This window comes from Capra hircus, chromosome 6 (assembly GCF_001704415.2).
Source record: "Capra hircus breed San Clemente chromosome 6, ASM170441v1, whole genome shotgun sequence".
Classification (NCBI taxonomy): domain Eukaryota; kingdom Metazoa; phylum Chordata; class Mammalia; order Artiodactyla; family Bovidae; genus Capra; species Capra hircus.
In genome coordinates, this window is record NC_030813.1 from 116,825,807 (window position 1) to 116,942,747 (window position 116,941).

Below are 116,941 nucleotides of genomic sequence, written 5' to 3' on the forward strand. Positions count from 1 at the left end.
GGCTGTCCCGTGAGCTCTCCCTCCGCCCGGGGCGCTGAGTGGGCAGGCTCCCTCGCGGGGTCTCCGGCTCCGAGCCCGCGGGCGTCTTCCGGGGTCTACTCTCCTAGCGGGTTCTTCGCACGCGAGCCGGAGGCTCACAACCGCCGCGCCCCGCCCCTCACCCCGCCCCTCACCCCGCCCCTCACCCCGCCCTTCACCCCGCCCCTCACCCCGCCCTTCACCCCGCCCTTCACCCCGCCCCTCATCGCCCCCCGCCCCGCCCCGTCGTCGCGTCCCGCCCCTTCGCGCCCCGCCCCGCCCTGTCCTCGCGTCCCGCCCCTTCGCGCCGCGCCCCGCCCCTCATCCCGCCCTGCACCTCATTGCAGCACCCCGCCCCCTCCGCGCCGTGCCCCGCCCCTTCCGCGTCGCGCCCCTGGTTCTCTCCTGCGCGGAGCGCGCTGATGTTCGTGGCCTCGGCGGCTCCAGGAAGCGATACGGCGGGTGCGGAGAGCCGGGCGGGCGCCGCGTCTGGCCATAGGTGGAGGCCTCCGCCTCCAGCTGTCAATCCCGCCGACCTGGCCCCGCCTCGCCCGACGGCGGAGCGTCGCGGGGCGTAAGGCCGAGGGGGCTGCCGGGACAGACCCAAGATGGCCGGGCGCCTGCGTTCCGTTCCTGCCTTCGGCCCCGAACCTCATTCATTGCCGCGCTGCTGAGCGGAGCCGCGAGCCAGCCCGAGGGCTCCGGGCGCTGTCCTCGCGGGGCGGCAGGCCGCCATGGCGACCCTGGAAAAGCTGATGAAGGCCTTCGAGTCCCTCAAATCCTTCCAGCAGCAGCAGCAGCAGCAGCAGCAGCCGCCTCCGCCGCCGCCTCAGCCTCCTCAGCCCCCGCCGCAGGCGCAGCCGCCGCCTCAGCCGCCCCCGCCGCCGCCGCCGCCGCCGGTTGGCCCTGCCGCGGCCGAGGAGCCGCTGCACCGACCGTGAGTGCTGACCCGCCGCAGCTCGGCCCCAGCCCTCCCCGGCCTTCGCCAGCCTCCCGCAGAGGCACGGAGGCGGCCCCGGCCCTCTGCCCTCCCGGCCGCCCCGTTTGGGGAGAAACCGCGGTTGCGTCGTGAGCAGGACTCGGCCGAGCCGAGGCCGCGTCCCCCCGCTCCCCCGCCCTCCGGCTCTGAGGGGAGCAGGGCTGCGCCTGGGCGCTCCGCGAGGAGCCGGGAATTTGGAGCCAGAGTGATGCGGGGACAGTGCTGACCTCATGCCCGGGGACGTCGGACTGGAGGGCGGGGGAGCGCGCGCGGTCCAATGGGGAGCCTCTGGCGGGACCTGCTTTAAACAGCCCGGGAGTCAGTCAGGCCTGTCTTCTCGCAGCCTCAGGGCTTTTCGTTTAGTTAGGGGGTCGCAGCAGAAGAATGAAGTGTCGGGAAGAGACCGACTTGTCTCAGTTCTTGTCGGTCTGCGGGCCCCTTAAATGAGCGGTGGTCGCCTTTAAGTGTGAACTTAGCCTAGATGGTTGTTATTAACACACAAGAATCAGTAAGACGGACTGCAGTACTGGGAAGACTGGACTGAAATTTATTGTTTGTCTGCAACTGGAAATAAATCACGGCTTGCTGAGGGAGCGGTTAATCGCCGGGGCAAGTGATGTACATTGCACGTGCCTCGCAGTCACGCTGGCCGGAACCTGGATGGGTGTCTGCGGAAACCCTGTCGCAGACATTCTGGTACTGTTCGGTGCTTGTGCTAGGGAAATTTTCGAAACAATAGAGAGACCATTTGATGTCACTTTCTTACAGAGCCCGAGTGCTTTTCCGTGAAGTCTTGGGTCTTCCGCAGAGGTCAGGGTGTGCCCTTCAGGCCTTTCTTTCATATACGGGCATTTTATTTCTCATCTTGATCTGTACAAGAGGGCATTTAATGAGGACAGTTTTCGGGAAGCAGCCCCTTGAAGAAGTTCACCTCGTTGTTAAGGTGGATTCATTTTTAGTAATGTTTTCATCTTTGTTTCTGATAATGATTCCTTGCTGTGTCCTGAGGTTTAATCAGGAAATGAGTATTTGGAGAGTCATTTTGGCTTATCTGTTAAAATGTAGCAGTAAAGCGCTTTTTCTGCTAAAAGGTGAAAAACCTGTTTGGATACTTTGAGAAAAAAGAAAATCTTAACAACTTGACTTTTCTCTGCAGCAAATAACTTATAACCGTGACCCATTCCAGACTTAGCGTAGTTCTTCTCGGTGGAGGTAGGAGTCAGAGAAGTTCATGCATCTCAGCATCTCGTGGACCTTGTATACAGACAGGAAGCACTAGACAGGGCTCTGGGTGGGAAGGGAGGCCTCACTGCCATCCGCGTCTGCTGTTCCCTTGGTCAGTCTAAACTTATGCGTTCTGCTGCTTATGCTGATTTCACAGAGCCTGAATATGGTGTCTTCTTCAAAATATGGATGTGAAGAGGTTTCTTTCTTAAGCCAGCTTGACAAAGTAGACGTTTCATTACTTTATTGTATGGAAACGTATGGTTGACTTATTTTTAAAATTTAGTCTGTCATCTTTGTGTAAACAATACATTAACATGATACAAATTCCAAAATTGCAGACAGGTAATTAAAATGTCTCTCTCCCGTCCCTTTCTCCTGAGTACCTAACTCCGTTCCCAGAGGCAAGCTCTGTTGCACTTCTTCCTTGTGTATCCTACCTGGTGTAACTTGTGTGTGTGTGTCTGTGTGTGTAGATATATATTTGGATAGACTTTAAAATTTTTAAAAACAAAAATACTTCAGAATAGCAACTTTGAAAGGTTCTTAGCATGCTCTGAAGTCAACTGCATTTGGCTTAATTATAGTTATAAAATGCATAAATATATTTTTATGTACTTTGCTGTTGAGAAAGCAAATATTCATTAATTTTGAGTAACAAACTCCTTGCTTACAAATTTGGATCTTAGCATGTCTGTTCATATGCTTCAGCTGAAAAATCCCTTCCCCAAAATAAGATTGGCCAAAAGCAATGAGAAAGCAGCTGTTCTGTTGTTATGGTTCTTGCTGCCTGTGGAACTGTAGTGTCACCGGCTGAGCGTGGGCTCCGATTAAGGATCTGCGTGCCTGCTCTGGGCTCAGCGTATGGCATGCAGGGGTTCTGCGTGGTGCTGGCTGCAGTCTCGAGAAGGCTGGCATGCAGGGGAGTGCCAGAGCTCGGCAGGGTTCTCGCTGCAGTTATGAGGCAGTTGGCGTTGGCCTTTGGCACTTTTCACTCTCCTTCATGTTCCCTCCTGGTTTTCCCCTGACTTTAATTATTTGCTGAACATCTGACAAGTGCCAGCCAGCATCCTAAATAGGTGCAGTGCTACAGCCTTGAATAGATAAAGCTCTGCCCTCCTGAAGCTTGCATTTTAGTCAGGGGTATAGACTGTCAACAGGGTACATGAGCACGATACGTAGTATGGTAGAGAGTGAAGTGGAGGAGGGATAACAGCACATCGGGGAAGGGGTCTCGGAAGGCAGGGACAGCCGCTGAGTTGGTGGCTTTTGAGTAAAGGCCAGGGCCAGGGAGCAGGTCCAGACTCCCGAAGAGGACTAGCGAGGTGGGAGGTATGGCCTGCTGAATTCGGGAGAGGAGACTGTCAGTGGGATCTGAGGTCCGAGGGAGAGAGTGCCTCGCCAGATCAGGAATCCCTTCCAGATGGAATAAAGACAGTGGCATTTATTCTAAGTGAGATGGGAAGTCATTGGAGGGTTTGGTCAGAGGAGGGAAGGATTTGAGTTCGGTTTTAAAATGAATACTGGCCGAGAACTGAGTTGACAGACAGCCTGGGCAGCAGCAGGAAGCCAGTTAGGAAGTTGGTGACGTGATCAGGTGTGAGATGATGGTGAATTCTGTTGGCAGTGGCAGGGTGAGAAATGGCTGAATTTTGAAGGTGAAACCAACCGGACTTGTTCTTCTCTGCTGAGCATAATTTAGCCATAGTTGGTGTTATTGTTTAGGGTTATATTCAACTGCAAAGAGCAGAAAACTTGCGCAGTTACTTAAACAGGTCAGAATTTATTATGAGATGAAAAGAGGTCCGTGTGAGGGAGTTCCACATTGATCGGTGCCCAGCCTTGTTTTTTGTACTTGTAAGTCCCTGTCCTCATTCTTTCCCATTTTTTAAGTTGAATTCTTGTCTTTTCTTGTTGAATTGTGACAGTTCTTCATAATGTTCTTGGTACTAGACCCGTATCAGATACACAGTTTGTGAAATGATACTCCCTCTCTCGGGCTGTCGCTTCACTTTCTTTCCCTGCCCTGCATGGCCGGTGGGGTCTCAGTTCCCTGACCAGGGACGGAACCCAGGCCCTCGACGGGGGAAAGAGTGGAGTCCAACCACTGGCCCGCCAGGGAAGTTCCCCCCAGACAGTTTTTTTTTTAAGTATTTTTCAGATGCATTTATTTTTGGCTGTGGTGGTCTTGGTTGCCGCATCCGGGCTCTTCTCTAGCTGCAGTAGGCGGGGACTGCTCTTCCTTGCGGCGTGCAATTGCTCCGAGGCGTGTGGGATCTTCCCAAACCAGGGATTGAACTGGTGTCCTTTGCGTTACAAGGCAGATTTTTAACCACTGGACCTCCAGGGAAAGTGTCCCCCCCCCCCCGCCCTCCCACCCCCGCCCCATGCAATCTTGATTTCTGTTCATTTTTATCACAATTTCAAGTGAAATGTGAGTCCTCCAACTTTATTCCTTTTCAAGATGGTTTTGGCTACTCTGGGCCCCTTGCGTTTCCATTTAAACTATAAGAGCAGATTGTCGGTTTCAGTGAGGAAGCCGGCCGGGGTTCTCTGATGGGGATTGCCTGGAATCTGTGGATCAACTCGGAGAGTACTGACGTGAAGTCTTCTGGTTCCTGAACACGGGCCCACGCTTTGTGCGAGAGGTCACACAGTCAGTGCTTCAGGCTTTGTGAGCACACCGCTAGCTGCTGTTCGGCTCTGCCACTGTGGGTCAGAGCGGCCCGACGCTGCAGGCAGAAGAGCAAGTTCGCCTCTGTTCCAGGGGGACTTTGTTAATGACGTGGAACTTTTGAATTTTGTGTGTAACTTTCCCATGTCATAAGACTGCTCTTTGATGTTTTTTTTTTTTGTCAACCATTAAAAAATGTAAGAACACTTCTTAGACTGTCCAGGACAGGCAGGCTCTGGTTTGCCCCCCACACCGGATCAGATACGCTGAGACCACTTTGGGGAAGCATTTCTTCTTCAGTTGGTTTTTCTTAACTAGCTTTAAAAATTATAAAAATTACACACATACATTATAACAGCATCTTCAGCTAGCACAGAAGATGACAAGCAAGACTTCCTCCCTGGCTATCCTAGCCTTATTCTTTAAAAATAACAATTAAGCTTCTTTTGTTTTCTCTGACGTTTTAGTGCATGTACGAGTCTTTTTTTTTTTATTTTGCTCACACTATAGTTTTTCATTTAGCAATATATCGAAGATGTTGTTTCATAGCAGTACATGTGATTCTTACTGGTTGGCTTTCCAATACTGTAGAATTTCTTTTAAAAGAGGCCTCATAGAGGTGTCGAGGCAGAGGTCTTTCCAGTGCTGTCCACATTCAGAGGCCCCACCGCATTACTGCTGGTCCCTGCAAGTGAGCCCGCCATTCAGTAAACCTCAGACAAGACTTGCCACGGATCCTTGCTGCTCACCGTGTGGTTTCAGGGCCAGCAATTTGGTATCACTTGGGTGGGTATAAGAAGTACAGAATCTCTGCCCAGCCTTAGACCTACTGAGTCATGAGTCTGCATTTTAACAAGGTTTGTGAGCAATTTCTGTGCACATAAGGCTTGAGAAGCTCCGCTGTGGATGATCAGGCCCTGTCTTTCTGATGTTATGGTCTGTGTGGATCACAAGAAACTGGAGAATTCTGAAAGAGATGGGAATACCAGAGCACCAGACCTGCCTCTTGAGAAGCCTGTATGCAGGTCAGGAAGCAGCAGTTAGAACTGGACATAGAACAACAGACTGGTTCCAAATAGGAAAAGGAGTACGTCAAGGCTGTATATTGTCACCCTGCTTATTTAACTTACATGCAGAGTACATCATGAGAAACGCTGGACTGGAAGAAGCACAAGCTGGAATCAAGATTGCCGGGAGAAATGTCAATAACCTCAGATATGCAGATGACGCCACCCTTATGGCAGAAAGTGAAGAGGAACTAAAGAGCCTCTTGATGAAAGTGAAAGAGGAGAGTGAAAAAGTTGGCTTAAAGCTCAACATTGAGAAAAAGAAGATCATGGCATCCGGTTCCATCACTTCGTGGGAAATAGATGGGGAAACAGTGGAAACAGTGGCTGACTTTATTTTTCTGGGCTCCAAAATCCCTGCAGATGGTGACTGCAGCCATGAAATTAAAAGCCACTTACTCCTTGGAAGGAAAGTTATGACCAACCTAGATAGCATATTGAAAAGCAGAGACATTACTTTATCAACAAAGTCTGTCTAGTCAAGGCTGTGGTTTTTCCAGTAGTCACATATGGATGTGAGAGTTGGACTATAAAGAAAGAATTGAATGCCGAAGAATTGATGCTTTTGAACTGTGGTGTTGGAGAAGAGTCTTCAGAGTCCCTTGGACTGCAAGGAGATCCAACCAGTCCATCCTAAAGGAGATCAGTCCTGGATGTTCATTGGAAGGACTGATGCTGAAGCTGAAACTCCAATATTTTGGCCACCTCATGCAAAGAGTTGACTCATTGGAAAAGACTCTGATGCTGGGAGGGATTGGGGACAGGAGGAGAAGGGGGCGACAGAGGATGAGGTGGTTGGATGGCATCACCGACACAATGGACATGGGTTTGGGTGGACTCTGGGCGTTGGTGATGGACAGGGAGGCCTGGCGTGCTGCGGTTCATGGGGCCGCAAAGAGTCGGACACGACTGAGCGACTGAACTGGACTGAATGCAGGAATGCCATCTGCACCTGGGAGGGAAGACTTAAGGTGCTCACAGCGCAGCGGTCCCTGGGGCGGTGTTGTTTCTCTGTCCTAGGCCGTGGAGCATTTGTGTGGCTGTAAGTAGGTTGTAACGGTGCCAAAGGCGCGGTGGTGGCATGAAGACCCCCGGCTGCTGCGAGCGGGGCCTAGATGGGGACTGGACGGATGACCCGGAAAGACTCCTTTCGGCCAGGTGCCTGTTGTGTTCCCCGGGCCTGTTCTGGGCCCCTGGGTTACAGTGGTGAACAAGGGCTGGTGATAAATCCTGTGGAGAAAAATGAAACAGAATTCGGGGGTGGGGGCGGTGCTATGGGGTGTGGTTTAGGGTGTGAAGCCCACTGAGAAGGCGCCTCTGAAGCGGAGGGAGGGAGTGGGCCGCGTGGGTGTCTGAAGGAGGAGCGTGAGGGGGCCGGGAGCGGAGGTGACGGGCAGCCTGGACGGCGTCATGCCCCAGTCTGAGGACTTCGAATATTCCCCTGCCCAGATGCACACTTGTGTCGTCAAACAAGTGATGTAATTTGTGATGTTCAGCCAGCGCCAGATGCTGGTGCGAAAGAAACTGGGTCACTTCATCATCATTGTTGGGACTTAGAAAGGGGAGAGCTACTCTGGAAAAGAGTTTACGGCAGTTTCTTATAGAACTAAACTTTCGATTACTATATGATCTGGCTGTAGCACTCCTGGGGGTTTATCCCAGAGAACTGAAAACGTATGTTTACGTAAATCTGTACACAAGTGTTTGTAGCAGCTTTATTCATAGTAGCTCCAAACTAGAATCCAGTTAGATGTCTTTCAACAGGTGATTGGTTAGACTCCTGAGCAGTAGAAAAAGGAACCAGCTCCTGATACCACATGCAGCAGCTAAGGGGACTCTTAAGGAGATTGTGTTAGTGAAAACAGCCAGTCCCCAAAGGTGACACACTGCTTGAGAAGTGAAAGCGAAAGTCGCTCAGTCGTGTCCGACTCTTTGTGACCCCATGGATTGTACAGCCCATGGAACTCTCCAGGCAAGACTACTGGAGCACGTAGCCTTTCCCTTCTCCAGGGGCGTCTTCCCAACCCAGGGATCGAATTCAGGTCTCCCTCATTACAGGCGGATTCTTCACCTGCTCAGCCACCAGGGAAGCCCTGCATACTGTCTGATTCTCCTTCTGTGACGTCTTTGCAGGAGCGGAGAACAGATGAGTGGGGGCAGGGGCAGGGCAGAGGGTGAGGGAGTGGGTGTGGTTCTGAAGGGCAGCTCAGGGATCCCCGTGGTGATGGGAATGTCCCCTCTCGTGACTGGTGGCAGAGCCACGGAAACGCGCACATCTGAGAAGCTGCGTGGACTCACACGGGCGAGTAGGACCGGAAACCTGAGGGTCAGTGGCACTACTCTGCAACGCCTGTTCTGGCTGTGACTGTTTTGTAAAATGTTCCCCTTGGGGGAAACTGGGGGAACTGTACCCTGAATTTCGTTTATTTCTTATGATAGCACATGAATCTGCAATTACCTCGTCAAAAGCTTTAACGACAAAGGCCACCCTGGTGGACAAGGGATTAGGCGTGAGAGAGGCTGTGGAAGGGACGGGAGCTGATTGGGAGCAATCAGATCAGCTGAGCGGCTGCTGCAGGGCTCAGAGCCCGAGCTGGGGTGGCTGGCGCCTGGCGGGCGGCAGCGCTGGGGGTCCCCTCTGGAGGGAGGGCTGCTGAGAAATTAAGATGACGATTTACGTATCATAGAAGCCACCATTTCAAAGTGCCCAGTTTAGTGGTTTTTAGTACGATCACAAGGCTCTGCAGCCATCATTCCTGTCTCATTTCTGGGACGTTGCGTCACCCAAAAAGAAAGCCCATCTCCACAGCAGTCAGTCCCTGTCCCCTCCGCCTCCCCCAGCCCCTGGCAACCCCTGACCTGCTTCTGTCTCTACGGCGCTGCCAGTGCTGGATGTTTCTTACGAACGGAATCATTCACATGGGGCCTTTGTGTCAGATGTTATTCACTTAGTGTAACAGACTGGACTTTGAATTGCACTTTCCTCTGTAGTATTCAGTCAAATCACTAGTAAGAAAGGCATCGATAGCTTTTTTCTAAGGTATGGACTGTGTAGTGGGGAACTATCAGGCCTTGCTGTCCCTAACCAAGCAGGACTTTTTTTTTGGCCACGCCACACAACTTGAGGAATCTTAGCTCCCCGACTAGGGACTGAACCCGGGCCCTTGCCATTTGTGAAAATGCTGAATCCTGACCACTGGGCTGTCAGAGAATCCCCGCAGCCAGGACTTTTATTTTCAAACTATGTCTGAAACATAATTCCAAAGTGATGTAGGCATTTCTGTTCCTTCTCTGAGGAAAGAGGATCTCTCCAAAGGAGCTCCAGTCTGCTAGGAACACTCACATTAGTCTAGCCCTTGGCTAAACTTGAAGAGCCGCCGATGCGGGATCAGCAGACCTGGCTCTGCCCGGCCCTTACTCCTGTGTTCCTGCCGCGGGGCCGCCTCTGGGCCTCGGTTCTGCGTCCTGCGCAGGCCGTGCAGGCCTGGACTCGGGATGTGTGTGTGACAGGACCCGTGGGCAAGAACGGTGAGGCAAGTGCGAGGCGGGTGGTTGTCTTCAGTTCCTGGGGTGGCCCAGGGCTTCTCTTGTGCAGCCTCAACCTGGAATCAAATTGTCCACGCTTCATCTTAAAATACATAATTCTGAAGATGCGAATTTAGATGAAACAGCTTGGTTCCTGTCTTCAGAATTATTTCTTCGATAATAAGTTTGATTGTACCGTGCTGTACTAGGGCCTCCCTGGTGGCTCAGGCGGTAAAGAATCTGCCTGTAGTGTGGGAGACCCAAGTTCGGTCCCTGAGTCAGGAAGATCCCCTTGTGAAGGGAATGGGAACCGACTCGAGTATTCCTGCCTGGAGAATTCCCATGGACAGAGGAGCCTGGCGGGCTACAGTCCATGGGGTCGCAGAGTCGGATGCGACTAAGTGACTTAACACTTTCACTTACTGTGATGTAGAGACCTTGATTTTCATAGGTCCCTCCTTAAAGATGACAGCCACAATGGTATCGTCTCTCACCTCAAGCCAAACATCCTGGGGTGTGAAGTCAGTGGGCCTTAGGATGCATTACTATGAACAAAACTAGTAGAGGTGATGGAATTCCAGCTGAGCTATTTCAAATCCTAAAAGATGATGCTGTTAAAGTGCTGCACTCAATATGCCATCAAATTTGCAAAACTCAGCAGTGGCCACAGGGTTGGAGAAGGTCAGTTTTCTTTCCAGTCCCAAAGAAAGGCAATGCCAAAGAATGTTCATCTTACTGCACAATTGCACTCATTTCACACGCTAGCAAGGTAATGCTCAAAATCCTTCAAGCTGGGCTTAAGCAGTACATAGACTGAGAACTTCCAGGTGTACAAGATGGATTTAGAAAAGGCAGAGGAACCGGAGATCAAATTGCCAACGTTCATTGGATCATAGAGAAAGCAAGGGAATTCTAAGGAAAAAATCTTCTTCATTGGCTATACAAAAGCCTTTGATTGTGCGGATCCCAACAAACTGTGGAAAATCCTTAAAGAGATAGGAATACCAGACCACCTGACCTGCCTCCTGAGAAACCTGTGTGCAGGTCAAGAAGCAACAGTTAGAACTGGACATGGAACAGTGGACTGGTTCCAGATTGGGAAGGGAGTACGTCAAAGCTGTATATTGTCACTCTGCTTGTTTAATTTGTATGCAGAGCACATCATGCGCAATGCCAGGCTGCATGCATCGCAAGCTGGAATCAAGACTGCCGGGAGAAACACCAACAGCCTCAGATATGCAGATGGACACCCACCCTGAGGGCTTCCTTGTGGCTCAGCTGGTGAAGAACCTGCCTGCAGTGCGGGAGACCTGGCTTCCATCCCTGGGTTGGGAAGATCCCCTGGAAAAGGGAAAGGTTACCCACTCCAGTATTCTGGCCTGGAGAACCCCATGGACTGTGGAGTCCATGGAGTCGCAAAGAGTCCGACACGACTGAGTGACTTTCACGCAACACCGTAATGGCAGAAAATGAAGAGGAACTAAGGAGCCTTGTGATGAGGGTGAAAGAGGAGAGTGAAAAAGCTGGTTTAAAACTCAACATTCAGAAAACTAAGATCATGGTATCTGGTCCCATCGCTTCTTGGCAAATAGATGGGGAAACAATGGAAACAGTGACAGACTTTATTTTCTTGGACTCTAAAATCACTGCATATGGTGATTGCAGCCACAAAATTAAAAGATGCTTGCTCCTTAAAGAAAAGCTATGAAAAACCTAGACAGTGTGTTAAAAATCAGAGACGTTATTTTGTCGACAAAGGTCCATCTAGTCAAAGCTATGGTTTCTCCAGTAGTTGTATGGATGTGAGAGCTCGACCGTAAAGAAGGCTGAGAGTGTAAGAATTGATGCTTTTGAACTGTGGTGCTGGAGAAGACTCTTGAGAATCCCTTGGACTGCAAGGAGATCAGTCCATCCTAAAGGAAATCAGTCTTGAATATTCATTGGAAGGACTGATGCTGAAGCTGAAGCTCCAATAGTTTGGCCACCTGATGTATGTGAAGAGTTGACTCACTGGAAAAGATCCCGATGCTGGGAAGGATTGAGGATGAGATGGTTGGATGGCATCACCAACTCAATGGACACGAGTTTGAGCGAGCTCCGGGAGATCGTGAAGGACAGAGAAGTCTGGCGTGCTGCAGTCCATGGGATCATAAGGAGTCAGGGGTAACTTAGTGACTGGACGACAACCACCGCCTTACAGACCTGTGTTTGTGCACAGGTTGCATCATTGCATAGTTAGAGGGCATGACAGTGGTTTGTCTTGATTTTGAAGGTGGAGTTTATGAAAAATGACTGAAAAGTCAGGACAGCTCTTACCCTGTCTTTCCAGTTCTCACCTTGTTCCTCCAGTTCCTGCCGAGATCAGGGCGATTCCATGTCAATCACTTCGATTTCCATACTTACACCTTCCATACAAGCAGTCAGTCTGACATATCAGTTCAACAATTAAATCTGATTAAATCTCATGGGGGAATGAAATCGTTGTCGTTTTCTTAAAACACCAAGTTGTTTATTGGACAGAATAAGATGGGAAGGAGGTGTTTCAGGAGGGCACCAGTGAGGCGTTTCCAGGGGCCAGAGTTCCCCGCAGGTTCCAGTACTGGCCTGGGGAAGTTGCCTGAGACCAGGCTGTCCTGGGCCTGGTTAAGCCTCCCGGCGTTTGCGCCACGGGGGGGTGTTTGTTGCTTTTGCAGCTGTGTTGCTGCTCTGACGTCCCTCAGGGCATGCTATTGGATGGATTTTTTTTTTTTTTTTCAGTTTTCTGATATTTTTGGCTAACGTCTCTGTGTTGGGGTGTCTGAGGATGAAGTTTGGTCCTCAGACTTTAAAATACCCACTTTAAAATGTGGATATTCTTCAGTGTGATAGGAGATTTTGTTGGATAGTTATTTAGGTAGCAGTCAGATAGCTTGTTTTTATGTTCCTCACCCAAGATAGGTGCGTGCGTGCGTGCCTGCTCAGTTGTGTCCGACGCTTCGTGACCCCACGGACCGTAGCCCGCCAGGCTCCTCTGTCCATGGAGTTATCTAGGCGAGAATACAGGAGTGGTTGCCGTTTCCTCCTCCAGGGGATCTTCTCTCCCCAGGGATCAAACCACACCTCTTGCTTCTCCTGCGTTAACAGGTGGATTCTTTACTACTAGCACCACCTAGTCATTATTGTTTCAATTTTAATATAAGATCAGTAACCACTGAAGACCGTCTATCTGTCTACCTGAAGAATTTTATGATTTTAGAGCTACCTGTTGAGTGCAGAAAAGACTAAAATTCAATCAGGGCAGATGTTTTCCCCCTCAAATCGGTGTGGATTGCTAGGAAGTGATTTTCGATGAGTTCGAAGAGATCTGAATCGTGCGCTTTCTTCGTAGCTGACCGTGATGGGACGTGTACTCACTGTTTCTGGCAGTAAGGTGGTGACAGTTAGGGTCACAGGCGGGCCGTCACTGACGTCTCGGTCACATCTGTGGGCTGCCGCTCAGACTCCGCAAGCTGCTTGAGCTCAGTCCTGTGGGACTGCTCCTCACGGTCTCTCTTGTTTTAAGCTTTGCTGTTTCTACTTCTTTCCATCTCTTGGTTTTGGACACTCCGGTTTAACATAATCATCATTTATCTTCCGAATCCTGTTTGTAACACCGACTTAGGACTTCAGATTTGTTTCCCTGTGTATCTAACCTACTCTTTGGGCTTCCCCTGTGGCTGAGCTGGTGAGGAACCGCCTGCAGTGCGGGAGGCCTGTGTTCAGTGCCTGGGTGGGGAAGACCCCCTGGAGGAGGGAAAGGCTGCCCACTCCGGTATCCTGGCCTGGAGAGCCCCGTGGACTGAGTCCCTGGGGTCGCCGCTCCTTTGCTCTCTGTGAACCACCTGTCCAGTGTAGGTGCTGTGCTGAGTGCCCGTGGGAGTCACGATGTGGCCCTTGCTCTCAGTGAGTCTGTCATCCCTGGAGAGGTAACCGTGGGAACGGTTACTTCCAAAGAGAGTGATGCAGGTGCCGGCTCAGGGCAGGGCCTGGGGCAGGAGCTGCGGGGGAATAGGGCAGGCTTCCCCGCTGGCTCAGCGGTAAAGAATCCGCCTGCAATGCAAGAGAGGGAGATGCAGGTTTGATCCCCGGGTCAGGAAGATCCCCTGGAGACAGGAGATGGCTGTCTGCTCCAGTATTCTTGTCTGGAAAACCCCATGGACAGAAGAACTTGGTGGCTACAGTCCATGGGGTTGCAAAGAGTCGGACAAGACACAGACACACACAGACACACAGACACATGCACAGACACACAGACACACACACAGACACAGACATGCAGACACACACAGACATACACAAACACAAACACACACAGACACACACACAGAGACACACACACAGACACACACACAGACACACACACACAGACACACACACACAGAGACACACACACAGACACAGACACACACACACAGACACACAGACACACACACAGAGACACACACAGACACAGACACACACAGACACATAGACACACACACACAGAGACACACACAGACACAGACACACACACAGACAGACACACAGACACACAGACACATACACAGACTCACACACACAGACACAGACACACACAGACACATAGACACACAGACATACACGCAGACACACAGAGACACACACAGACACACAGACAGACACACACTCAGACACAGACGCACACACAGAGACACACACACACTCTCTCTCTCTCTCTCTCTCTCTCTCTCTCTCTCTCTCTCACTTTACCTCTGTCCCCACAGGGAGCTCAGAGGAGGAGCTAGACCGGAGCAGGCAGCAGAGGAATGCGCTTTTCTTCGGTGGTGAGATCAGTGTTCGGCCTTCGCTGTTTCGCTCGTTTCATTAACTTTGCCCCGGTTTTAGCTGGGGGCCTCCGGCGCAGCACACGCGGGGCTTAAGGGAATCAGGCAGCGGGTTCAGAAAGCTGTGTCATTGTTTGGTACCTGTGTTCTTGTGGCCTAGTCCACACATGAGGAGAGAGACACAGGTCCTTTTACAGCTTGAATCTGTGTGGGTCACTTTTCTGCTGTGACAGCCGTAAGTCGCGAGGTGGCTCAGTTCAGTGCTTGTCAGCTGTTTCTGGGTGCCGCCCCCAGGAGTTGTCTCAGAGCCCAGGGTAAGAGGCTGCCCACAGAGGGGCCGCTGCCTGTAGAGCCGGGAGACCCGGGGAATGCAGCCCATTCAAGGCTTTCGGCAGATTTTCACTTTGGAAAGGAGCCGTGGAGAAGAGTTTGCCTCCTGACATATTGGGAGAGGTCAGTGTTCTTTAATTGCCTTGATGACTTAAGGTCTTCAACTAGGTGAGCTGCTGTAATTGAGACTTTAATGTTGTGGCTCAAAGAAGAGAGCATTTAAGCTCTCATAGTGCTTTCTTTTTCAAATTGAGGTATGATGTATACGTACACACGTGCGCGCACACACACAGTTGCTGTTGTTCACCCCCTCAGTCATGTCTGGCTCATTGCAACCCCATGGACTGCAGCACCCCAGGCTTCCCTGCCCTTCCCGATCTCCCAGAGTTTGTTTGCTCAAACTCATGTCCATTGAGTCAGTGATGCCATCCAACCATCTCATCCTCTGTCACCCCCTTCTCCTGCCTTCAGTCTTTCTCAGCATAAGGGTCTTTTCTTAAGAGTTAGCTCTTCACATCACGTGGCCAAAGTATTGGAGCTTCAGCATCATTTCAGTTCAGTTGCTCAGTCGTGTCCCACTCTTTGTGACCCCGTGGACTACAGCACGCCAGGCTTCCCTGTCCATCACCCACTCGCAGTTTACTCAAACCCATGTCCATTGAGTTGGTGATGCCATCCAAACATCTCATCCTCTGTCGTCCCCTTCTCCTCCTGCCCGCAATCTTTCCCAATCTTTCCTGAGTCTCTCCCATCAGGAAGCTTCCATAAGCCTCTTATCCTTATCTGTCAGAGGGCAGACAGAATGAAAACCACAATCACAGAAAACTAACCAGTCTGATCACATGGCCCACAGCCTTGTCTAACTCAGTGAAACTGTGAGCCATGCCGTGTGGGGCCAAATGAGACGGACAGGTCATGGTGGAGAGTTCTGACAAATTTGGCCCACTGGAGAAGGGAATGGAAAACCACTTCAGCATTCCTGCCTTGAGAACCCCATGGACAGCATGAAAAGGCAGCTTGAGCATCAGTCCTTCCAATGAATATTCAGAGTTGATTTCCTTTAGGATTGACTGGGTGGATCTCCTTGCAGTCCAAGGGACTCTCAAGAGTCCTCTAACACCACAGTTCAAAGGCATCAATTCTTTGGCACTCATCCTTCTTTATGGTCCAGCTTTCACATCCATACCTGCCCACTGGAAAAACCATAGCCTTGACTAGATGGACCTTTGTTGGTAAAGGAATGTCTCTGCTTTTTAATATGCTGTCTAGGTTGGTCATAGCTTTTCTTCCAAGGAGCAAGCATCTTTTAATTTCGTGGCTGCAGTCACCATCTGCAGTGATTTTGGAGCCCAAGAAAATAAAGTCTGTCACTGTTTCCATCTTTTCCCCATCTATTTGCCATGAAGTGAAGTGATGCTATGATCTTAGTTTTCTGAATATTGAGTTTTAAACCAGCTTTTCACTCTCCCCTTTCACCTTTATCACGAGACTCTTTAGTTCCTCTTCACTTTCTGCCATTAGGGTAGTGTCATCTGCGTATCTGAGGTTATTTATATTTTTCCTGGCAATCTTGATTCCAGTTTGTGCTTCACCCAGCCTGGTATTTCGCATGATGTACTCTGCATAGGAGTTAAATAAGCAAGGTGGCAGTATACAGTCTTGACGTACTCCTTTCCCAATTTTGATCCCAGTTCACTCATCAGTACCTTTTTTGGTGTGCTCTCCTCCCCTTCCAGGCCTTGGTAAATTTCACATCAGTTTCCATTCCCTCAAAGGCAAAGACTGTGTGGCATAAGTTGAATCATCCGTCTGTGCCTTGAAGCGGATGCCTTGAGCCTCATCCTCGTGTGTGTCAGCTGCTTGCTTCTCTCGCCGCCAGGCCGTGTTCCATCACTCCGCTGCGCTGTTTGCCCACTGGGACATGTGGCTTGTTTCCGTCCCCGCACTGTTGAAGCGAGTGACTCCGGAGGGCGGGGCTGGGGGGCCTCTGCCTCCTGTGGTCACTTGGGACCCAGGCTCCCTCCATCCTGTCACCCTGCAGCTTTCTTGTTGTCTTTGGCTGTATGTTCAAAAACTGGGTGTTAGAAGTGTCTGTTCCAGTTGGGGGAAGCTAAAAGGAGGGGGTGGTGCCCTGGGCAAGCCACGGGGCAGAAGCTCCAGCTGCTACTTGGTTCCCGTTTCGTTTGCAAGAACAGAGTCACTCGTCTCTGCCTGGCTGCAGGGAAGCTGGGCCGTGGGACTTCTCAGCAGGAAGCTTGTGTCTGAGAAGGGAAGCACGGTGTTTTGGTGGGTGACCGGCAGCCCGCAGCACAGCTCATCAGCGAGTCTCTTTCAGGAACGAGACCAGTGGGGGACGTGGTCACCTGTCTACGTGGTGAGAGGCCCGCTGGCTGGTCACGGGGGCCCCTCTCCACACGCCATGGGCTTGGCCTCGCATCCGGGCCTGCCTTTCCTGCCCCTGGGCCCTGCCTTTCCTTCCCCTGGGCCCTGCCTTTCCTTCCCCTGGGCCCTGCCTCTCCTTCCCCTGGGCCCTGCCTTTCCTGCCCCTGGGCCCTGCCTTTCCTTCCCCTGGACCCGGCCTTTCCTGCCCCTGGGCCCTGCCTTTCCTGCCCCTGGGCCCTGCCTTTCCTTCCCCTGGGCCCTGCCTTTCCGCTTTGGAGACTCTTCCTTGTCCACGTTCTTGCCTGGCCACGCCTGAGGTGCCTTTTGAGGATGTGTCTTTCTTGGTTTGCGCAGTTGGAAGAGTCTGTTCCTTCACGTGTAGTGTTTTGGAGCCTGCAGTTGCGTTAGGGATTAAGCGGAGGTGCTGGTCAGTTAGTACTCTAATCTCTCCGGCGCTCTGTGTAGAATTGCCTCAGAAGCATAGTAGTCCTCTGGTCTCAGTGTCTCCAGTTTGCACCATGTCCTGTAGCTGTCAGACCCTTGGATCCCTTTTTCGGATGTGGTCATCAAGCCTGATTTATTTTTCGCTTCCTCTTTGGATCATGCCCGTCTTCTGTATTTCTCTGGTGCATACCTCAGAGACCTCTGAAGTCCTCAGTTTGGGTGAGAAGCGGGCACCTTTTATCTCATCTTCTTGACCAGTCTGTTTGTCTCCTTTTTAACATTTGGGCTGAAAAATCTTACTAGGAGGCTTTTGAGAAAGGCTCTGGGCAGGGTGCTTGTTAGTAGCCATTTGGGGGTATGGGAGCCATTAGCCATCGTGTTAGTACATTCTCTGATGCTTACCGTGTGAGGCCGTGTGGTTTTGCGCGGGGGCCACCGCGCAGGGGAGGCCTTACACTGTCGCACTGAGTTGACGCTGCCTCTGTCCGCGCGATCCTGGGTGAGCCCTGTTGGCGCCGCCGCTTCTGCTACAGCAGAGAAGGCAGGCGTGTTAGTGGCGCCCCTGGCTTCTCTGTAGAGCCCGGTCTGTAGGGGCCCGGGGTTCAGCCCACCCCCGCCTCTCTGACCTCAGGGCACCCTGCCCCGGCTCGGGGTGCCCGGCTTTCCTCCCTGGAGTCAGGAAGCTCTGTTGAGTGAGTGAGTTAATGAGTGAGAGAATGCCACGTAGAAGCTGAAGGAGTGGACAGCACTAACTGCCTTTCCTCTTTTTTTCCCTTTTCAGAAAGAAAGAGCTCTCAGCCACCAAGAAAGACCGCGTGAACCACTGTCTGACAATCTGTGAAAGCATCGTCGCGCAGGCTCTCAGGTAGCCGCACTCCGACCTGCCTAGAGAAGACAGAACACGTCCCTGTCTGCATTCTGAACGGGCTAGGCTGTTCTTCGTTGCCCCAGTTGTTTGGGAACCTTTACGGCACCCCTCCCCCTTCCGGCTGTGGATACGGAGGATTTCCAGACACTGTACTGAGAGAGACTTCCTTGTAATCTCACACTGTGTCGTTGCAGCCATTAGGATAACCGAACAGCACATTTGTGTCTTGCTTATTGCGGTGGTAGGAGCAGGAGCCTGCCCGGTTACCGGGGTCTCGTGATGGATTTTCTTTGGCGCGCTCTCTGTCCGCCCTGTGGGGGTGCTCCCTGCTCATCACAGCTGTGGGGGACGGTGGGGTCATGGGCCCTGACTGGGGCCCGCCTCCCTGGCCCGTCGTTCCTCTGGGTGAGCAGGCGGCACCTTCTCGTGGAGCCTGTTTGCTGGCTCTCCCCGTTCTCCTTGCTGCTGGCTGGCTGGCTGTCTGTCTGAGCTCCTCGCACCTGTGGGTGGCAGGAACTTTAAGCCTGTCTCTGAGTGAGCAGGACACGGGTGTGCTTACGGCTTCTGAGCTCCGTCACTCAGATGGGACGTGGGAAATGCTTCTCTTGGCATAAATCGTGCGTTTTACTCTCCTGTTGGGAAGGGCTCTTTGTAGTCTCTTAGGAGAACCTCTAAGAATAATCACCTTGCTTTTTGTGCTGACAGAACTTTGGTGAGTCATTTATTTTTGGTGGCACCTCGCCACGTGTGTCTTATGCGTTTGCAGTGGTTTCATGTAGAGCATTTCATTTTAGTTGAACTCAGTGCCATTTTGAAAGACAGTGTATGATGACTGTTTTATCTGATTTGTAGAAATACTGTGGGAAGAAACGAAGTGACAAGTGAGACTATGTGCTGGAAATAAAAATACAAAAATTCTCAGTTAGCATGCTGTTGTGGACAACAGTACTAAGTAAAAGTAGGGGGAAAGGTTTGGATTCTGGCTCCACCCCATATAAGCCAGGTGGCTTCAGACAAGGCTGACCCCGTCTTTGATGTGTAAACGCGGTGTTCAGGGCTCTTGTGGGAGGAGCGACACCGTAAGACGCTGTTGAGAGCTGCGTGAAAGTGCCCGTGAGCTCCTGCAAGGCAGAAATCCGTCCCGTGGTGCATGCTGCCCTGCACGCCGCCGTTACTCTTGTGTGTGAACGCCTGGCAGGCCCCCGGGGCCTGCTGCTGCCCTAGCACAGCTGCGCTCACCTGACTTCCAGCATCTGGGTCTCAGGAAGCAGCACCTCACACTGAAAGATTATGGACCCAGAAAATAGACCTTTTCCATCCTGAGTGCTTCATATGAGCCTTATTCTTAGTTTGCTTCTTGATAATTCCCAATGGAATTGATGGAATGTTGGCTTAGATTCACACGTGTGTGTGGGTGTGTGTGTGAGTGAGTGTGTTCAATTGCTCAGTCACGTTTGACTGTTCGCGACCCTGTGGACTGCAGCCCACCAGGCTCCTCTTATCCGTGTAATTTTTCAGGCAGGAATACTGGAGCAGACGCCGCTTCCCTCCTCCAGTGGATCTTCCCCACCCAGGAGTGGGACCTGCATCTCTGTGTCTTCTGCAGTGGGCAGACAGAGTCTTTACCACCAGCAGTGGCCCCCACTCCAGTGCTCTTGCCTGGAAAATCCCAGGGACGGAGGAGCCTGGGGGGCTGCAGTCCATGGGGTCGCCAAGAATCAGACATGACTGAGTGACTTCATTTTCACTTCTCACTTTCATGCACTGGAGAAGGAAATGGCAACCCACTCCAGGGTTCTTGCCTGGAGTATCCCAGGGACGGGGGAGCCTGGTGGGCTGCCGTCTGTGGGGTCGCACAGAGTCGGACACGACTGAAGCGACTCAGCAGCAGCAGCAGCAGCAGCACCACCACCACCTGGGAAGTCCGCTGAGACATGTTAAGACTGGTGTGTGGTTGTTTGCCGTCGTGAATCGCGGCAGTAGCTGTTAATAGCCCCACGTCTGTGTGCCTGTTGTGTCTGTACTGAGTGATGCTGATGGTCTTCACGCTGCTTGTTCTACGTAGGATCATATTAACGGGATATTTTTTGGACCCAGAGAGGCTGTCTTTGGTCGCGTCAGATCAGAGAACGTGTTTGTTTAAGATGCTCTCCATACTTTTCAGAAAGTTTGGACTGTAGTGCTGAAGTGGCTCTTCTGCATACATTCAGTGACTCAGGAAGTTGGGTGGCTGGCGTTCCCTGTGGTCTCTCGCCTGCTGTGACTGGTCTCTGGCGCATTCCTTAGCTTCTGCCACGCACTGATGTTGTCTCTCGGGGCTTATTCCAAGCAGCTGCTCGAGTCCGTGAGGTGTGCTGTGACTCAGCCTACTTCGGCTCTCAATTTGGTGGTCTCTCCTGCTGCTTCCTAGATCCGTACGAACATCAGAATCACCCAGAAAATTTGTTAGAAATACAGGAATGAAGATAACCTCACTGCCTTCTTTCCCCAGCACTCTTTATGTTTTCTGTCCAGTGGAGGGTGAGGATTCATTTTTAACTAGTTTCCTTTTGGGAGGAACTTGACACCCTCATCTAAACAAATGTACTTGATAAGGTGATTGGGTAAAAATAAGTGTACAGGAATCTATAGATTTCCCATTCCCGTATATTAGCGTAAACCTGTTAGAAAACATAATGCTTCAAGATCCAGTTCCCAGTAGCACCAGCATATAATATTTCAAGGAACTGACGAGAGAGACGCAGGAACTATGGAAGGACTGTGTGGACGTCCCTGAAAGGGACAGGTCAGCGTGGGGACAGTTCCTTATCATAAAGTTGAACTTTCTCTAAATTAATTCACAGATTTAAAATGAGCTTGATCAGAATTCTAGTAGAGATATTTTTGAACTTGTTCATCTACAAGAATAAATACATCGGTTTTAACAAGGAAAATCTGAAACTATCAGTAATCGGTGAGACCTGGTGTTCATGACATTAAATAGCTGTTAGACATTAGAGAAGGAACAGAATAGGAAGTGGGAAGTGTGTGTGTGTGTGTGTGTGTGTGTGTGTGTGTGTGCAGATATGAATTCATGATAAAGGTAGCATCTTGTATTAGTGTGGAAGTGCTGGATTATCGAACCAGTTGACTATTTAGGGGAATGTTCTTCATATTGCAGGCAAACATAAATGCCAGATTAATTACCTAAATGTACGAGAGTGAAATCAGTACTACAAAAAGAACATTTAATCTTAGTCTGTGGAATGCTTACAACATAAAGGGGAAAAAGTGTTTTATCTAGAATATAGTTCAGTATGTCAAAATCTACTTTAAACTGAAACTTAAATGCAGCTTGGGGAAAGTGTTGATGGCGTATGTATCAAAGGTTTAATAGCTTGTATAGAGAGAGATTGTGAATCATTAAGAAAAAGGCTGACTTTCTAATAGGAAAACTGGCAAAACTATGAATGGGCAGTTTGGAAAAGAAGAAATGTAACTGAGCCAGTAACCGTAATAGCTAACACTTATTTCATGCTTCCTGTGGAAAAATGCTCAGATTCACTAGTAATCACTGGAATGAGGCTAAAACAAAAATCAGAACATTTCTTTTTTACCTGTTATATTTACAGACATTAAAAAATACTCAGGATTTTGTCAGAGATGATACAACTTTTTTAAAAAGGCAACTTGGGTGATTTCACTGGTGGTCCAGGGGCTAAGACTCTGTGCTGCCGATGCAGGGGGCCCAGGTTCGATTCCTGGTCAGGGAACTAGATCCCGTGTGCTGCAACTAAGACTCAGCACAGCCAAATAAATAAATATTAAAAAAAGGAGAGGCAGTTTGGCCTGTTGGATTTAGGCATTTTGCTTCGGGAGCTTCTCCTTAGGAGAGTGTCCAGTGACGCTGGTGCAGTGCTGGCCAGCCCGTGAAACAGTGAAAGGTAATCTTCATGGCTTCCCTACGGGGGGATTGGAAAACTCGGTACGCTTACGGAACGGAATATTAGTTAACTTTATTAAAGATGATTTATAGATCTGTGACTAGGTGATATAATAATATGATAAAAATTAAATTTAAAAATTGCAAAGGACTTTTGCTTCTGACCAAGATGGTTAGATGGCATCACCGACTCAATGGACATGAGTTTGAGCAAACTCTGGGAGAGAGTGGAGGACAGGGGAGCCTGGTGTTCCGCAGTCCCCGGGGTTGCAAAGAGTCGGACACGACTGAGCGCCTGAACAACAACGACAGGTTCATCATATTCCACAGAATGAGCGCATCTCCACACTTTGTGGTTCGCCCTCGGTAGCCCAAGGCCACCATGGGGGCGCTCCTCCCAGCTCCGAGCTTGCAGGCCCCGCCAGGCTCTGAGGTTGCAAAGACACGACTGAGCGACTTTCACTTTCACTTGATGGTAATAGCCGCTTCCATCTGTTCAGGGCCAACATGGTGAGCCTGTTTCCATTGTCTTACTGGTAACCTATGTGAATCCTTATGTTTAAAATGTATTTTTGTAGGCAGCAAATATTGGGTCTTCTCATTTGATCTGAAACTCTTCCACATTTCCTGTCGTTATCGATATAACTAGGTTATTTTTTACTTTCTTGGCTTCAGCGGGTCTCAGCTGCAGCGTGCAGGCTCTTCACTGTGGCAGTCGGGCTTAGCTGTCCTGCAACACGTGGGATCCTAGCTTCCTGACCAGGGACTGAACCCACGTCCCCTGCGTTAGAAGGCGGACTCTCCATCGCCGGACCACCAGAAAAGTCCCTGAAGCTGGGTTTGAATCTGCCGCTGTGCTGTGACGGCCCTGTTTGGCCCATATGCTCTTCATTTGCCCTTTTCCCTGTGTTTGCCTTTGGATTAAATGTTGCTTGGGTCAGCTTCAGTTATTGTTCTCACCGTTGGTCATGTTTCCCTGCTTCTTGGCATTCCTGACCATTTCTGATCAGATCCCAGACCTTCTGTCTTGCTGGGTGCTATACACTTTTGAAATCTGACGTTCTTGAAGCTTGCCCTGGAATGCAGCTATGTTGCTCTGAAGGACTAGGACCATCCTGCGTTCTGCCTGCAGGCAGGATCAGAATAGCGTCTCACCTAGGCTGAGCTTAGCCCTGTTGTGAAGGCAAACCTTTCTGAGCAGCCGACCCAAGGCGCCAGAAGGATGAGGTTTCCCCCCTGGCTGGAAGAGCAGGAGCTCTTCCCACACTTGGAGTTTCAGCACCTGCTTCCTCCAGCCCCTTCAGCTGACTCTACCGCAGTCCCAGCCACTCTGCAGCAAGACTCAGCTGAGACCTGAGGGCCACGTGGGTCTCAGGGTCTCTCTGTGCAGCTTGCCCCTCTCTGGTCTTCCCCCATGGGCCCAGCCACCCTGCCTCCTGAGGCATCAGCTCTGTCTCCCAGTCTCAGCAATCGTGGGCTCTCCCAGGTTTCCCCTCTTCATGTCCTCACTGGGAAACCCCCTCCAGGCAGTCATCTGGGAAAATCCTGAGGCTCATCGCAGTAGCTTTCCATTTATCCAGAGATGCCTAATACCTGATGCCTTGAAAACCACAGTTCCATGCATTTTATCATTATTGGCTGCTTTAGGCAGGAGGGAAACCCCGTCCTTGTCACTTGTTCAGCCGCTAAGTCATGTCTGACTCTTTGTGACCCCGTGGACTGCAGCACGCCAGGCTCCCCTGTCCCCTGATGCAGTTATTGGAGAATGTCTTAAAAGCATGGTTAGAAGTTGTATATAAGCCCACTTCTTTTCTTTTTTAAGAATTGGGATAGGACAGGCGCGCGACACCGTGAGCCTGGCTTGATTCGCTTGCGTCGCGCACTGCGGCAGTAGTGGTAGCCGGCACCTGTGTCGTGTCGTCGTCATCCCGTTTTGTATGTTGACAGCAGTAAAGAACTAGTCTCTTAGCAACTTTGACGTTTAAAATGCAGTGTTGCTGACTGCAGGCACTAAGCTGTGCGTCAGAGCTCCAGGTTATCTCCTAGTTACAAGTAAGCCTGCTTTTTCAGCTGTGAATTTTATGGAATCTCTATACTAGTATTTCTGTCTCCTTCTCTCTCTCTCTCTTTTAAAGATGCATTTAATCACTTAGTTTTGGCCGTGCTGGGTCTCCCTTCCTTCTTGGGCATCCCTTGTTGCTGCGCTCGGGCTCAGTGTCGTGGTGCACGGGCTTAGCTGTCCCAGTGGCATGTAGGAGCCTCCCAATCTTCCCGGACCAGGGAGCGAACTTGTGTCCCCTGCATTGGCAGGTGATGCTTAACCACTGGGCCACCACGGACCCCCCCAAATAAAATATTTCTGATGAAAACTTTGTGTCTGAATTCAGATGTGGTGTAAAAAAAGATTGTTCTTTAGCACACTAATTTTTTCATGTTGATTACATGTTGAAGTAGTATTTTTGATACATTGGCTTAAATGAAATATATTATTAAAATGAATTTTATCTGTGTGTCTAACATGCTTTTTCTGTTCCAGAACCCCACACAGGATACCAGAAACTTAACTGCGTTTCATCGTCCTGTCTCCTCTTGGCTGTGACAGTCTTTCTTCTTTTTTCACTTAGAAATTCTCCAGAATTTCAGAAACTTCTGGGCATCGCTATGGAACTTTTTCTGCTGTGCAGTGATGACGCGGAGTCAGATGTCAGGATGGTGGCTGACGAATGCCTCAACAAAGTCATAAAAGTAAGCACCCCCTGGACGGCGTCCTCTGAGACGCGGTCACTGTGGCTAAGAGGAGGAACCGTAGCTTGGCATCCTTTTGGTCTGAGCAACGGAGTCCTGTAGGGCGGCTGCGCTTCCTGAGCTAATAGTGTGGGGTCTGGAGGCACTCCAGTGTCTGCTAGGGTGCTGCCTGTACCTGCCCACTCAGAGGGCACGGGCTTCCTCTCATGCCTGCGCAGGGCGTAGGGCAGGGATGGGCGCTGACAGGGACCACTGGGGACCCTTGGGCCGAGTGTCACTCTGCTGAGAAACTGCGAGACCCCGAGACGGCAAGGGGCCGGGCAGTGGGGTCCGCCGTTGATGTCTTTGTCCCCCAAGTCCTGGGTCAGGCAGGACTGTTCACAGGGAAGGACGTGCCTTCTCTGGTCACTTGGCTGGTGTTCTGGCTGGAGTTGGTTTTAGATAGGAGATAGGAGTTCCCAGAAAAGGTTGGTGAAGCCAGAAAGCCAGAGCCACCTGGGTGGGAGGTGAGGTGGGGAGTGCGGGGGACGCCTGCCCTCTTTGCTCAGGCTTTCCCGGTGCAGAGTCTGTGCCCGGGATCCCCGCAGCTTTAATCCCCTTTGCCCTTTTCCTGCTCTCTGCTGGTGTTGAAGATGAAGCTCTTCTTTCCTAATTCTTGCTGCCTTGGGAAGCGGCCCTTGTTCTCCCCGCTCTGCCCTTCTCGTTCATGCCCCCAGCCATCCTGGGGGTTCCGCTGACACTGCGCTCCTGCCGTCAGATAATGCGAGTCTCAGATGCGGAGCATGTTTGTCCGGAAATGGCTGAATGCGTGGTGTGAGCTCTGAGCTGGGAGATGTTGGCAGCTCATCACCGCAGCCTGGAGGCGGAGGTGGTTTCTGTCTGGGGAGGCAGAGGAGGCTCCCCGGAGGTGGTGGCAATTAGGTGAATGAGAAGATTCAGGACCTTCTCTTTTTGTGGCTCACTGTGTGGCATGAGCGATCTTGGCTTCCCCAGCCAGGGCTTGAACCTGTGCCCCGCTGCAGTAGAAGCAAGGAGTGCTCTAGGGACACCCGTAGGGCCTTCTTACCCCTTGCAGACGCACAGAGGAGGGGGCCTCTGCCAGGGCGTGGGAGACGCTGAGGATCAGTTCAAGGGGCTTGCACTTTATTCGGCGGAGAATGAAGAAAGGGAAGAGCTCTCGAAGATTTGTAACCGGGTAGTTCAAGTAGCCAGGTGGCGCCTTGTAGCCTGCTTTGGACAGGAGAGAGACTGTCCAGAATCCGGGAGGGCGGCTCGGTGTCCAGGGAAGAGGGGGGCCCCTGAGCCAGTAGGAGGTGCTGGGGTGCGAGTGAGGAGCAGGGGCCAGGCTGTCACGGGGCTGGCCCTGGCGGCTGTGTGTCCCTGGTGTGGGGGTGGGGATGGGAGCAGGGAGGGTCGGGGGGCACATTAGCATCGCCAGTGAGTGAGCGCCGTTGACTGCTGTTTCACGGCTTTGGAGTGTACTTTTCTCTTGTAATAAAATCCATTTGACGTTAGTTTATAGAGCATTTATAAAGTGAAACAGAACTCGGATATGCCTTCTACTTTTACTGGCCAAGCAGTGTTTTACTATATGCTTGTCCGTTTTGATGTGCTCGTTTAAGGGATTGTAGTCCAAACTGAAACAGTAGAATTAGAATTTTAAAATATCGGAGGCATTGTTCAGAACCTCCCAGAATATGACCCTGTTCTGATTTTCAAGCTTGCTGAGCCACTGTGACTTTTGCAAAGACCAGTTGGTCTACAGATGTCACGTGCTTATATCACAGGAAGGGCAGAGGGCTTTTCTGTGGAGGTTTGGGTGCATCTTCCCTAGCTTCTTCAGGCTTCGTCACGTCTTTCCTCGCTTCTTGTAGCCAGGCCATTGGCAGCGCCGTTTCAGAGGAGCGGGCTCTCGCGGCTGAGCGCGGGGCCCGGCGGCCTTTCCGCCTTGGGAGCCTTCTGCAGCACGGACTCTGGGTCCCTGCTGGTGGCTGCCGTCAGCCGTTGTCGCTGGGTTACAGTTGCCCGTGTGGCTGTTTTGTTGGTGTGACCTGTAATCGAGCAACAGGGGCAGGGCTCTGAGGAGCCTGTGGTTCCAGCAGATTTGTGTGTCGCTGGGGCCCTGAGGTGGGGAGCACCTGTGCATCGCGGGAGGACCAGACCTTTGGGAAGGATGCGGCTTCTGCGTGGAGAGGAGTGTTCCCATGCCAGAATCAGGGCTCTGACCTTGGGTATCCACCTCCTGCCCTGCTGGCTTTGCAGACTCCAGGCCATTGCTCATGTTGGATCATCATTAAAAATGATGATTAAAGAATGTGCTTTAATGATTAAAAGATGTACTTTAATTGAACATGAGAGCTTTAGAGTGAATTTGAACTATTTGCCATTTAATTTTGATATTATGTAGTATTCGATTGAAAGAATATTCTTTTCCTTCCCTTTTAAATATTATAGTGAACGACCTGTGTCTAGTTGGCAGCTTCCTGCATACATGTACTCCTTTCCTGATGAGCAAGTTTCCAGCTTAGGTGCTGTTATATTCTCCTTTGCGTCAAAATTGGTTTCAGTCGCCTTCAGATTCCTGTAGAGCTGCTACGTTGCTGCCGCTCAGTCGCTTGGTCGAGTCCGACCCTTGCGGCCCCGTGGACCGCAGCACGCCAGGCCTCCCTGCCCTCCACCGTCCCTCTTGGAACTGCTCGTAGAACGTATCTTCCGTGACAGATCTCCTGTGTTTTGTTGTAGGCTTTGATGGATTCTAATCTTCCGAGGTTGCAGCTAGAACTCTATAAGGAAATTAAAAAGGTGGGTTTTTGTTTTTCATTATTGAAAAAAGTCTGTTGATCCACTGTATTGAGCAGTGTATGAAATTTTCTTTTATTTGATAAGTGAAAATGTGAGAAGGAGACAAATGCTGTTTGGTAAAGTAGACTCTGTTGTTTTACTTTTCCTCAGAAAGTTGCTCCTCGTTACTTATTAGATGAGATGGGACTTAAAATGGTAGTTTTAAGAAAAAAATCTTTATAATTTCATCCCATTAAGCCTTGAAATCTCAAGAGCAGGTGCACTGAGTGGCCTTTTCTCTAGAGACGGGAGCGAGCAGCGAGAGGCGCCCCTGAGTGAGGGCCCGCTGGCGCCGCTGTCCCGGCCCCTCCGCCTGACTCTCCTCTTCTCCGCAGAACGGCGCCCCGCGGAGCCTGCGCGCTGCCCTCTGGAGGTTTGCCGAGCTGGCTCACCTGGTCCGGCCTCAGAAATGCAGGTGAAGTGGATGCTCTGGGTCATCGCTGTTACTGCGGTTTTGGTTTTGGTCGGGGCGGCTCTGCTCAAAAGCCGCTCCCCTGGAGGCCTTCCCCGCCCCGCTGCCTGAAGCCGCCCGCCTCCTCCCGCCGCAGCCCCGTGTCCGCTCCTGTCCTCACAGCCGCCGAGGCTCAGAAGCGCCCGCACACGGGTTCGTTTTCTGCCCCTCCCTCCCCGAGGGACGCAGGAGCCAGCGTCCCGGCGCAGCGGGCGTCCCTGTCGCCCTGCCGGGGCCCAGCCCGCTGCCGGGGTCTGCTGGGGCAGGAGACGCTGGTCGGCGGGCGCAGACTGCGTGCCGCCTCCCTGCTGCTCGTGGCGATTACAGAAAACCATGTCTTTGTCTATCACATGGGTTAGAAATGCGCAGTGTGAAGAAAGTTTTGACTGATTCATACAACTGTATCTTTTTCTTTAGTTCATTAGTTTGCTTTAATTGGAGGACAATTCCCTTACAATGTTGCGGTGGTTTTTGCCATATGTCGACATGAATCACCCACGGGTGCACGTGTCCCCCATCCTGAACCCCCCTCCCCCCTCCCTCCCCGCCCGTCCCGTGGGTTGTCCCAGAGCACCGGCTTTGAGCGCCCTGCTTCACGCATCGAACTTGCCCCCGTCATCTGTTTTCACATGTGGTAATGTACGTGTTTCAGCTATACATGATTCTCTCAAACCATCCCACCCTCGCCTTCTCCCATATAGTCCAAAAGTCTGCTCTCTACATCTGTGTCTCTCTTTCTTAATGGATTGAAAGCCAAAGGGAGGACCACAGGTTTAGCTCCTTTCTCGTCTCTGTGTCCGCAAGACGTGCTGACGTCCGTGGATGCCTTGGTTCCCTGCAGAACCGGTGGAGTGGCAGAAACCCTCTCCTTTGACACCAAACAGTGACCTGTTCCACGGGGTCAGAGTGTGATGCGAGTCTTACACGACTGTGGACGCACAGTCACTGGGAAATCTCTCTGTATCACCTTGCTCCTTCACTGTCCTTAGTTTGAAAACTTCTTATTAACACATGTCTGAAGCAATACATCCCAGGTTTTCCACATAGAAGCCAAAGTGACCTTAAAACTGTGATTGGGTCATGCCATTCCCGTACTTGAACTTGCCACTCGTTTCCCACGGCTGTTCAGAGAAGTCCAGGCTCCGTACGAGGCCCAGGGAGACCTGGCCCCGGAGCCCCGTCCCCTCAGACACTGCTGCCTCACTGACCCCCGTGGCTTCTCTGCAGAGTCGAGCGTGTGTTCTTCTGATGTCTGGCATGCTCTCCCCGTGGGTCATCCATCTCTTTCTCAGAGGGTGGTTCCCTCCCTGTGCGGTCCCAGGGGTGCCCCCTCCCAGGGGTGCGCCTGCTTGCTGCCTGTCTCTGCCTCTAGAGGGCGCCCCGCCTGCGCCCAGCGTGCCCGCGGCTTCAGTGCGCCGGTCCTGGGACTGCTGCCCTCCAGCCCTGGCTGCTCTCTCAGGGGTGGGGCTTCTCACCAAGGCCTTACTCAATGTGGATGCTCAGAGAAACACTGTGCGGTCCTCCCTGTTCAAGAAAGCTCCATTCTCATTTCTTAGTGCTTTCTTTCTGTTACTTTCTAATCTAAAATCTGACTGTTTTAATGGCTATAATAATTTACTGCAGAGAATTTTTAAAACAAGCTATTGATTCGTCTGCACTGAGTCTTCCCGCTGAGGTTTGTTTATTCTCCAGGAAGGACACCGGCTTTTGCCTAACAGGCCCTGAGCTGGTCGCTCGTGTTCCTCATTGAGGTGGACCTGGGAGAGTAACAGGTGCTCCTCTCCCGCCGCAGGCCGTACCTGGTGAACCTGTTGCCCTGCCTGACGCGCACAAGCAAGAGACCCGAGGAGTCCGTCCAGGAGACGCTGGCTGCAGCGATCCCTAAAATTATGGCTTCTTTTGGCAACTTTGCAAACGACAACGAGATTAAGGTATGAGTGTTGCCTCAAGTCACAGGCGTGTGAATGAGTCTTAGTGGGAGTCGCGCTTTTGCACAGATAGGCATTTGAGAGTGCGTTATAATTTGGATTATAATTCTTGAATTCTTAAAGGCATACAAAGGGCCTCTTTCCCCTTCTGCCTTCTTATTGTGGGGTGAAAAGTTGAGCAGGGAGACAGTTTATAGAAGCAAGTTTAAAAGGCATTTTGCCAGAGCAGACTGGTTTTGGTGTCCAGGCTTGATTGCCTAGCCTGACTGAGGCCAAGTGGCGGCCCCTGAACCGCAGGCAGAGCCGGCACCCCAACGGCGTCCTCTGGGCGTGCGTGCCCGCGGCTGGGGCGCCACTCAGCCTCCTGTTTGTCTGCGCCGCAGCGGCAGTCTTCAGCCCCTCTCTCGCGTCCTGCCCGTTGTGTCCTGGCACACGCTCTGAGGGTTGCCAAGAGCCCTGGCCTTCTCCTCTTAGTGGGCCAGTCCTGTGCCAGAGTTCTCTCGGTACTTTCCTCTACATTTCTAAACGGCGTGCCCACATCGCAGGTTGGGGCTTTCACGCATGCATCTCACAGTGGAGAAGATGCGTGTGGCTCCAGCCCCTCCTCCGTCTTTTCACCGTGGTGAAGCGCGTGTTCGATGTGCACGTTGCTGTCCTGAGTTGTGGTCACAGCTAGTCCTGCTCTGGGCTGTGCTTGTTTCTCTGTATAGCGTTGCGGTGTTTCTGGGGTCAGCAGTTGCCTCTTTTTCATATGCTCATTGCTCTCTGGCGTGCTCCACCTTGTCATGCCTTCTGCTGGCGCTCAGCAGAAGCTTGCAAGCGTGTCTCTGCGCTTGTGCGCGCGATGGCTGATTAACCAGCCCTGGCTCCTCCCCTGGCCGTTGTGGGTCCTCCGGCCGCCACTGCAGCCTGGTGGGCTCCTTGGGTCTGTCCTACAATGTCTTGGCCTCCATCAGAGGCCTGCTTGCCCCGCCGGGTCCCCGTCTCTCTAGGCTTACTGCTGGAGAGGGGCTGTGCGGACAGTCTCACTGGTCAGAAGGCAGACTTTCCCTCAGCTTCTCTCTTGTCTCTGTGCTGGTATCTGTCCTCTGCTCTGGCGGCCTCTCCAGGACCCCGCCCCTGTGGGAGATGGGGAGCGGCGCCCACATCCCGAGCCGTCTGGGCGGGAGGGGGCCACGGCAGTCCGCCTGGGAGCAGCCCGGTGCGCGGCTGTCTGTCCCCAGGCCCAGGCCATGCTCACGGGTCTCTGGGCCCCCGCACGAGCTCTCCATAGAGCTCTGTGGCTGGGCTTGCTTTGGGCGGTGGCTTCTTCCCAGCCCCTAAACAGGCTCGTTCCGGAGCGCCTTCCGGGGGCCGCTGCTCACTCAGTTTCCTCTTGTTTGCCACCCAGCTTCCTCATTTGCGAATGCCTCTCGTCTGCCATTGCCCCCGTCCTGCTCTTTTCACCCTTGTGAGTTCACGCCTGTGACACCTTGTGCCCAGGTTCCTGTGGGGTGTCTGCGCGGTAGAGGTCCACGGGTCTGACCCAGCATGTTTGATCAGAAGCTGCTGACGGGGCTCTGCTGTGTTAGGTGTGGAGACTCTCGGGCTTTTCTTTGGCTGACGTGGAACGCAGACACAGCACGTGGGCGACACGTGCCTCCTCAGCTGGGGCCACAGAGCGAGCCCGTGCTTGCGCCACTGCCCGGGTCTGCACGCGCAACATTAGCGGCACCGGCGGCCTCTGCCAGCCCTCCCTGTCTGCGTTCCCTCCTTCCTCCCCAGGACTGGTCACACTGGCCTGGCGTCTAATGCCAGAGGATCTGTCTTTAAATTGTAGCCGTAGAGGACCTTACGGTGTGTAAGTCACAGCGTGTAAGCCGCGGCCGTGGAGGGCCTTGTGGTGTGTAAGCATGTAAGTCACAGCGTGTAAGCCACGGCCGTGGAGGACCTTACGGTGTGTAAGCGTGTAAGTCACAGCGTGTAAGCCACGGCCGTGGAGGACCTTACGGTGTGTAAGCGTGTAAGTCACAGCGTGTAAGCCACGGCCGTGGAGGACCTTACGGTGTGTAAGCGTGTAAGTCACAGCGTGTAAGCCACGGCCGTGGAGGACCTTACGGTGTGTAAGCGTGTAAGTCACAGCGTGTAAGCCGCGGCCGTGGAGGACCTTACGGTGTGTAAGCGTGTAAGTCACAGCGTGTAAGCTGCGGCCGTGGAGGGCCTTACGGTGTGTAAGCGTGTAAGTCGCAGCGTGTAAGCCGCGGCCGTGGAGGGCCTTGCGGTGTGTAAGCGTGTAAGCCGCGGTCGTGGAGGGCCTGGGGCATGTGCTCTCTGGGTCCGGTCCCCTCTGCGTGGCACTCAACTTGTAAGAGCCCTCCCTGTCGCCGTGCGTGTCACTGGATCTTGTGGTTTCTGGAGCTGCGGGCGTTCCCTTGGGTGAGTGTGCCGCAGCCGGCCCTTTTACCGCATCCGGGCCCTGGACCGGGGGTCATCTGAGTGCTGGTGTCCCGAACGCTGCCGCGCCGTCCTTGCGCAGGTCTCCTGGAGCACGGGTCGTGACACCTGGAACCGCAGCTGTCGGGTGTGAGTGTGGATGCTTCCGCTTCGGCAGACACCGCAGAGAGCTGTGCCAAGCACTGTGCCAGCTCACAGCTCGTCATCGGTGGCGCGGGCGATCGCGGCAGCTCCCTGTGCCGCCGGGCTGGAGCGTCAGCGCTTTTCGGTGGCGTCACCTGCTGAGTGCACTCTGCTGCTGCGTTTGGTTGAGCTTCCGTTTCCATTCCCTGAAGTGCTCTTGGCTCCAAAGTGTGGCTTTCGTGTCTCTTTCCTTTTGACGTGCTCTTACGTACACGTCCTGTCTGTGTCTGGAAGACTGGAGCTGTCTTACCCTACTGTCTATTGCGCTTCCTCCTCCGCGTGAGAAGACCTTTAAGGATGGTGCGGGGACCTCCCTCCAGCTGCCTTTACAAGGCTTTCTCAGGACTGTGGGATTTGGACCCAAGAACGCTGCCTGGAGCTTGCAGATTCCGCTTTATTATTGTTCCAGACTTGAGGTTCAGTGTGGGCTGACACGTCCTAGTGACGTTTAGTCTTCATTCTGCGTAGAAGTGTGGGCTGGTCAGGATGAGTCTCAGCTTACTGTTTCCATGATGATGTGTGTGTGATCTCACTGAAGGGAGTTCTTTAAGATGCTCTCTGTTTGGAGCTCAGAGTGTGTCAGAAATAGGTTGAGTGGCTTCTCTCCAGGTGTTGTCTCTGAGGAGAAACTGTTGGCCGTGGTCTCCTGGGGGTGTCGTGTGGCTGGGGGTCTGGTCCTCCCCTCTCTGGCTCCAGAGCTCTAATCTGGGAATTCACAGAGTGTCAGTGAGCCCTGAGCACCAGGTAGTGCTGCCACACCGTTAGGGAGAAGCTCGTTTATAAGTCGGATGCCGCTCTGCTGACTTGTGCTCGTTTGCCGACAGGCACACCTGCCCCGGTGGCGTCTGCGTGTCTCTGACTGCTCAGCCGTGCTCCTCACGCACCCAGCAGTAACAGGGCCAGGTCACTGCCCAGAGTGATGGGGATAGACCTTCTTAAGTAGCAAAGTCACCACGCTCATGAAGCTGCGTAGTCGCTCCCTTCATTCTTTGGGTATTTTTGTGAAGACCTAAATGGGCGTCGTTAGAAGTATAGCACTGTGTCCTTTGGAGGCACGGTAACAAAGTCTTCTCTGATTTCTTAGGAGATAACTGTGAGTGTGTGCTCTCAGTTCAGCCGTATTGCACGTTTCCAGGCCTGAGAGTGTCTCTTAGTGGCTTTCGCAGCAAGTTGACAAGCTGTCATTTAGGCATTCTCCTCCTGGACTTCATTATTTGTTGATTTTTTTAAAAATTATGTTTATTTTACACACCACTACTCACTCACCCCGGGCTTCCCACACGGCTCAGTGGTAAAGAATCTGCCTCTGCAGCACAGGAGACGTGAGTTCGATCCCTGGGTCGGGAAGATCCCCTGGAGAGGGCAGTGGCACCTCACTCCAGTGTTCTTGTCTGGAGAATCCCACAAACAGAGGAGCCTGGCGGGCTGCAGTCCAGGGGGTCGCAGAGAGTGGGACACGACTGAGCAGCTGAACAGCAAGTGGAATCTCCCTGGCCCTGGCTGCAGACCTTGCGGGGACGTGTTCTGCAGAACTGAAGGCTCTCACTCTCATGTAGGGACGTAGACGCTAAGTAGGGCCCTCCTTGCGGTTCATAAAGAACTGAAGAGTCTGCACACACACATAGCAGACTGCTCTGAGGCATCCCACACTCGAGGGGCTTCCATTCAGCTCTGGGAAAGTCTCCAGTGGCTAATGCTTTATACTCTGCGAGAATTTGGAGCAGGTCATGCTTCTCTGAAATACGTGCTGAGTTTCCCAGGAGCCTTATCTTCCGCCCACTTGGGTTTGGCTTCCACAGGTTCTGTTGAAGGCTTTCATCGCGAACCTGAAGTCCAGCTCCCCGACCGTGCGGCGGACCGCGGCGGGCTCAGTGGTCAGCATCTGCCAGCACTCCAGGAGGACGCAGTACTTTTACAGCTGGCTGCTCAGCGTGCTCCTAGGTGAGGCCCGACCGGCCAGCGCCTCGCCCCAGGGTGTGGGGGCCCCTGGCATCTTCCCGAGATAGGCCTTTGAAATTCTTTACTGTCAAGCAGCCCCTCTTCAGCTTCCTGACGGGGTCCTTCAGCCTGGCCAACAGGGAAGTGTGCAGGTGCGCCGCCGGGGCGGCGTGAGGCCTGGGGAAGCCTCTCCCTGCCCTCCTCCCCGGGGCAGCAGTGAGGATGAGCCTGGTGGGACGGGGTGGGAGCCTTCCTGGGACTGGCCCTCCAGGCTGCACACCGCACGGCCTCTGTACAGGCCCTGGGTGCAGGGAGCCCGAGCCGCAGGGCCATCTGCACGGCTGTAGGCCTGCTGCCCGGGCCTCCCGCCCTGGGGTGGCGGCAGGCACCCGTCCCGGCAGGTGGCGCAGGCAGCACCTGGGCAGCGGATGCAAGAGAGCTGCCTGGCTTCCCTCGCTGCGTGGGCCCCAGCGGCGCCCCTGGGTCTCTGCTCGCGGCCACGTGCTCTTCTGTACTGATGCTTGTGCCGTCTGCGTCCCCCCGGCCTCAGGCTGCCGCTCGGGTCTCTTCCTGTTAGCAGAGGGTGCTGCGGGCTCCCAGCAGCAGGCCCGCTGCGACGCAGTCTCGCTGCGGCCTTTGTAGGTTTGCTGGTCCCCGTGGAGGAGGAGCACCCCACCCTGCTGATCCTCGGCGTCCTGCTCGCGCTGAGGTCCTTGGTGCCACTGCTGCAGCAGCAGGTCAAGGACACGAGCCTGAAAGGCAGCTTCGGGGTGACGCGGAAAGAGACGGAGGTCTCCCCCTCGACGGAGCAGCTCGTCCAGGTAGGCAGCCCCCGAGCTCCACTCCGGTGCCTGTGCAAACAGGACCAGCGTTCAGAAACTCGGCTCCTTTGGAAGAGAAGCAGCAGCCTGGAGAGCAGAGGGTTACGAGTGTGGACTCTGGAGCTGGACCTGCTGGCTCAGACCCTAGGTCATGACTCCAGGTCCTCGACCGTTGTGTGGTGTGGCAGTGGAGTAAAATGAAGGTGTTTCTTAGGAGGTTTTCAAGATGATTACATAAGCCCCTTCGGAACAAATCCCAGCCCTTGTGTTATTTCATCTGTGGGTGTTTCACGTGGATCCCTGTAGCTGAGCACTCTTTGTTTCTGATTTTAAGGACAATGCCATCGTCACACCTGAAGGAAAGAGCGTTTTCTTAGCATCAGATGCCCGCACATCCCTGTCACTGTGTTCTTCTGCTCTCTGGAACCAGCATCCGAATGAGGCGGGCTGTTAAGGGCGTCCGTCTCTTTGATTTCTCAGTCCCCTTCCGTGCCTCGTTTCTATTAGAGTTCATTTTTTGAAGAATCAGATCATCAGTCCTGTGGCACTCCTGGCAATCTTATTTTTATTACTTGACTCTCCACTGTGTAAATTAACAGTCCTCTTTGCTGTCTGTATTTCCTGTAAAGCAGTAGCTGGAGTAAGAGGCTTATCAGAGTCAGTGTGCGTTTTATAACATGCGTATCTCAGTTCAGTGCTACCTGGACAGGATTTTAGAAGGAATATTATTGGGGCTGCGTACTCAGAATTTTTTCTGATTTTTTTTTTTTTAAGAGGCTTCTTAGTCAAACGTTTGGAGACCATCGGCCTCGTGGGGGAAGCAAGCAGGCATTCATTAAATAGCACGGTGGGAGGTGTGGTGTTCTGTAGAGAGCATGGTGCAGGGGGTGTGGACAGGCCATTAATAGCTGATGCTCTTCGGTGAGTAGGCTTTGACCAGGGACAGAAAGTTGGGAGAAGAGCGCTTTTCGGACTGTAGCCTTCGCCCGGGCCACGGAGTGAGAGATTGAGAGTGTGTGGGCAGGGGTGAGCTGGGTGAGCAAAGGCGTCCAGGCTCTCTCATAGGTCAGCTGGGATGCTGGGGGAAGAAGTGGTGAGAGGTGTGCGGAAAACTGCTGAACTAGAACAGCAGTCCTGGGAGGCTGAGGGAAGCGCTGTGGGAGGTGTTGTTTCATTAATTGCCGACTTCCTTAATAGCTACGTTTCTTCAAGGTGATTAAACGCTATGGCGCCTTGTCACATTAGCAAGCTAGGTGAGATTCTCTCTCAAACATACCTAATCTGTATTCTTTTGACTTATGGCCATTTTGAGTTAAATTATTTTGGTTAAGAACTTCAACTTAACTAATGTAGTTTGGCTAGGTATATTTAAATAGAATTTAAAGTAATCCTGGGCCTGACTAAACTGTTAAGCAAGTCTGGGCAAAACACAGATATTTCTAGATATGCAAGAATTCATTTTGCTTTTAATGTACACTTTTTTTCTTTTTGTGTATGCTTTTAAAAAAATTATTTAAAGATGCATTCTAGCAAAATGAGAAACAAATGCAAAAACCCTGAAGCCCTGAGACCTGGGAAACACAGCTAACCACGAACGTGGCGGGAGCTGTTCTGAGATGGCCATGTGCAGTGGGCCATTCAGATTCTTCACAGAGACAGGAGGTCCAAGGAGCTCCCTGCCGCCATTGTCATGACTGAGAGCTGGAACAAGGGGAGGTGCGTGCGTGTGTGTGTGTGTGTGTGTGTGTGTGTGTGTGTGTGTGTGTGTGGCGGAAAACCAGGGGAGGTGGGCGGTGTGGTGTGTGTGTGTGTGGTGTGGTGTGTGGTGTGTGTGTGTGTGTGTGTGTGTGTGTGTGTGTGGGTGTGTGTGGGTGTGTGTGGGTGTGTGTGTGTGTGGCGGGAAAACCAGGAAGGTACAGCAGAGAAAACGTTACCCAGTGTTGGAGCAAATTGTTGACTGATTTTAAGCAAGTGTGAGACTATAATAAAAGAGAACTCATTTAACTGTTATCCTTGGGGCATTCTCTTTCAAGTGATACAGGACTCAGTTCAGTTCAGTTGCTCAGTCGTGTCCGACTCTTCGCGACCCCATGAATCGCAGCACGCCAGGCCTCCCACAGGACTGGTGATAGAGAAACAGTTCTTTCTTCTTGGGTCCGGTCACATTAATAGGCTTTGCAGTGAACGATGTTCAGTCGCTCAGTCGTGTCCGACTCTTCGACCCCATGGACTGCAGCACGCCAGGCTTCCCTGTCCTTCACTGTCTCCTGGAGTTTGCTCACTCATGTCCATCGAGTCGGTGATGCCGTCCAACCATCTTGTCCTCTGTCGTCCCCTTCTCCTCCTGCCTTCAGTCTTTCTCAGCATCAGGGTCTTTTCTAGTGAGTCAGCTCTTTGCATCAGGTGGGCAAAGTATTGGAGCTTCAGCATCAGTCCTACCAATGAATATTCAGGACTGATTTCCTTGAGGATGGACTGGTTTGATCTCTCCAGTGTCCAAGCGACTCTCAGGAGTCTTCTCCAGCACCACAGTTCAGAAGCATCAGTTCTTCATGAATGAGGTTAATGTGCACATTTTGAGGTACATACTGGTGTTTTAATTCAGTATTTAGACTCAACATCTAGGCAAAGCACAAGTGATTTAAGAAGTTACGTCTTAGTGTGTAATGCAGCCTTTAATGGCACAAGAGCGCTGACTGTGCCTCAGAATTTGGGAGGAGGCAGATGAGGTCAGGGAGCGCAGGGTATGCGTTTCCTCTGTCCACGGACTAAGAAGCCAGGAGAGTCTTTGCTCAGAGCAGACAGGTCAGAAATCCCAGCTTAAGCTTGTGAGCTGATTACACAGGGCACGGGGTCATGGGCCAACTCCCCAGCTCGTAGCAGGAGAGCAACCACAGACAGTATGTGCACAGCTGTGTTCCAGGAAAGCTGTGTGCAGAACAGCTGCTGGGCCAGGTTTGCCCTGGACTGTGGGTCACAGACATGTGACCTTGACTTGGGAGGTGCCCATCAGAAGAAGCAGAGACATCGCATGATTCAAAGGAGCCACCTTTGAGACTTAGCTTATACACTGCTATACTGTTGTTATAAAAAATATGTATTACTTCTGTGATACCACAGATTGGGCTGCCCAACTTAGCAAATAAAAATAGAGAGCACCAGCTACTTGAGTTTCAGGTAAGTCACCAGTAACCTTGTTGTGTGAGTAGGCTGGAAGTCGCACAGCTCACAGTTACACTTCGGAATTATTTATCTGAAATTTGCATTTAACTGGGCACTCTGTGTATTATCTGGCACCTCTAATGAAGAAGAAAGGGATAAGTCCATTCTGCTCGTGCACTGTGGCGCAGTGGAGAGAGTGGTGCGGTGCCTCTAAAAGCTCTGGAAGCCCTTTCTCGGTTTCTGTGGCCAGTGCTGCTTGCTCGGCTTGTGTATCTGAGGAGCTGTGCGCGCGGTGTGTGTGGGGCTTGATTCTCCTTTCCTGGTCCCCAGTGTAGGGAGAGGGAGCTCTCCATTACCAGGCTTCTCCTCTTGTGGGAGTGCTCTGCTTATTTTTAAGGAACTAATACAACCGTGAAACAGTCCCGGGACTTTAGAAAACCATGGAATCGAATCATCACACTGGTAGAAGAGAGAGAGACGTGTTCGGGGGGAGAAGGCACACATTCTCACAGCAGAAGGCAAAAGCCGAGAGCCTGGAGCCTGGCACACACCGTCAGGGCCTCGGCTGGCGGTGACGCGGTGCTCCTGTTTCTAGGTGTACGAGCTGACCTTGCACTACACCCAACACCAGGACCACAACGTCGTGACCGGGGCCCTGGAGCTGCTGCAGCAGCTCCTCCGAACCCCGCCGCCTGAGCTCCTGCGCGCACTGACCACGGCGGGCGGCGTCCGGCAGCTCGCGGCCGCCAAGGACGAGCCCGGGGGCCGCAGTCGGAGCGGGAGCATCGTCGAGCTGATAGGTAGGGCGTTCGACGGCCACCCTGGAGTCCACTCTGCCGTGACTCGGCCCTCTGCTGAAACTCGCGCGTTGCTGGTGAGCCACGGGCGGCTCAGTCGCTCGTGACACAGGTGTCGTCCTTACTCCTGCACCCAGGAACGGGGGTGGTGCGGGCGGGTGAGGTGAGGCCAGCACGGACGCCCGGCCTCCTGACCCGGCCTCGGCCGCCTGCACGTGGCAGTTCATCTGTCGGGGAGCAACAGCACTGGCGCTGTTTGCCCGCGACGGATCCCGGGGTCTTCCTGGGGCCCTCGAGGCCTTTGCTGCCCTCTGGGCCCTGCTCTGCAGTCCCACCTGGCTCTAGGCAGCCCTTTGTCCCTCCTCCCCCGGCCCTTCCTCCCCCACTTTGCTCTTTTTCCCTGTGCTGTTGGGCACTACGCGGCCCTGACCCCGCCACACGCTGCTGCTGCAGACCCCCCTGTTTGACTCGGACTGGTCACCGGGGAGCTGGAAGTCAGGGGTCCCTGACTGGTCCCTGACTGGTCCCTGAGTGGCAGCCTCTGGACCGGGTCTGGCGCAGCGGAGGCTTCTGGGACTCTGTGGACCAGCCGCACCAGGCCCTGCGCGTGGGGTCTGCTTGGTGCAGTGTGGGCAAGGTGGCCTTCACCGTCGGTACTGACCAGGGAGGCTGCAGCTCCTGCCTGCGGCCTCGTGCGGGCACAGTGTCTGCCTGAGCCCCGTGGAGGATCTCTTGCTGTGCCAGTCCACTGGGCTTTGTCCTGAGCTGTCCTTCCTCTGTGGGTGCATGCCTGACAAATGGTTGCTGTCCAGTGATCTAATTTCTAATGACTGTGTCTAATGAAAATGTTGATTTGATTATTGGTTGACCAAATCATCTGGGTTTTCTAATGTTTTTAGTTTGGCTTTTAAATGCACTTTGAGCTCTTTCGACATTTTAGGTCACATCTTTAGAACTGCATTTTTGAGTGCTAATGTAATTTTCAAGTCATTGACATTGAAATTATGCAGTTTTTATGTTACAGGGTGGTGGTTAAGCACCACCTGTGGAAATAACGTTCACGTGTTTTCTAAAGTTGAATCAAGCGTGAAGATTTTCTAATTTGTTCTGGGTTTCAGCCGCTTGGGACTGTACTTTAACCTGTCATTTTCTGTGACTTACAGCTGGAGGGGGTTCTTCATGCAGCCCTGTCCTTTCAAGAAAACAAAAAGGTGATTATTTCAGAAATGATTGTTGTTTTGAATCTTGCTGCTTTTTCAGCATTTCTCTGATGCAGTTGGCTATGCCTGTGCCTCTTCTCAGCAAGGTGTATAAATGCAGCTGAAATCTGATAACCAGGCCCGAATAGTTCTGTTGGGTGGCTTCAGAAAGTTACTTGTGGATCAGAATTGGTTTGTCTTAAATTTCTCTCTTTTCGGGGGGTGGGGTGCACCCCATGTGACCTCTGGGACCAGGGGTAGATCCCAGGCCTGGCAGTGAGAGTACTGAGTGCTCAGCACCGGACCTCCAGGGAAGTCCCTGTTGTAAATTTCTCACGCTTTAGGTGAGGGATCAGCAAACGTCTTCTGTGAAGGGCCAGGTGGTGCCCTTAGAGCCCTCTTTTTGCAGGGCTTCAGCTGTGTCTTGTGGCAGGAAGGTAGGCACGGATGATGCGAGGCTAACAGGCGCAGCTGCCTTCCAGCACAGCTTTATTTAGTTGTCGACTCCTGCTCCTGTGGGTTTTCTGTTTGTAAAGGCAGCTCATCATCCCAAAGAAACTTGTTTGGTATTAGTCAGGGATAATGTTTGGTTAGTTATTTGGTTAATTTGGGCCTGGTTGTCATTTTTCAGCCATATTTACCTTTGTACATACCCACGTTTTCTGATATAATCATTTTTATTTAATCAAAGTTCTTCTGATACGGTCTGAAAGTTTTGGTACACATCAGACTTACAGCACCAATTATTTTCTTCCTTTGCTCTAGATTTCCATAGGAAACTATTGCTGTTTTCTATTTTGAAATCCTAAAAGACTTCTTTTTTTTAAATTGACATATAAAAGCTAATTTTTTACATATAACGTAACATGCTAGTCTGTTTCGTGTCTTGAGTGTTTAATTGAGACAGCCTAATGCCTAATATTATTTGTAGTGTTGAATGGGATCTTAATAGGAATAATATTTTAGTCCTGGCTGGATTAGGTAAACGTTTCCTAGAATACTTGGAGTTAACAATATTTGGGTCATCATATGGAGAAGGAAATGGCACTCCACTCCAGTATTCTTGCCTGGAGAATCCCCATGGACAGAGGAGCCTGGTGTGCTACAGTCCATGGGGTCGCATGGAGTCAGACACGTTTGAAGCAGCTTTGTACACATGCATGCACAGATCATCATGGTGTGGGACCCTTTCAAGTTTGAGATTTTGGGGAAAACCCTGAGATTTCTTGAAAGCTGAAAGACTTCTGTCGAAAGCTCGTGTTTCTTCCCTTGGCCTGGGAGAAGACTTAGGCGTGTTTCCCCCCTTGGCCTGGGAGGAGGCTTCAGGCGTGTTTCCCCCCTTGGCCTGGGAGGAGGCTTCAGGCGTGTTTTCCCCCTTGGCCTGGGAGGAGGCTTCAGGCGTGTTTTCCCCCTTGGCCTGGGAGGAGGCTTCAGGCGTGTTTCCCTCCTTGGCCTGGGAGGAGGCTTCAGGCGTGTTTCCCCCCTTGGCCTGGGAGGAGGCTTCAGGCGTGTTTCCCTCCTTGGCCTGGGAGGAGGCTTCAGGCGTGTTTCCCTCCTTGGCCTGGGAGGAGGCTTCAGGCGTGTTTCCCTCCTTGGCCTGGGAGGAGGCTTCAGGCGTGTTTCCCTCCTTGGCCTGGGAGGAGGCTTCAGGCGTGTTTCCCTCCTTGGCCTGGGAGGAGGCTTCAGGCGTGTTTCCCTCCTTGGCCTGGGAGGAGGCTTCAGGCGTGTGGATTTCCCTGGCACTGCCTTGTCTCGCCTTGCCTCTTGGTCTCTTTCTGAGGATGAGGCCATGGCAGGTTGAGGTTGAGATGTCTTTTGAGGGCTGGAATGTGGAAGTTGTGCTCAGGCTCTTTGTCATTTTTGAGTGTGTTACTGTTGTCCTTTAGAGCTGCAGGTGGCATACTTTTCTGCCGTAGCTGCAAGATCCTTCTTTTCAGGTGAAATCTGCCAGTATATGAGAGAGAGAGACAGAGCTGTTGGGTGTCAGATCGGGGTGAGGGTAGGGGGCTTGGCCTGGCCTTGCCCCCTTGTTGGGGGAGCTCCTTGGAACAGACTTGCAGACTGCTGTTTCCAAGGACGGAGGCTGCTTCGTTAACTCTGAATCCACAGGTTGGAGTGTTACTTGCTTTCTCAAGGTAAATCACCTGTTCTGTGATGAAGGGCTGTGTTGTTTAGTAGATGAGCCGAGTTGCTGTGTTAGTTTCTTCTAGATCCTGAGTTTCCTTTGCTTTTTCCTGGACGGGAGGAGGGCTTCAAAGTCGTATCAGTGTAGATTTATGGCAGTATCACACCTGTGACTTAATCTTTGAAGAGGAGTGAAGTTAGAAATTGGAACTTGCCAGTAATTATTTTGATAGTGTCATTTGATGACATTTATATGTAAAGTAACCATAAGGATTTAATGATCCCACTTAAATCACGTAAAGACTGTTGTTTTCTTTTTTCCGTATTATAATTTGGAAACTGTGAACTGTAAAATGTATTTTTAGAATTTTGCTAAAGATGAAATACTAGTCCATCCTCCCAGATCATGCAGTACTTGAGTACTGGTTATCAGCAGTAGAAATCCAGCAGGGTAAAAGATAATAAAAGTGACTTTTTCTTGGAGATATGACGTGAATATCCTGGCGGCTAATAGAATGGGTTCTAGCTATAACTTGACATTTTTAAGATTAAATAGTAAATAAATTATTTAACATTGACAATAGTCTTAAGCAACTAATATTAATTGTTAAAACGTCTGTGGTGCAGGTCGAGCATCGTTGCTCTCAGCTGTCTCTCACGCAGGTCCACTGACGGTCACGGCGCTCTGAGCAGGGCAGCCCTGCGTTCTGTGTCGCCGCTCTAGAGGTCGTGGTGGCAGCTGAGAGCAGGGTCGGGTGTGCCGTGCGCTTCCTCTCGGAGTGCACGTCTGTCTGCTCTTCCAAGCTGTTCCTTCGGCACGCTCTGGACTCTGCTGTGTCCTTCCCTAGGGAAAGTGCTCTTCGGAGAAGCGGCACCCTTGGAAGATGACTCGGAGTCCAGGTCGGAGGGCAGCAGCCCCGCCTTCTCAGGTAGTGAGCCCCTTGTTCCTCTCTGCTGACCCCCTGCACCTCAGTGGGTCGTGCTCCTCGGAGGCAGCCGTGAAGCCAGCTCGAGTCTTCTTTCATAGTGTTCACTTTGAAGCACTACCTGTGTGTGTTCTTGGATCAAATATTTGCTGTTTTCCTATATAGGATATTTTCCTTTATCAAATACATGCTATTTTCAAGCTGTTTTAAAATTAGGTCCATACTCCCTGGGTGTAAGTCTTTTTGAGACGGGAATGGTGGGTAAAGTGTCTCATGAATTGCATGGGTTGTGAGGAGGAAAATGGGATTAAAAATTGTCTGAGGATCTGAACCAGGAAGAAATGGAAAATAACAGACCAGTTATCAGTATTGACATTGAATCAATAATAGCTTTCAACCAGCAAAGTCCATGATCAGATGGCTTCATAGCTGAATTCTCCCAAACATTTAGAGAAGTGTTGACACCCGTCCTTCTAAAAGTGTTACCAAAAATTGCGGAGGAAGGAACACTTCCAAACTCATTCTGTGAAGCCACCATCCCCCTGAAACTGAAACCAGACAAAGCTACAGTCACAGCAAAATTACCGGCCAGTGTCGCGGATGAGCACAGATGCAGTCAAGCAGGGTTCTCCTGGGGGCGCAGGGGTTTCACTGTCCACAAAGCAGTCAGCGTGACAGACCGCAGGGACAGACGGAGAAGGTGAAGAGCATTCGAGAGTGGTTGGGTCTGTATAACCCTAGCCAAATGAATGTTTTTAGATAACTGAAAATAAGGCTGAAATACAGGGAAAGAAAGTCTGAATACTTCTCAGTGGTGATTATTTATTTACTGGTTTACTTTACAAGATAGAACCCCATGGACAGAGGAGCCTGTCCATGGGGATTCTCTAGACAAGAATACTGGAGTGGGTTGCCATGCCCTCCTCCAGGGAAATCTTCCCAACCCAGGGATTAAACCCAGGTCTTCCACATTGCAGGCGATTCTTGACCAGCTGAGCCACCAGGGAAGCCCAAGAGTACTGGAGTGGGTAGATTTTTTAAATCACAAAAATAAACTTAAAACATTAAAAATAAATTACAGTTATCCATGTGCCCAAGTGCTCACTGACCCCTGGCCTCCGGGAGTGACGTAGCTCACAGCTGGGTGTGGGTGCTTGCGTAGGGTGGGGTTTCTGACTGGGGAGATGTGAAACTTGACGCCGCGGGGGAGTGGGCCTGGCTGAGGAGTCTTGAGCGGGATCTGGGGAGATGGAAAGCCCGCCTTCCGGAGCGCCGCTTGCTCCGAGCTCCGGGCTCTTGTGAGCGCCCTGCCTGTGCTCCAGCCTGGCTGCCCGGGAGTCACCAGAGTCTCCATGCCGCTGCGTACTCAGGACGGAGCAGCAGCTTGAGAGCTGGAGGTGGCTTGACAAATGTCGCTTGTCAGACTTGAGAGCTGGCGGTGAGATGCCACTCGGGAATATTCATAGCATTTAAAAATATCTACTTGTGGTCCTTATTTTACCAACATAGTGATAGAGGAAAAGATAAGTAATCCAGTCAAAATGTTTGAAGGACGCACTGTTTGTCTTTTGAAATTGGCTAGTTCATATTTGCACTGTATTTAAGGAAGTTTTGCAGTTAAAACAGGTGCTGACAGTGAGTTTGGGGCATTCTGCACATATTCGGTCCCCCGTTGCCCGCTCTTGCTCACCCTTTGAGGAGGGAATGTTCCTCTGTCTGCAGCCTCAGCCAAGGGTGAGGCCGGAGGTGAGCTGGCTGCCTCTTCCGGGGTCTCCACTCCTGGCTCCACCAGCTCAGCGGCCGACTCTGCGGGCCATGACATCATCACCGAGCAGCCCCGGTCGCAGCACACGCTTCAGACAGACTCGGTGGATCTGGCTGCCTGTGACCTGACGAGCGCCGCCACCGACGGGGACGAGGAGGACATCCTGAGCCACAGCTCCAGCCAGATGAGCGCCGTCCCTTCCGACCCCGCCATGGACCTGAACGACGGGACCCAGGCCTCCTCGCCCATCAGCGACAGCTCCCAGACCACCACCGAGGGGCCCGATTCAGCCGTGACCCCTTCCGACAGTTCTGAAATTGTAAGTGGTCAGAGGGGGCGACCCGATTTCTGCAGAGGGGCCTTCCCTGGGCCCCAGAGCAGGATCCTCCTGCCTGTTTGTTCCACCCATCTGGCCCGTGAATAGCGTGTAGAGGGCTCAAGCTCAGCTCCTGTCGCAGCTCAGCCCCATCGGGGACCTTCCCTAGAGGAGGCGGCAGGTGTTCTTTGTGCTGGACATGGAGCCAAAAGTTAGGCTAGCTGATGAGTGCGAGGGAGTGCATTTGGATGTTTAGTGCCTTTTGGGGCACAGGGTAAGTCATTATTGTGAAGATCCTTAATGAACCTGTTATTAACAGATCTGCAGTCTTAATGCAGTGTGATTAATGACAGTAATACTGTGCATTGTTTTAACACTGTCTGACTTTTCAAGAACCTTGACTACATAGGCCATCTTATAGAACGTGTCTCTAAGCACCTCTCGTCTCTGAGTTAGTGGACACGAAGCCCTCCAGAGTGGTCTGAAGTTTGGTACAGGCATAAACTGAGCTTTACAGCCCAGTTTTCTTTAAACAATTTCTGCTGGCAATTGTTTCACTGCTGCTGACTGTGTTCTGTTTATTAAGATTTTTTTCTTAAACTGGAGTGAATGCAGCAGCTTCAAGAAACACATCACGAAGCACGGGCAGCTGCCTGCTTGCCACGTGGACGCGGCTTCTGACGGCCCACTTGGTTCCCACTGGCTCGGGTGGAGGAACGGGCTCACCACTGGGGTTTTTAGCTAGAAGACCCGGAAGACCTAGCAGAAGATAGGGTAACTGGGATGTGGGAAATGATTTGAAGTCAGGAAAGGGTGACGAGTACTGACCAGTAGGCAGGGAGAAGGGGAGGCTGGGGGAGTGCTGCGCCCAGCAGCTCGTTAAGTGAGCGGAGGGAGTTTCTGCCGTCGGTTTACTGCGCCAACTTCCGTCTTGCCTGTTTTTCTCTTTTAACCTTTATCTGTCTACTGGCCGTGCCGGGCCTTTGTTGCTGCAGGCTTTTCACTCTCCGTGGCGAGCAGGGACTGCTCTCTCGCTTTGGAGCTCAGGCTCTGGGACTCCAGGGCACAGGCTTGGTAGCTGCGGCTTTCGGGATTCGCCTTCCTCAGCACGTGGGATCTTCCCCGATCAGGGATGGAACCCATGACTCTGGCAGTGGCAGGTGGAGTCTTTACCCCTGAGCTACCAGGGAAGCCCGTCTTGCCTTTTTGTAGGTGATGCTTTCTGGACGGGTTCTCTAGACATTGGACAGAACGACCACGGGAAGTTGTGCGACCATCCTGTCTGGAGCTGCTGCCGCAGCCGTGTGCAGTGGGGCCGGGCTCTGGCCTGCAGGGAGCTAAACGTCTCCCCTGGGCGTTCCTCACCCCTGCAGAGTTCTCTCTGCTTTATGAGGTGCTCCCACGTCTTTTATTCAGCCTGAGTTGTTTGCTGCACACGCGCTGAGCACCTGTTACTCTCCAGGGATTGCTCTACACACGGGGGATGAAGCAGAGGGTACAGGCACAGAACCGTTGTCACGGAGCTGGCGTTTCAGAGTGCGAGCCCTCAGACTCTCTACACTGAGGGCCGGAGAGTAAACCTCCTTGGCTCTGTGAGCCATCGGGCTGGTGTTGCACACTCATCTCTGCTGTTGAAGGGCCAGAGCAGCCACAGACAGTATGTGAAGGAATGAGCGTGGCTGTGTTCCAATAAAACTTTATTTACAAAAACTGGTGATGGGCCAAGTTTCCCTTCCTCTGTACTAGAGTGTGTGCACGTCTGGGTAGGGCAGATCATAAGCCAGTCATCGGCCGGTAAATAAACACACAGTCAGGTTGCAGTAAGTGCCACAGAGAAAAGAGCCAGCTGTAGGGGCCAGGATTTCCTCACGAGACCATCCAGTGTGGTGGTTCAGGGCGTGGCCTGCGGGGAGCCCCGCCTGGTGAGAGCTCTGGCTCAGCTGCTCAGGACCTGGGCAGCCTCCACAGCTGCGGCCCTTGCTGCTCGTCTCCTTACCCACAGAATGAAGCTGGTGATGGTGCTTAACGCTGTGAGACTTGTGGGGTAAGGGACGTAATATGTGGGGGTGCTTCCATGCCGGCCGGGGCCATACTGGGATTTTCAGAAATGTTGTCTTTTATTACGATAGAACTTCTCATTTTAGCCTGTGTGGGGTGTTTGTTTTTTCAAGTTATCTGGAGAGGAGGAAATTTATTTCTTTCTTGATTGTTTTTGCTCATGTATTAATAGCTCAGTTTTGTTCTTTTAATTTTAATTGAAAGGAAAATACTTTTAATGATGCAGAATTTATTTCAGTAATAATCTGCTAACAGTTTTTCAGGTAAATTACAGGGGATTTCAAGTGGATGTGAGAAATCTGGCAGTATGAAATCACCACCCGTGTGTGTGGCTAGATATATGAAATACTGTGCCCCACACTTAGTTGGGTCAGTCCTAGCAGTTCAGGGGGTAACCTATTGTTAGACTTTTTTTTAAAAGACTTTTTCTCATTTTTCACTTGCTTGTGAACACAGAGGTTTTTGCTTGGACTTTTTGTCTTTTTGTAATCAGAAAAGAGAAATGTCCAGATTGGGATTTCTTTGGCATTTTTGGAGTCACAAAAGCTTTCCATAACGTGGTAACGTGCGGTCAGTGAGCTCTCGGTACTGTTCACGCCTGCACCCGTGTGCCTTTGAGGAAATGACCTTCCTGTGGGTGTGTACAATGTGGTCCACGTTGCTTACGGGGCTTTGCCTTTGCCTTTCCACCTTGGAGGGTGTGCCCCTTGGGGGTGGCGCTTCAGAACCCTCACAGCCCCTCTTGCGCGTCCAGGTGTTAGATGGCACTGACAGCCAGTATCCAGGGATGCCGGCGGGGCAGATGCAGGACGAGGAGGAGGACGCTACCGCCGTTCTTCCTGACGAAGATGCAGAGGCTTTCAGAAACTCTTCCATCGGTACGTTGACTTCAGGCGGTGGACGTAAGTCCCCGGCACGCAACTGAGCTCCATTCCGAGATTTTGTTCCTAAGTCCAGCAAAGTGGGCCCAGGTATCCGGCCATGTAAGGACTGTACTGTAATAGGTTTATAATACTTATCATACTTTTTCCTGGACTTGAACTAAAGACCCAGTGGACATGAGTTTGAGCCAGCTCTGGGAGATGGTGAAGGACAGGGAAGCCTGGCGTGCTGCAGTCCATGGGGTTGCAGAGAATCGGACACGACTGAGCGCCTGAACAACAGCAGCCACTGTGTAGAGGGTGCACGCGTGTGGCGATGCACCCTGCACACGTGGACTGGCCTTCGTGGTTGGAACGTGAACACGTGTTCACACCTTGGGAAGTTTATGGCTGGAAAGCTCGCACGGAGGGGCCTTACTGTCCTACCAAGCCGCCTTGTTTTCAACCCTGACCTCTCACGTCTTAGCCTCCAAGAGGTCTTCTGGTGTCTGTTTCCTGAGTTGTAAATAGCAAATGAGAAAATCAGCTGAGAAATTATCATCCGTTCTTGATGATGAGTCCTGAACTTTCGTATTGACTTTGTGTCGATATGTGTATTTGTGTTTTAATTGGAAACTTGTCGATTGACTTAGTCTCTCTCTTTGATTTTGAAGCCCTTCAACAAGCACATTTGCTGAAAAGCATGGGCCACAGCAGGCAGGCCTCTGACAGCAGTGTGGATAAATTTGTCTCAAGAGAGGAAGCTGCCGAACCAGGGGATCCAGAGAGCAAGGTGAGACGCCGGGGCCGAGGCCGCGCCGCGCCGCGCCCCGCGGGCTGAGTGTGTGAGCGTGCTGTGTGAGCGTGCTGTGTGAGCGTGCTGTGTCTGCGCGCTCCTGGCTTTCCGTGGCTGCACCTTTGCTCAGCTCTTTCCCCTTGGCATGTCGACCTCGAGTCCGCTCTGCTGTCTGCCTCTTGAGGTGTGGGTGTGTCCTTGAGGACTGCCCGGAGTTCTGCCCTCTTGGGAGTCCTTCCCGGACACACCTGTCGGTACCAGGTGGACTGCAGGTGACTTCCTGGACCATCCATCTGATGGTCGTGTGTGGCCTGGCAGCGTTTCTTGGTCTCATTCCACTGAGTCATCTGCCCACTCACCGTGGTGGGTGCTCTTGCAGCTTACCGTCGCAGCCCCTCTGAAGGCTCGGTCGAGTGGCATCTCGGGTCCATGCCGTGCAGCCATCCTGACCGTACGTTCACAGGACCGTTTGGTCTTCCCAGACTGAAACTCTGTCTCCACGCGACACTGACTCCCATCCGTCCCTCCTTCTGGCCCCTCTCACCCATCATTCTGCTTTCTGTCTCTTTGGATCTGACGACTCTGGGGGCCTCTCATAAGTGGAATCACACAGTATTTGTCCTCCTGTGTCCTCAGAGGCATCCGTGTTATGGCAGGTGTCGGAATCCCCTCCGCTGTGAGACGAGTGGTATTTCGGTACGCGTGTTGACTACGTTTCGCTTTTCTCTTCCTCTGTTGATGGACAGTAGGGTGACTCCCGCCTTCTGTCTGTTGCAAATACTGCTGCTATCAGCGAGTGTACAAATACTCTTCCGGACCCTGATTTCATCTCTGGGGGGTCCTGCCCCAGCAGTGGGGTCGCTGGGCTGCGTGGCACTTCTGCCTCTCACGTTTCGAGGAGGCCTGCACTGCCTGCCGCAGCAGCGGCGCCGCCTCGTCTCTGGTTACTTTCTGCGTTGTGTGGCGTGTGGGGTCTCAGTTCCTTGACCAGGGATTGAACCTGCGGCCTCTGCATTGGAAGTGCGGAGTCTTAACCCCGGGAAGTCCCTGCCACTCCACCTTGCATTCCCTCCCGCGGTGCACCAGCACCATTTCTCTGCATCTTCGCCAACACTTCCTTCTTTTTTTTCTTTTTTTGAGAGTGGCCATCACACTGGGTGTGCGGTGGTGTATCATTGTGGTTTCTGACCTGTGTCTCCCCTAATGATGAGAGACGTGGAGTGTCTTTGCGTGAGTTAATTAGCCATTCACGTTTCTTCTTTGGGGGACTGTCTCTTGAGGTCCTTTGCCCATTTTTAACTCGGGCTGTTTGCTTTTTCAGTTGTTGCCCAGCTGTCCGTTGAGCTATGTCAGTATCATCTCTGTGTCGTTCGCTTTTCCCCTGTAAGTGTCCTGTACTCCCAGCTAATTTTAAGTTCCTCAGGTCAAGAGGTACTGCTTCACACTTAGTCCCTCCATGGATGCCCAGTCGCTGTCAGGACCCCGGCCGCGCCTGGTGGAATGGCCCTCCCCTCACAGCTTTGGGCGTCCCTGGGCACTTCCCTCTGCCTGTGCGGCGTGCTCCCTGCCCGCTGGGCTCATTCGGCCCCAGCCCTAGGGGCCCCCTGTCAGGATTCCCCCCAGGGGTCTGATCCTGCCCCACCGTGGCCTGTGAGGTCGAGCACATCTCTGAATGCCAAGCTGCTGGCACAGTTGCTGCTCTGGAATTCTTTGTTGGGTGAGCTAAGGAATCAGCGTGTAGGTTCCATGATTATAAGACAGTAAGTGTTGGTTTTTCTTTACAGCCCTGGCGGGTCAAAGGCGACATTGGCCAGTCCACTGACGAGGATTCCGCCCCTCTTGTCCATTGCGTCCGCCTTTTGTCCGCTTCGTTTCTGCTCACAGGGGAAAAGAATGGTGAGCATCAAAGAGCAGGTGCAGAGCTGAAGGGAGCGACTCTAGGTTTCAGAGGTCGCCTTGGTCACCAGCTTTGAGCTGTTGCAGCAGCCAGGGCAGAAGCTGGACACGGGCTTTGGTTCTCACTGACTGACAGCGGGGGGCAAGGAGGCTGGGCGAGGCTGGTTCCGTGGGTCTGGCTCTGTCTGTTTGGAAGCTGAAGGTTTGCCGCTGTGACGCTGACGGTGGCCGCGCGGACTTGTTCGCAGCCTTGGTTCCGGACAGGGACGTGCGGGTCAGCGTGAAGGCGCTGGCCCTCAGCTGCGTTGGAGCCGCCGTGGCCCTTCATCCTGAGTCTTTCTTCAGCAAACTCTACAGAGCGCCTCTTGACACCGTGGAATTCCCTGGTACGTTCACACTTTGTGTCTCGTTCCTCATGTTTGTCCCTGGTTTGGAAGCTGTTTCCAGCTCTGACTATTTTAGTTTTAGAGCACCAAGCTTCCTGAGTGAGTCTGCAGCATCTGAGCTGTGCGGTAGCGCTCCTTGCGCTTTTGGCTTGTTGGATGCCCTGCAGGTGCGGCGTTTAGTTGAAACACAGAGGAGAGCTATAGAGGTCTGGGAATGTAAGAGCTGATTAACATACGTACTGGGTTTTAGCAAAAGCACAAATTGTGTGTAATCAAAATTGCTTCGGGTCACACCAGCCAGACCAGACATTGACACTCAGAGCCGGCAGGGAGTGAGCCATTCACGCTCAGAGCCGGCGGGGGCTGAGATGAGCTGGGCGGCACCGGCCAGTCTTCCCTGGTACACGTCCTGGGGCGTCTCCTTGGGTGGGGTGACTGGTGGAAGACTGCTCTGCTAAAGTTACCCTCCCACCTGCTCTCTCTCTCCTCCCTTTCCTTGGGTGAGGGGACAAACTCATGCTTTTGAAGTTACATTAGATAATAAATGCAGACAACTTTGAGGCTCTCTAGTCATTTTCTTGAAGCAAAATCTTAACCTGGAATTATAACCCAGAAACTCTATTGTGTTGAAGCGGTGTCAGGGATGTGATCAATATAGGGTCTTTAAATCCGGGATGTTTTTTTACCACTGATGGTTGTTACAGTAGAGTCTTTTCTAGATTAGCATCGCTCCCTTGCCCTTCTTTTTCTTTCCTGAGAATTCAGCCTTTGCCCTGAGTTAGAAAGTTGATGATAGGGACCTGTACAGTGGCCGGGCCATCTCTCTCCACAGAGGAGCAGTACGTGTCAGACGTCTTGAACTACATTGACCACGGGGACCCGCAGGTCCGGGGAGCCACAGCCATCCTGTGCGGGACCCTCGTCTGCTCCGTCCTCGGCCGGTGCCGCTTCCATGTCGCGGGCTGGATGGGCGCCGTCAGAGCCCGGACAGGTAACCAGCAGCTTTCAGCTTTCAGCGTCGTCGCTCCTGGATGGCCTTCTCGTGTTCAGGTTCACACAAAGGCGTCTGTGCTTGCTCTTCCGGGCAGGAAATACATTTTCTCTGGCGGACTGCATCCCCCTGCTGCAGAAAACTTTGAAGGACGAGTCCTCGGTTACTTGCAAGTTGGCTTGTGCTGCTGTGAGGGTGAGCATGAGGGTTGTGACATCATTTCTTTGATTAGTGGAAATTTTACCAATGTTAACAATGATAAGTTAAGCTTAATATTAAATATTTCCTTTTGCAACAGTAATTAACATCTATGTATCTGTCTCTCAGCCTTAGAAGGAAAACAGTGCCAGCAGAGTCCAGGTTTAATAGACTTTGGTTTAAATCTCAGAATATTTGTTTGAAATACACCTTTCCTAAAGGGTATCTCTGTCTTGCTCATATGAAGCGTAAAACTTGTTTATTTAAAACGCAGCAGCTCTTTCAGACCCCTCGAATGCACAAAGTGAGGCACTGGGGTTATTTAATCGCTGTGGTGTTGGTGGTGGGACGGCCCCAGGCCTCTATGAGGTAGCATGTTGAAATGTTCTATCAGCTGGTTCATAACTCACAACTGGCCCAACAGCAGTCCCCATTAAGCAGTAAAAATCAAACCCCAAACCCTACCATTGTCAGATTCATGTCCCCCTTTCAAGTGTCACAGCTCGGCCAGACTTGCTCCTTGGTCCCAGATGTTCGCCAGATGTTGGTCAGTTTGTGTGTCTGCTGGGGCAGAAGGGAGTCAGTCAGCAGCACTCAGCAGTCCGCGTGCGGAGCCACTGCGCACGCGCTGAGGCGGCCCGGTGCCGGGTCCCGTCCGGCAGGGTGCAGGCCCTGGGTCGTGGTGCTGAGCCTGGGGCAGTCGGGGGTCAAGCAGGGGCGGCACGTGCCCAGTGTCAGGGGAGAGAGCTGGGCCCCATCGGGCAGGGCGTGGGCCCTGGGTCGTGGTGCTGGGCCTGGGGCGGACGGTGGTCCAGCAGGGGCGGCATGTGCCCAGTGTCAGGGGAGAGAGCTGGGCCCCATCGGGCAGGGCGTGGGCCCCGGGTCGTGGTGCTGGGCCTGGGGTGGATGGGGGTCCAGCAGGGGCGGCACGTGCGCGGTGGCGGGGGAGAGGGCCGGGCCCCATGCGGCGGCACGCTGGTGCTCCCCCTTGAGGGGACTGCAGTGCGTGTGTGTGGCCGGTGTTCCTGAGCGAGGCCGCTGTCTGGGGGCTGCAGTGGGCACCGGGCGGGGTGCGCGTGGGGTCTGCAGAGGCCCACCCGCCGCCTGCCTTCCAGCTCTGTGTCATGAGCCTCTGCAGCAGCAGCTACAGTGCGTGGGGGCTGCAGCTCATCACCGACCTGCTGGCCCTGCGGAGCAGCTCCTACTGGCTGGTGCGGACGGAGCTTCTGGAGACGGTGGCAGAGATCGACTTCAGGTGGGTGAGGCGGGGCCTGCTGGGTCCGGCTTGAACGGCGCTGGGCGGCCCAGTGCCCAGCTGCAGGCAGTGGCCCGTGTCCCTCTCTGTCTGCCCCTCTCCTCTGAGTTGTTACGTCCAGGCAGAGGAGTGGAGTTTTCTGGTAGTCTTAGTCATTCAAGTGTTCTGCACAGCATGAGTGAAAGAGCTCAGGCTTCTAGAACAATGATGCATGTGTCACTTGGGCCTGTTGAAACGAGTGCACGCCACACTGTACTGAGCCTCGGTCAGATGGCGGATTGGTATTGTCACAATTAAAGCATAACTTCTGATGCCTTGCAGTTTATCATTTTCTGAGAAAGCATGATGCCCCATGTTTTCTTTCTGTGCTTTCTTTTAGATGGTAAAATTTCGTTTTTGTCTGAGTTTGTGGGTTTTTTTTTTAAGCCCCCATTTGTAGAAGGCTGGTTGTGTGCCAGGCTGGGCTAGGTGCCCTCTGTGGGTCATTGTCTTCAGCCTTAGAGCACGTCTGTGAAGTCAGGGCTGCTTCCCACTACATCTCACAGATGGGACCCCGAGTGGTGGCGGGGGGGACCTGCTGGTCTCTGAGGGTGCCAGAGCCTCAGCCCCCTCCCCACGGTCTGCCCTCCCGCCACCTGAGGCATTTGAGCTAGTTCTGTAGGGCGCCTGGGGTCTTTCACAACACCAGGTGTGCGTGGTCGCTTAGAAGAAAAGTACGGAGCACTTTCTGAGTCTGGAGTCGGGAGGAGTGTGTGCTCTCCTTTTGGAAGCAGCCGTCTTCCTGCCGTGTAGCATGGGGCTGCCTCAGAGCCTCCCCGGGCTCCCGCCTGCGGCCCTGGCCTGGCCGTCCTCCTCCATGTGCCAGGCAGGCCATCCGCGCAGCTTTGTTCAGTAGCTGGATTATTTACCGTGATATATGTTCTTTTGTGTTAGGTTGGTGAGCTTTCTGGAGGCCAAAGCAGAAAGCCTGCACAGAGGGGCCCATCACTATACAGGGGTAAGCCCTTCATTTCTGGGAGGCCCTGATTTAACTTTCAGGAGTATACTTTCCTGTTAGTGTGGGATTTCTAGGAATCCGTTTTATCATGAAGCTTGTGATCATATGTGTGACTTTAGGGCTAGTGACGTTGAGTTCTTCTTTACCGGCTTTCCAAGATACCTGATCTAAAATTCATTAAAATACAGAGATCATATATGTTTTTATCATGTTTCTTTCCAAAGCGTTTAAAACTGCAAGAGCGGGTACTCAGTAATGTTGTCATCCATCTGCTTGGAGATGAAGACCCCAGGGTGCGACACGTTGCTGCAGCTTCGTTGATGAGGTATTTGCCCAGTATTTCCTCTCTTATTTCATTTTCTTGGTTAAAGTCCTACACAACATGACAGTGGGGAGAGAGGCGAAAATTTGGAGGCCATAGGGCATAACCCTAAATCCTTTGAGCTCACTTTCGGTGACTCTTAAGCTATCAAAAAGCATATTTTTCACTGTCTCAAGAGCCTGAAATGAAAATTAAGACAGCAAGAAAGTACTAGCCTCATATTGTAAAAGTAATGGACTTTGATGGCCAGATTTCTGAAATATGGAGAAGAGCACTGAGAAGAAAATCAAGGTCGCTGGTCACTAGCTCTCCCACTGGAGATGGCCGCTGTTAGCGTTTGTTTGCTTTACGTCCTTTGTGCACGTTTCTTTTCCAGAATTAGGACACAGTGTACATGCAATTTTGTTATTCTGTTAATCTCCACATAATAATCATGAGCGTTTTCCTGTGAGAAATACTCTTCTAACAAAGCCTCTGTGACCCCCGCCCTTGTCTGGGGCGCCTCCCTCTGTTCGTGGTGTTCATGCTTCTGTCCTGAAGCGAATGGCGTTTCATACAGTGTGAGATGCAGAAAGGCTGGAAAGGCTCTTCACAAGAAGCTTGGAGTTAGTGGCCGCTTCTTCACTGTGTGGTTGTGATAGAATTTTTTGTAAGGATTATTTGGTTGGATCCTAAGTTTTTATTGATTTAAATAATGAATAATGGTTCAGTGACTTGTATTATACATAAATGTTTACCTAGTGACTAGTATAACGCATAAATGTTTACATATAACTTTCATTTCTAAGAATTAATTCATGGAAGTTGAGTTACTAAGCCAAGCAACCTTTTTTTTTTTTTTTTAGCTTTATTGAAGTAAAATTTCTTTATGTCTTAAAATTGACCCATCTTAAGTGCGCAGTTAATGGTTTTTGGTAAACTTAGAGTGTGCAGCCTTCACCGCGACCCAGCTGTACAGTATTTCCGTCATCTCACAAGGCTCTGTTGTGCCCATTCGCAGTAACTCCCAACTCCCACCCAGCCGCAGGCAGCCGCTCATCTGCTTCCTGTCCCTAGAGGAGCGTGTGCCTTTTCTGCACACTTTATATAAACGCGGGCACACAGTCCGCAGATGGACTTTGCACCTGACTTTCCTTCACTCGGTTTCCGAGGCTCGTCCACGCTGGGGGTGCCCATTGTTTGTTCTTTTCGATGTTTAACAGCGTTCTGTTGTGTAGATAACACTGTGTTTTATGTGAACATTCACCAAGCGGTATGGTCGTCTGCACTCTTTGACTGTTACGAACCATGCTGCTTCAACTCTTGCCTCCAAGACTTTGAGCGGACGTCCGTTTCCATTTCTCGGGGGTAGATACCGGCAAGTGGGTTTTTATGGTTTTGGTACCTAACTGGAGAATCGCATGGATGGAGGAGCCTGGCGGGCTGTGGTCCACAAGGCCACCAAGAGTTGGCCACGACTGAAGCGACTGAGCAGGCGGTGAAGTTACTGTCCAGAAGTGGGTCAGCCTGTCCTCCCACCACCAGAGTAGGGTTGTGCCCGAGTCTTTTCACCAAAGCAAGCATTTCAGAAAACGTTAAATATGTGTCAGTTGCTTTAGGCCGTCATTGGTATTTCTTTTTAACATAACTTTTATCTTGTTTTAAAAATAACAACATGTTTACTAAACAAAACTCAGGAAAAATATAAAAACCTTTGTATTCAAACTGCTCAAAGAAAACCAGTTGTGTTCTGGCGGATAGCCCTTTGGTTTTCAGTGTGCAGGTCGCTCCGTGGTGCCTGACTCTTTGCGAGCCCACGGACTGCACAGCCCGTGGAGTTCTCCAGGCCAGAACACCAGAGTGGGTAGCCTTGCCCTTCTCCAGGGGTTTTCCGTGTGGTCATGTGCCTATCTTTGGTTGCGTGTGAGCTGTGCCTTTTCAGGGACTTAACTGGCTTTATATGACTTGCTGGACCAAAGATCTTGAGTCTTTACCATTTTCTGTGAATGACAGTAATTTATTAAACCTTAGGGAAAAATGGTATTTATGACCAGGTCTTCCTGGAAGAAAGAGACTTTAACTAAAGCTAGTGGGGTTCGCACACCACTGTTTTAAAACAGTTGATTGTGTCTGGAAGTTACAGGCCCGCCCGGAGGTGTGTGAGGGCTCGTGTAGAGCCCCTGTGCTCCCTGCCTCCACTGCAGAGTGGGCCTGAGACGCAGGAGGGGCTCAGCTGGGACACCGCCCCTGGGGGTGTGAGGGCGGTCCTGCGGAGAACGTGGCAGGGGTGAGGAGGGGCCCGCCCCGGCGACTCCCGCGCAGGGCAGTCTCCTGCACCTGCCGATGCTGATCGAGGCGATTAGAGGAGCGCTCGGAGGGCTTCTGAACTCCGAGGATTTAACCGTGTGCAGAGAGCCGTATGTAACTGTGTGACAGCGAGAAGAAAGTCCAAGCAGGGGCGTGGGGCATGCCTGACCAGTCCGCCGCTCAGGGGACGTGTCCGTGGGTAGGCGCTGTCGGGCTTGACGGTGACACAGGGCGCGGGGCAGTCAGAAGGGGTTTCACGTACTTTCTAAGGGAAATAAACCTGACTTTCACGTTAGGCTCGTCCCAAAGCTGTTTTACAAGTGCGACCGAGGACAGGCGGACCCGGTGGTGGCCGTGGCGCGAGACCAGAGCAGCGTGTACCTGGCGCTCCTCATGCACGAGCCGCAGCCTCCGTCCCACCTCTCCGTCAGCGCCGCAACCAGGTACGCCGAGCGAGGCGCGTGGGCGCTCGCCACAAGCTTGCATTTCTAGAGAAAAAGCTTCAGCGAGGGTGTCTGAGCAGGTGGGCTGCCTTCGATAGGATGCTTTTCTCTCCCGGTTTCCCACCAGCCTCTTTATTTAGGCTCTGCTGCAGCCACACAGCAGTGACATCACACGTCTTATGATCTGTTTGTTATGAGCCACAGACTGACGGCTGTATTTTCCTGTAGGACTCTAATGCTGTGTCTTGTCCTTAAAATGTTCACTTTCTTTGTGTTATCTAAGAGTATGGTTATGTCATAGCATTAATTTTTAGCAGGCTGTTATTTTTAGCAGGCATGTTATTTTTAGCAGGCATTAATTTTAGCAGACTGTTTAAGAGTGTCATTAGGGTTATCCTAATGTCAAGAGTGTTATTTAGGGTTATCCACTAGTTAAGTGATTAGTAATTATTCACATTTTTTTGTGAAGGTCTTTAAATACAATTTCGAATGACTAAACACAGCCCATTCTCTGATTCTCAGATGAGTGGGATAGACTAAAAGTAATCAGCAGAAATGCTTTAATGAAGTTCTAATTTTCTTTAAAGTTTCAGTTTGCTGGGAAGGCTGCGTAACTGATAATGAGAGTATTATATTTTTAAAGAATGCTCTGTGTTTTAAATGTTATTTTAAAAATTAGCTTTTATGTGATAATCCTTTCTTCTGAGTGGCATTTTTAAAAAATACTTGGGCTAAATGACTTTTGAAGCCAAAATGTCCATGTGACAGTTTGTTCTGAATTTGAAACTCAGCTTGTCAAGTTTTGAAGCTGTTTTTCCTTAATAAATATCTCTTCTAATGCAAAGATTGTTTAAAAACATGGAAATAATTTTTTTCTTAGATATTTCCTTTTTTTAACCTCAAAACTGGCATTTTCTCTCTTTGAAAAGATTCAGGATAAATGTTCCTTTAAGATAAGCAGAAGCAGTATAAGAATATTTCATTATCAGGAATTAGACAAGCTTATGATAAGTAACTTAGTCACCAGGTTGCATCTTGTAAATGTAATTAGATGCCAACAGAGCTAGGTATATTTTATTAAAATTAATAAGTAACTACAGCTGTGAAAAATTTCCAGTCCAAACTCAGACTGTCCTCTAGACGTTCAGCTCTGTTTGGCTTGGTTCTTGCGTGATAAGCACACGTCCTGGCTGTGCGCTGTACTTGCAGGATTTATGTGAGGAGATCAAGTGTGTTCTCCTTAGTGTGTATCGTTGGGTGCGTCTGTGGACAAGACCTGAGAGGAACGGAGCTGAATCGACACTCACCCTGCTGGGGCTTCCTCTGTGTAGTTGGGGAATTAGACTTTGTATGTAACTACTAGGAGGGATTGGAATCCATGCGTTCAGTGAATGGGATATGGGAGAAGTGACAGGCTTGTAGTAGGAAAGGACTCTGTTCTGTTTGGAGTCAGGAGTAGATTGCCATTGGATGTAATTGAAAGCTTGAGAGACGGGCAGCTTTGGGTCCGCATGCAGGTTGCACCCAAGGATGTATTGGGGAGTGTGTTGATCCTCTGGGGTGGCTGGGCATTGGAGAAGGGAGGGGTTATCTCATCCATCTTTATAGAATAATGACCACGTTTGTTTCTGATTTTCCTGTAATTTAAAAAGTCAAGACTGCTTTAACTCTTGTGGCCTTTAATCTTAAAATTTTAAATGCCATTTGAATTCTGATAATGTCATAAACTTTAACGGGAGATTTTAAGTCTCTCTGTATCTTTCTCGTTAGAATTTATAGAGGCTATAACCTGCTACCAAGCATCACAGATGTCACTCTGGAAAACAACCTCTCGAGAGTCATCGCAGCGGTTTCCCATGAACTGATCATGTCCACCACGAGGGCGCTCACAGTAAGTCTCTCGGTTGGGCTAATGAGTTAATCTTCCGTATTTTTGTGTGGTCTGTTCTTCATGATAAGATACTTGTATTAGGGCTCTTACATGTGGACTTCTGTTAATAACAACCCTGGTTTATTCCAACGAAAATGGAAACAACTATTTTCAGGTTATTAAAGTAATACATGTTTATTGTAAAAAAAAAAAAATTCAGCCCATCTAGGAAGAAATAATAATGAAAAGCTACCATAATCCAAATTGGTAGTATATCAGCAGTTTAAAATATCTCTGAAATAATTGACTCCAGGACTTTGTAATATATGAAGAGGAAAAAACACTTGGAAATACTGACGAAGATTTTTGTGTCGAGTGGTTATCTGTATCATTATCTATGATGCTGAAAGTACAAAGAACTCTAATGTCCAAGACACCTGTGCTGAATGAATCCTGAGGATGACTAAGTTCTGTATAGATGGTGATGTGTTTATTTATGCACCTATTAGCAGGATGCCCTGGAGCATCTGTGACAATCTGCAGAGTGAGCCTCTAGATGATAATACTGAGTGAAAAAAGGCACAATACAAACCCGTGCTTGTGTATCGTGGTGATTAAAAGTGATGTTCACGTAAACACATTTCTTACTCAGGAAAATAATTGGCAGAAAATTACTAAAAATAATTTTGGAACTATGAATGGTTATTCTTTTTAAGATACACATATTTTCTAAAATGAACACGTGTAATTTCCATAATCAGAAAAAAGAATGTTAACATGAAAAGTGGTGCCAGTTCACTGATTTAGCAGCTTAAACCTTGTCATTTATTTTCTGTGACAGAAGGAATGCTTTCCTGTTGTAAAAACTCAGACAATTGTGACTAGACTCTTGATACTATATAAGTGCCTTTCAAACCTAAATACTGTTTGGGCTCTCTGTAGTTTGGGCTTTCTTTGATTTGTTCAGAATGTTATAAATTTTGCCTTTATTGTGGCCTACATATGTCAGACACTGTTCTAGGCTTGGGATGTAAAATCAAGAAGAACCCTTGCCGTGTGGTCCTTTCAGTCTGGTCAGGAAGATGCACGTTAATTAGCTTGAGCTCAGGAATGGCCGGTGCGGGGCTCGGGGGAAGCGGAGAAGAGGGGAAGGGGATTCCAGGTGAGGGGCGGAGGAGGGCACAGGAAGACTCGAGTCCACAAGAGGAGGTGCCTCCCTGCTGGCCTCTCCTCCCTGGATGTCATCAGCCCTCCTTAAACCTGTATCTCGGTTTTCCAGCTGTATCTGAATTCTCAGGTGTGAACTTGTTCCGTGGGAGGGCAGATGTCCTGTGCTTGGGTACAGAGCTCAATTTTGTTTTCTTTGTTCGTACGTTTTATGAAGCATAAAAGGAGGGTCAGTGTAGTAAACCCTTCTGGTGTTGAGTGTGATCTTACCGTTCCTTCCTTGTTTAGTTTGGATGCTGCGAAGCTCTGTGCCTGCTGTCAACTGCCTTCCCAGTTTGCATCTGGAGTTTAGGTTGGCACTGTGGGTATGTATTTCCTTGGCACGTGACTGTCTACAGTCCTGGGATACAAACAGGGCTATACGGACCCTTTTGTTTTCTCTCGTGAAGCCTCTCATTAGTGTCACCTTTCGGGGAGATACCCACCGGAACCCGGAATACCTGCCTCTCCCGGTCAGTGGCGTTGGAGGCTAGGGACAGGAGGCGTGGGAGCAGGGAGCCTCGTGTGGCTCTTCTGGGTGTGAGATGCTCACTCACCAGCATGTGGAGGACCTGAGGGGTGACTTGCCGTCTCATTGAAGGGAATTTGCAGATGTGGGCAAAAGAGTGTTCTCATTGGCTTGATTCTCTCCAGAATTATTCACAGTGTATTAAAAATTCAGAAACTTTCTTTGTTTGAAATCAGACGTGATCTATCATGTAAAGTAGTGATCAGTTACAAGAGTCGCTTAGGAACTACTATACTTACATTGGACTCCCCTGGTAGCTCAAAGGTTAAAGTGTCTGCCTGGAATGCAGGAGACCAGGGTTCGATCCTTACATTAGCAGTTCTCATTTAAAAATGAAAAGGATTTTCCTCCAGTAGATGGCCGTAATGAAGTGAAGTGAAAGTCGCTCATTTGTGTCTGACTCTTTGTGACCCCATGGACTATACAGTCCATGGACTTCTCTAGGCCAGAATAATGAAGTGAGTAGCCTTTCCCTTCTCCAGGGGATCTTCCCAACCCAGAGATCAAACCCCGGTCTCCCACATTGCAGGCAGATTCTTTACTATCTGAGCCCCCAGGGAAGCCCAAGAATCCTGGAGTGGGTATCCTATCCCTTCTTCAGTGGATCTTCCCAACCCAGGAATCTCCTGCATTGCAGGCAGATTCTTTATACTTTCAATCAGATCTGCTCCCTGATTTCATTTCTCAGGTGATTTTTATGGACCTGTGGTTAAAAGAAAGATGCTAGTTAACAACAGTAAAATCGCTTTATGAGCCGCCATGAAATGAATAGCCATAACCTTCTGTTTGGTTCATAAGAGAAGGTAAGACTTAGCTCAGCGTTGCTCTGTAATTTGATCCTGCTTCCAGAGTGCCCCCGCTGAGCGCCTCCGATGAGTCCAGGAAGAGCTGCACCGTGGGGATGGTCACGATGATCCTGACACTGCTCTCGTCAGCCTGGTTCCCGCTGGATCTCTCTGCCCACCAGGATGCTCTGATTTTAGCGGGGAACTTGCTGGCAGGTACTGGCCCTGAGTCGAAACAGTTAGCTGTGGGTAAACTCGTCTCTGGTTTCATTTGAGCGGGCACTGCATGCAGATATTGTCTTTGGCACCAGGGCGGTAAGAAAGCAGTGAGAGGGCTGAGGGCTGCATGCTCACGTGGCCTGTAGGGCTGTAAGGACACGTGTCAGCACGGCGGGGCCATGATGCTCCCCACTGGGGATTAGGGCGGGGGCGAGGCTTGTCGGCTGGCAGAAACGGGCAGAGCACCCAGTGTGTCACACGGGACATGGGGCACACACGTGTGACGCTGGAGAGCTGACAGTTCTGGGTGTCACGTGAGAGTGAAGACGAGGATGGAGAATGTGGCCGGTGAGCAGTCCGTCTCCGTTAGTGAGGACTTAGTCCGTTTGCTCTGAGAGGTCACTGGAGAGCTTCACGAAAGGGACTAACAATCGGGTCAGTATTTTAGGAAGACCACTTGGCTTACGCGAACACAGATTGGAGAAGTTGGGGAAGCTCGCAGTTAAGGCAAGATGGAGAGGGTCTGAACAGGGTGATGGTTGTGGCTTGTGTTGAAGAAACCAATTGAAAGAGAGTGAGGGAGACAGAATCCGCAGGTCTCGATTGCCAGTTGAACTTGAGTTGTCTAGATCAGGAAGGGGACTGTCGTCCTGGGGTGTATGAAGGTGGGTTCATGGCAAGTGGGCACACAGGGACATGTCAGGTTCCTGTGGAACCTGAGGCATCAGCTGGCCCCAGAGGGTATCCAGCAGACGCCCCATGTGGACAGGTTTGAGTGGCTTGGTCTTGCCCCCCGCCCTGGCTCTGGGGGGTGACGTGTGTGCCCATATTGCAGCCAGTGCCCCCAGGTCTCTGAGGAGCTCGTGGGCCTCTGAAGATGAGGCCAGCACGGCAGCCAGCAAGCAGGAGGAGGCGTGGCCGGCCCTGGGTGACCGGACCCTGGTGCCCATGGTGGAGCAGCTCTTCTCCCACCTGCTGAAGGTCATCAACATCTGTGCGCACGTCCTGGACGATGTGGCTCCGGGACCCGCAGTGAAGGTAACCCCTCACTCGGGCAGCTCTTCCCTCAGCTCAGACGGTGCGGGGGCTCCCAGACACCGGGTTTTCTGGGTGCAGCCGCCTCTTTCTGGGCTCTCTAGCCCCTCCCTGCTGCCTTGCAGTCCATTCTGCTGGCAGCCCTTAAGCCCCCATGTCCGCTGTGCAGACGATGCTCCAAGGTGTAAGGTGACTTCTTAGATCGTGAAGTGGGCCAGCAGCGAGCCAGGGTGCACATGCCTCTGCCTTCCGCAGTGCGGGCTGGGGCTCTGCGTTCTCTCGTGGGTGTGCAGAGTGTGGACTTCGTGGAGAGTCTGGGTTTGTTGCTGCCTAGCTCAGCTGCTTGTTGGCTGTGACATTGATTAAGTCCCTTCATCATCGCTGAGCCTGTCTTATTTGAAAATTGAGTTGAGAGCGTTGCTCCCTACTCTGCTTCATGCCCTGGCCCCCGGAGGGCATCCCCATGCTCACTCTTGGAGGTGGTGGGCCTGGACGCCCGAAGCCTCCTGCAGCCCCTGTGGCCTGCTGAGGCCTCTCCAGCCTCTGGTGTTCACAGGGCTCCCGTCAGGAAGTGCTGGGCCACCTCTCACCACGGGCGATTGTCGTGTGGATTAAAGTGGACAGTGTGTGTACAGACTCTGAGCCCCGCAGATGCAGAGTCAAATGAAATGAATTCCACTCTTTTCCGCAGATGGTGAAGTACACACATAGCCTAGTTCTTGGTTTCTTGTTGGTTACACTTCCTTCACGGTGTCTTGTGTTCTGTTTTAGGCAGCCCTGCCTTCTCTCACAAACCCGCCTTCTCTGAGCCCAATCCGAAGGAAGGGGAAAGAGAAGGAGCCGGGAGAGCAGGCGTCTGTGCCCGTGAGTCCCAAGAAAGGCGGCGAGTCCAGTCCAGGTGTGAGGCCGCGGTGGGCCTGGGGCGGGGGCCAGGCTGGGGGCGGGGAGGGGTGGGAGTGGGGCCGGGGCGGGGCGGGGGGCGGGGCGGGCCGGGGGCCGTCAGTGTCCCAGCGATTAGGACTCCACACTTCCGTCCAGGCTGATGGATAACGTGGAGTTTGGGGAATAAAATGCACAGAACAAAACCACAGAAGTGGTTTCCCCAGATGTGCTTTCGGGTGTTAATTGCTAAGAGGACACAGAGCACGCTTTGGTTTTGAGCGTGTGTGAGTGTGGTGTTCTAATTACTCAGGGTCCCAGCCCTCTGCAGGTGCCCGCCCTGTGCTCCCTGTGCCCTGCGCCTCCTCCCTTCTGCTCTTCTCGTTGATGTTCAGGAAGGGAAGGGGTGTAGAGGGCTGGGAACAGAGGTAGTTCCCAACAGAGGTGCTCAGAGGTGCAGAGGTGAGAATAATGAAGTAGGAAGTGGAGACCCTCCATTTGGAAAGGCCGTGTAGGGAGGAGAGTGGGGATGAAACCATCTGCGTGAGCCGAACCTGAAGAGTTCACGGATGCTTGTGGGGTCTCGGGCCAGAGGGGCCAGAGTGCCCGTGGGCTCTGCCTGTGATGGGTGCCGTCTGTGCCCCTCACGGTGGTCCTTGAGGGCAGGCGACTGGGCTCCACCACATGTGGTCACATGCCACCTCACAGTGCTGGGGCCGCACGTGACTCTTGTATCCATTTGCTTGTAAAGCGTTCGTGTTGAGCATTTTATCATTGTTGGAAGTTTATCCCTTCTTTCGGCTACACTGCATGCCTTGTGGTATCTTAGTTCCCTAACTAGGGATTGAACCTGGGTCCTTGGCAGTGAAAGCACTGGGTCCTGAGCACTGGACCGACAGGGAGGTAGTTCCCTGTATAAAGCATTTGAAAAGATGCTGTTTTCTAAGGATTGATGGCAGTACCGCTGGGGATTTAGCATCCGAAAAGCTCAGAACTATGCAGATATAGTCATCAGTATGTGACTGGTCATCTTCCTGATGACTGATAAACTAAGGACCCCCAACCACCAATCTGTAAGGCCTTGCAGCATTTTGTGTTTAGTACCAGCTCAATGATAGCGTGTGACCTGCGCGGTCATCTGTGCATGCTCACTGTGCCCCTGTTGACTTGCTTACAGGGCTTGTGACTTCAGTCAGCTGGGGGCGATCCCCCTGCTGCTCCTGGGAGCCTTGTGCTCTGGGAGGTTTTCAGACTGACTGAAGATCCTCGAATCGGTTGTTGCTCTGAATTGCATCCAGGCCAAAGCAGACACCTCCAGCATCACGCTTGTCTTCTCTTTATTTTATTGTGTTACCTTTCGGGAGGTACTCAGAGTCTACTGATGTTTAATAGTCAGTTTCTTATTACTTGTAATTAATCAAAAAGTCAGGAAAAGGTGGCGTTTTATCCTACTAGAATGCTTAAAAAATAATTATTACAGTGGTCTCTTTTAAACTTGGCAAGTATTTCCTTTTGATCTGAAAGTGTATCTGTCTGTGTGCAGCCTCTCGACCACCTGAAACCTCAGGGCCTGTTGCCACAAGCAAGTCCTCGTCACTGGGGAGCTTCTGTCACCTGCCTTCTTACCTCAAACTGCACGACGCCCTGAGAGCCACTCACGCCAACTACAAGGTACTGCTTTGGTAAAATGCCCTTGCTCTCACACATTTCAGGGGACTCTCAACGTTTTTCCTACGATTGTAGCTTACAGACCTATGTATAAGTGAGGATGCCTTAGGGATGTGAGTTATGACTAGCTTTCTCAGCTTTGCTTATGATAGCTCCCATCGTACGAAAGGTCAGGGTTTTTATTGGAAAAATGATGTCTTTATGATCTGCTGGTGCTGGGTCCGGGCGCCCCAAGACCACGCATGTTCAGAGATCCTCTGGACAGACTCCTAGGACTCAGCACGTGGTTGCGCTCGCCGTGCGGACTCCTCATAGCCGGGTAGGGAGGACATACGGCCAGCCCGTGAGGGAGAGGACACAGGCGGAGTCTGGAGCAACCTCTGCCCCCGTGAGGCCACTAGGAGCACACCCCCACCCCTCACAAGAGCAAATGTGCGGCCACGCTAGGAGAGGAAAGCAGGGCTCCCGCCGGAACGCGTGCGTCCAGACAGTCCGGCACAGTGAGCCCCCAGCGCTCAGGAGAGCTGGTGTCAGTCCAGCGGACTGCTTCCCGGCCGAGTTCCCAGATCCCCGCGCCAGCCCTGCAGGCGGGTTTCTGGAAGGACAGCCGTCTGCCTTGGTGACTCTTCTGCCTGGGTATATTTCTCATTCTGAGAACGGGTTTTTTTTCCTTTTTCAGCAGTGGTTAGATTTTATTTCACTGAGCAAATCCTTTCTACTTATTGTAGTATTTTTGCAAGGGTTTTGCCAGCCTTCATTTTCACAGTCAGTCTCTCCCTCTCACCCTTGTTCTTACACGTTATATCCTTGGACCTGATCCTCCTCTCCGTCTGTTAAATGGGGGAAATTGCTGCAAAAATGACTTAAGCTGGGCCCTGTAGGACCCTAACTTAGCACCTTTTGGACTAGTTTAATACTTTGCTGCAGCCGGACTACAAGGCTGTGTCCGGGTTTGATCACGGCCCGGATGTGCGTGGGAGAGCTGTGCTTGTGCTCAGTCGCTCAGTCGTGTCTGATCGCGACCCCGTGGACTGCAGCGCGCCGGGCTCCTCTGTCCATGGGGTTCTCCAGGCAAGGATACTGGAGTGGGTTGCCACAGCCTCCTCTAGCGGGTCTTCCTGACCCAGGGATCGAACCCGGGTCTCCCCCATTGCAGGCAGATTATTTACCATCTGAGCCACCAGTGAAACCCTGGTGTGGAAAAGGACGTGTGTTCCAGTGTTTTTTTTGATGCTTATCAGATACTGGTTATGATGGGCATTAAGCATTTTTTCTCATTATGATAGAAGGTTAGGAATTAGTTCTTTCAATAATGTCAAATATAAGTTGGAAGACGCCTTTGAAAATCAGTTTTTATTTAGCTATCTGGAAGAGTAATTTCCTTTCCAAGGTATTTTCCCAGTGCTACAAATAGAAGCCACCCCCCACCCTCATCCCCACCCCCCACCAAGATGAGCCTTGGGCTGCCTAGTGGAACACAGCTCCCCGCTGCAGATCGTGGTTCTGTCTCGGGTGCCCAGGAGGCCGCCGCCCCAGTGACGCTGTGTTCTCGTCTCCCTCCTCATCCCCAGGTCACCTTGGATCTTCAGAGCAGCAGCGAGAAGTTTGGGGGTTTCCTGCGCTCTGCCTTGGACGTTCTGTCTCAGATTCTGGAGCTGGCAACGCTGCAGGACATCGGGAAGGTTTGTGTTTCCTGTCTTCTCGCTGAACTGTGGCTGGCACACCTGAAATGCACCTCTGGGCCAGGTGCCTTGGGGTGGGAGCCCACCATCCCGGCATGTTTGGGAAGCAGGGAGAAGGTTCTTCAGTTTGGGCACCTGAGTCTGATTGTCATCTTAGACTCGCATTGAGGGGAGTTCGATTCGTATTCTCTTTTCACTTCTTGCTGTATATTAGTTCAGACACAGTTGAATTAGAAGACTACGGGGTTTGAAACTGTTGAGTCTTTTGCTTTCTCTGACCTGCTGCATGTTGAAAAGTCAAAGCAGTCACAGTGAGGGTGTGTGGCTTGTTCAGTGGCGCTTTAGGAAGGAGCAGAGCTGTGCTTGAGGCTTGTGGACTTCGGTTCCGAGCCTAGTAACTGACCTCTGTCCGCCACCCTCCTGTCGTGGGGACCTGGTCAGGCAGATGGGAGAGTTAAGGGGTCGTGCGGCGGCTGCCCATGCTGTGTCCCCGTCCAGACTGCACAGTTAGCGCCTTGCCCACTTGCTCTGCTGTGTTGGGACCACCTGTCCGGCTAGGGCATCTTGGTGTCTGATGAACTCCACAGTGAGTTTCTGAAGGCCCGCGCTGAGCAGCGTGGGCTACTGCGCAGTCCACTGTTCCCGTTCTCCCGTCTTCCTCTCGACGTGTGTAGGGCTGACCTGGTCTTGGTCACTGTGCACACTGTCTTCTGCTTCTCCTCACTTGTTGCTTACACTTTTCCCACGTGTCAGCTCAGAGGGGGCAGAGCAGTGCTGGGTCCAGGGCTGAGTCTTCCACCCGAGGCAAGGGCTCTCTGGCTCAGCCCGGGGCTGCGAGCCCGCAGGGAGAGGGGTCACCGTCCGGCCTGTGTGAGCTTTGAACGTGCTCCCTCTGCCGGCCTCCTCCCCGCCCAGCACTGCAGGGCCTCCCCAGGTCCTCTCTGGGAGGCTTCTCTTCTTTGGAACCCTCACTGAGTCTGCTTCCTGCGCTCCCAGCTCCTTCTCGACTCGGGGCTCCCAGGCTCTGCTCCATCCCTCGTCCTCATGCCCCTCCCAGGAGCTCTCCGAGGGACGCAGTGAGCAGGCCAGCCGTTCGGCTAACTAGCTTGTCTCCCATCTCTCAGGGACCCCTGTCCTCTGGTGCCTGGTGATCATGGTCTTGGAGTCGTGGTCTCATGTATTGTCTGGCTTTTTTGGTGGTTTGACTGTGGGATAAATGAGGTCCCTCTTAGCCCTTACTGGCTGGGAACGGGGTGTCCCTTTGTTATCCCGTATGTTTATGTTCCTGCCCAGGACTTGTTTCCTGGTTTCTCTGGACTCTCGGAAGGCCGACAGGACCGTACTTTCTTCACCTGTTTTCAGTTTCTTAGCCACCCGAGGCGGACAGGTCACGGTGGAGAGCTCTGACAAAACGTGGGCCACTGGAGAAGGGAATGGCAAACCACTTCAGTATTCTTGCCTTGAGAGCCCGTGAGCAGCATGAAAGGCAAAACGGTAGGACACTGGAGGAGGATGAGCTCCCCAGGTCGGTAGGGAGTTCAGTGTGCTGCTGGAGATCAGTGGAGAAATGACTCCAGAAAGGATGAAGAAATGGAGCCAAAGCGAAAACAACGCCCAGTAGTGGATGTGACTGGTGACGGAAGTCCAGTGCAGTGAAGACCAGTGTTGCACAGGAACCTGGAATGTCAGGTCCGTGAATCAAGGCAAATTGCAAGTAGTCAAACAGGAGATGGCAAGAGTGAACGTCGACATTTTAGAAATCTGAACTAAAATGGACTTGAATGGCGAATTTAATTCAAATGACCATTATATCTACTACGGTGGGCAAGAATCCCTTAGAAGAAGTGGAGTAGCCCTCACAGTCAGCTAAAGAGTCTGAAATGCAGTACTTGGGTGCAGTCTCAAAAGTGACAGAAGGATCTCTGTTCGTTTCCAAGGCAAACCATTCAATATCACAGTAATCCAAGTCTATGCCCAAACCAGTAATGCTGAAGAAGCTGAACAGTTCTGTGAAGACCTACAAGACCTCCGAGAACTAACACCCAAAAAAGATGTCCTTTTCATCATAGGGGACTGGAATGCAAAAGTAGGAAGTCAACGGATACCTGGAGTAACAGGCAGGTTTGGCCCTGGAGTACAAAACGAAGTAAGGCAAAGGCTAACAGTTTTGCCAAGAGAATGCACTGGTCGTAGCAAACACCCTCTTCCAAAAATACGAGAGAAGACTCTACAAGTGGACATCACCAGATGGTCAACACCGAAATCAGATTGGTTATATTCTTTGCAGCCAAAGATGGAGAAGCTCTATACAGTTAGCAAAAATAAGATCAGGAGCTGAATGTGGCTCAGATCATGAACTCCTTATTGGCAAATTCAGACTTAAATTGAAGAAAGTAGGGAAAACCATTAGCCCATTCAGATAAGACCTAAATCAAATGGCTTATGATTATACAGTGAAAGCGACAAATAGATTCAAGGGAGTAGATCTGATAGACAGAGTGCCTGAAGAGCAGTAGACCGAAGTTCGTGACATTTTACAGGAGACAGTAACCAAGACCATCCCCAAGAAAAAGAAATACAAAAAGGCAAAATGGCTGTCTGAGGAGGCCTTACAAATAGCTGAGAAAAAGAGAAGTAAAAGGCAAAGGAGAAAAGGAAAGATATACCTATCTGAATGCAGAGTTCCAAAGAATAGCAAGAAGAGGTAAGAAAGCCTTCCTCAGTGATCAGTTCAAAGAAATAGGGGAAAACAACAGAATAGGAAAGACAAGTGATCTCTTCAAGGAAATTAGAGATACCAGGGGAACATTTCACACAAAGATCAGCACAGTAAAGGACAGAAGTGGTATGGACCTAACAGAAGCAGAAGATACTAAGAACTGATGGCAAAAATACACAGAAGAACTATACAAAAAAGATCTTCATGACCCAGATAACCACGATGGTGTGATCACTCACCTAGAGCCAGACATCCTGGAATGCGAAGTCAAGTGGGCCTTAGGAAGCATCACTATGAACAAAGCTAGTAGAGGTGATGAAATTCCAATTGAGCTATTTCAGATCCTAAAAGATGATGCTATGAAAGTGCTGCACTCAATATGCCAGCAAATTTGGAAAACTCAGCAGTGGCCACAGGACTGGAAAAGGTCAGTTTTCATTCCAATCTGAAAGAAGGGCTATGCCAAAGAATGTTCAGACTACCTCACAATTGCACTCATTTCACACACTAGCAAAGTAATGCTCAAAATTCTCCAAGCCAGTCTTCAACAGTATGTGACCCATGAACTTCAGATGTTCAAACTGGATTTAGAAAAAGCAGAGGAACCAGAGATCAAATTGCCAACATCCGTTGGATCATCAAAAAAGCAAGAGAGTTCCAGAAAAACATCTACTTCTGCTTTATTGGTTACGCCAAAGCCTTTGACTGTGTAGATCACAAGAAAATTCTTCTGTGGAAAATTCTTCAGGAGATGGGAATACCAGACCACCTTACCTGCCTCCTGAGAGACCTGTATGCACGTCAAGAAGCAACAGTTAGAACCAGAGAGGGAAAACTGATTCCAAATTGGGAAAGGAGTACCTCAAGGCCGTATATTGTCATCCTGCTTATTTAACATATATGCAGAGTACATCATGAGAAACACTGGGCTGGAAGAAGCACAAGCTGGAATCAAGATTGCCGGGAGAAATATCAATAACCTCAGATATGCAGATAACACCACCCTTATGGCAGAAAGTGAAGAGGAACTAAAAAGCCTCTTGATGAAAGTGAAAGAGGAGAGTGAAAAAGTTGGCCTAAAGCTTAACATTCAGAAAACAAAGATTATGGCGTCCGGTCCCATCACTTCATGGGAAATAGATGGGGAAACAGTGGAAACAGTGTCAGACTTTATTTTTGGGGGCTCCAAAATCACTGCAGATGGTGACTGCAGCCATGAAATTAAAAGACGCTTACTCCTTGGAAGAAAAGTTATGACCAACCTAGATAGCATAATCAAAAGCAGAGACATTACTTTGCCAACAAAGATCCATCTGGTCAAGGCTGTGGTTTTTCCATTGGTCATGTATGGATGTGAGAGTTGGACTGTGAAGAAGGCTGAGTGCCACAGAATTGATGTTTTTGAACTGTGGTGTTGGAGAAGACTCTTGAGAGTCCTTTGGACAGCAAGGAGATCCAACCAGTCCATCCTTAAGGAAATCAGTCCTGAATATTCATTGGGAGGACTGATGCTGAAGCTGAAGCTCTAAAACTTTGGCCACCTAATGCAAAGAACTGACTCATTGGAAAAGACCCTGATGCTGGGAAAGATTGAAGGCAGGAGGAGAAGGGGATGACAGAGGATGAGGTGGCTGGATGGCATCACCGACTCGATGGACATGAGTTTGAGCAAGCTCTGGGAGAAGGACAGGGAAGCCTGGCTCGTTGCAGTCCATGGAGTTGCAAAGAGTCCGACATGACTGAGAGACTGAGCTGAACTGAACTTAGTTTCTGGATTTCCCTGGTGGCTCAGATGGTAAAGTGTCTGCCTGCAGTGCAGGAGACCTGGGAGTGCACAGAAGCATTCCATATGTATTTGTTAAGAGACATGATTCTTCATTAGACAGCTTGTGATATGGAAGACTTCGGTTGAATTCTTCCAGTTAACACTTCTTGCTGTTGCTGCTGCTAAGTCGCTACAGTCATGTCCGACTCTGTGCGACCCCATAGACGGCAGCCCACCAGGCTCCCCCGTCCCTGCAATTCTCCAGGCAAGAACACTGGAGTGGGTTGCCATTTCCTTCTCCAATGCATGAAAGTGAAAAGTGAAAGTCAAGCTGCTCAGTCGTGTCCGGCTCTTACCAACCCCATGGACTGCAGCCTACCAGGCTCCTCCGTCCATGGAATTTTCCAGGCAAGAGGACTGGAGTAGGGTGCCATTAGTTACCTGCTATGAGCGATGGCGTGGAAGAAACTCAGCCCTGCAGGGTATATATACAGCCTTGGACATCTGTTCCAGGGGGAGTTAATCGGAGTATTCAACACACATGGGCCTGAGTATGTGAAGTGAACAGAAAGCTGCCACTGTTCAGTACAGGAAGTTGCATCGAATGAGTGAAGCGAGTGGCCTTCTCTCTAGTTGATGTCCCGCAAGCAGTGGCTGGAGGCCGCGTGGCCATGAGGAGGGGCCTGCCCGTGGCGGTCGTGGACCAGCTCTCGTCTCCAGGGAGCCTTGTCTGCCGCAGACCTCGTGTCCGAGGCTGGAAAAGCCCCTGTGAGGGCAGTTGTTTGCAGGGAGTCGTGGTGCTCATCTTTGCAGCCTGTCGAGACACATCTAGGACTTTCTGGGGCGACTCCCACCTGACTTAGCATGTGTTGCGTTCAGCTGACCGTCTGCAGGTGCCCCTGGGATGCAGGGCGTTCAGCTCCCCTGTGGACTGTGACCTCCTGCTCTGAGAACAGGGCTGGAGGCAGAGGGCACGGTAGATCCTCGATGTCCTGTGTCTGGATGAGTGAGCCAACGGAGGCGTGAACATAGAAGCACGTGAAAGGAAGGGCGAGAGCCTGGAGGTCAGTGCTTCACACTGTCTCCGGCTGTGATAAGTGAGAGCCTGCTCTGAGTGTCCTCGGCGTTGACGGATGTTCCCAGTTTAAATGGAAGCGGTCCTGTCTGCTGTCCGTGTGGGACTGTAGCAGTGAGTGGTCTGTGACTCGCTTCCTTTAATGCCTCACACTTCTCCTTTCCAGTGTGTTGAAGAGATCCTGGGATACCTGAAGTCTTGCTTCAGTCGAGAGCCGATGATGGCGACCGTGTGTGTTCAGCAGGTAAGCGAGGAGCTCCCGGGAAGCCCTTCTCCCCACACGATGCTGGCGCGCTGCCTGGCGCTCAGGAGATGTTGCGTCCGGCAGCCCCACCGGCCCGCCTCTGCTCGCTCATTCTCCAGCCGAGAGGCTGCTTGTCCCCTGTGCCCCTGGAGGAGGGGCTCGCCCTTGGGGACAGGCTCCTGTCCCCTTCCTGCTGTCCGAGCGCCCCTCCAGCATTTGCATGGCCGGAAGTCTTGCTCGCGAATCCAGTTCGTTTCAGGCGGACTCTGTGTGTGTGTGGGAGATTGTGCATTAATTCAACTGTCAATGATTTCAATTCTTCTGCCCTAGTTGCTGAAGACTCTGTTCGGGACAAACCTGGCCTCCCAGTTGGATGGCCTGTCTTCGCACGCCAGCAAGTCGCAGGGCCGTGCGCAGCGCCTCGGCTCCTCCAGCGCGCGGCCCGGCTTGTACCACTACTGCTTCATGGCGCCGTACACCCTCTTCACCCAGGCCTTAGCAGACGCCAGCCTGCGGAACGCGGCCCAGGCAGAGCAGGACCAGGACACTGCAGGGTAACCTTCTGAGCGCCGCCAGTGTTCTCCAGAGCTCTCCGCGCTGCTGAAGGCAGGCCCCTCTTCAGAGAAGTGTGTAGTCCAGTGAAAGAGGAGGGCCTGGGGTGTTCCGGTCTCAGTGGGTGGGGCCGGGCTGCGGGACAGGAGAGCTGAGCTGCGACCACTCATGCTGACGTATCAGCAGAGCAGGAAGGGGGCGCGTGTGTCCACAGATGCTGAAGGCGCGTCGCTGCAGGGCCAGGTCCTGTGTGTGGGTGGCACTCGGGGCTCGCAGCTCGGGTGGTACAGCTGTGCTGGTGTGCAGAGGACTGTGGGCGGTGTGTTCCCAGCTTCATGGATAAAGGCCTCTTTCCACCTAATTCATGGCTGTGCTGGGCTTCCCCGATGGCTCAGATGGTACAGCGTCTGCCTGTAATATGGTTCGATCCCTGGCAACCCACTCCAGTACTCTTGCCTGGAAAATTCCATAGATGGAGAGCTAGTGGGCTACAGTGCATGGAGTCACAGAGAGTCGGACACGACTGAGCGACTTCACTTTCTTGCTTGCTTGCTTGCTTCTTTTAGGATGTCTGGAATTGCGGTCGTTGTTTCTTAAATTACTGTTAATTAATGCATGTTTGAGTTACTGCTCTGTAGTAGCCGTAGAATTCCTGGGTGTTCATTACATAGATTTAGAGTATTTTAGGAAAATGTCCATGTTTGGGGGTTTAATTGGTGATATACAGATTTTTCCTAAATCTCAGGACTGCTATTGCTGCTGAGTTGTTTCAGTCATGTCCGACTTTGTGCGACCCCATAGATGGCAGCCCACCAGGCTCCCTGTCCCTGGGATTCTCCAGGCAAGAACACTGAAGTGGGTTGCCGTTTCCTTCTCCAACGTGTGAAAGTGAAAAGTGAAAGTGGAGTCGCTCAGTCGTGTCCGACTCTTCACGACCCCATGGGCTGCAGCCCACCAGGCTCCTCCATCCATGGGATTTTCCGGGCAAGAGGACCGGAGTGGGGTGCCATTGCCTCCTCCGACTAGGACTCTTTAAATTTTTGTCTAATACGGGATATAAGTAAAACAAGCAAATGTCTGATCACTGTCAGTTAATATTACGTTTCTTGGAAAGAAAAGGGCATCTGCTGTAAAAGTTTAGAGAAATCAAGCTGTGCCTTCTGAGTCTCCGAGCCTTTCCCGAGCCTGGCCACCTCCAGCGCGCCTGCCCCCGGGGCTGCGTGAGTGTCTGGCGGCAGCAGCGCTCTGGCCCAGCTGGCCTGCTGCGGGTGACGAGCCGTGTGGCCCAGCCGCCGTGAGCTCAGTCCTGTCTCATGGCACGCTCAGTCGCTCGGCCTCTTTGTGACTTTGTGTCTTTGTGACTTTGTGTCCGACTCCTTGCGACTCCATGGACTGTAGCCCACCAGGCCCCTCTGTCCCTGAGCTTTTCCAGACAAAAATACTGGAGTGGGTTGCCATTTCCTTGCCTGACTAGTCTTCATTAAAAGAAGAACTTGTGCCGCTACACTGAGTGGCTGTTGAAGTTCTTTCTGACCCTAAAATGTTTTGATTCTGTGAGTTGGAGTTAGCCTGACCTGGGTCTACCTGGGGACACAGGAGAGTATGGAAGGGTGTTCTTTGCTCGCCCTTTTTCCTACCTGGCAGGTGGTTTGACATCCTCCAGAAAGTGTCGACCCAGCTGAAGACAAACCTCACCAGCGTCACAAAGAACCGACCAGACAAGGTAACTGGGAGCCCCTCGCGGGTTGCGGCTGGAGGCAGCTGCAGCTGCAGACTCACTCGCCTGTTGTTTCTCTTCGCAGAATGCTATTCACAATCACATTCGCTTGTTCGAGCCTCTCGTCATAAAAGCACTGAAGCAGTACACGACCACGACCTCCGTGCAGCTGCAGAAGCAGGTGCTGGCCTTGCTGGCGCAGCTAGTCCAGCTGCGGGTCAACTACTGCCTGCTGGACTCAGACCAGGTGCGGCACCCGTGTCCTGACCTGCTGCACCCGTTCCTGCTGCAGTGAGGCTAGCTGGGAGAGACGCTGAGACCTGCCTCAGGAAGTGCGTCTCCTTCCCGCACCAGCTGCTGCCCCTCCTCTGCCTCACCCGCTGGTGGGCACGGCGGCCTGGCCCGTGGAGCCTGGGCGAGCGCAGCGCCCTCAGCCGGGCTGTCCAGCCTTCACGCTTCCGCAGCGGCTCCTCTCACCCACCCACCTGCCCCCACCCCAGGAGTAGTTTGAATTTACGGTTTGGGGGGACATCTGTGCAGAACCCAGAGTGTGGTTTAAACAGCTTATGAGGGACGGTTGCCATTGCCTAGCTGTCACCTTCTACGGAGGCGTGTGGTCTGCCAGGCAGCGCCTGGCCCCCGGGGCGCCCCAGTTGTCTGAGCTGGCCCGAGGGTCCACACTTGCTTCCGCCCCCTGGGCCCTCACCCCCGTACCCTGCTCTGGCGCGTGCGACTGTGGAGAGGCGGGTCACTTTGTGACGGGAACTCTCTGAAAGCCGGAGTCAGGCCAGCCGAGCTCACCACGGGGAGAGTTGCCTGCGGGGCGGGGACTGCGGCCGTGGGGCGGGGGCCGTGGTCGTCCCTGTGGGGCGGGGGCTGCAGCCGTCCCTGCGGGGCTGTGGCCGTGGGCTGCTTTCCGGGGTGAGATGGGAAGTGCGCTTCCAGACGCCACCATCTCGTGGGTGCTGTGGCACTCCCCTGGGGGAGCTTGATGGAGAGGCGACCCCGCTTTCCCGCAGTGCTCAGGCCACCTGAGGGGAGGGGCCCGGGGGCTGTGTGCTGGCCAGCATCTTCACCATCCTGCTCTCTGCGCTGGTTGTCAGGAGAACATTCTCCACAGAGCCATTTCCCTCCTCTGGGGAGACGCTCCCAGGGGATAGTGCTTCTGTCGTCTGGGGAGGGGACGCCCTCGTCCGCGGTGGGGTGGCCGTGGCCGAGGGGAGGCAGGCGTGGGACCCGCCGTGGGGCTTCCCGGGAGGAAGTGGAGCCTGGCACAGGCTGGCTCCACTCGTCGGAGCCCAGCAGGCACCTTCGCGACTCCTCACAGCGACCAGTCCTCTCTAACAGGCCCTCTCTCCCGCCAGTTCTTAGGCTTGGTTGCGGTGACGGTCTTTATGAATGGGGTAGAAAAACAGAACAGGCCCAGGAATTGCCTCAGTTCAGGGCGTGGCTTACGGAGCCCCTGTCTGTGTCCGGGTCACACCGGGGGGCCAGGAGGAAACCGGAGATGAGCTCGAGTGTCAGGGTGGGAAATGAACATGCACTTGAAGCTCGACACGGCCGTGAGCAGTCGCGGATGCGGCCTCCACTCGCGGCCACCGCGCCCCCAGCAGCCCTGCGTGCCCGGCCCCTCTGAACGCTGGTGCTGCGGGGAGAAGGTGGGCTCAGCTGGACACCTTGTCCCTAAGCCAGTTCAGGACGCCCACGCTGCCGGGCGTGCCGCAGCCGGACCAGCAGGACCTGCATTGCGCCTTTGGGGCCCCTGCTGGCTCCCGGAGTGTCTCTTGTTTCTCCCAGGAGGTTTCACCTCGCTGTTGAGTAAATGAGTTTAAGGGGTTTCTGCAGGTGTCTTGAAATCATCTAATCTGGCCGTAGAGTGCGTCTGAGTTCTTGTATAGGAGCAAGGTTGTCTGCTGTCAGGGAACTTGTTGAAGGCCTGTACAGGTGAGAGCCGAGGAAAGTAACCTGTTTGCACATTTCAATTACTGATGTGAAAACTACATTTCCTGCCTGTAGGTGTTCATTGGATTTGTGTTGAAGCAGTTTGAATACATTGAAGTCGGCCAGTTCAGGTAATTGCATTTTGTTACTTTAGATTTCTTGTCCTTGTTAGATAATTACATGTAATTTTATTTTATTTTGATTGATTTTATTTTTTCGGCCACACCAAGCGGCATGCAGATCTTAGTTCCCTGACCAGGGATTGAACCTGTGTTCCCCGCAGTAAAAGTGTGGCATCTTAATCACTTCCTACCAAGGAAGTCCATACATGTAATTCTAGATTTTTAAGATGGGTGTTTACTTTAAAAGATGGTTAGGCATTTTTGCCAGGCCTTGTTTTTAATGAAAGTCTGATTAACATGCTGTGGATTTTTGTTTCTCTTGAAAATTAATGACTTAAGTATCTCAAGCCTTGTTGAGAGGTAGTTCTTTATCTGACGATTACACGTGTCATCAGTTTTCATTTCAGATTTCAAAGCATTTAATTATAATAGTTTTGCTAAATGAAATCTTATTTGAGATAACAGTAATTTTTTTCTAATCTTACAGAAAGCAGCGTTAGATATGGTTATCTCTAGTAACTTTACCTTGCTAGCCTGTAAGGTTTTAATACTTCATCCTGTAAATATAATTGAAAATGAAGCTCCTTTAGTTTCTGAGCCACTTAGTCGTTAGGGAAGCGCAGTGCAGAGGAGTGTCCTGAGCGGTCTGTCTGCCTGCCTCTCCCCCTGTCCCCGGGTCTAGAGACCCAGGCTTTTGTTCTCGTGTGTGTCACCCTGACCATGTGATTGAAGGCAAGTTACCTTTTCTTCTCTGGGTGCCAGGTTCTTCAGTGGCAGGGCGTGGGGCAGATGGAGGCGCTCTGGGCTGCGGTTGTGAGGGTGCCTCCCTCAGGGCCCTCACTGAGCCCTGCCAACTGCCCGGGCGCCCCAGCAGGCGTGGGAGCCCCGCCCCAGACAGGAACTCGAGATGAGGGTGATGGGACCGAACCGGGTGCCGAGGCTCCAAGCGCTGCCCCCCACCCCACGCTCTGCTGTTTTCTCACACGCACGCTCTCCACTTTGAATCAGGATTGGTTTGGGGCTGTTAATACGATGATGTTTTTTCATTTTAAAAGGAAGTCTTTGGGTGTTTCTGTTTCTAGGGAGTCAGAGGCGATTATCCCAAACATCTTTTTCTTCCTGGTATTACTGTCTTACGAGCGTTACCACTCAAAACAGATCATCGGGATCCCTAAAATCATCCAGCTCTGTGACGGCATCATGGCCAGCGGGAGGAAGGCGGTGACGCACGGTAACAGGGGCAGGCCTCTCCCCGGCTCTTTGGTCTGCGCTTACACTGCCTCCCGCCGGTCGCGCGTGTGCGCACTCTGGCAGAGGTGTCTGAAGAAGGGAGTGTGGTCCACCTAGGTGCAAGCAACGCACGTGGAATCTGCCATAGACACTCTGTCTATCCACGTGAAACGGAGAATTTTAAAATCCAGCTTCTGTAAGGCCACTGGGTTTATCGCCCAGTGTCCTGGAAGGTACAGTGTGGCCGTGATTCAGGACCTTCTGTTTTGCCTGGCTGTTTCATAGGAGCTAAAGTGAGGTCCGCAGCGAGCGGCCCGCAGCCCAGGCACCTACTGCCACCTGGTGCAGTGAGGTTGTGCCATGGGGAGGAGCGCCGCCCCTCTGGTCTCCTCCCGGCTCGCGCTGCTCACCCTCTGCAGCGCTGTCGGCAGAAGCCCGGAGGCCTTTGTGCCGTGATTTTTACTGGGGTCCCCGTGTGCTGTCCCGTGGCAGGCGGACCTCCTGGGCCGGGGGCGGGGGAGCGCAGGGCTCGGCTCCTCGCCGCCTCCACGCTAGCAAGGCGGCCAGCCTACTGCAGGCCCCTTCCCAGCCTCAGCAGAGGGGCCCTGACTGCGCGTGTGCACCCGGGCCCTGGAGCTGAGAGTGCAGGCCTCACTGGAGGGGCGGCTGAGGCTTCCCAGACCAGAGGGAAGCGCGTTCTTTCTTTGGAGGGAAAGTCGACGCACAGCCAGACCTTACTGTCTCCACTATGGAGCCTGGTCATCTGTGGGAGACTCAGCGTGTGTGTATGTGCGTGTGTGTGTGTGTGTGTGTGTCTGGTCATCTGTGGGAGACTCAGCGTGTGTGTGTGTGCGTGTGTGTGCGTGTCACTGTGAGAGTGTGTGTGAGAGGCTGAGGGTGAGAGTGTGCCTTTGAGTAACTGTGGTGACTTGGCCAGGCTGAGTGTGTGTGTGCGTGTCTGTGTGCGTGTGTGTGTGTATCTGGTCATCTGTGGGAGACTCAGCGTGTGTGTGTGTGTGTGTGTGTGTGTGTCACTGTGAGAGAGTGTGTGTGTGAGAGGCTGAGGGTGAGAGTGTGCCTTTGAGTAACTGTGGTGACTTGGCCAGGCTGAGTGTGTGTGTGCGTGTGTGTGTGTGTGTGTGTCACTGTGAGAGAGTGTGTGTGTGCGAGGCTGAGGGTGAGAGTGTGCCTTTGAGTAACTGTGGTGACTTGGCCAAGCTGAGTGTGTGTGTGTGTGTGTGTGCGTGTGTGTGTGTGTGTCTGGTCATCTGTGGGAGACTCAGCGTGTGTGTGTGTGTGTGTGTGTGTGTGTGTCACTGTGAGAGAGTGTGTGTGTGCGAGGCTGAGGGTGAGAGTGTGCCTTTGAGTAACTGTGGTGACTTGGCCAAGCTGAGTGTGTGTGTGTGTGTGTGTGCGTGTGTGTGTGTGTGTGTGGTCATCTGTGGGAGACTCAGCGTGTGTGTGTGTGTGTGTCACTGTGAGAGAGTGTGTGTGTGCGAGGCTGAGGGTGAGAGTGTGCCTTTGAGTAACTGTGGTGACTTGGCCAAGCTGAGTGTGTGTGTGTGTGTGTGCGTGTGTGTGTGTGTGTCTGGTCATCTGTGGGAGACTCAGTGTGTGTGTGTGTGCGTGTGCGTGTGTGTGTGTGTGTGTCTGGTCATCTGTGGGAGACTCAGCGTGTGTGTGTGTGTGTGTGTGTGTGTGTCACTGTGAGAGAGTGTGTGTGTGCGAGGCTGAGGGTGAGAGTGTGCCTTTGAGTAACTGTGGTGACTTGGCCAAGCTGAGTGTGTGTGCGTGTGTGTGTGTGTGTCTGGTCATCTGTGGGAGACTCAGCGTGTGTGTGTGTGTGTGTGTGTCACTGTGAGAGAGTGTGTGTGTGAGAGGCTGAGGGTGAGAGTGTGCCTTTGAGTAACTGGTGACTTGGCCAGGCTGATGCCCTCAATGAAAGGCCTTCCTACTTTACTCCTGAGGGTGTGTTAGGCCAAACACTTCACTTTGCTGTTTTGAGTAAAGACAGGCCTTGAGGGGGAAACCCTTAGTCTAACGAGAGCGTGAGTTTAGTTGCTTGAAATAGTATAGAAATCTAATACTTTGACTAAGTGTTTTCTGTTGGAAAAGCATCTGTCCTCTTTTCAGGTGACTCTTTGAGCACGTTGTGTATGAGGTTAGAATGCTGCTGTTTTTGTTTTAGTTTAAAACTTTTGAATTTGCATCACTTTGTGTCAGAAGTAATGTTATGTCACAGAAGCCCTGGTTTTCAAAAAGATTTCACAACCTTGTCAAGCATCAGGGAAGACCGTGACCTTCCAGGATGGTGTACAGATAATCTCAGTGCACTCCTGGGTAACCTGAAATTATCCCTGATCAGCGAGTCGAGTGCAGATAAGTTTTGTTCCTTGGAGTCGTCTGGTGGGGTCAGTGTCGTCTCCCGAGTGCCTTCTTAGCGTCCTTCTGTGCCCACAGCCATACCTGCCCTGCAGCCCATAGTCCATGACCTCTTCGTTTTAAGAGGAACCAATAAGGCTGATGCAGGAAGAGAGCTTGAGACCCAGAAGGAGGTGGTGGTGTCCATGCTGCTGAGACTCATCCAGTACCATCAGGTAAGGGGTGGGGGTGACCCTTCCCTGTCCCTGCAGGAATGGCAGGAAGCGCCCTGTGGCCTGTCTGCTCATCAGTGGGTGTGGCTCTGTGCCAGCCCTGGGCTCTTGGGCAGTGGGGAGGCACTGCAGGCGGAAGGCTTAATGGGGTCTCTCTTTAAGGCCCCACAGCCTGGCCGACGGTCACAAGTTCGGTCAAGGTGGTGGAGGACCCTTTTCCAATTCGAGGACCAAAAATCAGTCAGCAGCATTGATCACAGTGGTGGAGTTCTGAGTAACGGTTTTTAAAGATCTCAGCCTGAAGTGATTTAAAGACTTGTTTGTACGCGTGTTTACCACTGTGTTGGTGGAGGACCGGAGTCTGCCCTGGTTTCTGGCTTCCTTTCCTTGAGGTGCATTTGGAATCTCAGATGGTGTGAGGCCATCTGAAACCTGGCTTTTTAGAGAGCCCTCTTCTGTGGGTGGCGGGGGCCTCGCCCTCACAGTTTCAGTAATTCGTTACCGTTCGTCTCTGGGCATCAGATTCTCTCATAGAAACACTTCTGTGTGCATTCTCGTTTTGCTTAACCTAGGTAATATTTAACTAAATACTTAGTGTTGAATTAAATCCCATACAATTAAAAGTACAACTTCCATAAGAGGCTCGAGAGCCACTGCCCAGCTCTTGGCAGGCAGTGGGCTGGTGTCCCGTGCGTCCCCAGCCTGGCTTATGGGACAGAGCGAGGCTGGCCTTGGTTTGGGAAGACGGGGTGCAGTGCAGAGTTGCCTGCCTCTGCGTAAGTGCCGCTGGGTTCTGGGAAGGGAGAGGCCACTGTGGGAGGCGGTGGCCTGGCAGGCTTTCCAGGGAGTGGGCTCCGCCTGGAACATGGCATTTCATAGACTGGGCTGTAGACTGTCTCTGGATTAAGCATTTTCGGCTTTGCAGGCTGCCTGGCACCTGCGTCTCTCCCTGTCTGCTGTCGTGACAGGCGCGGTCCTGGCAGCAGGTTCACGGTGGCCTCGTGCCCGCAAGACCATGTTTACCAAACAGGCATTCAGGGGTCTCTGTTTAGGAGGGATCACGACCAGACTGGGGTTCAGCCACGGCGAACTCTGCTGAAGCAAACTGTCTTCAGCGGGAGGGGGCCTTTGCAGAGTACGCAGAACAGGGGGGAGGCTCATGGGAGCAGGCGCCCTGTGCAGCGGTCCGGTCCCGCACCTGTGCTCCGCCCGAGGCTGAGAGGAGCCCGGCTTTCCTCTGGTTGGAGCCTGGGAAGGCCCGAGGCGTGGCCGCACCGGGTCCACCCGGTGTGTGCGGCACCTGGGGCGCGCAGGCCGGGCTCGAGCGTCTGGGCCTTCCCCGCAGGTGCTGGAGATGTTCACGCTGGTCCTGCGGCAGTGCCACAAGGAGAGCGAGGACAGGTGGAAGCGGCTGTCCCGGCAGGTGGCTGACGTCATCCTCCCGATGCTGGCCAAGCAGCAGGTGCGTCTTCCCCCCACCCCCGCCCGCACCTCCCGTGGGGCCAGCCGTGGAGCTGTGTGCTCGGGCTCACCCCCAGCGGGCGCGTTTTATCAGCGTTACCCGTGCGCACGGGCCAGTGCGGGGCCCGGGTCCGAGACGGCCCGGCTCCCACGGCGCCTCAGGGCTGCCTCCTTTCCTGCTCACCCTGCCTCCTTCCTGTTTGCTCTATTGGGGAGGGTTTTTTCTTACCGCTTACAGAGCAGCCTGGCAGTAAGGCATCACTTAGGATTTCTGTGGTTGAACGATGCCGTCGGTGGGCTCCACCCGTGTGGGGTCCAGGGCTGGACTCCCTGCCCAGGCGCAGCACTGCCTTTGGAGCCGGCGGCAGGGACGCGGCAAAGACGGTCCCTCCAGAGACCGTGCCTGCAGCCAGGAGACCATGCCTGCGGCCGGCAGAGCTCTGGGTGAGGCGCCGTGGGTGCCGCCAGCAGGTGCCCGTCAGCTCGTCCGGGTCGGCCAGCTCGGGAGCGAGTGCTCTGTGCGGTGCGGTGCCCATGGCTCTTGGCGCTAGCGGGAGCAGGTAGGCCCTGTCTCCACAGCCTCAGCTGCCTGCTCTGCTCTCCTCACAGACTGTCATCCTGAGGCCAGGGCGGGGCCGGGGAGAGCGGGCAGGGTTGTGGCATCTGGTAAGAGCAACAGATACACAGGATTGTTTTGTCGGCCAGCACATGACATGCGGCTGCAGGATCTCAGGTCCCGACCAGGGATCAAACCCAGGCTTCAGGCAGCGGAAGGATGGCGTCCTAACCCCTGGACCACCAGGGAAGGCCTGATAAGATGCAGTTTTAGTGAGTGGGTGGCTCTGCTGTTTAAAGCTGGCCGAGGCATCCACGGCCGCAGGTCCGCATCTCCAGGGTGGGGCTCCGTGCGCTCTGCACTCCTCTCACCACAGACATGGGGAGGCGGCAGGCCGCGGTGCGGGGTGAACACCCAGCATACCTTCCCTGCCAGTGGCGCCGCGTGCAGGGTGGTCTGTGGGCCAGGGGCACGGCACGGGGTGCATTCGCACGTCCCCCCATGACCACACCTGCCCTCCTGGCCCCAGAGGATGCTATACTGGGGGGGGGACAGCCAGCAGAGGGCCTGGTGACTGTCTATAGTGTCCGACGAGGGTCGTTGGGGGGGATGCTCCTGGGGACTCGAAGGACGTGAGGGTGACCTGAGCAGACACCTGGGGAAGCTCGCTCTGGGGGGGAATGTGGGAGCCCTCAGGGGGCTCAGAAGGAGGAGGGCAGGGTGAATCTGAGAGCTGAGCAGGCGGTCAGGGTGGGGGTAGCGGAGAGAGCCGTTCACAGCTCGGGGCCTGCGTGGACCTGGGCATGGGGACAGAGGGGCAGGAAGGGGCGCCCACTGGACGCAGCTCAGAAGCAGAACCCGTGAGCTGTGTTGACAGCTTCGGTGGGCATGAGAGGAGGGGCAGGTCAGTGGCAGTGAGGCGATGGCTTAGGGGCTGCCTGGACGGAGCGGGATTCAGGGGGAGCTTGGAGCCTCATCCGGGTGTGTTGGGTTGGGAGAGCAGGAGGTCCCTGAGGAGGCTGAAGCAAGCCCCTGGGGTGCCAGCCTGGAGGTCAGGCTTGAGGGGGCGGGGGCACTCGGAGGCGTGAGGGTCCCTGCTGACTGGATGGGGGCGGGGATGGGGGCCGGAGGAGCAGGCGGCAGTGTTCGAAACCTAGGAGAGAAGGCACTTCCGCAGCCGTGGCTGTGTGCACCGTCAGTGGTGACTGGCTCAGCGGCGGGGCGGCGGGAGAGTGCGCTGTGTGCAGACTTGATCCAGACCATTCTGCCTGCTTTAAAAGTAAGCTTAAGGTTTGAAACCCGTTCTCCTTCATATTTTTAATGGAACAAAAAGCAGAGACAAAATACGATTTTTCGAAACAACTTAAAAACTTCTCTACAGGTTAGGAATGTGGAGGAAGTTAGAGAACTGCACTAATTTGCTAACGCTGTGTGGTGGGGTGGGGATGGAGCGCAGGTGAAGAGAGTGAAAGGAGGTAGAAGACAGAGAGTGTGACGTGCAGGAAGAGACGCGGGAGGGGCCGGTCCCCGGCGCGGTGTGGCTGTGTCAGGCCGCGCGGGCTCAGCTGATTAAATCTCATACTTGTACCTATTTGAATTTTTGCAGAAAGCATATTTGGTTTATTTAGTGAAAATCTAAATGAAAGGAAAAGATTTCCACTGTGGGAAAAAAATCTAGCTGTTACAGTATTGTTCTAAGAAACTGTTTCCTTGGTTCACAGCTGACATTGGGTCGTATGGAACTTTTGGGGGGTGGGAACGATGGGATGGTCCAGGTCATCGGGCCGTGAGACCCCTCGCGTGGAGGGCAGTGCTGGCCTTTTCTCTGCTGGCTTTCGGGGACACGTCTGCGGCATTCACTTGCGACAGGTGCACATTGATTCTCACGAGGCCCTGGGAGTGCTGAACACGTTGTTCGAGATTTTGGCCCCCTCCTCCCTGCGCCCCGTGGACATGCTTTTACGGAGTATGTTCGTCACCCCAGACACCCTGGTGAGTACCCGGCTCCTGGTGGCATTCTGGGTCCCCCACCTGGTGCGCCTGGGGATCGTCTGCAGGGCTGGGGGTGGAGACTTTGCCTGTTTCATGGGTTCCCAGGCAGCACTGAGGCCGCTGGTCCGGGCCGCACTTTGAGAACCAGTGAGACAGGGGCTCTGGGGGCCATTGTCAAGCCGGGGGTCTTCGTAACTGGCATTGGCGGGGGGGAGTCTGGCTGTCCTCCTCAGCAGCGCCTCCCCCGCTCTGTCCCCAGGCGGTGGTGAGCACGGTCCAGCTGTGGGTATCAGGCATCCTGGCCATCCTGCGGGTGCTGATTTCCCAGTCGACCGAGGACATCGTCCTGTCCCGCATCCAGGAGCTCTCCTTCTCTCCGAACTTGGTCTCCTGTTCGACAATCAGTAGGTTGAGAGATGGGGACGGTGCTTCAGCCCCGGAGGAGCTCAGCGAAGGGAGACAGACGAAGAATCTGCCAGAAGAAACGTTTGCCAGGTACGCGCCTCGTCTAGTCTGCGACCTTAGGCGGTCATGTGGTGTTGGAGCCGTAAGACCGACAAGGTGGGTTAAGGAGCCGGTGTGTTCTCTTTGCCCAGCCAGCCTCGTCTCTGGCCCTTTGTCCTGCCCCTCTGCAGGCTCGGTCAGGTCCTGAATCAGACCCTCTGAAGACTGCCCAAAGTAGTCGGTGGGTGCGCTGCCTGCAGAGAATTGGAAAACGTAGGAAGACCCACTAAAAAGACCCACTTCTGTTCCTCCCCGCTGTGTACTGCCCTCCTGACACCATGGGCGATAGAATCCCTCTCCCTGCCAGGTGGACGCTCTGCTGCGCTCCCCTCCATATCCCTGTGTGTACTTGGCCATTCAGTCGTGTCCGAGTCTTTGCGACCCTGTGGCCTGTAGCGCACCAGGCTCCTCTGTCCGCGGGATTCTCTAGATGAGAATACTGGAGCGTGTTGGCATTCCCTTCTCCAGGGGATCTTCCTGATCCAGGGATTGAACTTGCATCTCCTACACTGCAACCAGATTCTTTACCACTGAGCCACCTGGGAAGCCCCTTCAGTGTATTTGTGGCATCAAATCATGTCTGCCCGTGTCGACTTTGGGAAGCCCCTTGGAGGCCGCGCTCACAGCTCGGGCACTGTACAGAGTTGCTGTGAGACAAGTGTGGCTCCTCCCCTGCTGGACTCGGGTGCGCACCGAGTTAGAGCCCGCGGAGCGTGTCCTGGGAGCCCACTTCCTGCCCGCGTGCTGCCCGCGTGCCACCCTTGGTTGGCCGTGGGTAGAGGTCGGCGTGGAGATGAGGCGGGGGAATGTGCGCAGCATTCTTTTGTCCCTGGTCAGCACGCAGCCGGTGGCTCTCGCCGTCGCGGTTAGGCGAGTGGCTGAGGTGCAGGCTGCAGGAGCGCCCTGTGGTGGGCATCAGCCCGTTTGATGGCTGAAAACCTTGAAGGAACACCACAGGCCACTTTAGCCTGCTGACACTCCCTCAAAGGTGATGTGGTTATCGCATCTTGTTAGTGAGGAAAGAGGTCAAGTGCACGGAGAGGTCAAGTGCCTTCATCCAGAGGGGTGGTGTTAAACACCCTCTCATCTTACTGGGCCCTGGTGGCTCAGACGGTGAAGAATTCACCTGCAGTGCAAGAAACCCGGGTTTGATTCCTCGGTCGGGAAGAGCCTCTGGAGAAGGAAATGGCAACCCACTCTAATACTCTTGCCTGGAAATCCTAAGAACAGGAGCCTGGCGGTCCGTGAGGTTGCAGAGAGTCGGCATGGCTGAGCGACGGACGCTTCGCTGTTTCCCTTCACTTGCGGTGGGCTCTGCCTGTGTCCGCTGCGTGCATTGTGTTCACGGGCGCGCTTCCCGGGAGTGCCCTGCAACAGCCACCTACTTTGCTCCCCGCTTCTCCCTTTCTCTGAAGGTTTCTGCTCCAGCTGGTCGGCATCCTTTTAGAGGACATCGTCACAAAGCAGCTGAGGGTGGAGGTGAGCGAGCAGCAGCACACCTTCTACTGCCAGGAGCTGGGCACGCTGCTCATGTGTCTGATCCACATCTTCAAGTCGGGTAGGTGCTCCGCGCTAGCCTGGCTAGAGCGTCTGTGTCCCCCGCCCTGCCCGCGCGCCCGGCGTGCAGGTGAGCGCAGAGCCAGCTCTGCTGTGCGGACGTGAATCTGAAGGCCTCTCCTCTGTTAAAGATTCGGAGAGGCCTTTATATATGATTGTGAATTTTGAAAGTCATTGCACGAGAGAGAGAGTGAGAGAGATGTCACAGAGTCCCTGCCCTGTAGCAGGTAGAGGAAGCAGCCTGAGTTTTTCAAGAGGAATGAGTGTTTTCAAAAGCAGTAGTCTTGCTAGTTATCGGGTACAGGCATGTCTTTCTTTTTTCGGCAAGAAAAGCGAAAGGCAGTTCTAATCTTGGGAAACACAAACAGCAGGAAAGCTTGGCCCAGACCTGCAGCACATCTGGGAGTGTGGGAGTGGGTGCTCTTTGGGTGGCAGCCTCTGGTGCGCTTCATTCTGTGGCCACGTGGCGTATTTCCGTGTCTCAGCTCTTACTGCGCTGGCTCTGTTCTCTGGTGGGCTCCTTCCCCATGGCAGGAGGGAGGGCCTCTGACTTGCGGTCTCAGGGCTGCATGAGTCCTCCGAGCAACGGATGCACTCCTGGGTGACCCGGCCACCCTGGGCCCGCTGAGAGCTTGGGCAGCCTTCCTTTGCGGGAGGGGGTTACTTTCCAGTAGCGAGAAAAGCTATGACAAATCTAGATAGTGTGTTAAAACACAGAGATGTTACTTTGCCAACAAAGGTCCGTATAGTCAAAGCTATGACTTTTCCGGTAGTCACGTGTGGACACGAGAGTTGGACCATAAAGAAAGCTGAATGCCGAAGAATGATGCTTTTGAACTGTGGTGTTGGAGAAGACTCTTGAGAGTCCCTTGGATTGGAAGGAGATGAAACCAGTCCATCCTAAAGGAGATCAGTCCTGAATATTCATTGGAAGGACTGATGCTAAAGCTAAAACTCCAGTACTTTGGTCACCTGATAAGAAGAGCCAACTCACTGGAAAATCTTTCCCTGATGCTGGGAAAGATTAAGGGCAGGAGGAGAAGGGGGTGACAGAGGATGAGATGGTTGGAGGGCATCACTGACTCAGTGGACATGAGTTTGAGCAAACTGTGGGGGAGGGTGAAGGACAGGGTGGCCTGGCGTGCTGCAGTTTATGGGGTTGCGAACAGTTGGACACCATTCAGCAACTGAACAACAAACAACGGCCGTAAGCGGAGTAGACAGAGCACCTTGAGGGTCTGCTGCAGGTGACGAGAGCGCATCAGGGTGAGCTCGGAGGAAGCGACCAGAACTGAAGGCAGAGTAATGAGAAGTTGCCTTCAGAGAGGTGGGAATCAGAAATACTTCTCTGGTACAAGGGTTTTAATTTGCATCAAAGCGACACACGCACATGAGTTCGAATCCCACTCGTGTGCGTATCACCTCAATGCAAACTAAAGCACAGGGGCAGGTGTGCACCGGTGAAGCGGAAGGGCGTCGCCCGCGCCAGCCTTTGCTCGCTTAGTAGCCAGGTGCCGAGCCACCCGCGGCCGGGCCGGGCCGGGGCGTGAGGCGGTCAGTAGAGCTGACGTGATTCCTGCCTCTGCAGCTGTCGGTCTCACGACTCAGACGGTTCACGGAGATGCCGCCGAGGGTCCTGACCTCTCCTGACCAGGAAAGAAGACAGTGACAGGCAACACAGGGCAGGCTCTCCTCGCCGGCCGCAGAGCTGAGGCCTGGAAGAGAAGGAGCTGGCTCTTTGGAGAGTTCCTGAGAGCAGCGAGGGCCAGAGGGCCTGGGAGGCGGCGGGACCGAGTGATGGGGCGGGATGCCTCCTCAGCTGCACCATGTGACTGCGAGCGCCCTTGGCCCTGGGGTGTGGCCAGAGTTTGTGATAATGGGTTATAGCTTCAAGCCACCTTATTCACTTAACACGGAAACAGCTTTCTTTCTGAGGATCTTGCAATCTATGCCCCATGAAGCCGCCACAGCGAGTGTGAAGTTGAGAGGGTCATTAAGCCGCTGAAGAGTCCGCTGCTTCTAGCATGCCGGTCACTTCCGTATTTGGCCGTCTTTTGGTGTGTGTCTGACCCTTCCACCTTCTTTGGTGAGAGCAGTGCACTCTGCTGCCTTTGCCACACCCAGGGATTTCTGTCCCGGCAAGGTGTTCGCCCCCTGGCTGTTCTAACCTTCCTTTTCTCAGAGGCCAGGAAGGTACTCTTAGACCTGCTGCAGCACCGTCCAGCCAGCTTCCTGCAGCAAGCAGGGGTTCTGTGTCTGCGCTGACTCAGCTGCTTCTGGCTGCACGCGGCCCGTGGGCTCTGGAAGCCGCTGCTGTGGCTGAAATGCTTCTATTTGACCTAATTTTGGATAAATTTGAACACCGCATGTGGAGTGGAGTGTGAGCAGCTGTGCCCTGCTCAGGAGCCCTGGCCAGGCATCAGGGCACCTGGGTGTCGCAGCTCATGTCTTTGGAGATTGTTCACTTGGTCCTTACTGTTCCTTATTCGGTCACTCAGTCGTGTCCGACTCTGTGACCACATGGACTGCAGCACGCCAGGCCTCCCTGTCCATCACCATCTGTCGGAGCTTGTTGAAACAAGTCCATCGAGTCGATGATGCCATCCCGCCATCTCATCCTCTGTCGTCCCCTTCTCCTCCTGCCTTCAGTCTTGCCCAGCATCAGGGTCTTTTGCAATGAGTCAGCTCTTCCCATGGCCAAAGTATTGGTGCTTCAGCTTCAGCATCAGTCCTTCTAATGGACGGGTTGGATCTCCTTGCAGTCCAACGGACTCTCAAAAGTCTTCTCCAACACCACAGTTCAAAAGCATCAATTCTTTGGGGCTCAGCCTTCTTTATGGTCCAGCTCTCACATCCATACATGACTGCTGGAGAAACAATAGCTTGGACTAGGTGGATCTTAGTCAGCAAAGTAATGTCCCTGCTTTTTAATATGCTGTCTAGGTTTATCATAGCTTTTCTTCCAAGGAGCAAGTGTTTTTTAATTTCATGGCTGCAGTCACCATCTGCACTGATTTTGGAGTCCAAGGAAATAAAGTCTCTCTCTGTTTCCATTTTTTCCCCATCTTTGCCATGAAGTGATGGGACCAGATGCCATGATCTTAGATTTTTGAATGTTGAATTTTAAGCCAGCATTTTCACTCTCCTCTTTCAGCTTCATCAAGAAGCTCTTTAGTTCCTCTTCACTTTGTGCCATAAGGGTGGTTTTATTTGCATATCTGAGGTTATTGACCTTTCTCCAGGCAATCTTGATTCTGGCTTGTGCTTTATCCAGCCCTGCATTTCGCGTGATGTACTCTGGAATGCCATCACCTCCACTAGCTTTGTTCATAGCGATGCTTCCTAAGCCACTTGCCTCTCCACTCTAAGATGTCTGGCTCTAGGTGAGTGATCACACTGTCATGGTTATTAGGGTCATCAGGATCTTTTTTGTACAGTTTTCTGTGTATTCTTGCCACCTCTTCTTAGTATCTTTTGTTTTCATTAGGTTCATACCTATTCCGTTCTTTATCGAGCCCACCTTTGCATGCAATGTTCCCTTGGTGTCTCTAGTTTTCTTGAAGAGACCTCTGGTCTTTCCCATTCTATCACTTTCCTCTATTTCTTTGCATTGATCGCTGAGGAAGGCTTTTTATCTCCCCTTGCTGTTCTTTGGAACTTGCCATTCGAATGGGTGTATCCTTCCTTTTCTCCTTTGCCTTTCGCTTCTCTTCTTTTCTCAGCTATTTATAAGTCCTTCTCAGACAACCATTTTGCCTTTTTTTCCTTGGGGATGGTTTTGATCACCGTGTACTGTCAGTATTTGTAAATAAACGGTGATGGGTGTGTATTAACGTCTCGTTTTTAGCTCCTCGTGTATTTCGACGCCATTTCTTTTAAGACACTAGGGGGCAGAATTACTGTGTTGATTGGTTTTGAGATAAAATTAAATCATCTTGTACTTTTATATAAATAAGGTACCTTTAGCATCTAAAGTTGGTAATTTTTGTTTTTGCATTGCTTAAACAATGACAATAATCTCACCCTCAGTGAAAATTGAAACCTCTGAATTTGCCCATTTCAGGTGTTCTTTCTTAAAATAGGAGCCAGTCTGAGTAACGGCCTTGTGTTTTCACTTTGTTGCCCCTCGTGTTAGAGGAGGGGGGTGAGCCCCACAGTCACTGGCCTGTGTCGGATCCCATCTGGTGCAAACACACAAGAAGGCACCTGGTCTCCACTTTCCAAACGCTGGGAAACCGGCTGCCCAGGTGGAAGCAGGGGGCGCCGGCAGCGAGCGACAGTGCCCATCACTTTGCCACGGGCAGGGCTGGGTCTGGCCTGTGGCCACCGTGAGGCTCCCTGCTGCTCACCGTGTCGTCTAGTCGTCCCGTCGCCTGCCCTTTCCCACCGCCCTGCAGACGCCTGCCCAGCCGCGGGCTGCATTCCTGCCCCCCTCGCTGCCTTCCCGCAGGCCCAGCTCGCTTCCCGGTGTCTTCAAATGGGCCTGTGTTCCCCTCTATGTGTGGGCCAAAGTAGCATTTCTCTTTTGTGGAGAAAGTCGAGTCCCTCGGGTGGGTGCGTCTTGGGTGGGGCGGGGCGGGGCATGTGGAGCTGGCTTCGTGTCCGTCCCGAGGTGGGCTAGAGGAAAACGTGAATCCCCTCTGCCCTGGGGGAGATCTGGGCCCTAAGGAGGACGCTGTGGGGAAGCTGCAGCAGAGCCTGCCTGGGGCTGCTGCTGATGTGCAGGGCCGAGCGCAGATGCCTGCCTGCCTGCCTGGCTGGCCCGCCCGGGTGGTCGCGCCATGGTGGGCGTGGGGGCCACCCGGCCCGCAGCTTGCTGGAGCCTGCAGGACGGCCGCGCCCTGCCCGCCCTCAGGGCTGTGGCTTGGGCTGTCCTGGCTGCAGTGGCCTGACTGCAGGCCACGTAGGGGCTGCTGCCCTTTTTGTGGTGCTGCGTCCATTGTCAGCACCAGCGAGGCTTCCTGCTCGGAGCCCCTGGAGAGGCTGGTCTCTCTGGGGAGGAGGGTACGGTGGGGCGCCCGTTTCCGTGGCCGCTCGGTTAAGGAAGCGAGTTGTCAGGCTGGAGTTTCCTAAGTGCCAGGTGTCCTGAACGTGCGGCTGTAGGAAGGAGCCCTGCGTGTACCCCTTTGGTGTAAAAGCTGCACGAGGCTGTGAAGCGTCGGGCCGCGAGGAGCAGCACAGACGTGTCCCCGTAATCCGCTCTGTTCCGGGTTGTTTCCAGGGACGTTCCGGAGGATCACTGCCGCTGCCTCGAGGCTCCTGAGGGACAGTGCGGACGGCGGCTTCTACAGCCTGGAGAGCCTGAACGCGCGGGTGCGCTCCGTGGTCCCCACGCACCCGGCCCTGGTGTTGCTCTGGTGTCAGATCCTGCTGCTCGTCGGCCACACCGACTACCGCTGGTGGGCGGAGGTGCAGCAGACGCCCAAGTACGTGCGCTCCCCTGGCAGGCCCGCCCAGCTCCCGTACGCGGCTCGCAGCGGCCGGAGCTCGGCCCGGTCTCCCCAAGACACTGAAAGTCTCTGCTGCCCATCCCTCTTTCTTTCCTGGACACCGTTGCAGGGAAATGTGGTTTGACTGCAGGCATTCAAAAGAGCTGCTGCTTTTCACACGTGACTTCCTTGCAAGCTCTTTGACACCGGTCCATCTTTTGGGCCATTCTTGTCCTGTGTCCCTCCTGCTGGGTTCTTGTTCTTAAATTGGTTCCAGAGCCAGACATGTTGCAACGTCTTAACTTTGTTATAAGTTAAATGTGGTTCTGGTTATTCTTAGATAATGCAGTCATTATTTAGCCGCGTTTCAAAACTACCTTATTTTTTGTCATTCAGAAAGACTTAGAAAGTATGTGATTGTGGGTGGTCTTCTTTTTGTAAAAAGTTTTCAGGTCTGACTCTGATTTTGGGCCCCCCTTGCCCAGCCATGTGTGCGTATGTGGAGATGAAAGCTTTGATCACTGCCCCTCCCCACCCCCGCCCAAAACTGAGTCCCCAGGGCAGTGTTTCTGGAAGACTCAAGAGCCCCCCAGGAGAGAAAGCTCTGGAAACAGGAGGCTGCAGGGCCGAGGTCAGCCCCTCTCTACTCGGCGCGAGGCTGTGCCGGTGGGCTGCACGCTCAGGTGCCCGCCCACCCTATGCTGTGTGCCGTGGGGTGTGCGGAGGAGGAGTCAGTGTTTCCAGCCCTCCGTGTGCTCACGGCGAGCCGGGGGAGCAGACAGTGAGTGTCTGATGTGCTTCAAGGACAGTTTAATCCCGCCATAGTGGTTTCAGTGCCATGAGTCAGGAACGGAAAGTCAGAGTCCCTTCCTTGAGAGCTTCTTCACTGTGCCTGTGAATCGCCTGGGGAGCTTGTTCAAATCAGATTTGATTCACCCAGAGAGTGGGGCCCGGGACTCTGCATTTCTGCCCCAGCTCCTGGGGCTGCCGGTGTCTGGTCTGAGGGGCCTGCCCTGCACACCGAGGCCCTGTGGTGGGTGCTGTCTCCCTTCTGTCTGCCCGCCTCGCACCCGCGGGTCCTCGCAGCTAGCTCAGGCCCCTCCCCACCTAGGCCTTCCTGGTATGATGGGGAGGACGTGGTGAGACTCCCCAGGCTCGTCCTGGGGCGACGGCAGGAACACCAGAGGCTGGCATCCCAACTCCTGAGCACCCGGCCGTCAGGTCCAGCAGTGGGCGTGCTCCTTGGAACAAGCCCTCGTTGCTCCGTGCGTTCGCTTACGAGCAGCTTCTGGGGAAGATGCCTGCCGAGGCGCCTAGGGGTGTAGTCTCTTGACCTGCAGATGGCTCTTGAATGGTGCAGGCCCCCAAACTACATGTGTGTGTTCAGAGTGTGTGCGTGTGTAGTGAGTGTGTGCGTGTGCCTGAGCACAAGAGTGGCAGCCTACTGTAGCTGAATCTAGGTGAAGAGTCTGTGACTGTTAATTGAGTTATTCTTTCAGTTTTTCTGTTGGTTTGAAAGTTTTCAAAATAGAAGTGAAGGAAAAAAGATGGGCAAGGGCCTTTAGAGAGCAGCTCCAGACAGTGGCCAGGAGGAGGTCTGCACTGGAGGGAAGCAGAGTAATGGGAAATGGGGACACGAGAGAGTTTCCAGGTGAGAGGTCAAAGGGCGTGGGCCACCTCTTATGAAACAGAGCGTTTATATATAGAGTTAGTGAGAACGGATGGCTTTGAGCCACAGGCCTCAGGTTTGTGATACTGATTTAGTTTTTGCCAGATTTTTACAGTCGAACTTAAAGTTTCCTGATTTCTCTCCATATATTAGCAGATACAGAAAGGCCGTCCATCCTGGGTTCTTAGCTCAGTCTTCGCTTCCTCAGGAAAGCTTCGTGATTTCTCTTAGATTGGTGAAGTCTCACACTATCTGCTCTCACTCCAGCCTTTGCCCCTTTTTTCTAGCGTGTGTTGAAACTGTAATTAGATGTTTATTTGAGTGACAGTTTGGTTTCCATCTCTCTCTCCCTTCAGAATGTTATCCCCACAAGGGCCCTCACTGTATTCCCGGGACTAACATGAGTTAGTGATTTAATTACCCTGATAATAGAAGCAATGATAATACCTTGGTAAAGGCCCTTTACGTATAGATCACCAAGTGATCACTGAAAGGTGATACGTAAAAGGTCACTTTTACAAGTGCCAGGTATTGTTCTAAGGGCTTCCTGTTATAATAAGTTATTAAAACCTCTAGTAATGCATGTTTATTACAGATGAGAAAACTTCTTTGCCCAGAGAAGTAAAGTAACTTGCCTGCGGTCACAGGTTAACATATGTGCGTGCATACGTGATCCCCCAGGTTGTTTATTTTCACCTGTCGTAGCCTAAACTGGTGCATCAGTGTGCGTTCATTTCTAGGCCCTCTGTCTGCTGTTTCCTTGGCCTCCGTGTCTGGGTTTAGGTCAGTGCCGTATTGTTCTGATTGCTGTAGGTTTGTAGTGTAGTTTGAAATCAGGGCGCATGATACCTCCAGTTCTGTTCTTCTTTCTCAAGCTTGTGAGAAAGAAGAGTCTTTTACAGGTTCTGTGTGAATTTTAGAATTTTTTGTTCAAGTGCTATGAAAAATGCCGCTGGAATTTGGATAGGGATTGCAGTGAATTTATAGATTGCTTTGTGTGTTATGGGCATTTTAACAATATTGTTGTTGTTTACTCATTCAGTTGTGTCCAACTCTTTGTGACCCCCGTGGACTGTAGTCCACCAGGCTCCTCTGTGCATGGGATCTCCCAGGCAGGAGTTCTGGAGTAGGTTGCCATTTCTTTTTCCAGGGGATATTTCCGACTTAGGGATTGAACCTGCGTCTCCTGCCTTGCAGGTGGGTTCTTTCCCTCTGAGCCACCTGGGAGGCCCTTTAACAGTATTAATTCTTCTAATCCGCGAGCAAGGAGTATCTTTCCACTCGTTCGTGTTTCTTTCATCAGCGTCTCAAAGTTTCACCTCCTTGGTTGCATTTCTTCCTGGTTTATTATTTTCGATGAAATTGGGGTTTCACTCATTTCTCTGATAGCTTGTTATTGGTGTATGAAAATGCCACAGATGTCTGTATACAATAAGTCCCCTACACACAGGCCTCCGCGTTGTGAGCTTTCAAAGATGCAGACGTGTGTTCGCGTGTTGAGTCGCACAAGGCCCACGTGTCTGGTGTGCAGTGTTGCGTGCGTGCCTCGTCTAAGACGGCTGTGCTTTGGGTACTGTGCGGGACTGTGTAGGGTCCTAGTACCGGGTCTTTATTTTAAGACCAGGGTATCATCTCTGATGAGAGGAGAAGAGCTACTACCCAGACATCACTGGATCGTTTTTTTTAAGAGAGTAGATATAATTGAATCCAGCAAGGCACTGGAACCTGTGCCATCCACATCAGGATGAGTGAAACTCCATCTCGCCCTCCGTCTCCTCTTGCTGACGATCCTTCCACTCTGCCATCTCCCACCCACTCTCCCTGCCCAGTCACTAATTTTTCTTGCCTGTTCACTCAGGGCCAACCCCTGTGTGTCAGCTGTTGTACTATACTTTTCAAGGTACTTATACTGTAAGATTTATTTTTTTGTATGTTTTTTAATGTGCTATTTGTGTGAAAGCTATTTATAAGCCTGTTACAATACAGTGGGCTTACAGAGCTGATTGTGTTAGTTGAATACTTGGGCCGACTTTGTTGGGCTTAGGACAGAGCTCACTCGCACACAGGGGACTCCCTGTGTAGATTTAGTCTGCTGAGGTTTTACTGAACTCGTTTACTGCTTCTAACAGGTTTTCAGCGGACCCCTTAGGGTTTTCTATGTGTAGTACCATGTCACTTGGAAGTAGTGAAAGTTATGCTCCTTTCTGACTTGAACGCCTTTTATTTCTTTTTCTTGCTTAATTGTTATGGCGAGGATGTCTAATACTGTGTTGAATAAAAGTGGTGAGAGCAGGCACCCTTGTCTTATTCCCGATCTTAGAGGACGAGCTTTCAGCTCTTCACCATTGAGTGCGATGTCAGCTGTAGGTTTGCCAGAAATGGCCTCTGTTGTGTTGATGTGTGGTCTCTCTGTACCCGTTTTACTGAGAGGTTGTTTTTTTTTTTTTATCATAAATAAATGTTGAACTTTGTTAAGTGCTGATTCTGCTTCCGTTGAGATGATCGTATATTTTTTGTTCATTTTGTTAACATGATGTATTGGTTGATTTACAGATGTTGAACCGTCCTTGGCATCTCTAGAATAAATGCCGCTTATCGTGATATGGGATCTTTCTAATGTCCTGCTGCATTCGGTTTGCTGGTACCTTGTTGAGGATGTTTGCGTCTGTCTTCATCAAGGATGTTGTGCTGTCGTTTGCCTTTCTTGCGGTGTCCTTGTCTGGTGGTTAGGACGCATGTCCACTTCCAAAAGGTGAAGGTGAATTACTAGAGTTTGGGATACAGAGTAGTACAAGCCATTTTTTTTGCAGGTATACTCTGCGGATATAGCAGTGCTTCATCAGATTGTCACCGAGGCTCTGTACACAGCCCAGTACACGCCGGCTCTCAGTTGAGCCCAGGCTCCTAGGCCACACGTCCTGGAAGTACCCGTGGCTGCCACAGTGGGCTCGGCTCTGCTCTGCTCTGCTCCTTATCTGGGGGGCTGCATCCTCATGGGCTTATCCTTTGCTTTCTACTGTCAGGTGGGCGGGTCCTGCATATGCAGTCACCTTCTATTTGGGAAGATCATTCACTATCAATAGCTGGCAGCATCTGTCTTGGGCGCTTGCCCTCCTACAACCTGGGACCAAGTTTGGGTTGACACTGGACTTTCTCTGTGTCCACCGCTAATATTTGAATTGTACATTCTCCACTCCACCTTCAGAGGCTCTTTCCCTCAAGGCTGTACCATGGCGGAACAGAGTTAGAGCTCGAATGCAGGTCATGTTGGGGCTGGCAGGAGGGCTGATTGAGAAAGGAAGGGTTTCTGTCGACATATAATTTGCAGTGCAGTGAATGTGCTCATCTGTGCCCAGTGAGGTCAGGTCGCCCACCACAAGCAAGATTTGGGACAGTGCCGTCGCGGCAGGCGCTCCCCCGCGCCCCCCCCACCCCCCACCCCCCCGTGACCGCGCGCCGTCTTCTGTCTCTGCGTGCGGCCTGTTGCAGAATGCCTTGTGAACCCTCTGAGCCTGGCTTCTGTCGCTTGGCTCAGCGCAGTCCGGGCTCATGCACCGTGTTGCACACTCCGGAGCTGGCTGCTTGTGGCTGCTGCACCGATTTGCGTTGTGTGCACGGCCGCTTATCCATTGACTCGTTGAAGAACAGAAATGGTAATGAAAGTTTTTATTTTTTTACCTGTAGAATTTTTTTATGCCAGTTCTCGTCCAAACGCTGAGATGTTCGTAGGAAAAGTTGACACATTTCAGAATATTCTAGTCCTGATGTCGTCTCCATCTCTGCTAAGCCTTGGCCGGTGAGGCGAGGGGCTTGTCTGACTGTCCCTCGAGTCAGCCTGCTAGCATAGCAACTGCTGCATTTTAAGAGTGGAGGCCAGAATTGAGACTCTCAGAGTCCGGCATCATTGATGCCTTATCGGAGTCATATGATAAGCCTGTGCCTTAGTTCGTATGCCTTATCGTAGGCAAATGACAAGCCTGTGATGATGCATCCCCCAAATAAGGAGCGGAGCCGGGCAGACCCCACCTGTTCGTAATGGGAATAACAACACGGTGAGAAGTAAATGTGAACTGAAATAACCTTTGCTGGTGAAGAATTAATTTTTCAGAAAAGCTTTTAGTTGGGGTTTCCATGATAACATGGACCCTGCAGGCATGTTTAGGCTGGTAACTGAAGAGTGAAACGTGGGCGTGGGGGGGCTTTCTTCTGGATCCTGACAGCTTTCAGGGCCTTCCAGAAGCTGTAGCTGTGAGATCAGATGCCGCCAATGAGAAGAGAGCACGGAAGCGTATCTGCAGGGTGGAGTCGGCCTTCAGTCAAGCTTAGTTTCCGGCCTGTTCAGTCTTTTCTTTAGCTTCCGCGTGGGCTTTATCCTGTAGCTCAGGAGTAGATCACTAAGAGTGGCCTCACACGTCATTCTGCTGTGGCCGTATGTAGAGTAAACTGACTGTTGGACCTGGGACGGGGCAATGATCACCTTCAGTGTTGTGAAAGGAAGCCCACTGCCACCTCAGGAGCGCCGTCAGAGCTTCTGTTGCTCCTTCTAGAAGACGCAGCCTGTCCAGCACGAAGTCGCTGAGTCCGGAGATGTCTGGCGAGGACGAGGATCCCGACGTGGCTTCCAAGCTGGGGATGTGCAATAGAGAGATCGTGCGGAGAGGCGCCCTCATTCTCTTCTGCGACTACGTCGTAAGTGTGCAAATGCTGGCGGTGGGGGTCGGGTTCATGCAGGTAATGCTGCTACTGACTGACTGCTGCCGTCCCACCGTTCCGCCAGTGAGAAACTAAATTTGAATCCTGCTCCTAACTATAGTGAGAAATCAGACTCAGAGTCTGGTCCCAGGAGTTTAGGTTCGTCTGCAAAAGGCTGGGTCAGCTATCACTTGCTCAGGCCTCTTGCAGCACCGGGCGCCTTTGTTGTCTTCAGTGACAGTAATGATGGAAAGAAGCTACAAATCTGGCTGAGTGAGGTTCTGATTAAAATCTGTTTTAATCTGTGGAAAAGGTTTTCAGAAGTTAATTGCCGCGTTTTAAATAGATTCCTGTTTGAATGACATTCTTTTAAAATATGACTCTTTTAGTATTTTTTTACCATAAAATTATACTCATCTCTTATTTAACACAGAAAATTTGCAAAAGCCAAATAAGTAAACAGAAGAAAATTAAACCTTAATGGTTGTTACTCAGAGAGGACCCAACATTCCACCTCGTTGAGGTTTGCTCCTTTCTCTGGGTGGACGGAGAATGCCGCCCGCCTCCGGGGCAGACGTGACATGCTCCCCTCCGCCCTCTGCAGAGCTCTTTTCTGCCATGATAGCAGTTTGTTAATACTTACACTTTGCTTTACATTCTTGTTGTTGAAGTAGTTTTTCTATCTTGTTCCACTTTTTAAAGTAATTTGGTATAATTATATAATGCTGTTTTCACAGAACAGTAAGAAAAATATTTATTTTATGTTAATACTATCAAATTATCCCACATAGAAAGTATTAATCATTAACCCGATGGCAGAAAATGTATCTTGTTTTGCAGTTTCTGCCTAGGATCAGGAATTTTAATGAAAAGGCAACACACATATTTTAAAATGTGTACTTTTTATCTCCTCATAAGTCTTACATGAAATATCTCTCCTTAAGGTCCATCGGATCTGTAGGAAGCATTCATATTTTAGATTCGGAAGCTATCAGGACTGTGACAGTCAACAGGGAGCTCTTTCTCTCCACTGACTCGTCACAGAGTTGGGGCAAGAGTAGCTAGAGCGCTCCCATCAGCAGGCCGGACTGAGGCCCAGGGCGGGGTCGCAGGGTGCACTCCGGCAGAGTGCCGCCTGCCCAGGCGTCTCACGCGGCCACCACTGCCCTGAGTGCCCCGCGCCCCTCAGCCACACTCAGTCCTGGGGCCGTGCTACTGGGCTGCGCGTCCCTGGGGCCTGAAGGGAGGTCACGGCCACGGTGTTTGGTTGTTGGGGGCGGGGTGGGAGTCAGGCTCTGTGACATGTGTTCGCCCTCATCAGTGTCACTGTCCAGACACTGGGCATTTTCAGTGAGGGCTGCGGTCTGGAACCAGCGCACTCCTCCCTGCCCGTCCTGGCCTCTTCTTGGCGTCGCCATGTGTGTCCACTGGACAGGGGCCTCTCATTGCTGGCTTTGTGCTCAGTGCCAGAACCTGCATGATTCGGAGCACCTGACGTGGCTCATCGTGAACCATATTCAAGACCTGATCAGCCTGTCCCACGAGCCCCCCGTGCAGGACTTCATCAGTGCCGTCCATCGGAACTCTGCCGCCAGTGGCCTTTTCATCCAGGCAATTCAGTCTCGCTGTGAGAACCTCTCCACTGTAAGTCTCCCGGGTGCCGGCCTCTGCGCGTTTTCTCTGCCTGAAGAATGGAGCGTTGGCGCTTCTGGCTTCTCTTGCTGTGGAGCGCGGGCCCGGGGCGTGCGGGATGCAGAGGCCCCAGAGTGTTGGTGCACGGGCTTTGTCGCTCCACTGCGTGTGGGGTCCTCCCGGATCAGGGATCGAACCCGTGTCCCCTGCGCTGACAGATGGAGTCCTTACCCTTGAGCTACCGGGGAAGCCCCTGTAACCTATTCTTTCCACTGGGCAAACCCGCTGCCCTCGTCTCTGTCCTCCTCTCGCTCTGCAGCCCACCATGCTGAAGAGAACTCTCCAGTGCCTGGAAGGGATCCACCTGAGCCAGTCGGGCGCCGTCCTGACGCTGTACGTGGACAAGCTTTTGTGCACGCCGCTCCGTGCACTGGCTCGCGTGGTCGAAACCCTTGCTTGTCGCCGGGTGGAAATGCTTTTGGCCGCAAATTTACAGGTACTAGAAATAACACTGCGGGTTGATTTTTACCGGAAGCTTGGCAGGGCAGGCGAAACTCTGGGCCGGCTCCTTTTCCACAGGCGGCGTCTTCACGGCCGCGAGGGAAGGTGCAGCGCGGCTGCGTCGGTCCTTCCCGTGTGTCTGGCATCTGTGCTTCCTGCGCTTCCAGTCCGCCTCTGCTCCCAGGAGCCGGACGCAGCTGTTGTGTTTTGTAGATGAGCACGGTGGTTCTGACCTCCTGTGCGTCGCACACGCTGACGTGGTCTTGTCTCCTCTAGAGCAGCACGGCCCAGCTGCCGGCGGAGGAGCTGATCCGGATCCAGGAACACCTGCAGAGCAGCGGGTTAGCACAGAGGTAACGCGGGGCTGGGCTTCTCGTTGCAGGCACGGAGACGAGGGTTCGCAAGGGCGCAGCCTCACAGGGCAAGAGAGGGACGTGCGTTCTAGGTGGCAGATGGGCCTCGAGAGAGCCTTCAAAATTACTGGTGTCTGTGTGCAGAGTGCAGACCCGCTCTGCTGCGTTAGTCCCGTGGCTGAGAAGGGTGCGTATCGACATAGCTCTCACTTACCATCTGCTCTGAGTGGAAGTACCGGTGATCATCTCTGTCTTAGGATCAAAACCTGTGATCCGATCGCTGAGTTAGACAGCAGAGCTGAGACACGTTACCCAGAAGTGTATCTACAGCTCATCAGCGTTCTCTCTCCATAGCAATCTATCACCTCCTTTTGTCTGCAGAGCCTTAGAGGCCTTTATCTGAAATCCTGATATCTATGACGTGAGTGTATTTCCATCACTGAGGAATAAAAGGGAGCTTCACCTTCTCTCCTGCACAGTAGGGAAGAGGTGTGCAAGAGAGCTGGGTCAGCGTGCTGCGACTGCTGTCTCAGGAGTAGCAGTTGATGGTCTAACTCGGAGGGACAGGACTTGCTGGGCAGTGTATGGCCTTAGGTGACTTGTCAGTACGTGGAGTGACTTACATTGTAGTCTGCATCAGAACTTTGTTGTTCTCAAAACAAGTGATGGGAGGTCAAACTTTCTCTTTTCGTCCCTAGATGAGGAAGAATAAAAATACCCTGTGCCAGATGAGGTGATTCGTTCATGAAATGAATGTAGATGGGTGTAAACTGTGTATTATGTGGGGACTGAGTAGATTTTGTGCACTGGGGTCGTACCTGGTCCACTGTGGGTTCATGAGCAGCGCTGTGTGGCTGTCACGCTGTGTGTCCCTGTGGCACTGCTCGGTGTGAATGCGGTTTCTGGAGAAGGCTAACGGGCCACGTCTCTGTGGAGGTGGCCCGTCACCTGGGCCTGACTTTGCACCGTGACTTGTGTGAATGTTGGTGAGAAACAGCTCTGCGCAGTTTCAGGCTCGTCTCGTCTCGCTGGAGGAGCCCGTTCAGCTTCTAACCCACCTGTGATTGGCTTCCAGACACCAGAGGCTCTACTCCTTGCTGGACAGGCTTCGTCTCGCCACCGCACCGGGGTCGCACGGCCCCACGCCCCCCGTCACGTCCCACCCCCTGGACGGGGATGGGCCCCTGGCACTGGAGGCAGTGAATCCTGACAAAGTAAGTGTCTGCGTGTTGACACCCCGGCCCTCGGGTCGCTGAGGACTGCTGTCCGCCTGGGCTGTGGGGTGGCTTGGGTGGCAGGCTGTCCCGGTGCCCAGCGCGGCCCCCGAGGGCCCTCAGCCTGCCCCAGTTCTTGCCGGCGCTGGCCACAGTTGCATCGGTGACAGGGCTGTCCAGTCCGGCCCTGGCTTTTAGCAGGGGCTGAAGGTTGGATGGCCGATGGAATCGGAACACAGTGTCTGTGGCCCACCACCCAAGTTGTCTCCTCTGCTTAGGCCTGCTGACCCGTGTGTATCCACACCCCACCCGCGGGCCCGGACACCTTGTCCTGGGTTGGGAACCACTCACCTCAGAGCTGGGGCCCGTTCAGAGCTCTGGCAGAGTCTGGCTGCTCTCCTTTCTGGGAGAGAGTTCAGTTTTAAATATGTCGTTGGACCCCAGAATCCAGCAGCCCAAGCAGGGACTAGTGAGACCCAGGCCACAGTTCTCAGGCGTGACTTGTCCTCACGTCCACGGCGCTGGCCCTGGGGAGAGGGAGCAGAGTAGACGCCCGGAGGCGACGGGTGCAGTGCCCAGCAGGGTGGACAGAGGTGGGCCTGCTGCCTCGGGGCACGGCTGAGGCTCAGGGACAGTGACGCCTTCAGCAGATGAGAGGAGGTGGTGCGGACAGGTGACAAGTCCACGTCGCCGCCCTCGTGGCCGCTCCCATAGGAGGGCCCGCGGAGTGGTGACGGCCGGCATCCAGTCTCACTGAGGGTCGGTTGTGGCCCAGGGACGGCCTGGTGCCCTCGGGCTGGGCCGTGGACGTGGGGATCAGGCAGCGTGGCCGGCATCTGGTCTCACTGAGGCTTGGTCGTGGCCCAGGGACAGCCCGGTGCCCTCGGGTTGGGCCGTGGGCGTGAGGGTCAGGCAGTGCGGAGACAGGCTGGCGGCCGATTTGCAGTCCCGAGAGCCCGCGCGGCCGCAGCCTGCTGTCTCCTCCCCTTCTGCCCAGGACTGGTACGTGCAGCTGGTGAAGGCCCAGTGCTGGACTCGGTCAGACTCTGCCCTGCTGGAAGGCGCAGAGCTGGTGAGCCGGATCCCTGCGGGCGACCTGGGCGCCTTCGTGATGCACTCGGTACGGGGGCCGGGGACACGGGCCTGGGTCGCTTTCGTCACTGCGCGGGCCTGCTCTGCTCCGCTGCCGTGTGGCCGCTTGCGGTGCACACCCCTCACCTTCGTGCCTTAGAGGCAGGGAGCGTGATGCAGCATGTGATCTCAGCCCCCAAGAGTCCTGAAGGGGGGCGTCGTGTTTAACTCACCCTTTCACGCAAGTAAAGGAGATCAGGTATAGGTGTTAGTCACCCAGGCGTGTCCAACTTTTGGCGACCCCATGGACTGTAGCCCACTGGCTCCTCTGCCCCTGGAATTCTCCAGGCAGGAATACTGCAGTGGGTTGCCATTCCCTTCTCCAGGGATCTTGCCACCCCAGGGATCACGCTTGCACCTCTTGTGTCTCCTGTATTGGCAGGTGGATTCCTTGCCACTAGCACCCCCTGGGAACCTGAAGGAAGCAGGCTCCCTTGAATTGTAGTGAGGTCTGCCTGCTTGTCTCATGCCCCTGACAGGCGGTAGGTGTTGCGGCACGTGATGGAGTAGACTCTGTGGTGATGTTCTGGAAACTAGGAAGCCCCTCCCTGCACCCAGTGCATTCAGCGAGGCCCCCGCAGGCTGCTGTGTGGAGCTGGCCACAGTCTTGGCAGGTCCCCTCTCAGCCCTCCTGGGACCAGCAGCTGATAAGCCTTCAGGGGTCGTGGTGCTGCCTTGAGTAGACCAAGGGGGAGTGAAGTAGGGGCCCAGGGGACAGCCCAGGCGTGACACAGAGCCTCACGGTGCAACCACGGAGCCGCGTGTTCCGAGCGCTGACCCTCCAATCAGCGTGAAAACAAAAGCTCCCTGGAAAAAGAACAGTAGGATCAGTTTGCTAAAGTCATTTTAAAAGCCATTCAGTGAAAGCTGATTTGCTGGCAGATGATGAGCTTACGTAATAACTGATTCATGAATTTTCCAAATTTGCTAATTAGATTTTTAACAGCTTTAAAGAAAGGCTCAGCTGTAATGGCTGTACCAGAGGGCTCAGTTTTGGTCACTGGTGATGACACGCTTTTCTGAATGTTAACTAAAGATCAGCTGGAAAGATCCTTAAATGGCTTTCAAGAGCTGGCAGAGCGCAATACGCATTGAAGCATCATTGAACGAGTGCCGCTTTTCCAGTCAAACTTGCCGCTTTTCCATGCCTGCTGTGACTTCTTTCAGCTGCTTTTGAAACATCACTTGTCTTTTTCAGACACTGGGGACTTTGGTGTTCCACTGATTTCCTGGGAGGCACATCAGCTTGATTTTTGTGTCTGTATCAGTTAGAATTCCGTCATATTTAAGTTTGACTTCAGATAAATAAGAAGGCAGAAACATTTCTTTAAAATTAAAGTCGCAGGACTTGCCTGGCTGTCCAGTGGTTAGGACTCTGCGCTTCCACTCGGGGGCGTGGGTTGAACCTTGGCTGGGGAGCTGAGATCACACATGCCTCATGGCTCGGCCAAAATAAGTAAATAAAAATTGAAGGACCTAGTAGAGTCCAGAAACATACCTCACTGGTCGGATGTTGGATGGGGGTGGTCGGTTATCTGTGAAGGAAGCGGGAGAGGATACTTGTTCACAAGTCGCTGACACCGTGCTTATCTGCCATCTCCGAGTGTCTGTGTTCTGTGCTCTGCTGTGTCTCTTGCCTGACTGAACACATGTCACAGTCGTTCAATCTCTAATGCCCTAATTCAGGAGTTCAACCTGAGCCTGTTGGCGCCGTGCCTGGGCCTGGGCATGCGTGAGATCTCAGGGGGCCAGCGGAGCCCCCTTTTTGAAGCAGCTCGCATGGCGACTCTGGACCGCGTGACCGTTGTGGTCCAGCAGCTTCCTGCTGTCCACCAAGCTTTCCAGCCGTTCCTGCCCCCACAGCCCGCCACCTACTGGAGCAAGCTGGATGACCTCTTTGGTAACTAAACTGAAAGCTCTTCTTATTTTTATAAAATGCTGCAGAGCCAACGCTAGGCTTTGCACCGAGTGAAAGTACAGTGAACACTCTGGATTAACACTCTGAGGCATTTACAGAGGCAACCGGGAGCCCGCCCTGGGCCCTGGCTCTGCGTGTCCTTGGTGTGTGTCCCGCTTTGCCATTCTTCTGAGCGCAGGCTAAGCCTCCGGAAACAGGGCCTGGGCTCGTGGGACGGCGGGGTGTGTGTGGCGCATTGCAGGAGCCGTGTCTGCAGCCGCTGTCAGCTTCGCGGGGAAGGTCAGGGCTCTGCTGAGGGCTCGTCCACCCACGGGCCCTTCTGTTCCAGGGGATGCTGCGCTGTATCGGACTCTGACCACCCTGGCCCGGGCCCTGGCCCAGTACCTGCTGGTGTTCTCCAAGCTGCCCAGCCATTTGCAACTTCCTCCTGAGAAGGAAAGGGACACCGTGAAGTTCGTGGTCATGACCCTCGAGGTAAGCCGCTGTGCGGGAACTCGGGCTCAGAGCGGCGGGAAGTCTGAGGGCGCCGCCCGCAGAGGGAGGAGGCTCCTCTGTCTGAAACCCAGCGGGGCCGGCCGAAGCCCGCCCGAGGCCCACCTTCCCGCAGTGACGTGTCCCGCAGCACGCCCACCCCCACTCTGCTGGGCGCGGCCCCTCCCCTGGTTGCTCCGCTGTGCCGTCTACCTCGTGGTTGGCAGCCCCTCCCCTCGTCTCTGCCTCTGGGCTGGGGGGCGGGCGCTCTGAGGAGTCAGACCTGGGACCTGGCCTCCTGCCCGGGATCTCCCAGGTACAGGGCAGGGAGACCTTGTTCACTTACTTTTGAGTCTGTATCCTTGATGCCGAGAAAGTTTTTTGATTTAGTACAAACCATCCATTTAAAATTTTTTCCAGGAAGAAAAAGTTATGTGTGTTCTAATTTTAGATACTTAAAAAGTAGTGATCTGAGAAGTTTGTTATATTTTAAATTGAACAATAAGCCTGCAATTTTCAGCCGTGGGGAATTGAACGCTCTCGGTGTTAACACTTATAAATAACCCCCAACCCGAAGCGTGTGCTCAGGGTGGGGCACAGCCCTTTCATACGCCCTCTGGAGAAGCGCCCGGCCTGCACCCTGCGCGGCAGATACCTGAAGAGTGCCCACACGCCCACCGCCTGGCCGTGGGGAGACAGCGGCGTGCAGAGGGCACTCACGCCTGCTCCTGAGGCGACGAGCCCGAGTGCTGTGGCGCCGCCCTTCAGACACTGGGGCCGCAGGAAGGCTGGCAGACGGGCACCTGGTGGCCTTGCAGAGGCCTCTGCCGTCGCCGTGGGCAGGGCAGCCCTCCCTGCAGCGCCCCGTTCAGGGCTCCCTGCAGCCCTGTGAGAGCTGCTGGTCCCGTTTCACAGGCGAGGGAAGCCGGGCTGAGAGGCTCGACCCGCTGGGAAGCAGCCAGCACGATCTCACTGCCAGGTTCAGCCTCCGTGACTGGCCAAGGCCAGGCCCCAGGCTCTGGGAGCCCCCCCGGGCTGTGGGCTGTGGGAGCCCCCCAGACTGTGGAAGCCCCCGGGCTGTGGGACCCCTGGGCTTTGGGAGCACCCCCTGGGCTGTGGGAGCCCCCAGGCTTTGAACTGTGGGACTCCCGGGCTTTGGGAGCCACCCTGGGCTGTGGGAGCCCCTGGGCTGTGGGAGCCCCCCTGGGCTGTTGGTCCCCCAGGCTGTGGACTGTGGGACCCCCGGGCTTTGGGAGCCCCCCAGACTGTGGGACCCCTAGGCTGTGGGCTGTGGGACCCCCAAGCTTTTGGATCCCCCCTGGGTTGTGGGAACCTCCGGGCTGTGGACTGTGGGAGCCCCCGGGCTGTGGCAGTCCTAGGGGAGCGCCTGGCCCGCAGCCTGAGTGGTCAGAGCCGGCGGCGCGGAGGCTGAAGGCAGGGCAGCCAGATGAGGCGGGCGTCCCCCAGTGAGCAGGCGGGTCTGGGTTGGGCTAGAGGAGCTCGGGGTGATGGCCCAAGGCCATGGCTCCGGAGGACACTCTGGACGTGCCCAACGGCGGGCCCTGGGCCGGGATGGGGCCCAGGGCCTTCCTTCACACAACCCGCCCCACAGGCACTGTCGTGGCACCTGACCCATGCGCGGGTCCCACTGAGCCTGGACCTGCAGGCGGGCCTGGACTGCTGCTGCCTGGCCCTGCAGCTGCCCGGCCTCTGGAGCCTGCTGGCCGCGCCCAACATGGTGACCCACGCCTGCTCCCTCATCCACTGTGTGCGGTTCATCCTGGAGGCCAGTGAGTCCGAGGCGGGGGCGTGCTGTCATCTGGCCCTTGAAGCGGTGGTCAGCGCCGCAGGGCTAGTCGCAAGTGGTCGCTTGCCACTTGCTCTCCAGGTGCTGAGTTGGGACTCGGGAGTGAGGAGGTGGAGGATTTACGGGCCTTGCCTTCATCTCCAGTCTCCTGGAGTCGGCACTAGAATTTAAGTTGCTTCTGTGTAGATTTGGAATTTCAGCTTCCATTAAAAAATGCATCTGATTTATGGCCCTTTGATCGCTGGTGCTGGTTGACTGTTTCATTCTTTTAGTCGTAAATCATCATAAGACTAATAAGATTACGTTCAAAAAAATTCCTTGTTTTCTGTTATAGTCGAAATGCTTGTTTCTATACTGCATTAATTTTGAAATAAAAGTGTCTTATTCTTTTCAAGGGACAGTGTCCTTAACAAGGGTCATTAGCCAAAATGTTTTTAAAATTGGGTGTTATAGTTTACATGTGAGAGGGGGTCTTGATGTTTTGTATTTTTAAATTAAATATAGAGTGGTATTTTGAAGATTGATTGTTTAAATTGTTTTCATCTGTGCATTTGTAGTAACATGAAAACGAGGATCCAGGGAGTGATTTATCAAAGCCAAGCTTCTTGGGGCTCCAGGCATGCTGTTAGCAGTAATGGATCATGAGCTGTCTGACAAAAGCCCTCAGGGTCAGAGGTGGCAGAGAGCAGGAGGACTGGGGAATCAAGTGTAGTTCAGACCCTGGTGCATTTTAGATTGACCCAGAGATTGATACCCAAGTCTAGTGGGTCTGAAATCGTCCCAAGTTGAATCTAGGAAATTTCAACCTCTTTCGACCTAATCTGTCACTTGGGAAATGTTCATAAGGCTGCACGAATGTAAAAATCTGAACAGAAAGGAGCGGTCGACATGCTCTGGAACGCTTCTGTTTGTTCTGTTGTGACCTTAGTTGTGGTGCAGCCCGGGGACCAGCTTCTTAGTCCAGAAAGAAGGACGAGCGCCCCCAGGTCTGCCAGAGAGGACGGCGTGGACTCAGACACACAGAGTGAGTCTCAGGCTCGCGCCTCTTCGGCCGCGCCTGCGGGGGCTTGAGATTCGGTCACAGAAGAGGCCTCCCGCGCGGTCGGTGTGGACACTTGACCCGACCTCGGCTGTATCCTGCTTGTCCTGGAGCCGCCCCGCTGTGGGCATGCTCCGCCGCCTGGCTCTCTGTGACCCCACTCCCCGCGGGGTGTCCCGCTCAGCTGATGGGGCTACAGGAGGGTGAAGTAAATGAGTCCACGTGAGGCGCCCACGACAGGTCACGTCTCTGGCGCGTGGTGGGCCTGTGCCTCCCATCCTGCGAGGCTGGGCAGGTCGGGGGCGGGGCGGCGGTTCGGGGTGTGTTTCAACAGAAGGGGCCTCTCTTACGGTGGTGTCTGTTCAGCCCCTCAGTACATCGCTGCAGCCTGTGGCATGGTGGCCGAGATGGTGGAGTGCCTGCCGTCAGTGTTGGCCTTGGGCCACAAGAGGAACAGCCGCACGCCCGCGTTCCTCACACCGGTGCTCAGGAACATCATCATCAGCTTGGCCCGCCTGCCCCTCGTCAACAGCTACACACGTGTCCCGCCCCTGGTGAGTCTGCCCTCCTCTGGCGCAGGACGGAAACGAGGCAGACTCTCGGCAGGCCCCCAACTCGGGGGTCCCTGAGCAGGAAGCCAGGTCATGAGCGCTCCGATGCCCGCTGACGGGGGCCTGTGTGCAGTCAAGACGCCCGTCCGGGTTCCTCAGGCGTGGCGTGGCTCGGCCGTTAGTAGAAGTGCTCTGAAACGGGGTGAGGAGTTACGTAGCAGGTGCCAGGCATGATTCTAAGGTCATCAGACCCGTTTGTTTAGTGGGAGAGCAGAAATTACACCCCTGTCAGCAGTCACCCCAGGGCGGCCCGGGGGTTTGGCACAGCCGCAGCTCAGCTGCTCTTCCAAAGCTGGCTTCGGAACTGGAACCATGATCCAGTGGGCATCGTTAAAGGACCTGGCTCCAGATAACTGGCAGGGCCCGGACGAGCAGGGTGTGGGGCTGCAGCCGGCCAGGGGAGGCGGGCCAGGGCCTGAGGCGGGTGCTTGTTGCTACCTGGGGAGGGCGCGCGCCAGATGCGGGGGGGGCACAACCTCTGTGCGCTCGAGATTCTGCAGTGGCTGCTCGAAGGAGGCGAGAGGCCTTGGCTTGAAGAGGATTTTGCTGTGGGAGGGGAAGAAGTCCCACTGGGGGCTCCTTCTGAGGGAAAGCCCAGCAGCTGCTGTCCTGAGGTCACCGTGGAACTGGGAGGAGAGCCGGGGAGCTGGCGCCGCCCTCGGGCTGTCTCCGCAGGTGTTGAACCTTTGGGAGGGAGTGGGGAGCAGATATAGGAAGGCACAGTCCGGAGGCCCTGCTGTCTGGCCCGCACAGACCGCGCCCCATAGGCGAGGCTCCTTGCGCGAGCGCTGCACCCCACGCAGCTCCCTGAGAGTGCCAGAGGCGCTGGAGCTGCTGCGCCAGGGGCCGGACTCGGGGACCCAGCACGAGCCCTGGCTGGTGGCTCGCACCCTCGAGGGGCCGGCTGGGAGCTGGGCTCCTGCCGCTGGAGCAGCGCCGGACGACGACGCTGGACTCAGAGAGCTCCTCCGTTCAACTGTGTCTGCAGCCAGGGAGCCGTTGGGAGAGAAGGCGCATTTCCAGGTGCCCTCCCCGTCCAGCCACCCTGCCTTCACTGTTTCTCTCCCACCCTCTTAGGTATGGAAACTTGGATGGTCACCCAAACCAGGCGGGGATTTCGGCACAGTGTTCCCTGAGATCCCCGTGGAGTTCCTCCAGGAGAAGGAGGTCTTTAAAGAGTTCATCTACCGCATCAACACGCTGGGTAGGCCGGGGCCCTGTGGGCGCATCTCCCTAACACGGCTGCCGGGAGCCGGGGCGGTGGTGGGATCTGCCTTCTTTTATTCCAGGGAGGAGTTGAGGCAGGACACAATCGTGTGCATATGTTCTGTAACACACACAAAGCTGTCACGGTGACGAGTGTGTGTGCATGTGTGTGTGAGAGAGCGTTTCTTTCCCCGTGTTCAGATCAGGTCAGGCGGTGCCCCCTTGATGGGCGGTGCTGAGCCGGGTTCAGCCTGTGTCTCCGCCCCTCGGCTGGAGGGTGCAGGGTTCCCAGCGGGAGCCACCTGTAATCGCTGCCACCCTGACCCCTGTGTGCCAGGCAGAGCGGTGTGCTCCATGAGGCAGGGCAGGCCACTTTGACCCCTAGGACTGCGCTTCTGCCGTCCATGGCATGGGGATGGCGGCTGTTTCCCACAACTGCTGCAAACCTTAGAAACGGAAGGGGCCCTGATGCACGGCATCCCCGTCAGCAGCAGGGCCCCAGGCTTCGCTCAGGACGTCGCCTTGCTGCCTGCAGCGTAGCGGAAGCTCACCCTCTTCGTCCACGTGTCGTGGCTGGGGGTAGGCCTGGTGCGTGAGCGCTGTCAGTGGCTGAGGCTGAGAGGCTGCGCCCAGCATGGCGACTCCACCCTGGCCCCAGCCCCACGTCGGGCCCCTCCGCCCAGCGCCCGTCCTCAGCCTCCACGGGGTTTGTGCTGCGATGACCCTGGGGCGTGGGCCAGCAGACACCTCGCTGCCACCTCTCCTCCCTGAGTCGAGCGGTGAGCGAAGCCCGAGCAGCAGTCTGAGGCCGCTGTTTTCGGAACTTCTCCGCCCTCTCCCCGGCGGCCCCCCGCCTCCCGCAGCCCGCCCGACCCCAGCGCCCCTGTGTCCCCGTCTGTGTAGTCAGTCCCCGCGTGCCTGGAGGCGGCCTGCAGGTTTCTCCGGATGCCTGCTTCGCTGTTGCCCATTGTCCTTTTTGCTCCCCTTTCCTCCCATGGGAGTCAGCGCGTGTCTGTCTGGACCTCCCGTCTCAGCTCGTATGTGTGTCTGATCCGTACCTGAATCAGCCGCTCTGTCTGTCCATGTGCAGGTCACCAGAGAGTTCCTGACATTTGAGGCTTTGGTTTTCTGTCCTCGGCACCCCATTCTTGCCCCTTGTAGCGCTGATTCAAGTGGCACGACCTCCTCCCTCCTAGGGTCACGGCCCTTGGGATAACTGCTCACCCAGGACCACCTTGAGAGCGCCTTGGGACGGTGGTACCTGAGAATGGCCCCCGAGACGCCCTCCTCACAGACTGGACTTCCCCCATAGAGTACACTCTGTCTCGACCTCCCGTCCTTCTTGAGGGGCCAGGGCAGCCATTGCTCTGAGCTTCGATGGCGCTGCCCTGACGTAGAGTTGACACGGCAGCCCGTGCATCCGTTCGGGTATGGTTCCACGGTGGAGGCTGGACACACCCACACGGGCTGGGGGTGTGACTCTACGTAAGGCCGTCCCAGCCCCTGCTGAGCAGGGCAGAGGGCGCTCTGACCCCGAGCGTCAACCGCTCGGACGTCCACACAGCAGGGTCCAGAGGGCGCTTTGCACCAGGCCACCTGGGCTGAACTCAGCCGTGTCAGTGTGCTCACCGCTGGGCTCGGCCGGCAGTGAGGCTGCACCGCAGCGCCATCCTGAGGCTCTGGGCAGTGGCTGTGTGGGCACCTGGCCAGCGAGCGCCACAGTGCCCACCGCCCCGTCTCGCAGAGAAGGCAGAGCAGTGGGGACCCTCTGTCTAAAGCGACACTCGCGTTCCAGGGTGGACCAGCCGCACCCAGTTTGAGGAGACGTGGGCCACCCTCCTCGGCGTCCTGGTGACTCAGCCACTCGTGATGGAGCAGGAGGAGAGCCCCCCGGAAGTAAGGCCGCGCGCGGGGTCCAGGGCAGCACGCCCTCCCACCTGTCTCACCCGCGTGGTGAACGGGCAGCCAGTCACACCCTGGCCGGTGTTCCAAGGTCTGGGTGCTCTAGGGTCGTGGCCCAAAGGCGTTTACCACAGCGTGCTGCCTCCAGGCTGCTGGATTGTGTCCTTCCTTAAATGTGTCTTACGTCCTGCTTCTCAGCACCCAGGTATGGTGTGTAGCAACGTTTCATCAAAAAGGAAAGACGTGTCTTAGAGGCCACACGTGATAACTAGTGTTTATTTCTCTTGACTTGTTTTGCAAACATTTTATGGGGCCTGGAGTGTCAGTGCATATTGTGGTACTTTAAGAAGACGTGCTCTGACACAGGAGAGCCTGAGACATTAAAAGCTGTCAGGTCTGCGGTCCAGGTAGAAGGTGTGGTGTGGGGCGGCAGGAGTGGCGGCTCAGAGCGTGTGCACGTCAGGCGTCACCGGGAGTGGCGTCCGCCGGAGAGGGGCCAGCAGCTTGTCCTGTGCAGGGCCCCTAAAATTGGTGAGGAAATTGAGGACAGTTTCTTAAGAAGTAATTCACATTTGGAGCTTTGTGCTTGGAGGAAAGCTGGCTTGGAAAAGCAACCACTTGCCCATCAGATTTATCTCAAATCACAGATGTGTGTGGATCCTGGTGAATTTAGGCAGGCGCCCCAGGACCCCCGCTGGAAAGGCACATCTGTCTGTCCTCTCGGGGCCCGTGCCTGTGAGGCCGCCTGGCTGGGCAGCCCCAGGGGAGGTGGTGTGCTGCCGTGCGCGCCTTGGTGACCTGGGGCTCTCCTTCCAGGAGGACGTGGAGAGGACGCAGATCCACGTCCTGGCCGTGCAGGCCATCACCTCCTTGGTGCTGAGCGCGATGACCGTGCCCGTGGCCGGCAACCCGGCCGTGAGCTGCCTGGAGCAGCAGCCCCGGAACAAGCCCCTGAAGGCCCTCGACACCAGGTGGGCCCGGGAAGCACGTGCCCAGGGCACGGCTGCGTGGGAGCAGGGAGGCGCTGGGGCACCCTCTCCTTTGCTGCCAGGGTGGTTTGGTGGCTGAGGCTGATGACCTGGCCTCCGGTGTCGGGGGCCGGCTCCAGCGGAGCTAAGGGGCCGCCTGTGCAGGGCCCGAGGGCCTTGGCTGCGCCGTTTCCTGGCAGCGAAGCTGGGAGTCAGGGGGTTCACTTTGAAGATTCTGGAGGAGCTGGGTGGCGGTAACTTTTCCTCTGAACTTAGGTTTGGAAGGAAGCTGAGTGTCATCAGAGGGATTGTCGAGCAGGAGATCCAGGCAATGGTTTCCAGGAGAGAAAACGCTGCCACTCACCACCTGTACCAGGCGTGGGACCCCGTCCCGTCTCTAGCCCCAGCCACCACAGGTTCCAGGGGCTCGTGGGGAGGGTGGGTTGTGTGGGGGTGTCAGCCGCTCCTTGTGCCCGTGAGCACAGCTGGACTGTCCCAGCGCCAGGGTGGGGGCTCGGTGGGCACCTTGTCAGCGACCACTAACACTCCAGCTTTTGCAGCTCAGCCCACAGCCAGTTACCGTTCAGTCTGGTTTGTTATGGAGAAAAAGTGATAGTTCTCATCACCCTGCTGGCCCTGCAGCTTCACATGCTGTGCGGGGACGGACTCCCCACTGAGGGGACACTCAGGGCTGTGCGGGGACGGACTCCCCACTGAGGGGCACTCAGGGCTGTGCGGGGACGGACTCCCCACTGAGGGGACACTCAGGGCTGTGCGGGGACGGACTCCCCACTGAGGGGCACTCAGGGCTGTGCGGGGGACGGACTCCCCATCTGAGGGGACACTCAGGGCTGTGCGGGGACGGACTCCCCCACTGAGGGGCACTCAGGGGCTGTGCGGGGACGGACTCCCCACTGAGGGGCACTCAGGGCTGTGCGGGGACGGACTCCGCCACTGAGGGGGCACTCAGGGGCTGTGCGGGGACGGACTCCCCACTGAGGGGCACTCAGGGCTGTGCGGGGACGGACTCCCCACTGGAGGGGGCACTCGGGGGTGGCGGGGGGACGGACTCCCCACTGAGGGGCACTCAGGGCTGTGCGGGGACGGACTCCCCACTGAGGGGACACTCAGGGCTGTGCGGGGACGGACTCCCCACTGAGGGGCACTCAGGGCTGTGCGGGGACGGACTCCCCACTGAGGGGCACTCAGGGCTGTGCGGGGACGGACTCCCACTGAGGGCACTCAGGCTGTGCGGGGACGGACTCCCCACTGAGGGGCACTCAGGGCTGTGCGGGGACGGACTCCCCACTGAGGGGACACTCCTCCACGAAGGCACTCAGGCTGTGCGGGGACGGACTCCCCATCTGAGGGGCACTCAGGGCTGTGCGGGGACGGACTCCCCACTGAGGGGCACTCAGGGGCTGTGCGGGGACGGACTCCCCACTGAGGGGGCACTCAGGGCTGTGCGGGGACGGACTCCCCACTGAGGGGCACTCAGGGCTGTGCGGGGACGGACTCCCCACTGAGGGGCACTCAGGGCTGTGCGGGGACGGACTCCCCATCGAGGGGCACTCAGGGCTGTGCGGGGACGGACTCCCCACTGAGGGGCACTCAGGGCTGTGCGGGGACGGACTCCCCATCGAGGGGCACTCAGGGCTGTGCGGGGACGGACTCCCCACTGAGGGGCACTCAGGGCTGTGCGGGGACGGACTCCCCACTGAGGGGCACTCAGGGCTGTGCGGGGACGGACTCCCCACTGGGAGGGGCACTCAGGGCTGTGCGGGGACGGACTCCCCACTGAGGGGCACTCAGGGCTGTGCGGGGACGGACTCCCCACTGAGGGGCACTCAGGGCTGTGCGGGGACGGACTCCCCACTGAGGGGCACTCAGGGCTGTGCGGGGACGGACTCCCCATGAGGGGCACTCAGGGCTGTGCGGGGACGGACTCCCCATCGAGGGGGCACTCAGGGCTGTGCGGGGACGGACTCCCCACTGGAGGGGCACTCAGGGCTGTGCGGGGACGGACTCCCCACTGAGGGGGCACTCAGGGGCTGTGCGGGGACGGACTCCCCATGGGAGGGGCACTCAGGGCTGTGCGGGGACGGACTCCCCGACTCTGCGGGGAC

General features: G+C 53.5%; 1 protein-coding gene across 4 annotated transcripts; it reads left to right on the plus strand.

The window, feature by feature from the left end:
- HTT (huntingtin) lies at positions 416 to 115,231 on the plus strand (the record flags this gene model as incomplete). Of its 4 annotated transcripts, none has more annotated exon segments than XM_018049859.1 (56): positions 416 to 955; positions 18,245 to 18,328; positions 24,878 to 24,998; positions 27,741 to 27,800; positions 28,175 to 28,254; positions 30,083 to 30,221; positions 34,634 to 34,775; positions 35,415 to 35,593; positions 39,351 to 39,555; positions 40,716 to 40,763; positions 43,724 to 43,807; positions 45,524 to 45,885; positions 48,695 to 48,818; positions 49,475 to 49,593; positions 51,381 to 51,492; positions 51,741 to 51,878; positions 52,711 to 52,869; positions 52,967 to 53,064; positions 54,183 to 54,322; positions 55,256 to 55,319; positions 55,544 to 55,644; positions 58,224 to 58,370; positions 60,141 to 60,261; positions 61,696 to 61,772; positions 62,825 to 62,976; positions 63,815 to 64,017; positions 64,786 to 64,912; positions 66,437 to 66,564; positions 68,133 to 68,243; positions 73,969 to 74,046; positions 74,377 to 74,600; positions 76,243 to 76,321; positions 76,401 to 76,562; positions 78,332 to 78,387; positions 79,461 to 79,609; positions 82,069 to 82,205; positions 83,548 to 83,664; positions 86,089 to 86,211; positions 86,471 to 86,706; positions 88,131 to 88,273; positions 93,494 to 93,698; positions 99,918 to 100,059; positions 101,527 to 101,706; positions 102,014 to 102,190; positions 102,472 to 102,548; positions 103,624 to 103,762; positions 104,760 to 104,882; positions 106,580 to 106,793; positions 107,140 to 107,285; positions 108,895 to 109,072; positions 110,018 to 110,113; positions 110,495 to 110,682; positions 111,817 to 111,943; positions 113,741 to 113,841; positions 114,664 to 114,818; positions 115,092 to 115,231. In XM_018049859.1, coding segments are annotated over 56 exon segments (7,720 nt in total), but the record flags the coding sequence as incomplete, so codon positions are not given.